The 117,394-nt window shown below is 46.7% G+C and overlaps 3 protein-coding genes and 1 non-coding gene across 5 annotated transcripts in view; 2 read left to right on the top strand and 2 right to left on the bottom strand.

Moving 5' to 3' along the window:
• Positions 1–49,952: 49,952 nt before the first annotated feature.
• LOC121137892 lies at positions 49,953–50,059 on the top strand. The gene has a single exon (XR_005875159.1). It is a non-coding gene; the product is annotated as a U6 spliceosomal RNA (small nuclear RNA).
• An 825-nt stretch (positions 50,060–50,884) lies between these two features.
• Positions 50,885–72,248, top strand: Ctsb (cathepsin B). Its single transcript, XM_005075274.4, has 10 exons — positions 50,885–51,034; positions 62,017–62,167; positions 62,655–62,740; positions 64,306–64,420; positions 65,121–65,239; positions 67,289–67,374; positions 67,611–67,754; positions 68,242–68,358; positions 70,717–70,845; positions 71,317–72,248. Exons 2-10 carry the CDS (start codon positions 62,042–62,044, stop codon positions 71,412–71,414), a joined length of 1,020 nt encoding a protein of 339 aa, XP_005075331.1. The 5' UTR covers positions 50,885–51,034; positions 62,017–62,041; the 3' UTR covers positions 71,415–72,248.
• A 4,351-nt stretch (positions 72,249–76,599) lies between these two features.
• Fdft1 (farnesyl-diphosphate farnesyltransferase 1) lies at positions 76,600–104,049 on the bottom strand. The gene is made up of 8 exons (XM_005075273.4): positions 103,830–104,049; positions 94,184–94,281; positions 92,925–93,108; positions 89,226–89,354; positions 86,688–86,879; positions 83,530–83,706; positions 82,220–82,372; positions 76,600–77,304 (listed from the first exon to the last, which is right to left on the bottom strand). The coding sequence occupies exons 1-8, from the start codon at positions 103,926–103,928 to the stop codon at positions 77,083–77,085; spliced, it is 1,254 nt and encodes a 417-aa protein (XP_005075330.1). The 5' UTR covers positions 103,929–104,049; the 3' UTR covers positions 76,600–77,082.
• Positions 104,050–108,842: 4,793 nt separating this feature from the next.
• Positions 108,843–117,394, bottom strand: part of Neil2 (nei like DNA glycosylase 2) — a 10,409-nt gene continuing 1,857 nt past the window's right edge. For both annotated transcript variants that reach the window (XM_040740721.1, XM_040740722.1), the window contains exons 2-5: positions 116,587–116,726; positions 113,513–113,853; positions 111,199–111,395; positions 108,843–109,551 (exon numbers count right to left, since the gene is read on the bottom strand). In XM_040740721.1, coding sequence (XP_040596655.1) covers positions 109,256–109,551; positions 111,199–111,395; positions 113,513–113,853; positions 116,587–116,724 — 972 coding nt within the window. In that variant the 5' untranslated portion in view covers positions 116,725–116,726 and the 3' untranslated portion in view covers positions 108,843–109,255. The remainder of the gene's footprint in view (positions 109,552–111,198; positions 111,396–113,512; positions 113,854–116,586; positions 116,727–117,394) is intronic.

Raw genomic sequence — 117,394 nt, 5'->3', positions numbered from 1 at the left:
TCCCCTCCTGGTGGTTCAGGGCAGCTGTGAGTTCCAAGGTACCCTCACCCTCTAGGTTTAGCTCCTCCACGTTGACTGTCACTGTCCACTCCTCTGACCTACTCTAAGCTGTGTCCCTGTCCAACACGGCCCTGATGTGGAAGTCCCAGGATGGGGGAAGCAGCCCAGAGGCTGTCAGGCTGTGTGTTATTGTCCAGATCTCGGCCGCCACTTATCTGGGCTGTCCACATGGGGAAATGAGATATTCCAACAGCACTTTTCCCATTAATATTCTTATCTCCACTGGAAAGGATGCTCTTTGTGGGTAGTGACATATGGGTGTTAGCTTACAAACTCCCGGGTCTCTTGCTCCTGAGTGGTTTTCATCCTATGACTTCTGACCATATGGATGTATGTTTGAGACACTGTATACGGAATGTGAGCATATGAAGTATGCCTGTGTGATGTTCTATAGAGTAGTATTTTGAAGCAGGGAGGTGGAGGGAGAGGGATGGGGCGGGGAGCATGCTTGACTCCATGTGTCTTGGCTACACTAGAGAAAGAAAACAGCAATCAGAGAGGGAGGCTTTTAAAAGAGCTAACCAGTTCTGGTTGAGAGGATGAAAAACCAGGTCATTTTGTTCATTGTTCATAGGTGTGTGTTAGTCTAGTCCTCTTGGAGAGTCAATTCTAGATACTAAAACACCAAAAAGCTCAATATGTTTTCTCTTCACTGGAAAGTCTACCATCCCTGTTTCCCCAAGAGAAAAACTTTTGTGTATACACAAGAGATATGCAGGAGAAGTTTCATTACAGAATTAATCACAGAAGCAAAAGTTACAAACAAGCTAAATGTCACTTGACAGAGTGATGAAATATACTAGAGTATAATAAACAGGTCTGTAGGTTGCGTGTGTCGATCAGAAACAAAAAAATCTTTATACACAAAGGAAGATCCCCCAATTTATATGAATCGTGCATATACTTATGAATTATGTATATCATTATGGATTATGTATATCATTTAGTTTCCTTTCTGCTCCCTTGGTAAAACACTTGAACCAAAAGCAATGTGGGGAAAGAAAGAATTTTTTTGGCTTATACTTCTAGGTGTCAGTCCATTATGGAAGAAAGTTAAGGCAGGAACTCAAGCAGGAAATAGAGGCAGAAACCATGAAGGAACGCTGCTTGCCCATTTGGGCTTATGTCTAGCTAGCTTTCTTATGCCGCCCAGCCCACTTGCCCAAGGAATGGTGCCACCCACAGTGGGCTGGACTCTCCCACTGCATGCCCACAGGCCAGTCTGAGCTAAGCAATCCCCCAACTGAGATTCCCTTCTCAGATGACTCTAGGTTGTGTCAAGTTGATCATAAAAACCGCATAAGGCCCCCAAAGTGTTGGGAAATGGAGAAAAGTCTGGAAGGTTCACACAGCAAAATGACAGTGGTGGCTGCCTTTTTCAGAGAGGACTGGAATAAAAGTCAGGGAAGTATCTTTTGCATTTTAAGAAGTGTAATTCGCCAGCTTTAAATCTAATGATCTAAACACAATCAGAAAAAAATGTTTCTTAAAGGTCTTGCTTTCCAGGACTCTTAACCACTGAGCCATCTCTCCAGCCCCTCAGTGAGCATTAAAGAAAATTTCTTTAAAAAACAAAAAGATCTTGCTTTCAGTGGCCAACATGTTGGGAGGTTAGAAAGGAGGCAAGCTCAGACTGAGGAGGTGGGGGCTGAGTACGTGACACCAGGCCTACCCAGCACACGAGGCACAGAGGGTTTACTGAAAAGCAACAGCCCAGCAGAGTTAAATTCAGAAAAGAGTTGAATGAGGGCTAACCTTTTTATTTGTATTTTTCTCCACTCTATTCACCTGAGGCAGGGTCTCCATTGAGCCCATGGCCATCGATCCTTCTCTGCCCACTGCAGCACTGAGGCTACAGACACACGGACATGCCTGGCTTTTTTAATGGGTTCTGGGGATTTGAACTCAGGCCCTCATGCTTGTACGGCAAGCGTTGTTATCTGTCTAGCCAGCCCCAATTTCCTCCTTTTAAGGCAAAGTAATATTTAGTTTTAGGTATATGTCACATTTGTTGTGAGTTCAGTCCTGGGTGGACTTCTGGGTTGCTTGGGACCAGCATTTAACATGGGAGATGTTTGTCCCATTTAGAGCCCTAGACAAAGCCTCCCTCACCAGCAGGTGGGTTTTTACAAGGAATCTCCATCCACTGAGTATTACACCCTTCAGCGGCCCTAACTGAAGAGGGTCCTTGGACCCAGCTATCCTTTATAGGCCTCAGCACTCTGGCCCACTACACACACTGCGAGATGTAACACCCAGCCATCTAGACAAGAGGATCTACTTCCTGGTCAACAAGATCTACTTCCTGGTCCTTGAAACTTGTCAACAAACTCATACTTATTACTGTCTTTCAATACCCTCTCCATGCCTGGAACTTCAAGATTCTCATCTTGCTTTGAAGTAAGCAACTGAAGACATTTTTTTTTTAATCCCAAGACACAACCCAAAACAATCACTTTCAATCAAACATGTAGCATAGGTTTTTTGTTATTGTTGTTTGTTTGGTTGTTGTTGTTTTGGGTTTTTTGAGACAGGGTTTCTCTGTGTAGCCGTGACTGTCCTGGAAGAAGCTCTGTAGACCAGGCTGGGCTCCAGCTCACACAGAACTTCGTGTCTCTATCTCCCAACTGCTAGGATTAAAGGCGTGTACTGCCATAGAAACAGCCTAAATAAAATACACATACAATGTAAATAAAAGGGCAGGATGTGCCTGGAAATGTTTTTAAGGTATTATGAATCTGGAGACGAATTGTCAAACACTATTGCTGGCTTTGCAAGGTGTCTCTGCACTGAGGCCACACAATGGGAGAGTGAGGTGTGTGACCACGTCTGCAGTCATAACCTTGACAGGTGATCATCTTATTGACCTCCTTCTGTCTCCACATGAGTTCATCCTTACAGAGTCCAGATCCCATGCTGTCGACGTTCTGATGGCTCCTGCCCAGTCTTCCCAGGGGAAAGGACCGTGGTTTGCAACAGCAGATAAATGAAGCTGCCATTCATGCTTTCGTATTGTCACCTCTGCTGAAGAACACCATCCTTCTCTAGGCCACATATGAGTCTGATGGCTGCTCAGCTACTCGGATCCACCCCCAGAAAGCCTGGGGATGCCAGCTGCCAGTAAGCGTGAAGTACTTCTGCTATTAACCCACTTGCTGCAGGAGCCCAGGCAACACATTTTACATTTTTGTGATTGGTGTTGGTTTTTAAGATTTGCTTCATTTTTATTTTATGTGTATCATGTGTGTGTCTGATGCCTCGAGTGGTCAGGAGGTGTCTGATCCCCTGGTTACAGACAGTTGTGAGCTATCTATTATATAAGGGCTGGGAACTGAACCAAGATCTTCTGCAAGAGCAGAAAGCTATTTTGTGATTGTTTTTGCTTTTTGGGGGGCACACCATCCCGCACCCAAATAAATCACACACAGAGTATTATTATTACTTATGAATGCCCAGTCTTAGCTGGGCTTATTTCTAGCCAGCTTTTCTTATTGTAAATTATCCCATCTACCTTTTGCCTCTGGGCTTTTCCTGTTTGCCTACTTCTGTAAATCTTACTCTTACTCTAGGGATTGCTGTATAGCTGGATGGCTGGCCCCTGACGTCCTGTTCTCTTTCTTCTCTTGCTGCTCCCAACTCCTCAGTTGTCCTTCTATCGATACTCTCTGCCTACCAGCCACACCTATCCTTGCTTCTGCCTCGCTATTGGCCGTTCAGCTCTTTATTAAACCATCAGGTGTTTTAGACAGGCAAAGAATCACAGCTTCACCAAGTTTAACCAACGCAGCATGAACAAAAGTCACACAGCTTAAAATAATATTCTACCACATAAATTGCTTTTTAACTGCTGAGTCTCCTCTCCAGCCCTCACGTTGTTGTTATTTATTACCCTTATATGAACGCAGGTCTACAACATGTGATTACTCAGAATCTCATACAGAATAATAAAGACAGTCATATAATCTAATTATTACTGCTAACACAAAGACAAGTACATAAAACCAGGTCCCAATGTGAGCACCTGTGAGTTTTAATGCATGTTTTTAATTGGTTTTAGACACCTGCAGAGAAAAGAGCAAAACATTACAGTACAGCAGAATCCTTTGTTAAATCTCAATTCCAACCCAGACAGATGAGCCTGCCATCTGGAGACTGTGAGCTATTTCTGCACATATACTTAATAGCAGAGCCACACATGCTCACATTTTTTACCTAAGTCAGATTGCATTGGAATGTTACAAGCACCTATGCAGTGCCTACACCCTCCAGTAGATGGCACTAGAGTTTCTATCCGTGAGGAATTTTTTAATTTTTTATTTATTTTTCGCTACCCCTTAGCTGTTTTTGCAGATTGAAGACAACTACCTCCTGAACACAAGGGCTTCCGTTTTCCGCTTTGCATACGATAACCTGGAATCATTTATTTCTTCTGATTCTTTCCCTAGACAGAAGACTCAGTGGATAAGAGCACTGAGCAGAGGTATGGGGACCACTGTGCTGTGTGGTTCAAACTGCTGGAGTCAAGGTATGAACTTGAGGCCCTTCTCCAGGGACAGGCCGGCTCAGGGACAAAGCATCACCTCCTGGTAACTCTGGCTCCCTACCGACTGTTCTGAGCAGACAAGCGGGAGACATTTCAAAAGTCTCCAGTTCGGAATCCACCCCCTGCCCTCTTGATGTGCAGGGAAGGGATAGACTCACAAGCCCGAGGCTCAGAGCATCGTCCCCTTTGGGTACACACGGATCTAGCTGTTGTGAAAGACGGTGTCCTAGATGAGGTCTTGGGCAGAAGACTCTGAGTCGGAGAACAGAGACACTGGAAACCTCCCAGAGCTGTGTGCACTGTGATCAAGTTTAACTTCTCCTGAAGATTAGTCCTGGCCTCCAAGTTCATGGCTGCCAGGACACAGGCATCCACTCCTAGCCCTACCCACGAAAATAGCCAGCCACACAGTAAAACTGAGGAAATGGAGCAGCTACCCTGATGACCGCCCAGGACTTCTGGTGGCCATTGTCTACCATTACGTATCCCCCGTCCTGGGGCCGGGCTCGAGGTAGGGGCGTGGCCTCATAAGCAGATCCTGGGCTTTCTGGAAATCTCAGGCTCCCAACAGCTACCCCAGAGCCTTAGAGACCACTCCGCACCACCTCCTCTCCTGGCCCCTCCCTGACCTGCCCTCTTTCTGGCCTCCGGGCCTGAGAAGGCCTGGAGAGGCCGTGGGAGTTTGGCTGCCATTATCTGGCCCTTATCACCAGTAAGTTCAAGCTGACACTGAGCCCTCTTAGTTCAATGACGAGGGGCCCGCCCGAGGTCATTCCTGTCTCCAGAGAGCCGGGCCCTATCTCAGCGACCTACGGAAACCTTGGCATGAGCTCATGCTTTCTGACGACAAAGAGGGTCCCTAACCTATCACTGGCCAGACACCCCCCACCCCACCCCCGGCGTCTGGCATGAGCCTGGTGAAGGCTCCACCACTCGTCACTGAAATAGCAGCACTGATAACCGCGGCAGACAGAAGTACACTGACGAATCTCCATTCAGAAAAGCATTTCTCCCTCCTCCCTCTGCGCTGGTGCAGTCCTCCTAGGATGGACGTGAGCATACAGAGTCCGTTCCTGGCATAGCAACATGAAGACAGTATGTCCATAGTTCTGCAGAACCCAGGCTAAAACATACTTTTTCTCATGCAGAAAAACAAATGACTTTGGATGCCAGCCCCCACACACTAAGGGTGATGATGAGACCATCTTGCCTGGATTGGTGAGATAAACAGAGCCCAGGAGTGAGAGGCAGTTTACGGACTATGTTGGGGACTTCTCCTGTGTAAACTCAGCACCCAAAATAATTAGGAAGCTGTTCTCTTTGTGGCCATTTCATTTTCTTTGGGTACAAAGTTGCCTTTCCTGTACTGGGTCCATTCTACTTGCAAAACTACTTATTCAAATTATTTCAGACCCAAGAGGAAAATTACTTTCCTTCAAGGAGAATTCTGTTTGCTTATGCCTCTCCAGAACCTCCTTAAACCAAGTTCAAAGCTTACTGCTCTTTGGACCACCTGAACGATGAGGTTTCCACCCCTGGGAAACTGGTTTAGCCCTACTGTAGTGGTGTAGCCCCTGAGGACACCTGCGCAGTGTGGAGAAAGTTTTCTGTTTTGCTTTTTGATTGATTTGGGCTCAGACTTATTTCTGTCCCCCACTCTCCTCTCCGTGAGGTTCTCATAACAAAAATCCAATTGTCCAGAAATGACAAACGTCCTCCAGGCAATGGCTTCTAGATTCTACTTGTATCTCTAGGGACCAGTTGAGACTGTGGTTGGGACCTGGTTTGATCCATGTTAATGACCATAATTAAATATTTGAGAGAATGTTCTTAGTCTAAAATTTGTTCTCAGAGTCTCCCACGAGGGTCCCCTCTGAAGGCTTGCCTAGGGAGGGACGCGCTTCTGAGTCACCGCCACTGTTGTGTGTGGGGGCGGGGTTCCTTCTGGGATGGTGAAATGATGGCTCAGGTCCCAGTTGGCCATGGGCCAGTGGCTCTCCTGTGCTTGCCATGTGGTCCTCAAATCTTATCTTGTCAAAACCATCAAGGGGCAGTCTGACAGCAAGACCAAAGTCAGACTCATGTGGGCTAATCACAGAAATGACATTCCCTCTTGTGGCAGTCACTAAATTAACCAGAAGCAAGCTACCGTGGGAATTCATGGGGTGGGAATACCAGACATTTGGGACCCCTGTAGACACTCAGAAACTGGTAGCACAGACATCCCTGGAGAGGCTCTTAGGTGTGGACATCAAGGTAGACCTGTAAGTGTTCCGTGGGACACCTCCTCTCTGCATACAGGACGATGCATTTCAAAGTCAACGCTTCAGAGTGGGCCTTTATGCACAAGAGTCTTGACTACCTTGCTCAACCATTGATTTGCCTTCAGCAAATCACCTCCCCGAACCTTTGTTCTCTGGTCTGTAAACTAGAATAATGAATGATGCTCCCCTCCCCCCAGATCATGCACTGTCACAGCCTTATGCTATTGCAGTATTAAAATATTTACAAGATTACTTGGCAAAATCCTAGTTTCCCCGGCCACCCCGTGTCTTAATCCCTGCCTCAGGATCCCCTTGAATTCCATACTCTCCAGCAACTGTGGGGATAATGCCCCAAAATAGCATGCTGTCAAGTTCATGTAACAAAATGCTGCCGATGACACATATTTACTGTCGGCATTTCTGTGGATTAGGAATCCAGAAATGACAAGCTGGGTCCTGTGCTTGGGATCTCCCCCAAAGTGACAAACTGTCAACTGGCGCTGGGGCTCCTCTGAAGACCAGAGAAGGGAGAGAAGTGCTTCTAAGACACACCGCTTTGTACCAGCTCCCATAGGCCCATCCTGAATGTCTTAAATAACATCATCGAATGTAGGGCTGAGCATAAATATTCAAGCATCCAGGACAATACAATATACAACAAATTCACTTTGCTGGTTACACTCTAAAGTTGGTGTGTGTGTGTGTGTGTGTGTGTGTGTGTGTGTGTGTATGTGTGTGTGTGATGTCTGCTGGCTTTGAACCCAGGGCCTTGCATCATACCATGCATTATACCATGGAGCTGCACCCTCGTGGTGAAACTTTTGCAGTTGTCTTTGTTTTTTTTTTTAAGATAGGAGTAGCCCAGGCTGGCCTTGAATTTGCTACTTAGTTGGGGCTGGCCTATAATTCATTATCCACCTTCCCAGTGCTGAGACTACAAGCATACGTTGCCACACACAAAAAAAAAAATTAAGAAAAATAAATAAATAAACAAGATGGAGAGGATCCCCCCCCCGTCTTCTCATCATGTGACTCCATTAACAGAAGCCCAGAATGAACTGATCTGACCTCTTCAGTTCTAATCAGCAGTGGCCCAAGATGGGTCAAGTCATTACTTAGAGAGCTCCTCTCCCCATGCATGAGCCATCAGGGATCTACTTCTGATACCATGCAGTCTGGTTATTTGAATGGCATATCGCCCAATGAACTAAGAAGGATTTGCATTTGCTTTGGCAGAGGATCTGTGTCCCCGGCCCTGAGGTGCTGGGCCTGCATGCCTGATTTCTCCCAGCTCAGCATCAATAAACTACATGACTGGGGCAAGGCTTTGCAACTTCTCCACATGTAGATCCTTCCTGCTACAAAGACAGTCTAGACTCTAGACTCTGGAGTCACTAGCTGGCCTGGATCCCACAGATGCCTCCTCCCCACTCTGGCCTCTTCTGGACCCAGTTCCTCATCTGTCTGTAGAGATCAAAAGAGTTTAATTGCTGCTTACAAATGTTCAACAAATATAAGCTATTATTTTGAAATATTTTTCGTTTTAATTTTATTTTATTTGTGTGGGTATTTTGCCTGCCTGCATGTCATGTACCAGGTGCATGCCTGGCACCTGTGGAAGACAGAAGAGGGCATAAAATTCCCTTACACTGGAGTTACAGAAAGTTGTGGGCCACTATGTGGGTGCTGGGAATTGAACTCAAGTCCTCTGGAACAGCAGCCAGTGCTCTGAGCCACATGGAGTTGCTGGAATCTCAGGTGAAGATCTTATGACCCTCCTCACTGCCTCCTTCTATGAGGGAACATCATCAGGCCCAGTCTGGAGGGTCTTTTGTGAGTGACCACAGCTCCCCTGGTTAAGGTTGTAATAGCTGATGTGCTCGGAGTACAACATCCCACAACCTCGATGCAGGGGTGAGGCTGCAGAGCTAGTTAGGACTGGCATTCACAGACAGATCCCAAAACAAAGGATGGGGACAAGTGACAACTTCATCACCTTTCCCAGTTGCCCTCCGAAGGGACCATCCTGAGGAGACCCTTTCATAAATGTTCTTCCACAGTAGGAGGTTTTAGCCTCTGAGCTACAAGAAGCCCCAAACCTCTCCTTTGGCTAACAGCACCTGGCACAGAGGGAGGAGGCCTAACTTACTTCCAGTCACACAGAAACCACACACAATGTTCAAGGGAACTGGTTGACACACAGCTCATGCCCCACACTAGAAGAGGCTATGTAGAGAGGTAAGATGCCTAGAGAGGGTGTGACAGAACCTTGGCTAAGGACAAATGGGCCTGGCCCACCCAATTCAGAGTTTGACATGACCAGCTTAGCTGGACCAAGTCATGTGCCTGACCCTGTTTCTTCATCTCTGATGGACATCTCTTCTTTCTCTGCCTCTTCTACTGGTAGACCAACTGGTAGTCCTAGTAGGTGACAAATTTGCAAGTGCTTCCTAAAGCATTTTCCAAACTTAGATTGTCTCCCCTGTCTGTCTCTGGCCCCTCCCTGCCCACCAAAGCAGAGGGCATGAGACTGTCCTCGGCTCCAAGAGTCTATCTAGGAAATGCTACTCAAATCTAAATCCTGTCCCCACGTCACCTCAGTGATTGTGCTTTCCGATGTAGGAAAGTGTCCCCTCTACTACTGGATGCCTACTAGGATATACTAAATTTCCAGAGCTTCTATTTCACGTCGTTCTCTTCCATCTGTTATCAGTCACCTGTTATGCACGTCATCCTGTGCTGGGCTCTCGACCTACGCCATCAAGGGAAGAAAGTCAGCTCATGAGCCAGGAGAGCCCAAGTCAACAAAACTCAAAACGAAGAAGTGGGCCATCTGTAGAAGTTGGGTCAGGTGCCCTACCTACCTCCCTGCAGGCTCCCTGGGGAAGGAGACGCCTAGGCTGAGTCCCAAATACACACAGGTACTGGTCTGGCTGCAGAGAGCAGGCTGGATATAAGAGAAGAGCTGCTTATGCAAGGAGAGATGAGCAGGAACAGAGCTGTCGCCATAATTACCACAGAGAAGTGGTAAGTATTGATTGCCAACTTGAGAGGACCTAGAGTCACCGAGGATCAAACCTCTGCATTTGTCTGGAGTTTCCAGATTGGGTTAACTGAGATGGGGAGACCCCCATCTGGGGCAGCACCATTCAGTGGGTCGGGATCCCTAGCTTCAGAAAAGGGCAAAAGGGGAGGATTCACATTCATCGCTGTCTGCTTCCTGACTATGCACCTACCTTAGCTCCTGCTGCCGAACCGTATCCACCATTACAGACTAACATGGGGGTCACAGCAGCACCCGCTGTGCTCAGAGCAGCAGCACCGACCCCCTCTGCTCTGTGTCAGGTGAAACCCCAAGTGACTTTTCTTAGTGCTTTCTTCAGGGCTCCCTTCCAGAGAGTTCCTTCTTCTTATCTCTGTAAATCCCACCTTTCCCTCAGTTGACCCCTGAATCCTTCTTCCTCAGGCTTGAGCTCACTGCTGTTCTTCAGGCCCATCCCCACAGCCAATTAGCTGACTGCCCGGCTCAGTGTCTGCTGCCACATCCGTACTGGTGCCTGTGAGGAACTCCCAGGCCAGTGCTAATGGACAGGCAGGCAGTCCGTGGGGTGACGGAGGGTGCAGAAGGAGACGGGGTGATGAAAACAGGAAGGTAGAGGTGATAAGGGGGGAGCCTTGAGGATCCTATTTTTAAAAACAGTGGAGTTTGGGGAAGTCTTGGGCTGCTGAACACTAGTTCCTGGCCATCTGGCTCAGAACAGAGCTGGCCTGGAAACATCCCCATTCACAAGATCCCAGAGGAAAATGTGTCCGTGATCCCTCCAGGAGGCTGCTCCCACCCTCATCCAATAAGGCCTTTACTAAGGGGCTGTTGCTGTATGTTCTGTATGCACACAAGTCTGGCCTGTCCCTAGGGCTTATATTCCTTGAACATTCCAGGTGTGCTGTTGCATCTGGCCTTTGCATTTGGTTTTTGCCTCTGCCTGGAGTTATGTTTCTGTCCATTGCCTTCCGTTCCTCATGTGACCTTCTCAACAATGCTTTATATCATCATACCACTTAGAATTATAGAGCACCCCCAGCTCGCCCCACTCTATCTGATTTCAAAGTTCCCTACTTCCCTAGACCTGCTCTGTGAGCTTAGACCTAGTCCATGGCTGGCCTTAAAAAGAGCCTGCTGCATGCCCCCACGCACATGAGGATTTTTCACTGACACACTCTTAGGTTATTTATGCTCATAACAGGATCTGGCATTCAGTGGATGCTCAACAAATACTTGGAGAAGGAATAATGGACTTGGTAGTTTCCAGTCCCCGGAGAGAAGCCAGGGGAGGAGAAGCTTTGTTGTTCTAGAGAGCTCTGACAGGAAGGTCACAAGGCGAGTGAGGCAAAACTCCTTGGGAATGGACAAAGTCCATCAAGGACACTCTGAGCTCTGCTCTCTGGAAGGCAGTGAGGCTAGTGTGCTGGAGTTCTGCAACCCCGTGCATAACCTTCATGTCAGCGTATATACACAGACACTATGTTGGTGACCCAGCTTCAGCCAGACTCCCCGGCCCTCCTTGCCTGCCTTGTCTTGGCAAAAGAGTCTCATCGGGTCAGTTTTAGTAACAGTCCTGTGTCTTGATATCCACCCCTGACTCCAGATGTCATCAAGTTCCCCATTCCTCATTCTTCCTAAGTCTTTAGCTGCCTTCAGCCAGAATGCCTCTGCCCTGGATACTCTTTAATAATATTCAATCAATTCCTCACCCCATCCTTGCCTATGTGCTCCCTCTTGGCCTTGCTGCTGCAGGAACTGAGCCCCAATAGTCTCCACTCACTGAACTAGCCCGAAACTGTTTCCTGATATTAAGGCAATTGTCAGAGCAACTTCTCTTTAACAGGAATCCAGAACTCAATGAGACAGGATCCCTGACTTCAGAGTTCCAATCAGGGAGGAATTCAGACGCATAAATCAACAAGCAGATACAAGACCACAAGGAGTGCAGCAAACGTTGCCAAACTGCCCACAATGCTCACCTTTATGTCTTCAGGTTGGCGCTGCCCTCACCCTCGGCCAGAGAGACCATATCTGCAGTGGGGAGAAATGCAGAGACTCACACAGATCAAAGGGCTGAGAACAAGCGACTGTTGAGTTCTCAGCCCTCAGTGGGTCGTCTGTATCAATTGAGTTCTCAGCCCTCAGTGGGTCGACTGTATCAATTGAGTTCTCAGCCCTCAGTGGGTCGACTGTATCAATTCCCCACCCGGAGGACATTGTAGGGGAAGAGGTTGAAAGAATGTGAGAGCCGAAGGACTGGCATGAATTTTGAGGAATGCTGTCTTGTGGATGTGACACAGTTACTCTTGCATTCACTGCAAGTGTGTTTACCCGCACAGGATCAAGCCAGCAAGGTCAGTCGGCACTCCAACAGGCAGCACTTACTGGAGAGAGAGAGAGAGAGAGAGAGAGAGAGAGAGAGAGAGAGAGAGAGAGAGAGAGAGAGATGGGAGGGGATGTGTTGGAAATGTCTCAGAGGAATGTGAAGTGGGGTATGGGTATGATCGAGATACATTGCATACATATATGAAATTATCAAAGAATAAATAACATGTTTTCTTAGCAAAAAAGCATAGATAGTTACTTCACCTGTGCAAGTCACAGAGTCCCACAAGGAGGAGTCATGAGGACTAGACATGTGCTTCAAAAGTTCAGGGATTTGAGGTAGAAAATGACTCTATGTTCAAAGATTATCAACATATGACCCTTGACATCTAGAGCAACTGACTCATTTCTTCCTTTTTTCCATTTCTTATGTGGGCTGTCTTTAATCTAGAATAATGTATTCATTAAGAATCAAGTGGTCTCCAGCATAGTGTAATCAAGCGATCTTACTTTTTCTGCGAGCTGTTTTATATGGAAAGCAGATCCAAACGTCTTTACCGTTAGGAACTGTGGCGGTAACAAACAGGCCACATCCCCACCCCCACAGAAGAAAGAGCATGTGGGTTTCAGGATGAGTAGCCGATGAAGATGTTTCCAGGCCAAAGGAATACATCTCCACATTGTAGAGGTGGGGACACATGGGAGTGTTTGCGGGGACAGGGAGGCCCCACCCACCTGGGTATTGAGTAGTTTGAATTAAGACTGGGAGATTCTGGATCCAGAAATTGCAAGGCTGATGAGGCGTTGGGCCCCTAATCTACAGCATTAGGTGCTTCAAAGCAGTGCTTGAGCAAGGAGGCTCTGCTTCTGCATGGATGCCACCCTGTCTCGTTTCACAGGTGGCAAGATGTCAGGACAAGCTCAGTGGGGTCTAGTTCTAAGTCAGCTGACCCTGGTCCAGTCTGGGAGCTAACGGACCCAGGGGTCCAGATGCCTGGAGTTTGGAGATGGACAGGTTCAGAGCTGGTGTATGGACAGGGCTGTGGAGCGCGTGCGTCGCGGAAGTGCTGATGCAGAAGGCGGGGGCGGAGGTGCAGGGGATGAAGGAGAGTCGTGAGGTAGAGACGGAGTGGAGGATGGACACGTGCTGGCTGTGGAGATATGAGGAAAGGGACAGTCACAACTGGAGGTGGAGGAGCAGGTAGAAGCCGAGTTCGGGTGATGAGCAGGTAGAGGTGAGGGGAGAAGATGGAAACCAGGCACCTGCCTTGGAATGTGCTGCATGCCCACAGGAGCTAGAGGGTCATTAGACGGACTTTGGGAGAGGCTTTCCCAGCTCCCAAACACAGCCCGGTCTACAGACCCCATTTCCTCAGAAAAGGAAAGGAGGAAAACCAAAGTCATGGCAGAAGAAATCAGGGAGGACAGCACTGGAATGTTCTAGCAGAACATTGGCCTCCATGCGAGAAGAAAGCGCCTGGGATAGGTTCATTCACTCAGGCAACTGACTGTTCCTCCACCAGATCAGACACTTGGTGGCGCTGTGGGCACAAAAGGCGAGTTCTGCAGCCAACAAGCGGGTGGCAAAGGCTGGCCCTGTGGCTTAGGGAAAGGGCTTAGTGGTAGTTTAAGGAGCCCAGCCCACATCCAGGCTCCAGATAGAAACAAATACAGACTTGGGGAGGTCCTGTGAGACACCAGGAGGCAGACAGCGAGCAGGAATGACGACTGTCTGTCGCATGGCCAGGAAACTGGGCTCTTGAGGTTATGGGACCTATTAACTTTTCTTGATTTACTGCTGCTTGATTAGGAAAGGGCATATGTGTGCAGGAAACAATATGGGGAAAGGGAGTCTACAGGGAACTGATGAACTCAAGCTGTCCCCCAACAGACCTCCTCCGAGCAATGAGGAAAAGGAAGACATCTAAGTGACCCCAGAGCTGGGAAGCCTACAGTCCAAAAAGTGAACCAGGGACTGTTAGGAAGGGCTCAGAGTCAACTGAGGCCTTTCCAACCTCTCAGAACTCTGGGCCTGTTAAATGTGGACATTGGCACAGTAGAATGACTATAGATGACAAAAATAAACTACTGATTTCAAGAAAGTGAGAGCTGTAATCTGTTTGTTTGTTTTTGAGACAGGGTCTCTCTATGCAGCCCTAGAACTCACTCTGTAGACCAAGCTGGCCTCAAACTCGTAAAGATCCAACTGCCTCTGCCTCCTGAGTTCTGGGATTAAAGGTGTGCACCCCCATACCTGGCTGTCTTAGTTAGGGTCTCTAGTACTGTGAAGAAACACCGTGACCATGGCAACTCATAAAGGAAAACTTTTAATTGAGGTGTCTCACTCACAGTTTCAGAGGTGCGGTCCATTGTCATCACGGCATGCATGCATGGTGCTGGCTACATCTTGATCAGAAGGCAACAGGAAGTGGACTGTGTCACTGAGTGAACTTAAGCAAAAGAGATCCCAAAACCTGCCCCCACACTGACACACTTCCTTCAGCAAAGCCATGCCTCCCAATAGTGACACTACCTATGAGCTTATGGGGGTCAGTCACATCCAGACTACCACACCAGTCAAAGGACTGGAGTCTTAAGTCCATGGCAGATCACTTGCCCGGCATGTGGAGGCCCAGCACTGAAGAGAAAACAGGAGGGGCTAGAGAGACGGCCCAGGGGTTGATAGTACACACTGCTCTTGCATAGGATCTGAGTTTACTCATGATCACTCAGTCAGGTGCTCACAGTCACCTGTGTCTCCAACTCCAGGGCCACCTGATGCCCTCTTCTGGCCTCCCTTGGCACTGTACTCACAAAAGGTATAAAACAAAAATAAGTATTTGTCTAAGATTTGTGTGTGTGTGTGTGTGTGAGTGTGTGTGTGTGTGTGTGTGTGTGTGTGTGTGTGTGTGTGTGTGTTCTCAGGAGTCACCCACCTTGTTATTTTGAGGCAAGGGTTCTCACTGGCCTCAAGTTTGGCAGAGCGGGTAGATGTCTGGCCAGCAACACCCACTGAATCTTACCTCAGCTTTCCCAGGGCTGGGATTATAATCACCACCTTCACACTCAGCTTTTCTATTTGAGCTCTGAGGATCAAACTCAGATCTTGTGTTGGAGCAACATCATCACTTTACCAATGGACCTATCCATCCCTGGTTGAAATTTTTAGCTGCTACATAAAGATATACAGTTGTATATATTAAGGAAGTACCATAGTGTTTAGATCCATATATACATTCTATAATGTTTAAATCACATTAACCATATCTGTTTTCTCAAAAAATTCTTTTTAATTTTTCCTAAGACACCCCTCAAAACAAATCACAATTATCTGTGTTTGCACCAATCCCCAGCATTTACACTATTGGTGGCAAAAATAAACCCCCCACCTCCCTCCCACCCACCCCCACCCCAAGCAACTTTCTTTAGAAAATCAAAGAGGTTAGGTGTGGTAATCTCAGCAGGGTTTCTAGGTCCTCCTGGGCTATATAGCAAGTTCAAGGCCTATCTGGGCTACATTTATCTTGTCTCAAAGAACCAAACAATGAAGCAAAGCCACAAACAAACAAATACACAAAAAAACTGTGAGCCTTGAGTTGCTTCTGTGGTTATTTTGTCACTGTCACGAGAAAAGTAACTAATGCAATCTTATATGATTATTAGTAGTTGAAACTATGTCTGGGAGTAAGTTGTTGCTCAGCAAAACATACTTGAGCAAATCAAGTATTTGCCGTGTAGCATGAGGACTAGAGTTCAGCGTCCTTAGAACCCGAGTGAGCGAATTGACTAGTTAGAGTGACCTAAAGGATGATCTCCAGGTCCATCAAGAGACCTTGCCTACATGTATAAGTCAGAGAAAGATGAAGGAAGACATCCAGAATCAACCTTAGGCCCTCACATACATCTACAGTAACACACAAACACAATAACACACACACACACAGAGCAGACACGAGCAGAACTGGGTTTCTGTTCCTGCTCCACCATTACTGCTGTGACATTTTACATCTTTGAACCTCGATTATCTTTAAAAAACAAAACAGAGCTGAGAGCATAGCTCAGCAGTAAAGTGCATGTTTGGTGTGTGTGGTGGAGGTATGAATGTACTATTTGTCTCACACAAACACTTAAAGGGCCAGACAAACATGGACCTGGCACAGTGCAGGGAAGGGACAAGCATGGTCCTGTTAGTACTTCCTGCTACCACTCTCTGGCTGGAGGCTGGATCTTTCTTTCTGCCTTCGGGGCTGCTGTGTGTCATGAAAATCTGTGTCAACTGTCAGCTCTGAAGGGCTTTGTAATCAGCATCTGATGGTCCCCGAGACTCCGCCAGTGTGACTTCTGCTGGAGGCTAACAGCAGGGCCCACTAGGATTCTTCTATACAGCACGGGGCTGTGGGTGGGAAGCAGCTGGAAGCCTGCTCCTCACCCCAGGGACCATCAGTAGCCACAAAACTGGGTTACTGAAAACTCAAGATCTAAAGCAGATAAGGCACGTGACCCAACAGTCAGCAGACAATGAGCTCACTGGGAGTGTTCTAGGAGGAAGCAAAAATCCCAGAGTAAAAGGTCTTTAGTGATGACTCTTGAAGAAAAACGCTGAGCTCTGCTGTGCCGGGAAATCTACCCACCCCCAGGGGCTGTGGACCGAGTAGCCCTGAGTCTACAGTTCCATGCTTATCTGCCTTTCCCCTTTTCTGCCCCAGAGTTCCTGTGGCTTAGGGATTGACCCGTGAGGTGGCTGTGGTCAGATTAAGCAAGTGATCCTCTTACATCACTCCCTGATGTCCAGTAAGGGCTCATTCAAGCTGGGGACAGAAAGAGGAGAGAAAAAAAACCAAGGCCTCATCAAAGGACCTCAAAGTTGCTATTAACGTAAGTTGTCCTCTGTGAAATTGTACTTCAAAATCTAAATTTTTAGATTCAATGTTCCTACAATACTTTCCATTAAACAAATATGTAAAAAATAAAATAAAATAAATTTTCAGCCCAAGCAGTGGTGGCACATGCTTTTAATCCCAGAACTCAGGAGACAGAGGCAGGTGGATTTCTGTGGGACCAAGGCCAGCCTGGTCTACAGAGCAAGTTCCAAGACAGCCAGAGCTGTTGCCATGAGAAACCCCGCCTTGAAAAACAAAACAAAACAAAACAAAGAAAACCAAATGAATGAAAAAATAAAATCAGGAAGTGAAGATGCCCCTCCATGGTAGAACACATGCCTAACACGCACCACAAAACAAGGTTTTGGTTTTTTTGTTTTGTTTTTTGTTTGTTGTTTTGTTTTTTTGTTGTTGTTGTTGTTTTATTTTATTTTATTTTATTTTATTTTATTTTTGGTTTTTCAAGACAGGGTTTCTCTGTATTGTTTTGGAGGCTGTCCTGGAACTTGCTTTGTAGACCAAGCTACAGAGATCCTCCTGCCTCTGCCTCCTGAGTGCTGGGATTAAAGGCATGTGCCACCAATGCCTGGCTAAAACAAGGTTTTTATATCATCTTTTTAATCCTAACACTTAGCGGCAGGAGGATTGAGGAGATTTGAGGCCAGCTGGGCTATATTTAAGACCCTGTGAGAAAAAAAATAAACAACCTATAAAAGGAATTTTAACTGGGGTTCGGGACACAAACCTGTAATCCTGGCCGTTGACAGGTGGAGACGGGTCCATTATTGGTTTGAGAATAGACTAGGCTACACAGTGAGACCCTGTCACTAAACAATGAAGGAAGTTAAGAAGCAGGGGGAGGAAAGATGGAAAGAAGGAGGGGGGAGAAAGGGGCAGCCGGTCGAGGGTCCTGGTGAGTAGTGCACATAATTTTAAAAGAAAATAAATAAGCTCTTGTGCTGGTTTCCCAGGGTATCAGAACACATGTTCACAAACTGGATGGGTTAAACCCACAGGAACATTTTTTTTTTTCTCTCAGTTCTAAAGGCTTGGAGTATATGAGGCATCAAAGACTCCCAAGCAGAACCCTTGCTCACCTCTGTCGGTCTGGTGGCAGCCCTTGGAACTTCTGGGGGTGTGGGGCTGTCCATGTTTGGCCAGTCTCTGCCTCTACCTATCTCTATGTTCTCGCGTCTTCTGTAAAGGACACAGTGACTAGATTTAGGGTCCTCCCTAGCCCACTATGATCACAATTAAATCTGCAGTCACACTGGGAAGCTACAGTGGACACAGACTGTGGGCTGTCCCTTTGAACACTTACCTTTGATGCAGCTACTGGAAGTACCAAAGCTGGTTGTTAAAATGAGACACGGATGGGCGGATGGGCTCCCACAGGCAAGCAATCCAGGTTGACCGCTGTGGCTCCGGGCGTTATTGCAGGAGGCTTTTCCAAGCATCACAGGCAGCCAGGCAACCTCCTGAGTTCAGCCATCTCACCACAGGAGGACCCTCGCTTCTTTCTGATGCCTATGTTCAATTCTCATCTCTCACATCAGGCAGCTCACAACTGCCTTCCACTGTAGCAGGAATATCCAAAGCCTCTGGCCTTTGCAGGCACCTGCTCTCATCCACACAGACACATCCACTAGACATAATTTAAAATGATAAAATAAGATCCCCAATAAAAAAATGTGGGTTATATCCACAATGGAATTTTACTTACTCTTAAGAAAAAAATGAGGATGAAATTTGTAGGAAAATAAATAGAACTGGTGACCCAGCCTCAGAAAAACACCATGTGTTCTTTCTCATATGCAGATCCTAACTTTTAATATTTGCATATATGCAAACAAGGGGTTCTGAGAAGGGAATGAGAGGTGCTGAGAAGGGGGAAGGGCATGTAACACATGAGAGGAAAGGAAGTTTCCGGGGTGGGAGGACATGGGGAAGGGTGGAAGGTGTGAAGAGAGGGGTGAGAGACAACAAAAAACGTGTTAAAACTGTCATAATAAAGCCTAATTCTTTAAATAATAGTACAATAAATGAGATTTTTATTTCACTTACTTATTTTGTGTGCATGTATATGTATGCATATGGAGGTCAGAGGTCAACTTCTGTTCTTTCCTCCTACCATGTGAGTCTTGGGTAAAAACAAACTCAAGTAGTCAGGATTGGTGGCAATCACCTTTACCTGTCAGTCACAAAATTTTTTTAAAGTGTGGTTAATCAGGGCGTAAATATTACCAAAGAATCTTACATATATATGAAATGCCATCATGAAATCCACTATTTGCATAACTGATGGACACTAACTTAAGAAGAAAATAGACCCTTGAGTTATTTCTTACCCACTTGTTGAAGCATGGAGAGGGGGGGGGAAGAGCCAGCAAGACTGAAGCCAGGGCAGAGAAAGGAGAGCCACCATGGGGGTTTGAGTGAGATGGCTGAACACTTGGGAGGTGGTGCACCTTGATGGAGAAAGTCGGTCACAGGGCGGGGCTGTGCGAGCTGTGTCCTCACAGAACTTCCCAGGTCTCCCTGCCTGCTCTCTGATTTATGACTGAGATTGAAGAAGTGACCCTGCTTCTGCCAGGCCAATCCCATGCCATTATGGACTCTCCCTCTGGAACTACAAGTCAAAATAAACTCTTTTTTTTTTTTTTTTTTTTTTTTGGTTTTTCGAGACAGGGTTTCTCTGTGGCTTTGGAGGCTGTCCTGGAACTCGCTTGGTAGTCCAGACTGGTCTTGAACTCACAGAGATCTGCCTGCCTCTGCCTCCCGAGTGCTGGGATTAAAGGCATGCGCCACCAATGCCCAGCTCAAAATAAACTCTTAAATTGCCCTCTGCCATGGACTTGTCACAGCAACAGAAAAGTAACAAATACAACCACAATGACAAAGTTTGACAACTTCCAAATAATGAAAAAGAACAAGGGACAGAGTAAACAAAAGCGAGGTTTAGGGGCGGGGTCAAGAATGCAGCTCATACAGTAGAGTCCTTGCTTAATGTACTTGATTCAGGGATCCAGCAACACGTAAGACTAGGTGTGGCAATACGTGCCTATAATCCCACCAGCACTTGGGAGAAGGAGCAGGAAGATCAAGCATTCAGTCATCCGGAATACATAGAAAATGCAAGGCCATCCAAGGCTACACAAGGCCTATCAAATAAATAAGTAAATTTAAAAAGCAGCTGTCCAGAAGCTTTCTCCCCCAATGTGCCTGTTCCTGAAGCTGTGGTTGGCCTTTGTGAATGCTAAAGCTAAAGTCCTGGCCAAAAGCAAAGCCAGGCGGTGGTGGCGCACGCCTTCAATCCCAGCACTCGGGAGGCGGAGGCAGGCGGATCTCTGTGAGTTCGAGGCCAGCCTGGTCTACAAAGGCTAGTTCCAGGACAGCCTCCAAAGCCACAGAGAAACCCTGTCTCAAGAAAAAAAAAAAAAAAAAGGTGGTCACAGCAAGTAAGATAGCTGTGGCCCAGAAAACCTCAAGCCAGAAAGCTCAGCTTTCTTCACAGGTCAGGAGACTCCAGCCCAGAAATCACCTCTCCAGAGGCAGCTGGCACGAAAGCAGAAGAGATCAAAATAGGAACAGATGTTGCCAAGATGCGCTGGTGTGTGGCAGTGGTCCTGGCCTTGGGAGGTGGAAGCCAGAGGACAGGCTCTTACTGATACCTGAGACGCTGTCTCAAAAACAAAGGTTTAAAAAAAGAAAGGGATAATGTTTTTCTGACATTCAATCAGTGGAGAGTTCTCCTACCATCCAACAACCCGTTTTCTTTGTGATGCTTGGACTGAACCCAGAGCCTAATGCATGCCAGGCAAGCGCTTTCCAGCACAGCTTCGCCCCCATCAGAGAGCAGGCACCCTCTCTGTGCAAGGGCTTCATGTTTCGTCGCTTTCCCCCACTCCCTTAGGCTCTCCCCAACCCTGAGGCCAGCTATCCCCACTTGTCAGAATCCTTTACTTCTCTTATAACAGAAAGTCTGTGTACTTAACTCTCAAGCTGGAGAGAAGGAGCCCAGTGCGGACCACCCAGGGGAACCTCTGATGAATTCTAGTGAACTGTGGGAGGGACTCATCCCGTGAAAATCACTCATATGTGAATGGTGTACCCATGGGTGGCACAATAAGCAATTTCCACGTCTGAAAAGTGCTTTCTACAGGCACAAGGAAGATTGCATGTGACCCAAACCTGGGTGAATAGGGTGGGAAGGTCATGGCCAGCAGAGCCCTTTCGACTTCCCTGAAGAAAGGAGAAGTAAGATTGGGGTTGTTGTGACAGATCACAGAAGAAAATGAATGTATTTAACCCTCACCTGCTTTCACTTCACAATACATGGGCAGAGTGAACACAGGAGGCCTCTGGATATCTTCTGCAATCTATATTACCTAGCCTGGGGTTTCTGGAAGATGCCAGTCATTGGTTTACCTGGTCCCTGGACAAGACCCCATCTTGATTCTTTCTGCTATATAGAGAGAAAGTTTCTGGAAACCAAGAGACAAGCACTGGGGATGTAGGGTGGGAAGAATGCTTGCTTGCCTGGTTTGCACGAAACTCTGGATTCAATCCCCAGCACTGTACGAAACCAGATATGGTGGCTCACGCCTGTAATGCCAGCACTGGGGAAATGGAAGCAGCAGAATCCAAGCTTTAAGGTCATCTTTGGCTACATAGCAAGTTTGGGTTCAGTTCAGGCTTCATGAGACTCTGTGGAGGGGGACACTCTACTATGAGCTAGAGCACTCTACTATAAGCTGGGATACTACAGTATGCTACCAGATGTGGAATGGGAGACAATAAGCAGTTTGTCGATGGGGTGAGCACCAGAAATTGCGAGCCTCGATGAGCTCCAGTCATTCTCCAGGGAGCAGCACCTAAGTGTCTTCACTTCCTGCTCTTATCACTCCAGGCTTGATCCATTCCTGAGGGCAGGCTTTCAAGAAGGCATCATTACACACTAAGTAGCCCGGATGATGTGAGATCTGGGCACCGATCCTCAGAGCATGAATGGATGGACTTAAGCCATTTGGCCCCACCTGGACAGAGTGGCACCGGAAGCCACAGGAGAGCTGATGGCAAGGGCTGAGATGCACTCCACAGCAGGAAAGTCGTAAGTCAGAAAAGCCTTGGGAAGCATTGAGTGGAGTTTGAATTAAAGCATTGATGAGCTGTAAGCCTTTGGAAATGGATTATATGAGATGGTGTAAGAGGCTAAGCTTCTTGGGGACAGGGACTCTATCAGACTCTGTGTCCTCAGAATCTGGGAAAATGCCAGCATATAATAGCATGCTTGGTGTGCCTCTCCATCTTACCATGATTGAGTCTTTCTAGGACTATATGCGCTAACAATAATGCCTGGTGTGGTGACTCGTATCTGTAATCCTAACACTTGGGAGGTGAGAGCAGAAGGAGCAGGAGGAGTTCAAGGCCAACTTCAGCTACACAGTTAGTTCAAGACCAGCCTGAGATATGTGAGACACTGCCTTAAAAAAGCCAGATAACTTACAAAACAAACAAAGCTGCCGAGAGAACCCTTTTTACCAGAGAAACTCCAATCATAAAACTCAGTCACCGTTTGGGCCCCCAAGTTATAAAGAAACAAATTTCACATGGAAGTGTGTTAGCAATGTGCTCTAGACAGACCTGTGGTGTCACAGTGGAATCAAAATGCAGTACAGTTGTACACAGCACCTAAAACCTGACAATCAGAATAAACTATGATACAGATTTTCACATTCATCTTTCTATGCTTTTATCAGATTTAGGAGTGTTTTGTTGTTTATCTTGTTTATGTTGAGGAGGTTGGTTGTTTGTTTAGACAGGGTCTCACTATGTAGGCTTAGCGAGCCTGGAACTCACTATACAGATCAGGCTGGCCTCAAACTGTTAGAGATCCACAAGTCTCTGCCATGTGTGCACCGCCTTGCCCAACATGTTTTGGTTGTTGATGTTGGGGATTGAACCTGCAGCCTCACACAGTGCTCTGCTACTGAACTGTATGCCCAGCCACTGTCAGCATTTTATACTCTGTGTGTGTGTGTGTGTGTGTGTGTGTGTGTGTGTGTGTTTCATTGTGACACATGGTGATGTTACCCCAGCAGCCTCATGCATCTTGAGTTTACCACATGACCTGACTGACGTCTTTTCTTTTGTGTTTGATTTAATCTAATTTCCTGTTGTTTTGTTCATCATGTCCTAGGAGTACTAAGCGCGCGTGCGTGCGTGCGTGCGTGCGTGCGTGTGTGTGTGTGTGTGTGTGTGTGTGTGTAATAGGTTGATAGATAGATGTAGACATATTTACTAGATAATAATTTGATAGACAGTAGAGAGATGAAAAGGATAATAGATTGGCAGACAGTAGATAGAAGATAGGTAACAGTGATAGATAATAGAGATGGGGAAGAGGGGATCTGCATGATGATGCAGTGCCCTAGTGTGTTTGTTTTATGTCAACTTGACACAAACTATACTCATCTGAAAGGAGGGGACCTCAATTCAGAAAATGTCTCTGGCCAGGTATGGTGGCATACACCTTTAGCCCCAGCACTTGGGAGGCAGATGCTGGCGGATCGCCATCAGTTGGAGGCCAGCTTGTCTACAAAGCAAGTTCCAGGACAGCCGGAGCTGTTACAAAGAGAAACACTGTCTTGAAAAAATCAAGAAGAAGAGTATGAGGAAGAGGAGGAGGAGGAAATGAAGAAGAATGTGATGAGGAATAGGAGAAAGAAGAAAAGAAAAACGAGGCAGAGTGTCCATTCTTATCCCCTGGAATAGCTGCCTGATGAACCAGTTAAAGCAAGTAGCATGTCCCAAGTTCTGTCAGCCACACTAGCAAAAAAATTTTTTGGTTTTTCGAGACAGGGTTTCTCTGTATTGTCTTGGAGGCTGTCCTGGAACTCGCTTTGTAGACCAGGCTGGCCTCGAACTCACTGAGATCCACCTGCCTCTGCCTCCCGAGTGCTGGGATTAAAGGCGTGCTCCACCAACGCCCGGCCACACTAGCAAAATTTTAAGCTTGATTGCTATGGGGACTTGTACTAATAGCAGGCTTGTCAGAAGCACAGATTGCAAACTGGGACTCAAAGTTGACATCTAAAATGTGCAGAGCTTTCCACCTGTGGGTTCTGTTGGTGACTCCAGGTATGTGGTCATGCTTTATATGGTCCAGAGAATGATTTACAATAACCATACTTATGGCTTTGGATGAGTGGGTTTATTAAGTATGTAGCAAGTTAAAGTGAAAGAATAAATAACAAGAGAGAAATGATAGATAGATAGATAGATAGATAGATAGATGATAAATTGATAGACAGACAGACAGACAAACAAACAGACATCATCAAACTGGGCACCAGAAATATTTAATAGAAATTGACTGGCAGTCAACTAGTATTTCCAACTGAGATCTTTCCTCCCCATGGCTGAGTGTCTCTAGTTGAGATTCTAGCTTTTCCTTCCCATGGCAGCCTCTTTTTTATCATGGCATAAAGCATGCTAACCTCTGTTGAAAATGGTTTACAGTGTTTTTTATTCTTGGGGTGTTTGTGATTCTTTTCTTCCCTGTAACTGAGTTAGGTGGGTAGCTTATCCCCAGACAAGGATGCTGCACCCAGTTGCTCTCAGTGCTAAGAACACAGTAGAAGACCATGTCAGTTAATTGGCTCTTTTCCAACCACATAGGAGAGAAGGCTTTCTTCAGCGGCACAGCAAGCAGATCATTGCAAAAGGCACAGAATCTGAGTTATAACTAGGGTTTTTACTCAGTTGCAACAGAGTTTTGCTCATTTTGGAACCAGGAAACAAGTTCTCAGTAATACCAACTCAAGAAAAATATTCCAGAGCTAGGTGTGATGGCACATGCTCATAATTCCAGAATTTAGGAGGATGCTATGATCAAAGCCAGCCTGGGCTACATAATAAACTGCTGGCCAAACTGAGCTACAGTGTGAGGCCCTGTGTCAAGAGAAAAAAATAGGAGAGGAGAAAGGAGAGGAGGAGGAGAGAAGAGAGTTGGACCAGCAAAATGTCTCAGCAGGTAAAGGGGCTTGTAATTTTGGAAGGAGAGGACCAACTCCACAAGGTTGTCCTCTGATCTCTACATGAATGTAGTACCATGTGTGTACACATCTTAGACTACAGAAGACCTGTCTCACAAAGTAGACATTGGGGTGTTGGTAGAGAGCTCACCTAGCATGCATGAGGCTCTAGATTCAGTCCCCAACACTGCATAAACACAAATCTACAATACCAGCATTTGGGAGGTGCAGGCATAAGGATCAAAGCTCAGGTCATCCTCTGCTATATATCACATTCAAGACTACTCTGTGCTACATGAGATGCTGTCAAAGGAAAAGGAAGGAAGGGCAGGAAGGAAAAAGGTGCCTTGTGTTAAACAAACCTCAGAAAGCTTCTTCTGTTTGGGGGTATCACCCATACTGACAACCTAAACAGAGGCACCATGATGTTCCACACCACCTACTCCAAAGTAAGAAAACCAAAGGCTGCTTTTCTCTAAGAGCCCAGTTTAATCAGTTCCCACTGCCTTAATCATTAAACCAGGAAGTAGTCACCTGGAATCACCCTTACCAATCAAACAACTCGTCTATTGTTCAATCTCTGGGCCCAATGGTGCAAGGAAAGCAACTTGTATTTGGTTCCTGGCTTCTTCAAGTCCTTTTCTTGAAACCGACTTCCTCTGTCTGGATTCCTGTAACATTTGAACTTATTTAGTAAAGTTCTGCCCAGTGCTAGAATTTAAAGATAAAGCTAATTAAGATCTATCTGTCTGTCTGTCTGTCTGTCTGTCTGTCTGTCTTTTAGGCAAGGGTGGGTGAGTGCCATGGCCTGCCTGTTGAAGTCAGAGGACAATTTGTAGGAATTAATTCTTTCCTTCCACTATGCAGGTCCTGAGTATCAAACTCAGATCATCAAGCTTGGTGGCAAGCACCTCTACCCACTGAGCCATCCTGCCAGCCTCCATTTAAAACATTTAAAGAGAATTCCTGTGATTCTCCCTTCTGATGCCAGTGAAGTGACTGTCTAAATGGAAACACTGCAGGACCCAGACAGGCCTGGATCAACCATTGGAGGATACCCCTGGAAAAGGCATTTTCTTGTTAATGCCTTAGAGAGGCCCAGATGTGCTCATGTCATGAGGAGCCTCATCTCCCAAGCAGCGGCAGGAGGATCACTGTGCATCTCAAGGACAGCTTCTGGACTACATAGTGAGATCCAGGGCTTCCAGGACTACAGAGAAACACCCTTTCTCGAGCAAAACAATTACAAGAGTACCCATCCAGGACAAAGAGCAAAGATACGTGCCTGTTCCATGTGCACCCACTCTCTGCTCTGCCTTAGCCTCACTCTGGGTCCATGTCCCTGTCGGGTGCTGGCTTACTCGTATTACAAGTATTTAGTTCACAACAACAACCAGACATTGGTCACGTGACTGAGAGAAGGGTAAATAAGTGAATTATGATGTTCAAACCCACCTCTCAGGGAGAGGCTTGTTAGCTTTAAAATTCAAAAACTGGATCCCAATAACATGGGTGCTAGACATTCTTCAGAATCAATTAGACGTAACTTCCATGAGAGAGTTGAGAGGAATTAGGCTAAAAATTTTACGTAGAAGGCTAGAGAGATGGTTCAGTGGGCAAAGGCACTTTCTGCCAAACCCAATGGCCTGGACCCACATAGTGGAAAGGGAGAACCATTTTCCAAAAATTGCTTTCTGACCTCCATATGTGTGCCACAGCATGTGCACACAAACATGCACACACTTAATTCAATATTTTTTATGTTACGTGACATGTACAGATCACTTGAACAAGAACAAAGTAGAACCCAGATCCCTGACTAAGTAAGGGCGGTGGCAGCTCTGAAACCCCTGCCCCAGGCTGCCTACCCTGAGAGGCACACTCAAATGACTGTGAACAAGAACAAAGTAGAACCCAGATCCCTGACTAAGTAAGGGCGGTGGCAGCTCTGAAACCCCTGCCCCAGGCTGCCTACCCTGAGAGGCACACTCAAATGACTGTGATACAAGCATTCACCCGATAGGAATCATCTTCTGCTGTGTCACCTGGGACAGAGTCAATTAAGCTAACATCACAGAGCTGGTGTGGATTATTACCCAAGCCCCAGGCTAATGTCCAGACTGGCAATATCTGCTGGGAGCTCTACTACCTAGAATGACCAGATGCCAAGTGACCAGACCACCAAGGAGGTGACTCCCATCTTCAATGGGACAAGTGTTGGCAAACATGTGTCAAGGTCAGTGATGAAGTTCACACTGATACCTATGCTAGCTCGTCCACCCCATGTAGCTCATTGTAGCAAGGATGCTGCCAATAGCTACGCCTGTAGGCACCACACCATCAGCAAAAAGACACTGACTTCACAAGCTGGCTGACCAGTGCACAGGTCTCCTGGTCTTCTTGGATTCTCCCAGCTTTGTGGGGAAACTGACTCTGGCTCACCTGCCTGCTGGTGATTATAGCAAGAAGCCAAGTTGGAGTTCTCCATTCGCCATCTCCAGGCTTCCACAGGTATTGCTGAATCCATCCTTGTCACCCACACCCTTGAAGCACTCAGATTGTGCCTTCATGGTAGACGAGAAGGCTATGGCACCTAGCATAATCCGGGTACCAAATGCCCAGACTACGCTAGCCTCAACTTCCTTGTTAGCCAGACCGCATCTTCTGTCACCACTCACCTCAGATTTTATGGAGGCATGAATCTTAATCTAGGGGATTCCATACCACCCCGAAACCCTGCCCCCACATCCACTGCCACATGTACCCCTGCTATCTCTGCTGAGAAAGCCTACTATGTCAAAGTAACCTCAGAGGGGACACCAAAGTGTGCCAGTGTCAAACTAAGGAATGAAAACAGAAACGTCCTTGGTGTAGTTTGACCAAGAAAAGGCCCACATTTGAATTCACCACTTCTCTCTGTGTGTCTTCCATCTGTCTGTAGTCTGTCTGCTGTGTGTGTCTGAGATCTGTCCCCGTTGCCTGTCTGTTGTCTTATGCCTGTCCTTAATAAAGGGCTTTGCTATGTACTTACTGAACAGAACATTAAAGGGATCCCAGGGATACACGAGATTGAATCAGTGTAAAAGAGTAACAGATCACGCGCCTTTAATCCAAGCATTAGAGGGGGTATAAAAGATAGAAGCAGGGTCTTCAGTATTCAGTAGGGGACATTCATTCTCCAGTCACACTGAAGATAGGGGCATTTAGTCTCCAGCCACACTGAGGAGAGCTGCTCCTGGGTCAGCTCTTTCAGGCTGAGGTAGAAGTAAGAATGAGTGGCCGGCTACTTTGCTTTTCTGACCTTCAACATGAAGTGTGAACCCCCAATACCATTCTCTGGGTCTTTATTTTTGTGGTTCAATGTAGGAAATCAACGAGGAATACATTTTTACAGAAATCTTTAACAAAGTTTTACAAGGGGAAAAATTACCCTACTGACTCCGACTGACCCACAGTAGCACTCAAAACCTCTGTATCCACACATTGCTTCCAACATTTATGGGTTATTTGTTTTGTTGAAGGTTGTTTTCAGCCTGTTAATTGCTTTCAACAAATGATTACAATACACACATACATTACTCTGGGTTGGGAGCTGGAAGAGAGCATAGTTTAAGGTTAAAACTATGTATTTAGCTTCGTTTGTAAAGCTGATTGCATGGGAAATCCAAAGCATAGGAAGGAGAGATGGTTTCATTGTTCTCTTAAAGGCAGGTTAAACTTAAACAGGCTGAGCACACAGTAGGACAGCACATAAAGGTACACACTCCTAAATGATCTCAAGGCATATTATTAACTTGGCCCCAAAGTCCAGCAAAGGTTCAGTCTCTTTGAAGCTAAGAGATTTTAAGGAAAACAAAAGTATCACTCTTTTTTCTTACATTTTTAATATGAAATCTGTGGGACAAAGTAGACACTTCTTTCAGATATGGCTGCCCTCTGGGGGATCTAGAGTACCCTGCCTGTCCCTTAACAGCTGCTCAGCTGGGTGAGAAGGGACACAGCTCAGATCTCTAGCACAGATAACCCTATGTCTCCCCCTGCTGCCCCCCCACCGCCTCCCATCTGTCCTCCTTAGTTGAACCAAGTAATCTGCTGACCCTAGATTCTAACGTCGGGGAACTCTTTTTAACTAGACAGACTAGGTTGCCAGGTGTTGTGGGTTCAAAGTCCAAAAGGATTGTAAAGGGGCTCTAGTAGGCCTAAGCGTGGCGACCATGGCTCTGGCAGGCCTTGTCGTTCTCTCCCTCCCCCCATCCTTGCTAAAAACAAAACAAACAAGTAAACAAACAAACAAACCATTAGATTACATTCCTAAAGCTAGCCACCAAGATCTATTCCCTTAGTTAACAACTTCCTCCTCCTGAGGCTGACCACAAGGTCCAGTTATCAAAGTTTTGAAGTCCAGCAATCAAAAGCCCCCTTGGCTACCCTAACTACCAGGTCCAATCAAAACAAGCCAACTCATCCTTACTTGGGGTTTCCCCTTTCCCCTTTATAAACTGCCATTTTCCTATGGACCATGTCTGTTTCCTTCTATCCAGAGGAAGTCCTTTGTCCCTCTGGGGCAAATAACCCTTCACCTTCTCCCTCATCCTCCATCTCCTGCCTTTATCTCTTTTTCCCTGCCCTTTGTCTCTCTGGGGCAAATAAATCTCCTTTATACCGAGAACTTGGTCTTGGGGTGCCTTGTGCCAATGCTAAGCCTTTCAGTGTGAGTCCAGAGAATGAGGGGTCTGCCTGGTACAGGGTTAGGGGAGGAAAGAGCTGTCCAGGACAGAAAGGGGATCTGTGAAGGTGGGAAGGAGAAGGTAAAAACAGAGGGACGGGGCTTAGTAAAATGCAGATGGACCTGAGAGTGGCAGTGCACACCTACAACCCCAGTGCTTAGGAAGCTGAGGCAGGGGGATTGTGTGAGCTGAAGGTCCACCTGGTAAGAACCTCTGAGAGAGAGAGAGACAGAGAGACAGAGAGACAGAGAGAGAGAGAGAGAGAGAGAGAGAGAGAGAGAGAGAGAGAGAGAGAGAGAGAGAGTGCATGGCCATTTCTACCTACTCCAGGGTTTACTTAGCTTGCCATGATTCAGATGTGTGTGGGAATCAAGCAAGGAGTCAAGTTTTATAGCCAGATTAAAGTGTGCCCAAGGCTCAGAAGCCAGAGTTCAGAGATGGCTCAAAGACACCCACGGCTTGCTCCATCACAAGCTTTGCAGACATCTTAAGGGAGTTTTAAAACACTAGACAAGCCAGGTGTGGTGGTACAGGAGGTGGGGGCAGGGAAATCAGAAATTCAAGATCATCTTAGCTACATACATAACAAGTGTAAGGCCAGCTTGGGATAGATAGATAGATAGATAGATAGATAGATAGATAGATAGATAGATAGATAGATAGATAGGTAGGTAGGTAGGTAGGTAGATAGTTTTCCCTCCTCTTTCATGACTTGTGTCATGCAACTTTTAAAATTAATTTTAATTGGTGTGTGTGTGTGTGTGTGTGTGTGTGTGTGTGTGTGTGTGTGTGTGCTTACTTGTAGAGGCCAGGGAACAACTTTCAGGAGTCAGGTCCCTCTTTCCACCTGTTGACTGTACCCTCAGGGTTGGTAACCTTTGTCTGCTGAGTCACCTCTTCGGCCCCAGTGGAGGAGGATATAAAGCTACCTTTTTCTAATTTTGGCTCCATCATAGTTTGAGTGTGGTGAATCTGTGAATTCAACTTCTGTGCATTGAAGCAGCAATTTTGCCTCCTTTCCTTTGAGTTCATTGCTGTGATGGCCAGGCTTTCTTTTAATTCCATTGACCATTGGGTTGATAGGAACCAGCCATGGCTAGTCACTGCTGACATCTGTCCCACTGACCCACTTAGCAAAGGGGATTAAGAAGATGCCAGGTGTTAATGGCACATGCCTGTAATCCCAGTTGGACCTCTGTGAGTTCAAGGCCAGCCTGGTCTATAGAGTGAGTGCCAGGACAGGCTCCAAAGCAATACAGAGAAACCCTGTCTCAAAAAACCAATAATAATAATAATAATAATAATAAGAAGAAGAAGAAGAAGAAGAAGAAGAAGAAGAAGAAGAAGAAGAAGAAGAAGAAGAAGAAGAAGAAGAAGAAGGCAAAAAGGGCTTTTGAGGGGAAAACCTCTGTAACCTAAAATGTTTCCCTTTTCTCTTCTATCTAAAACTGTATCATAGCATTCTGTCCATCTTATTTAATATGCAGATTGGACCACTGTACATAAAGCATGGTTTTTAAAACTTAAAAATATCAAAAGCAAGCTAAGTGTGGTGGTAGGAACCTGTAATCTGGGTCCTTGGGAAATAAAGGCAGGATGATTGGGAATTTGAGGTAACTCTTACAAAGTAAGTTCAAGGTCAGCCTGGGGGATATGAGGCTTTGTTAATGATAATGATGACAATGATGATTTAAAAAAAAATAAGTGCGGACTAGAGAAATAGCTCAGCAGTTAAAAACATTTCCTGCTTCTCCAGAGTTTAGCTTCCACCCACATTGGATAGCTCATAACTGTCTGTAGCTCCAACTCCAGGGGACCTGTGGCCCTCTTCTGGCCTCAGAAAGTACCCACCCATAGTAGGCATGCACTCAAGCACAAATACACACACATGCATTTTGTAAATAAATGAGTAAATCTTTTTGTTTTTTTTTTTTGTTTTTTTGGTTTTTCGAGACAGGGTTTCTCTGTATTGTTTTGGAGGCTGTCCTGGAACTCACTCTGTAGACCAGGCTGGCCTCGAACTCTCAGAGATCCGCCTGCCTCTGCCTCCCGAGTGCTGGGATTAAAGGCGTGCGCCACCAACGCCCGGCGAGTAAATCTTTTAAAACTAACTAAAATACTAAAAACCTTGTAAATGGACTTCTCCTGCCCATTTCACCTAAAAGAAGGCCTAGTTTCAAGCTAAGTACACTGGGTCTGTGTCTACGCCAAGTCAGCCTCCTGCCTCTGCTCCGTACCTACACTAGCTCACCTCCATCAGCTGGGACTCTACACCAGGACATGCTAGAACCTTCCCTTTCCAACGCACCTTGCCTCTGTTGTTGGAGACGTCTTTGAAGGCTTTACTTGCCTGAAACCCCAGCCAACCTTCCATGTACTCCTGTGGGCTCTGGAGAGCACTCCCAGGTGACTGGCAATTGGGACGGAATCCAGTGTGAACTACTGATGTGCAGGGCATTCCCTGCACCCATCCGTCATCCAAGCCCTGCCAAGCTCCTATTGCGAAATCCACCAGTGTCTGACGTGTCCTGATGACTGATCCACTACGCCCTGCACAGACACAAGTGAGATGGTTAACAACAGAAAAATACTTTACATGTGCAGTCACAGACATTGCAATTAGCGGAAATCACCTTGCCTACACGGAGCTTTAGATAAACAAACAAGGATGGAAGGCCCCCGGCAGACAAACAGCTGGCGAAACAAATGATTTCATATCTCAACATGGACCTCTAAAATCCAAACATATGAATGCCACAACTCATGAATAATAAAAAACCAGTAAAAATTTTGTTTTTGCTGTTGTTGTCTTGGGAATGGAACTCAGGGCATGTGTTTTACCCATGGTCTACAAACCCACTTCCCTAAAACGAATAAATTATTGAAAATTATTTATCGGACATCTTCGACAAGCCTTCCTGTGTATCTAAAATGGATAAAGTACTCAGAGCGCTCATTGAAGACAAGGGTACAGGTGCCAACATGAGCAAGAAGAAACACCACACAGCACAGTAGGGACCACTTCTTGTTATTGCTTCAGTTTTGTTTTGTTTTGAGCTCTTACACACCCCTGGCTGGTCTCAAACTCACTGCATAACTGATGATGACCTTAAACATCTAATCCTCCTGCCTCCACCTCCCCAGTGCTGACACTGAAGGGGTCACCACCGCAGTTAGGTTTTGAAATGGGACCGTTAACATCTCACCTTCCCTTAGAAGGGTGGACCGCAGTCACTCTTTCTGCTGGCCTGCAGCCAAGAAACCTCTCCCCCCATCTGGCCTGTGAGCCAGTCTGAAAATGACAGAGAAACCCCTCTTGTCATTTTTTCTGGTCACAGAAGTTGCTAGAAGTACAAAGCTGTTTTTCAGAGAACTAAGTCAATAGATCTGTCCTGAGGGGAATTACAACCCAAGACAAAACCACTCTGGAACATTCTATAAGAACTCCAAACTGAGGACTGAAGAAACCAGCTCAGTTCCTGTAACTCAAAGCTTCCCTGCCAGCTTCTCTAGGGCCTTGGAGAGTATCCAAAGAGCCCATCATGGTAAGGTGCTGACTGTGATCTCAGCAGAACACGGAAGAGCCAGGCTGAATCAGCAGGCTGGGCTGCTAAGGGCCGCGTGACTTTGGCAGCCTCTCAACCTCTCTTAAGTTTTCTCATCTGTAAAGTGCCTACCTCCCGGGGATGCTAAAAAACACAAATTAAACTGATTATGAGGATGCCAATGCGTTGTAAACATCAAGGAGTCACCTGAATGTAAGCATTCTCTCATGGAACTTTCAGGATGGGCAGCCCTCAGAATCCACAGGCTCTAAATCTGCAGATTCAACTAACTGCCGATGGAAACATTCTAAAAAGCTTAGTGTGCATGCCTCAACACTTGTAAGCTAGAACAGAAGGATCTCATGTTCAAGTCAGCCTGGGTTTCATATGACCCTGTCTTTAAAAGAAAAGGGAAGGAAGAAGGAAGGAAGGAAGGAAGGAAGGAAGGAAGGAAGGAAGGAAGGAAGGAAGGAAAGGAGGAAGGAAGGAAGGAGAGAGAGAGAGTCAAACAAACCCAGCTCTATCCCTGGACAATACAGAATAGTGCCTACTGATAGCAAGTACAGTGAGCTCTAGTAATCTCTGGGAGGAGCTGGGGACACGTCTCAGTGATAGAGCACTTGTCTTGCAACTATTTGACCCTGAGTTCAGTTCCCAGAACAGAAACAACAAGGGTGGAGGCTCAATCACTGTGTGTAGCCTGGCGGCAGAGGCACTGAGTGCTTTATGGGCAGAGTCTAGACTGTAACTCGTGTTGAGTGTTCGACTGTATCCTCAAAGTCTTTCTGTCCATCCCCAGAACCAACAGTTCCTCTAAACCAATCATGTCCCACCGATCATCATGGCACATGCTTGTGAGTGCAGTTCCTGGGACTCTCAGGTGGGAGGATAAGGCGTTCCTGATCAGCTGTGGGCTATAGGAGATCCTAACTCAAGAAGAGAGAGGGAGGGGCTCAGAGGTTAAGAGCACTGACTGCTCTTCCAGAGGACCAGAGTTCAATACCCAGCACCCACAAGGCAGCTCACAGCTGTCTGAAACACCAATTCCAGGGGCTCTGCAGGCCTGGCCTGGCATTTTCAGGTACTGCATACATGTGGTACACAGACATACATGCAATAAAATAAAATAAAAATAAGCTGGTCAGTGGTGGCACACGCCTTTAATCCCAGCACTCATGAGGCAGAGGTAGGTGGATCTCTGTGAGTTCGAGGTCAGCCTGATCTACAAAGCTACACAGAGAAATCCTGTCTCAAAGAACCAATAGATAGATAGATAGATAGATAGATAGATAGATAGATAGATAGATAGATTAATCTCCAAAAAATTAAGGGAAAAAAAGAAGCTGACAACATCCCTAAGAAGCTAGCCTCATCACCATTATCATGTTGCTGGTGAATAACATGGGTCCAGATTTCATAAATTTGTCCAAGACACCAAGTGGAAAGCAGTGTGATCAGGGTCCTAAGCCTGAAGCATGGGGCCAGCGAGGGATCCTGAAGTCATGTCTTTTTTCCTAGGCCTCCATCTAAGCCATGTTTCTCTACCCTGTAACATTCAAACAGATTTCACCAATGGAATGCAGTAGAAGTTTGTAGATTCCACAGCAGCCTGGAGCAGGTTATAGGGCAGGATGCTCTCCTGCCCTCTGTCTGCTACTGCTTAGATCATGTAGGGGACGGGCGTATGGCAAGAGCTGGGAAAGCAGCCTGAGTCCCTCACTGGCACAGTGGAGCAGAGCATCTATCTACCAGCACGTAGGTCTTCAGGTGGACCAGTGATTAGCTGTTGTGAGGCTGAGGAAGCGGTTCCACAGGACAGCGCTTGCCCTGCCTGGGAGAGGCACTAGGGCCTATCTGTAGCAGAGAAAGCAAGAGAGCAAGAGAGGGAAGGAAGGAAGAGAGGGAGAGAAGATTGGTACAGCAGGCTTGTCATCCCAGCTACTAGAAAGATTAATGCAGAAGGATCACAAGTTCAAGGCCAGCCCAGGAAACTTAGTGAGACCCTGTCTCAAAAGAAAAAGTGAAGCGGAAAGAAAAAGCAGCTAAGGGTATATATAGGTCAGTGTTAGAGTGCTTGACTAGTACAAGTAAGGCCCTGATTCTAGGAGAGATACAGACAGAGGGAGAGACAAAGAGACAGGAAAGAGAGAGAGACAGAGACACAGAGAGACAGAGATAGAGACAGAGAGAGAGTGTGTGTATGTGTGTGTTTAGGCCCTAGCCCCCACCGCACGCACACTATGCTGGACTCCTTTGTTGCAGATGCTTATCACTCTTGACAGGGACTACTGAGCCCTCTCTTGACAAGAGCCATACTGGGATGGCTTAGTACTACAAAGTCAGCTTTGGATATCAATTCAAGCAGGGAGTTAAACAGTATCCTCGGTATAGGAACCCTAGTACGATCTCTAAACATACGCCCAGAAACAACACAGCTGCACCTTCAGCGAATGCAGGAAAGATCACTGGTGACTGCTGTTTTCTCCCAGGAGACTTGCTTTGATGGCTAATTCCTAATCATGTGTCAGCTGTGGCAAAGTTCCCTCCTGACTGCCGGCACCCAGGGTAGTGCGTGTCACATGGTGGATGCTCAGTAAATATTTGTTGAAGGAGCAGCAGGCCTTTGCCCCATTTGTCCTGCTCTCTACCATAGTAAGATATTTACAGCCAAAGACATCCCCTACACTGTTTTCTCTCTGCGTCCTCCAACGTCCGGGGCAGGCAACTTTTCTAGTTCAGTGTTATCAACTCAACCCTGACCCCTCTCAAATTCAGATATCAAAGCCTAGCCCCCAATACCTCAGAATGTGACTTCACTCAGAGATGGGGGCCCTGAAGAAGCGATTAAGATGAAATCAAGTTGGTCCAGTGGGCTCTGATGTGATGTGACAGATGTCTTTCCTTCTGTTTTATTTTATTAAGACATTGCCTCACATAGCCCAGGTTGGCCTCAAACTCCCTGAGTGTCTAAGGACGATCTTGAACTCCTGATCCTCTTGCATCTACTCTCTAGGTGCTGGAAAAATAGATGTGAGCCACCACACCCAGTGTACGTGGTGTTGGGGATCGAACCAGGGCTTTGTGCATGCTGGGCAAGCCCTCTGCCAACCTAGCTACATTCCCAGTCCCTGAATGGTATCTTAAAATAGAGAGGAAATTCAAGTTAGGACTGCTGGCACTGGTCTACAACGTTAGCTCCTCCAGATCATAAGGCAAGAAGACAGCAAATCCAATGTCTGTCTGGTCAGCAGAACAAATTCAAGACCAGCCCTGGTCTTAGCATGTACAAAATCCTGGGTTTAATTCCCAGTACCACAAAAGGGGGGGAGCCATCCAGATGCTGTGACACTCCAGGGAGCTACAAATAGAAAAGGCCCCACCCACAGTCAAGGGGAGAGGTCTCCCTTGGGAGCAGCCACCCCTCCCAGCACCTGATTCTGGGCCTTCTGAACTTTGACGAAATGAATTTGGTTGCTTCTACCATGCAGTTTATGCTGTCTTGCTGTGATAGTCTGAGTGGGCTAACACAGCAGGCTTGCTTCACAGCTTACTTGAGTGTCCTGCTGATGCTCTGCAAAACCTAGCGAGCAACTGTGTCCCCTCAGTGCTTCCCAGAAAAGCGCCATTCCAAACTCACACTGTCCCCAAGGAAGAATCCCCAGAGCCCCAAGAATACTGGGTGCATGGTTGCCTGTGCTGTGACCAACTTGGAGAAGTGTGCTATTGACTCAAATTTGCAGAGAAAACAGCTGAGATGCTGAGATAGCAAAACACAACACAGTGTGCATGCATGTGTGTGTGCATGTGTGTATTATGCATATGTGTGTATGTGTGTGTGTTCCCTAGTGCTGAGGGAGGGAAGGAGGTTATGGAAGCCAGAGGCTGACATTGGGATGTCTTCTCTCTGCATCCCTCCCTCCCTCCCTCCTCCCTCCCTCCCTCCCTCCCTCCCTCCCTCCCTCCCTCCCTCCCTTTTCTGTGGTGCTGAGGATTGAACCTGGGGTCTGCTGGCAGGAGCTAGACAAGTGCTCTACCAGCAAAGTTTTATTCCAGTCCACTTTTTACTCTATTTTGAGACAGTTTCACTAAGTTGCTTAGACTGGCCCTGAACTCACGATGTAACACGGGCAGGCCTTGAACTTGTGATCCTCCTGCCTCAGCCTCCCAAGCATCTGGAAGTACAGTCTTGTGGCGCAGACCGGCTTCAGGGCAGCATCTGGTTCTGATGGGTTCAATGAGAGGTGACTTGGGGACTCTGTCCCTCATCATTCCAGCAGACTGCATCTCAACTGATGAGATGGCTCTCTTTGGTCATCTGGTGTTCTTCAGTGACTGTCCTATTGCCACTGCTGAAATGGCAGCCAGTCATCTAGGGTAATGGACTTGCCAGCGTGACATGCCCATCCTCTAAAAACAAAGCCGGAGTTTCCAGGCCTTCCTGAGGCAACTCTATCCTTACTGTTTTTCTGTTCTCAGGGCATCCTTTATTCGGTCAGTTCATAGCCACTGGAAAGAGTTCCCCAGAAATGAGCTCATCAGCTTGAGGAAACTCTGGATCGCAGGAGGTGACTCTAGGGCTGGGGAGACTTTGAGATGCATGTCACCAAAGCCTGTCTCCTCCCCGGAGAAGGCTGGTGGCTAGCCCCTGAGGAGCAATCTCCTCTGTGTTCAATTCTAGACAGACATGGCACTTCAGCCCACCAACCTTGGGTGATCCCCTGTCCATGCAGAAGCTGAAACTTGTGACTTCAGCACTAAACAATTCCACTTACAGACTAGAAACTTCCAAAAGTCAGCAGGCCTCCAAGAAGCACCTAAAGATGTGTTGTTTCTTATTGTCCTGTTTTGTTTAAAATAGTCTCCCTAGGTATCCCTGGCTAGCCTGGAACTTCCTGGGTAGACCGTGCTGGGTGTGGTACTACCTACCTATTGTCCTACTGGAGGCCCCCAGAAAGTAAAGGTTCTCACACATACACCACACCCAGGAGAGCAACAGTTTGGTTCTCAAAGCCCACATAAGAGCTCAAGACCATCTGTAACTCCAATTCCAGCAGCCCGACTTCCTCTCCGACCTCTTCTGGCACTGAATGTATGTGGTATACAGACATACATGCAGGCAAAACACTCATACACATAAAATAAAAGTAAACAAATACTCAAATTAAATATGATGGGTAAGTCTGGAGGGAGTGTTCAAATACAATCTTTCACAGAGTACAGGGAGTTGTTCATAGAGTCACCTCTGTAGTTGGTTTTTACTCCTTTGCATTTTTGTGGGCCCGCCACCCAGCTCCCAAATAAATACACTGAGACTTATTACTTACAAGTGCCCAGACTTAACGACTTATTTCTAGCCAGCTTTTCTTAAATTACCCCACCTACCTTTTGCCTCTGGGCTTGTACCTTTTTCTGTTTCTGTGTGTCTTTTCTTTTCCTCTTACTCTGTGCCTAGCTGTGCTGCTGGATGCCTGACCCTAGCATCCTCCTCTCCTCCTTTTTTTGTTCCCTCTCTTCTCTCTTTCTCTTCCTATGTATTCTTTCTGCCTGGCAGCCCTGCCTATTCTTTTTCTTGCCTAGGCTGTTGGCTGTTCAGATCTTTATTAGATCAGTCAGGTGTTTTAGACAGGCAAAATAACACAACTTCTCAGAATTAAACAAGTGCAACATGAAAGAATGCAACACATCTTTGCATCATTAAACAGATGCTCCAAAGCATAGGCGATTGTAACACATCTTCAACTAACATTCCACAACAACCCTCCTTTGTAGCCCATATGCCCGGCCGGCAGAGGTCCTGAGTTCAATCCCGGGTGCTATATGGAAGGGGAAGATGGGGGAGCAGGGAATCAACAAATCTTTAAAAAAAAAAAAAAGGCATTGCCATGCACAGCAGTTCAGGTCTATAATCCCACTACTTGAGAGGCTGAGCTGGGAAGACTGCCATGAGTTCCAGGCTAACTTAGGATACATGACAAGTTTCAGACCATCCTGGGTTGAACATTGATTCTTATTTCTCCGTTATGCAATGTTTTACTTTATCAATGTGTAAGATGGGCATGGTGGCCTTTGCCTGGCGTCCCAGGACTGGGAAAGCTGAAGCAGAAGGATTGCTTGATCCCAGAAGTTCAAGACTAGTCTAGATAACTGTGTCAAAGACAGAATTTTTTAAAGCCATGCATGGTGATGTACATGTATAATCCTAGCACTTGGGAAACTGAGGCAGGAGGATCAGGAGTTCAAAATCATCCTTTGGAAACCTATAGTGAATCTAAGAACAGCCTAGACCACAGGAGACCCCGTCTCACTCTCCTCCAAAATTATTAATATGAAAGTTAGAAGGCATTGCAGCTAACTCAAAGGACACCATGAAGAGCAAGCACATTGATAAGAAATATGGCCACTCGTGGACAAATGGGAGCAGGAAGTGACTGAGTCCCAGTGGGAGGAAGGGCACTAGGCCTAAGCAGTGGTGGGTCCATGCTTAGATGAGAAGAGCCACCCTGTGCTGCCATTGCTTATCTACAAATGACAGGGCTGCAGCATGGTCACAGAAATTAGAGCCACACCCTGGGAGGAGATGCCAAGGAGGCAGACCCTGCTCTCAAACAAGATGGAGGGTGTGATAAATCCTAGTAATCATGGCAGTATAGATAACAAACATGCCACGGGCTCTTAACAAGTGCCTGTCACTGTGTAATTGGAAGACTAGTTCATTGCAAGTGCAGGGGTACAAATAACTATTTTCTGTTAGATAACTGGCTAGGTCAAGCTTTTGGAAAAAGAGAAATTAAAGCCTACCCCTTAAGGGTAGATTTTGTAGTAACACATGTACCTAGCATGCACAGTTCATGAGTTCAGTCTCCAGCCAGCCCTGCAGTGAGGGGAAAAAAGAAGGGGGTGTCAATAGATGTAAAAACCAAACATCACAAATACAGTACAGTAATTCATGCCCATGTCCGCAACATTTGGAAGGCTGATGCAGGATTTCCATGAGTATTTTATCTTATTATCTTTTTTTGGGGGGGGGACAGGATCTCATGTAGGCCTGGAACTCATTACATAGCCAAAAATGGCCTTAATCTCCTGATCCTCTTGCTTCAACCTCCCCAATGCTGGGATTACATGCATGCCACCACATCTTGTTTATGTGGTACTGGGGGCTTGATTCCAGGGTCTCATGCATGCTAAGCAAGCATTGTATCAGCTGAGCCCCATATCCACCCAGGTTTTATTTTAGATAGTGTGCTTGTGTCACACGCTTGTAAGATGAGACCATTATTCCAATATGTTATTATGCAATTCTTCCAAATAATGTCCCTTTGTATTCATGGTTCCAAGATACCATCCCCCCCAAGGATAGATGAATCCTCCAATGCACAAGTCCTTCACATGAAACAAACAATGTGATATTTTCATAGCCTTTATACTTCCTCTTGTTAAGTCTTCTCAGAACTGCTTGTTATACTAATGACATAATGCTATGTACCTGTTTTTCATATTGCATTGTTATCAGAACAGTGACATGAAAACCTTCTGTATGTGTTCAGCACAGACACAAGTATGTGTATATATGTGTGTCTCTGTGCATGTGCATGTATGTGTATTTGTATGGGTGTGTTTACATGTATGTTGTATGTGTGTGTGTGTGGTGTATGGAACCATGTAGAAGTCAGAAGAGGTTGCTGGGTCTCTTGTTCTACTAATCTCCTCCTTAATCCCTTAAGACAGAATTTCTAACTAACCCTGGAGTCAGGCTGGAGGCCAGTAGGCCTCAGTCATCCTCCTGTCTCCACCCCTGAGAGTGCATTAATTCCGGGCAATCCTGCAGCCACGGCCATCTTTTTATGTGGAGGCTAGGGATTCAAACTCAGGTGTTTGTCCTTGTGCCTGCTCACTGATTAATCTCCCCCAGACACAGTTTTTGTCCGTGTTGTTATATGTGTACTCCTGTGTGTGGTGTGTGGGCATGCATGCACCACAGTGTTCCTGTGGAGGTCAGAGAGCAGCGTTCATGAGTCAGCTGTTTCCTTCCTCCTTGCTGAGGCAGACTCTCACTTCTTCTGACCTGCTGGGTGCTCCGTGTTAGCCGACCTGCTGTAAAGTGCATCCGTGACAAGTATGTACTCCACATGCATACACCTGAGGCCAGGCATTGTACACACCTCTTCTCTCAGCACTTGGAAGGTTGAGGCAGGAAGATCATGAGTTTGAAACCAACTTAGGCTACATGAGGAACTCCAGGCCAGCTTTAACCACAACAGCAATGCTGCCAAACACACAAATGTGAAAAAAAGAAAGCACATACCTAAACAACACCCAAGGGAGCCAAACCCTATGGAGATACAGCATCAATCTGGGAATTTCTCTTGCGTGTGCCCTTTGTTCAGATTCCATTCTTACCACCCTCCTCCAAGGTACCAGGGATACCTGCAGTGCCCACGGTGAATTCTGCCTGTTCTGGAAATTCATTTGAAAGGAATATTCATATTCTCTCTCTCTCTCTCTTCTTCTCCTTTGCATTTAAAAAGTTTATCACCTGTGTGTGTTTGTGCACACATAAGGAGGGAAGAGAACAACCTGCGTGAGTCAGTTTTTTCCCACTGTGTGGGTCCCTGGGATTGAACTCAGGCCATATGCTTGGTGGCTAGCGTGTAACTCAGTTACCAACTGAGCCATTTTGCTAGCCCAGTCAGTATCTGTTCTTTTAAAACTTGTTTGTATGTGTGGGTTATAGGTGTACTCGTGCCATAGAGTGCATATAGAGATCAGAGGACAATTTACAGGAGTTGCTGTGTGGGCCTAGATATTGAGCTAGGTTGTCAGGCTTGATGGCAGGTGACTTTACCTGCTGCGACAAACATCCACAGGCCCAGTGTGTGCTCTTTTAAAGGAGGTCTCTTGTATCAGGCTTTTTCTTTTGGGCCACCAACCAGCCCCAAATCATGACACAGAGACTTACTAGTTTTGAATGCTCAGCCTGAGCTTCATGCTCATTTCTGGCTAGCTTTTTTCGTTCAGCATAACCCGTTCCTCCTCATCTATGTTTTGATCAGGGCTTTTTACTTTTTACTTTTTCTTTCTGTATGTCCTACTCCATCTAGCTGCCTGGTGGCTGCCTGGCTTCTAGCCCAGGTGTGTCCCTCTTTTTTCCTCGTTCTCATCTTTCCTCTCCTCTCGTTCTTCTTTTTTTTTTTTTCTTTTTTGGTTTTTTCAAGACAGGGTTTCTCTGTATTGTTTTGGAGGCTGTCCTGGAACTCTCTCGGTAGACCAGGCTGGCCTGGAACTCACAGAGATCCGCCTGCCTCTGCCTCCCGAGTGCTGGGATTAAAGGTGTGCGCCACCAACGCCCGGCCTCTCTCGTTCTTCTTAAGCCAAGATTTCTCTTCCTACTTATTTTTTCTGCATGCCAGCCCCGCCTATCCCTCTCCTTTATTAGACCAATCAGATGCCTTAGGCAAGCAAGGTGAAGCAAAGGCAACACATCTTTACATAGTTAAACAAATGCAGCATCAACAAATGCTAAGAACACCTGATCTTTGGAAATTTGGGCTATATTTTTGTTGTTGTTGTTTTCAGTCAAGAGCTCACTGACTATGTAGCCCAGGCTGGCCTTGAACTCATGGGCCTCTTGCCTCAGCCTCTTGAGTGTTGGTATTGTGGCAATTATGAGCCATTTTGAAGAAAACTGATCATCGCTTTTACAGGTTGCTTTGTGGCTGTGTTTTCCACTTTCCTTTTCTTCACTAAATGAATAAAAAAAAAATTTCTGGGCCTAGAGTAACCCAGCAATGGTGTGTGTGTTTTAAATTTAATTGGCAGAGCAGTTCTTTGCTTTTTTTTTCAGCTGTAGTTCTCAGAAAAGAGACTGATTTTCGTTATTAAGTTATGGTGTCTCTGAGGGAAGTAGACATTCCAGTATCATCTTCTTAAAAACAACATTTGTAGTATTCTTTGAAAGCATATGCATGTGTACTGTGTATTTTGGTTTTATCCATCTGACCTCTAACTCTGCTGAGAACCTGCCAACTCCCTCCCTCCCCACTTCATATTCCCTTTTCGTTGTTGTTGTCAGTAGTATTTTGAGTTTAATTGAAGCTGATCACGTGTCAATGAGGTTATTATATATACTGGGGCCTGGAAAATCTACTAGCAGCCACACTCTCCCAAAGCGATTCTCCTCCCATTGGCTATGTATCAGCCACCAACAGCCCCAGCTAAGGATGCACAGCTTTCCTTAAGTCACAGTGACTGTCCCGACAACAGTCTGCAAGAGCCCCCAGTCTCCCCATCTTGGCTAACATTTGGTGCCATGAATGTTTTCCCTCAGTTCCTTAGAGATTTACTATTCTCTATTTATATGCATCTATGTGTCTTATGTATGTATTAACGCGTGTGTGGGTACCCCTGAAGACCAGAAGAAGTGCCAGGTCCTCTGGAGCTGGAGTTACAGGCAGTTGTGACCCACCAGACCCGAGTACTGGGAACTGACCTGGCCTCTTCAAGAGCAGCAAGTGCTCTTAACTGCCAGTTTCTCTCCAGTCCCTGTCCTCAGGGTTTTATTTGAACAGGATTCCTAGCGCCTCTGGCTCTGGGCCTTGGAAACCTGAGGGGCTTTGCTCTGCTTCCCGTGGAGCTCTGCTCCATGCCTGGCATTAGCTATCTATCTGAGGGTTTTTCTTACATATCCTGTTCAGACTCTGGAAGGATGTAGGAATCAAATTAAAATTTTCCAGCTCCATGCTTTTTACTGGGTGGTTGGTTGTTGTCCCCTACCCTGTTTGCAGAATATTGAAAAGGGAGCCCTTGTGTGAGGGGTGGTGCCGAATAATCTTCAGAGGGCCAGGTTATGGGGCTCATACAAGATGGGGGGGGTTGGCAAGTGGGTTTGAATGAGTTAGGAGATGAGGTAAAGAGTGCCAAGGACAAAGAAGAAAAAAGAAACCACAGCTTAAAAATCGTGGAATTTGTGTTTTGGGTTTTGTTTTTGCTGTCTTTGCTTGTGTTTTGCTGTTTTGTTTTGGGACAGGATATTTCCCTGTTGTCCACGCAGGCCTTGAACTTCTCATTCTTCCTGTCTTGGCCCCTGGCTCTGAGATTACAGGTATAGAATGCCTTCATTGACTTTATTCTGTAACTCTAGAATGGGGCAGCTCTTCATTTCATAAAGTGGAGTGTCTTCCAGTGAGTTGAGCAGAAACCAAAAAAAGGTGACTCCTAGTGAGGCCAGATCAAGGAAACTGAACAACAGGTCAACATGGGGGTTGAGAGCTGGCCAGCTCTGTGGAAGGGTTAAGGCAGGGTCGAATTCATTATCAGGTCAATTAAGCTGACACTCTGAGAATCGTCTCGGGTCAGCTCCACAGCTTTGTTTCAGCTTGGTAATGTGGAACCTTGGTTTTGTTATGGGGTATCCACCAGAGAAGATTGCTTACACATGGCTTTAAGTCAATAGGAAGTCTTTATGAGTCAGCCTGTGACTACATTGGGTGTTCACAATACCATTGTAGCCTGAACCTTTCTCTGGGTGAGCTTTTAAGCACAAAAATCATATCCTAGATTGACATACTTCAGTCATAAAGTACGTTAGTCAGAGCAGAACTACAGAAGTCAAAGGTAAGGTTAGTACATTTAGAGACTTGCCCAGAACTATGGACTTTAATGAATTAGGTCTTTATTTTCATTTTAGCAAGCGGTACATACTGTCTACATGCTGACTTTTATGGCCTGCATGGTACTTCTGTCATAGAGTTAGTTGTGCTAAGGTTTTGGGTCCAGTTATAATGTGCATGACTCTGTTTTGACTTTTAGCCTTTCTATCGGTAGTTCTGGAGTTTGGTTCAAAACAGTGACTTCCCCTCTCCTGCCAGTTTTGCTCACCCTCCCTCCCTCCCTTCTTCCTTCTTCTTCTTTCTCTTTTTTTTGTTAATAAGATGTGACTGTCCCTGATGTCATAGCGATCCTCTTGCTTCAGCCTTCTAAGACGGGATGTGGACATCCATAGATCTGGTTGGAATGTAAGTCTTTGAAGCTATCCTAGGACAGAGCTCCTGAAGAGGACACTGAGAACAAAACATCCACAAGCAAAGGGACAGATAAATCCTTAGCAGGAGTGTGACAGTGGGACCCCGTGCTACTTTTCTAGGCTATTTGCTTGCATTTTTGATTAACAGGCCCCTAAACCTTAGCACAACTGACTCCATGATGGAAGTACCATCCAGGCCATAAAACTCAGCATTAGACATTACCATCTGCCAAATGAAAACAAAGACCTAATCCATCAAAGTCCACAGTTCTGGGCAAGTCTCTAAATGTATTAACCCTGTCTTTCGACTTCTGTAGTTCTGCTTCTGGCTAACTCTTCTTGTTAACTGAAATATGTCTGCCCAGAACATGGTGTTTGTGCTTAAAAGCTCTCCCCAAGAAGGACTCAGGGCTACACTGGGATCCCAAACATCCAGTGTAGTCACTGGCTGGCTAATAAAGACTTTCTATTGGCTTAAAGCCATGCTGAGCAGTCTTCTCTGGTGGATATCCCACAACAAACAGTTTGTTTGTTCATCTGTTTTCTTGTGGTACCAAGGATCAACCCAGAACCTCAGGCAGGCTGAGGCTTCTCCACAAAGCTGTATTTCCATAGCTCATTTTACTTTTTATTTTGAAGCAGGGTCCCACTAAGTCTCAGGCTGGCCTTGACTTTTCTCTTTAGTGCAAGAGGGACAGACATGGGGAACTTCCAATTCTGTATTGTAAAGATAATCCACATTGTAAAATGGATCATTCCACACAAGAAACAGTTTGCCTGTTCTGAATTGTCTGTTTTCCTGAGCCCAAACATCTACAGAATGAGGGGAGACAGAAGAGATGACGAGAAGAGAGACAGGAGGGTTGCAAGAGCCTCAGTTTCCCTGCCAATGGGTACTGAGTGGGAACTTACTAGGATTTCTCTCTCCTTGTGAAATAGGATAGAAGTTTCTTTAAATGTATATCTGAAGCTGGGATGTTAGAGCTAGTGATAGCCTACACCTTTAATCCCAGCATTTGGGAGGCTGAAGCAGGTGGATCTCTGAGTTCTGGTGTAACCTGATCTACAGAGTGAGTTCCAGGACAGCCAGGGCTGCACAGAGAATCAGACCATGGGTTCAATCCCTTGCACTGAGGAGTGGAGAAGCCATAATGTCTTATGGAGGAGATGACCAATAATGATTCTTTTTTTCTTGGGTTTGGGCCAAGTAGGTTGTACAAAAGCAAGCTGACTTGTTCTATCATGTTAATGTTGTCATCCTTTGGGTGGGTTATGACAGTGTTTCCTTGTCACCTGTGCTGGTGCCCTTTTTTGTCTTGTTGCTGTAATCTCATCATTATTATCTTCATTTTATCTCTAAAAGGCAGAGAAATGCTCATTGTTATTATGATTATTATTATTTGTATATTGGGTGTCGAACTCAGGTCCTCATATAGACTGTGCAAATGTTCTTTCAAAGATCTATAGCCTCATTCCTGGAGCTGCCTCTTCCTCCCCTCCTGTTACTTCCTCTTCTTTTAGTAGAGGCATGGTCTCATAATAGCCCAGGCTGGCTTTGAATTCACTATGTAGCCAAGGCTGACCCTGATTTCTGCCTCGGACTCCTCAGTGCTGAGATTACAAGCACATACCACCACAATTAGGTGTTTTTATTGTTGGGATCATGCTGGCCCCAAGTCTGGGATCCCCCTGCCTCAGTCTCCTGAGTGGTAGGACTCCTCTTATCATAAGGAGTCACCTTGTAGAGTTCATCGCTAGGAGACAGAACTGGCCAAAGCTAAAGCCAGCAGATGCCACTGTCAATCCATGAGTATCCTTTTGTTTAAGACAGGATCACACTAAGCAGCAGTGGTCTGCCTGGAACTTGCTATGCACACTAGGCTAGCTTCACATTCACAGAGATCCATCTGCCTCTGCTTTCCAGGTGCTGGCACAAATGTACAGTTCAGTTGGGTGTAGTGGTGCACACCTTTAATCCCAGCACTAGGAAGGCAGAAGCAGGTGCATCTCTGTGAGATGAAGGCTAACCTAATCCTCATAGTGAGCTCCAGGGCAGCCAGGACTACATAGAGATACTTGTCTCAGAAAACAAACAAGCAGAAATCCCCAAAATATTAAAAATAAAATGAAGTGTATGAGTCTATAGTTCTCAGCACTACAGCATGATGAAGGTTGTGCAGCCCTCACCGAGGTCTCAGAGAATTCTTATGAATGCACACCCTGTATGGCCCCTTCCCAGACTCAGAGTTTTTCTCCCAAGGCTTAGGATCACTGGTCCACCTGCTAATCTATCTGTGTATTGGCTTTCTCTGGACACTTGTTGTTGAGTACAACATACAACACGTGGTCCTTCCCCTCACTTAGCAGAGCCTATCCACAGATGCAGTAGCACTTCATTTTTCTAGGGTTGAGTAACATCCTGCTTTGCCATTACATGACATCTGTTTATCCAGGCATCAGTTGACGAGCACGAGCTGCTTCCACCTCTAGGCTCTTGTGAACAATGCTGCCGTGCATGTTTGGTGATGGCTATATGAGGGCCCGTGTTTTCATTTCTTCAGGGTGTGGGCCTAGTTTTCTGTCCACATGTTCAGCAGAAAGATATTTTTACACACTCAGGCCAAGATCCCTCTGAACATCTGGAGAACAAATCCTGACCCCAGACATGACAGGTGAAGCTGAAACTGTACCCCCCACCTTCAAGGCCCAGTTCATTCCTGTGAACACTCTCATTGTATATTTTTTCTTCATCTCAAATTCATTCTTTTTTATTAATTTATTTTTATTTTCCAGTCCTAGTTTACCCGTCCCTCCTATCCCCCCCACTCTCCCTCCTCCCATCTGCTCCCCCAAGAGGGTAAGGCCTCCCTTAGGAAGTCTACTAAGTCTGCACAGAATATTATCCTTTAGAAGGCTGAAGATTCAATATGAGCAATAAGGAAATTAAATATGCTGTTGTAACTTCCTCCCTGAAGGGTCCCATGGCATCCCAAGAAAGGCCAAACTCTACTCCGGTGGTATTCATTTGTTTATTTGGTTATTTGTTTGAAACACAGTCTTTTGCAACCCATGCTGGCCACAAATCACTACAGAGCCACGGAAAGCTGAACTTCTAAAATTATTGTTATTAAAGTGTGTGTGTGTGTGTGTATATGTGTGTGTGTGTGTTGGCATGAGTATAGAGGTCAGAAGACAACTCTTTGGAATGTGTTCTCTCCTTCCACTGTAGGTTCCAGGGGTCAAACTGAGGTCATCAGACTCTATGGGAAACAGTTTTACCAGTTGAGCCATCTAACTGATGCTGTGGCCTTGAACTTCTGACCTTTCTGCTCCCATCTCAGAGGTGTGTGTGCCACTATGTCAGGTTTATGCGGGGGCTAGAGATAGAACCCAGGAGCTCACATACATTAATTAATCAAGCACTCTATCAGCTGAACTATATTCACAATCCTTTATATTAGTCATTTGAGATAGGGTTTCATGTAGCCCAGGCTGGCTTTGAATGTGCTATGGAGTTTAGACTGACCTTAAATTCTTGACCCTCTAGCCTTTCAACTTCCCAAGTGCTGGAACTACAGGTTAACACCATATTTGACTATTTGTCATTGTTTGGTTCAAAAGCAACTTCTCTATTAACACACTGTGATAAAGCACATATAGCCCAAGGCACATCCGAGGTACTACAGAGGAAGGATTTACTGTGGCCTATGTGTCCTCCCATTTGTGCCCATGTGGAGGATGACATATGAAAACACTGGCTTGCAGTCTGGCATCCTCAGCTCTCAGGACAGACCCGGGTGAGCAGGGACTAATATGGGAATACCTTAACGTTTTGACAGTGCCAGAGCCTTCTCCAACTCCATCAAGGTCACCCTAGCCAGAGGTTCTTGTCTCTCAGTTTTGAAGAAAGAGACTCATGGGCCTCACAAGGTGAGTTTTAGAGGAGGGTAGGTTCAGTAAGAAGCTGACGGGAAAAAGAAGGCCAAGCTCCTGGGCAGCGGAGGGGTCCTAGTAGGGTTGCACTGAGCTTCACTGCCTGGGAGTTAGTGGGGCTTTAGTGGGTGGGGGAGGGGTGGAAGGTGGGCTGGTCAGTCCAGTTTTCATTCCAGGTATTATCATTGAGGTGATTGAATTTTGGGTGGTGTCTCCAGCCTCTGGCCACAGTAAAACCAGACACTTTTGGCTTAGACATTTCAAGCATCCCTAGCCTCTGGCAAAGACAAGGCTCTGGACATGCCCAAGGACATTTCTGGCTTTTAGCCAAGAAAGATTTTTTTATTTGGGCCTTTTACCAAAACTAAACTGCCTTGCCAGTTTTTGCCTGTTATCAACAGCTGGGACAGCTTGCCTACCTTTCCCACAAGTTTCCTGAGTTCCTCGGGCATCCCACTCACCTGGAGTTCAGTAACCACACTTCCACTCCTGTCTTTAACTGGGAGCCTACCAGCAGAGCCTTAACCCTCGGCTTTCTTATAGTCACAGCCTGGCTATAAAATACCGTGCTGTGGTGCTCGCTTCGGCAGCACATACACTAAAATTAGAATGATACAGAGAAGATTAGCATGGCCTCTGCACAAGGATGACTCGCAGATTCATGAAGCGTTCCGTAATTCGAGACCAGCATGGTCTACAAGAGCTAGTTCCTCCGGGGATTGGTGGAGCACGCCTTTCACTCGGGAGGCAGAGGCAGGAGGATCTCTGTGAGTTCGAGGCCAGCCTGGTCTACCGAGCGAGTTCCAGGACAGCCTCCAAAACAATACAGAGAAACTGTCTCGAAAAACGAACAACAACAACAACAAAAAAACAAACAAACAAACAAAAAAAGATGTCATGAGGCCATTCCTATGACTTGGTAGACCTAAGGATTGGAAAGATCTGAGGGTAGCTGAAGGAGACCCTGGGGTGAGGCAATGCTATTCCCTGTCAGATCAAATAGGCCAATTTCTGTGTTGGCTAGCCTACCACACAGGGAGATGCAGGAGGTTCCTACATGGGGCTGATGGCCTGGCAGGAGCTTGGAATTTCACACCTTGGACAAGAGCTCAAGGTTTTTGGGTTTTTTTTTGGTAGGAAATAGCTCTACCACTGGGCTACAGCCCCAGTCCAGTTCTAGTTTTAATTACCTTCCTTGGTGTGAGTATTCCTAAGCCCAAGCACTAAGCCAGGATGCTCCGAGCTTCTCAGTGAGGCCAGGAGGCTGCCTTGGGACGCCAGCCATTTCCAGGTCCCCGATCCCACAGGGCTTTTCCGATGAACACAGTAGGCGATGTCACTTCTTCCTTGTGCAGGGCTCTCGCGCGGGTCCCTGGAGAGCATCTCCGGTCCGGTGGAAAGATAACACGGACCACGGGCTCCTTCCGGGATCACCCCAGCTGTGCGATGTGAACCTAGGATAAGCAGTTTAGGGACTCCCGGGACGAAGGGGTGGGGCCGCCGACGTCGCGGGGCGGGGGCGCGGCCGATGGGTCACGTGGCGAATCAGCCCAGTGGCGGGCGGAGCCGCAAGGGTACTTAGTGGTGCGCCTCAGAGGCCGGGTGCAGCTCGGTTCGGCTCGGCGGCTGCAGGCCCAGGCTGTAGCGCTGCACTCGGTAAGTGTGCCCGGGACGCAGTGGCTCCGCGAAGAAAGTCACCTTGGCTGGGGTCGGGGAGCGGGCGGTGATGAAAGGCCCTTCGCTCGCCCAAGGCGCAGGCGCGGTTACTCCGCGGCCCTGGATGCTACGTGCGGAGAATGGTCGCGGTCTGCGGGGAGAGGATTCCTGAGCCCGGGCATTGCAGGCGAGCTGTACCCGCGGCCTGCATGCCCTTAGGGCCGGGCCTGGTGACCCCGCGCGGCTTGGCGTCCCTCCGGTGGCCTTGGCGCACTCCAAAGGCGGAGCTGGGGACTTCGGGGAGCTCTGAGGGAGGAGCCTGCAGGGAAGGGTTCGGCCCTGGCCCTCCTTGCAGCCCGCAAGCTCCGGGTCTCAGTGGTGCTCTAGGAGAGTATCGACCTCAGCTAGTGAAGGTTTGTGGCTTATTCTAAAGAATCTGCCTCGGCAACTTACCACACATAAGCCCACGCAGTCCCTGGCACCCTAGAAGACCGGTCCTATTGAAAACAGGAACCTGGTAGTGGGTGGCTGGGGTGGAACCCTGCACGAAGAGTTCAACCGAGAAACAGGAAGAGAGGCAGAGTGGAGTAGAGGATGGGGTGCTCGGGGCTGCACTCTCTTTTTCTGGAGGGGGGTGCCAAGATGATGCGAATGTGGAGGAGGAAAGGAACAGGCGGGACAAGCTCCTTCAGGCAGCGTCTTGCTGGCCCGGAAGCCTTGTGGGGTCGGTCTGCACTGGCAGGGTGTTGGAATTGCGGACCTGGAGACAGGTGATTTGGACTTGGTCCTCTAGGGATCTGGAGTAAAGGACTAAGCCCACCCTCAACTTGCCTCTGTCTGACCTTATTCCCTCACCCTCTGGGAAGGGAAGAAGAGTGTGGGGTTCAAAGGGAAGAGGGAAGCTTAACACTTGGTGTCTCCGGAAGACTGCTCCCTCTGGAAGGGAGTGCTGAGGAGGTATGTCCATCATCCGGCCAGATTCAGAAGGGTAGCATGTGGAGAATGTTGCTGAAGGTGCTCTCACCCTCCCTCGAAGCCCTTCAGGGAAGAACTGCTTCTCATAAGTTCCGTGGTGACCTAAAACTCCAGAGTTCCCAGAGTCAGAGCCAGGCAAACACAGCACGTGGAAGGCTAAGGCAGGAGGATCTCTGTGCATTGGGAGCTAGCCTGGGCTACATAATGGATTTCAGGGCAGTCTGACTGTAGAGTGTTTCACCTCCCAACCCTTTCTCCTAAAAAAGGACACGCTGGAAAACAGGCACCCTGGAGGAAAATGGCCTCTGCTCCTTTAAAAGCATGTGTCCCGGGCCTGTAGGGATGGACTGCTGGGGGCTAGGGGTGGAAGGTGGATTCGAGTTTGTGCTTCACCAGCCCAGGTGGCCGCAGAGGCTTCCAGCTCAAGTCAACACTGTTTCAGATTAGGCAGGCCGTGGAGGCAGGAGCTTTTGGTTCCAGGTTGGAACTGCCCTGTGAAGTGCTGACTCAGCAGTCCAGGCCGAGGCCCTCTGTGGTATGGGTGGAAACCTTTAGATGTCAGAGCTTCTGGTTGGCCGACTGACTTTTTGATGGTCTGGTGTACGGGAAATGTTAGGTGTGTGTGTGGCTGAACTATATGCAATGGAACTTTTGAAAGTCAGAAAGGAAACCAGAGTGAGTGATACGGGAGACGGTGAACTAGCAAAGGTGAGATGTATGAAGTCTGTGTTGTCCTTGCTTGGCTAATAGTCTACATCCCCGGTCCATCATCTCAGTGCTCTCCAGGAGCTGCTCAGAAAGGGTGGAGGAGCCATCTGGAGTGCTTTCGTCGCTGTAGTTTCTATTCCACCCTATGATGAACATGGTGGAAGTTCTAGACTGTAGCTCTGCTGCATGCTGGAACCGTCTGGTTTATCTGTGGTGCTGAAATCCAACCCTGGGTCTTGTGCGTGCTAATCATGCACCCTGCCCCAGACTATACTGTACCCAGCCAGCTTTAGCCAGTCTCCCCCCTCCTCCATCCCTCTCAGCTTTTTGGAACCGGTCCCCCTGTAGTTCAGGCAGGCCTTGAACTGGACAGTCCTGCCTCTGCCCCCACATGCCAGGGTTACAGACATGAGCTGCCACTTCTGGTTAGTCCTTTTTCTCCTTCCTTCCTTCCTTCCTTCCTTCCTTCCTTCCTTCCTTCCTTCCTTCCTTTCTTTCTTTCTTTCTTTCTTTCTTTCTTTCTTTCTTTCTTTCTTTCTTTCAGAATTGGTCTCATTTCTCACTGTGTAGCCCTGGCTAGCTTGGAACTGGGTATGTAGGCCAGGATGGCCCAAGCATGAGGGAATGCACAAACTCACAGATAAACCTGCCTCTGCCTCACTTGTGCTGGGATTAAAGGTCTAGGCCACCATTCCCAGAAGTCCCTTCATTTTTTGCTTCAAGTTTGAATTCCCCTTTATGCAGACCTGACCAGGCTCGGGTTTGGAGATTCCCCTCTGATGGACATGTTTCATTGTGGTCAGTTTGCTTTGTCTTTCACAGGGACTTCAACAGCTGTTCTTATCATTCTTTCTTACTTGTGTGCTTGAAATACAATGTATCAATCTGAAAGTATTGTTTTATGTAACTTAATTATACTATGTGTCTTCTTCACCCTTGATGAGATTGGCTGATGTTGATGCCTGCGACTTTAATGTTTAATTTGTTGGAGAGGTAGCAGTGTGACAAGAGGTCTCGTGTAGCCCGACTTAAACTCACCATGTAGGTGAGGATGAGTTTGAACTCCTGATCCCCCTGCCTGTCTCCCAAGTGCTGAGATTCCAGGTGTGCACTTTGTAATGCCTAGTAAATTTAGTCTCTTTGTCTTTTTTGTTTACTTGTTTGAGACAGAGTCTTTCTGTGTAATCCTGGCTGCCCCAAAACTTAGTATGTAAACCAGGCTGGCCTTGAACTCACAGAGATCCACCTGCCTCTGTCTCCTGAGTGCTGGGATTAAAGCCATGCACCACCAGGTCTGGTCTTGAATGTGTTGACCTGAGGGACAATTAAAAATTCCTACTTGCAATTCTTTTCCTCCTACCTTTTCACCCTTGCCCATGGTGGCACAGTAAGTTCTCTTGGGCAGAGCAGAAGTAGGATAAGCTGCTGGATGTAGACCTGCACATCTTTTGTTTTGCTAGATAATGATGATGTCCCCTCCCCTCTTTGGCTGTGTCCCGAAGTTCAGGAGCTCCTGTTCTATGTCCCAACACTAGATCTTACCAGACCCTAACTGTCAGTGTGATAGGTTTCAGATGGTCTCTGTGCCTTCATTACTGTGAGTAGATATTCAAGTTTAGGTCCTTGTCATAGGAAAGCCTTTGATTAGTGAAGCTCTCCCAGATTTTGTGGTTGGTCACAAGTAGCACTTGTATTATTGTTCATTTTGTTGTTGTTCACTACTTTAATCCCGGCACTCTGTGAGTTCAAGACCAACCTGTCTATAAGTTCTTGGTCAGCTAGGTCTATATAGTGGCCCTGTCTGAAAACAATGCTTAAAAGTTTTTGTTTTGTTTTGTTTTTTTGAGATAGGATCTCATATAGCCCAGGCTAGCTTCAAACCTGATATGTAGCCAAGGATGACCTTGAACTCAGGTGCTGAGCTTAAAGCATGTATGCCACATGCATCTACAATTGTCTGGGTTTCTTAGATCACAAACCTGAACTTGGCTGCAATTAGATGTAGTTTCTAACTAGTTTTGTGTGTACGTGTGTTTGTATGTGTGTGGGGACAGAGGTTGGCACTGGGCATCTTCCTAGGTTGTTCTCCACTTCATGAGGCAGGGCTACTTATACACAGAGCTCACGGATTGTCTAGTCCAGCTAGCCAGTTTGCCCCAGGAATCTTTTTTCTCTGACTCCCAAATGCTGGGATCACAAATGCAGACCACCAAGTCCTCAGAGCATTTATGTGGGAGTTAGGGGCTCAAACCCAGGTCCTCATGACTGCACAGTAGTACTTTCCCCACTGAACCAACTCCTCCAAGCCCTAGTTTCCAGTTTTTATAATTCAGGTGGTGTGTGAGGTTGGGGGACTTCACAGAAGAAAAAGTGAAGTCTCCTGCAAGTCTGTAATATAACATGGTTAGAGTCGCTTGGGTAACAAAGGTGGAAAGCGACCTAGAATTTGATCTCTGGAAGGTTATTGATCCCACTCGGGTATAACCAGCCCTTCAGGGGTTGCCCATAGTCTCCTTTCATGCCTTTGTTTCCCTCATCTGTGAAATAGAAGCCTTCTACAAGGCTGGAGGGATCTTTCCAGACTGGTGTTTTATAAAAGCTGCAGGCGGAGAGAGACATGTGGTCTGTGATCTCAACTGTTAACCTGTTTTTACTGGGCCAGTAACTTTATAGTCTGGTCAAGATTATATGGCTTTCCAGCAGGCTGGGTAGGAGAGAATGGGGCTGATAAACACCAAGTTAGTGTCCACAGAGTTCTAGAGACTACTGAGACAATCTGCTCTCACAGCAGAGCTGGCTGCCCTCTGACCCTCTGCTCTGGTCCAGGCAGGTGGTGCTCATTCATAGGAGTCACATGTCTTTCCGGCTTGCCTAAGGCAGCTGGTGCTTGCCCTCTTGTGCCGATGAAAAACCTTACTGGAATTCAAGCAGCCTTATTGATCCTCTCTGGTTTTGGGGCTGTACTTTGTTTCGATAATCAAATAGTAGAATATACATCAGCATATGCGGCCTTATTACAAATTGTATGGTGGTCATAATTTTTTACCCGATTAGGAGACCTGGTAGGGAGAGGAAGTGTTGTGAGAGGGAGTCTCATACTTGATGTTGATCTGGATTCACAGTGTAGCCAAGGATGGCATTGAACTCCTTATGCTGCTGCTTCATGAGCTGGTGTTATGGGCGTACACCATTACCTCTGGCTTAATGTGATGCTGGGGACTGAACCCAGGACACTAGGCAAGCACTCTGCCAGCCTAAGCGTACTTGGTCTCAAACTGGGATACTTTTTAGGATAGATAATCGCCCCAGGACAGTGAGTGCTGATTGCTGTGTGCATAGAGAGCTGCAGTCAGTTAGCAGAGACCGGAGGTTATACCTGATGACTCTGCCTGCTGGTAGCTGCCCCCTGCCTGGTACAGGGAGGCACTTTCCAAGTGTACCTCTGTCCGTCACTTCTGCCAGCCTTGAGCGGAGAAGCCCCAGGAAAGGAGGAGATGCCTAGCTCACAGACAGACCATTTCTGTTGCTTGTTTACATGTCTGCCTGGGCCTCAGCCTGACCAGCCTGGAACTTAATTTATCCTGCAGTCGAATTGGAGGAGCAAGCTGAGAAGCATAGAACACGAATCTCATTTACATCTCAAGATCTTTAAAAAGCCTTGTACTTTGTATATTTTTGGAGCTAACTTGGGGAATATACTACCCCGTGCATCTGGGAAGCATCTCTGCAGGTCTGGAATGGAGCTGAGGAACAAAAGCTTCTGGGAATGTTGACTGTCCCTTCAAAATGTCTTTTTCTACCAACAATTAAATGTCTTTCCTCTGAGGGTCTGTCCCAGTTAGGATTGCCATTGCTATGACCAAAAGCAGGTTGTAGTCATCATTAAAGGAAATCAGGGCAGGAGCTCATACAGGAGCTGATGCAGAGGCCATGGAGGGATGCTGCTTACTGGCTTGTTTTACATGGTGTGCTCAGCCTGCTTTCTTAAAGAACCCAGGATCACCAGCCCAGGGGGAGGCCCCACACACAATGGGCTGGGCCATCCCCTATCAATCACTAATTAAGAAAATGCCCTGTAGGTCTGCCCACACTCTGATTTTCCTTCCTCCCTTCTTTCCTTCCTTCCTTTCTTCCTTTTTTTTTTTTTTTTCTTTTTTGAGATGGGGTTCCTCTGTGTAAGAGTTCTGGCTGCCCTGGTACTCGCTTTGTAGATCAGGCTGGTCTCAAACTCACTGAGATTCACCTGCCTCTGCCTCCCAAGTGCTGGGATTAAAGGCATGTGCCACCGTTGCAGTCACAGTCTGTTCTTATGGAGGCATTTTCTTAGTTGAGCTGCCTCTGAATTCCATCTGTGGTTTCCCCTTCCTGGTGTGCGTTGGGTAGCAGGTAGCTGTGGACAGCCCCAAGCTGCCTTTTGTTCTTAAGGGTCAGCCATGAATCAGTCACACACTTTCCTACCAGGAGCAAAGATGAGATCTGGACGTCCACCTCGAGGCTGTGAATGAAGCGTAGGGAAAGGTGGAGCCTCTGGCCTCCTTCAGGTCAGCTCCGCATAGCTCTGAGACTAGGATGTCAGCTTCCTCATAGCAGCCCAGCATGGAGAGAGCAGCTGGGCAAACCAGTCAAAGGGAAATGAAGCTCGCACGGTCTTGTTCTGTGGGTGGACTGAAGAGGTGAAAACCTGAGGAGCAGGTGCCCTTAATGACAGGTAAAGCTGAGACAAGTTTGTTTTTATGGAAGAGAAGCTCGTAAAGTGCAGTTTTGAGGCCCCAGCAGGTCTCCCCATCCTGTTTTCCCACCTTCCTAGAATAGAGCCCCGCTGCACATCTGTGATGGGTTAGCACTGAATGTACTTATCTGTTCCAGCCTCCTCCTTTCGTGAAATAAAGACTTTCTGTTAGCTAAAGTAAAAGTCACAGAATTGAGAAATAAAGGGAAATTCTTGCTTAAGTAGGGGAAGTGAAAGCCAGGGGCTATTTCAGGCAAAAACATAGAACCCATGACAGGTTTATGGACAGCTTAGCTTATCATTGTCACTATTGGCTGTGGCACTGAAGTGCCTGTGTGTGTGATATCTGGGAAGACTGACATCTCAGAGAATCACTGTACTGGGTGGGGACAGGAGGCTTCACTTCAGGCGACAGTCTCAGGACCCTCCTTGTAGAATTCTTTTTGACAGGGCTTATGGATTTTTCTGAGGGTGGAAGCTTGGTTTAATTCTGACTCCTGCCGAGTGGAGGCTTAGAGAGTGAGTTTGGAGTAAACTGGAATTAGCCAGCCCAAGCTGGAAGGGAGAGTTTTGGGGAGCAGGTGGAGCATGTCCACTGACACAGAGTGTCCTTAACCTCCTGCTCCTTGCATCACCTTGAAACACAGTGCTCACTGCCACCTCAGACGTCCAGAACCTGAGGCTCGGGGAAGGGCAGTGTCCAAGGGTGACAGTGGCGGAACCGAGATCTAGACACTAGTGTCCAGTCCCCAGCGGAGCCCGGCCTCCTCAGCAGCTGGTGAGGAGTGGAGGATCTAGGCATTTGGGGGTGAAGTCTTTTTTCGGGATTCATCTCGGTGTGCATGGGGTTAGACATTAGGTGGGTACAGCTAAACCACTGAAGCCCCAATACCTAGGTTTGCAGCTGATGATGGGGAGAATAAGGTCTGATGGTCAGGGATGGGCTGCAGAACCAATGGAAACTGAGTTTCCCAGAAAGTGCCCTGCAGCTGCAGTGGCCAGGGACTGTAGGCCAAGGACATGGGAGCCCTTGGGGGCATGAGAATACCTGCCACCACAGAAACTAAAGACATCTTGTTTAAAATTTCAAGTTGCCATGGAAATGCACCTCTCTACTCAGTTTATATTTAACAACGCAACAAATGCCAAGTCCCTAGGAAGTATCTTGGGACACTTCTTATTCTCCACATACAGAATAGTGAGAACCCAAGGCTGGCAGTCCTTCAACACAGGAGATCCTAACACACTTACCAGCCCTTTCCTTAGTCCAGAGTCCTACCCTAGGGAGTGGACATGTCAGTGTTTCTGTATCAGGGTTTCCTGTCTGGGAAGAAAGGTTCAGATGCAGGACTTTGGAGATGACTAAATTGGTAAAGGGTTTGCACAAGGAACTGAATTTGACTCCCCAGGACCTGAGTATTCCCTAGAACTCATGTAAAAGAAGCCGGGCGTGTTGGTACATACTTGCAGTCCCTATACCGGGAAGGCAAAGATAAGTCATAGACAGCCAGCCCCACCAATTTGGTAAGGTCCAGGCATTGAGAGACCCTGTTTGGAAATAAGCTGATTGCACCTGAGCAACAACACTTGTGGTTGTCCTGGTCTCCAGAGGCATGGACATATATTGTACTTGCACACACTTGAACATGAATGCACAGAAACATACAAAATGGTTAAGATGCCACGTACAAATCAGAGGGTGGTTTGGAGACCATGTGTCTGCTGACACATAGTCATACGAGATAGACTTTCCATGAGTCACTGGAAATGGGGGCAGTAAGTGTTGGATAAGTTGTACATATGTATGTGTGGCAGTCCATTTTTCACTATTATAATGAGATACTCAAAGCTGGGCACTGAAAAGAGAGGGGGTTTATATAGCTCACTGACTGGGAGGCCAAAAACTTAAGACCAGGCAGCCCACAGGTTTGACTTCTGTCCAGGGCCCCTTACCTTGGAGCCCACCATAGTGCGGGTACCATGGGAGAAATGCCAGTGATAGGGAGCTCCTGTGTAGCTAGAAGGGAAAACAAAACTGTGGTGAGACCTCCAGCAAGTCCAACCTTGAAAGCCCACCTGTGTTAGCTGAGAGCCAAGTGTTCTGCACAGGAACCTTTGTGGGACACTGATGTATCATAGTGAACCATAGAAGAACGACAAGGAGTCTTCAAGGTGGGGTCGCTGCCTTTGCGTGTTTTCCTTATGGCAAGACTGTGTCTCTGCACCTGACCTGCCTGCTTAGTAGGCAGAGTCCCTATGTTCCTCAGTCACCTGCTGCTTTCTTTCCTACTTAGAAAACCGTGGCACTGGATGCTTTTACTTCATTTCCGCAGTGTGATTTCCTCCAGCTAGTTCATTTTTGGTGTCTGTTTTGAACTCTGTTTAGCCACTTGTAGTCATTTACCAGTTACTGTGCCAATGGCCATTTGTCTTACTTACGGGCTTATGTTCATGCAAAATGTTCAGTAGACATTGGTGTGCTAGTGTCATTGTGTATGGGATAAATATCTAGTGTCCAGGTGCAGACCCCATGTGTATGTATAGGTTTCAGTTGACAGGTCTAAGCTGGCTTCTCTGTGGCCCAGAGACCCTTTCCCTTCTCTCTTACACTCTCCCCTGGGAGAAGCAGCAACTGCTTTGGCCTTTGGGACTGACAACGTCTGGATTTTACCTGTTCCTCTCTGAGGCTGAACATGTTCTTATCTGCATTGGGCATTTGCACTTTTTCTGTAGACACTGTATCCATTTTCCCGGCATGCTCTCCCCGTGTTTCTGATGTGAGAGTGTGTGGTGCTGGAGTCTCATGTATGCTAAGCCCATGTTTACCCAGCTGCATGAACTCTGACGTTCAAGTCTTGTTTTCTCCAGGACACAAAGCCTTTGATAGGATCACTGTTTTTTCCACGAGTCTTGGTTGCTGTTTCTATTATGAAGACTTGTTTGTTTAGAGGACAACTTGTAAGAGTCTGTTCTCTCCTTCATCAAGCAGGGGATCAAACTCAGGTCACTGGGCTTGGCAGCAAGCCCATTCCACCAGCATAAGACTTTAATGTGACTCCTGCCAGGGTTTGTTTTTGTGCCAGTTCTAGGCTTTCCAGGAGTTAATTTTGTTTTAGGCTTTTCAGTTGTTTTGTTTTGTGTATCATAGTGTAGCCCAGGCTAGCCTTAAACCCTTGTTACTCATGTTTTGGGCTCCTGAGCCCTAGGGTTACATGCATGCCTCACAACCTGCTCAGACTTGCATGGTTTTGAGGCCTCCTTTCTGTGTAGCCCTTTTGCGTGGGGGAGCCAGGTGTGCAGAGTTGGCCCTCCTTGTTTTCCCAGGATGGGCAGCCAGCTGTACAAGCACATCTGCAGGAGTGTGTCACTTCTTCTTTCCTTGGTCCCCACATACTCTTCCCCATACCTAAGATGAGTTTTGAGTGGTCTGCCTTTTTTTTAGTGGAACTTTTCTGAGCTGGTATCTCCAGGCATTTTATAATACATCCTGATGGTCCAGAAGACATCCATGGGAGCTTTTCCAGAATAGTTCATACACTTTGTTCTTATGGTTCAGTTGCTTCTGCCTTTGATCCAGCACCCAGGAAGCAGAGACAGAGGAGTTCGAGGCCAGCCTGGGCTAAATGAGATCCTGTCTTAACTTCCCACTCCACCAAAGAGTTCTCTAAGTACATATGTCTGCGTTTGACCCTGATGTAGCGCACTTGCTTCTATAAATCCTACAGTCAAGACAGGGTTCCAGCCCTACCCACACCTACTGTTGTTCCCACTGGGCCCACCCCCAGTTGTCAGCACCCAAGGAAAGACCTGGCCTTTATTAGCTACTTGCTCAAGAAGGTGACTCATGCGTTGAGCTGGAAATGGCTGGCCTCCTGACTGGAGCCAGTTCTCAAGGTCCAAAGGTCAAAGGTATTGATGCAATCATTTTCCTTCGCCTGAGCTGGAAGCAAAGCCCGTGGTTGGAGGGGCTCCTGGGGGCCTGGTACCCCTGACATATTTGGTGTGGTTGCTTAGTTCTCAACAGCTAACACCACCGCAGCTTCTGTTGGCTTGAAATGTACCAGGAGCGGAGCTCACAGAGCTGGGAAGATGAGTCAGGCCTGAGGTGGAAGGAAAGAACTATTTCCCAGAAGTTGTCCTCGGACCTGCATGTGGTGGCACATATACAGACAAAATAATCTAAAGTGTTTTTAAGTAACGCTTATGAGCATTACCTTTAGTTTCCTTACCCCTCGGCTCTCCTCAGGACGCACTCACACGGAACGGCTTTTTTTTTTTTTGAGGGAGGTGTAGCTACACGGCCCAGGTTGAGCATCACCTCCCTGACTTTCCCAGCCCAGGTTTACACCACACCCAGCCTCAGGCTAACTGTCCCAGAACACCGGAAGACTCTTAACCTGTTCATCAGGTACATGCAGTATTAAAAGAACCAGGAGGGGGCATACATACTGCCATGTGTCGTGTTACAGGGTCCCATCAAGCCAGGCTTCACATTGGAGCTATAAAGACACAGAAGCCTGAGTCGTGCCCTTGTGTGGAAATTGTTTTGATGCACCTGTGTCCTTTTCAGGTGGGTGCAGGATCCAGCTTCCAGAATGTGGTGGTCCTTGATCCCTCTCTCGTGCCTGCTGGCACTGGCGAGTGCCCACAACAAGCCTTCCTTCCACCCGCTGTCGGATGACCTGATAAACTATATCAACAAACGAAATACGACATGGCAGGTGGGTAGTGCCGTTTCCTCTCAATCTTTGTGGGCCCCTGCTTTGGGTCACCTTGTGCACACTGCTTCTGAGGTGACTAACTGGTCATAGGACATTCTTTTCTGGATGTTGAAGCTTATGGACCACACCAGCTTCTTCTCTGACCTCTGAATTGTGTGCATGGGAGTACATATGTGTGTGAACACTTGTACATGGAGGTGTGTGGAGGGATAAGTGAGCTCCAAAACCAGGTGGACCCTAGGAAAACTACAATGGAGGGTAAGGTGGTTCCTTAGTACTTCTTGCCATCCAGGTCTGGGCAGGCCTCCTGCTAACAACTGACAGCAGATTAGAAAAGACACCATAGGCTGAGATGTGTGCTCTAAGCCTGAATCACTCTGCCTGTTCTCCTAGCTCCCAAATTGGGCAGGACCCTTGGACTACCCATCCCCATCCTGGGAAACCCCTTGGTCAGTGGGTGACTATCCCGGTGTGTCCTCTCTTCCAGGCTGGACGAAACTTCCACAATGTTGACATAAGCTACCTCAAGAGGCTGTGTGGTACCATCATGGGTGGGCCCAAGCTTCCTGAAAGGTGAGTGGCTCACCCCAGAGTAGACACTGCCCCTGCATATTGGCTTATGAGCCGTAGTGCTAGTGTTGGGGTATAGAAGCAGAGGTAGGGGAAGTCGTCTTTGGATTCCCTAGGTGCGCTCTTCTGGGCTGCAGAGACCACCTTATATGCTGGGTTTACTACCTTGTCTCCAAGGTGTCTTATCCTCAGGTGAGGCCCCAGGCTTAGAAGTTGAGGTCTGGCTACGCACAGATCTGCATAATTCAGGGAAAGTCCATAGGAGCTGCTACTAATGTTTTATTTTTCTGTAAAACCGCAGTGGACATACTCATGCAGAAATTGTTCCTAGCAAGGATTAGGAATGTCCGTCCAAGGATGAGGTAATCAAATGTTAGTGCACAATGGGGATGGTATTATCTACCTCAAGCCAGGCTGTAGCCAGGGCACAGTTTAATATTTTTAAAATTCCAAATCAGAAAGGAGGTAAAAGATTAGAAGCACTGGTTTAGAATCAGGGCAGGCTACATACAGGATCAAAGGTCCATACTTCAGGACTCCGCTTGGCTTTATCTTATGATAGCCACAAAGGTGTGATCCTCAGGTGATACACTGTGCCCTGAGGGGTCTTGCTGTGCCTTGAACTCATGATCTTCCTGTTAGACATGTACTTCTACATCTAGCCTTGGCACCAGTCCTGGCCATCAAACTGAGGGCTTCCGCATGCTTGACAGCTGCACAGCTGTAGGGCACCTCTGCAGACCCAGTGAGAGAATCGGGGTGTTTTCTGTAGGCAGCTGTAGCGCCTAGAGTAGGCACATCTACCCTAGTGCATTGCTAGATGTCTCTTCAAGGAAAAGAAAGAAAGGAATCCCAGGGCTGGAGAGATGGCTCAGCGGTTGCTTTTGCAGAGGACCTGGGTTCAGTCCCCAGCACCCATATGATAGCTCAAACACATCCGTAACTCCAGTTTTAGGGGATCTGATGCCTTCTGATCTCTGGGGGTACCAGGCACACATGGAATTCACAGTCATACGTGCAGGAAAACCATTCATACACTAAATAAGTAAATCTAAAAGAAAAGCCTGAAGCACAGATGCTTTCCCCTGCATATACAACCCCAACCTGAAAACAAACCTGAAGGACTTTTGTTGTTGAAGCAGTTTGAATGAGACATGATGGGTTATGCTTGTAATTCCAACATTCACTAAGGACTTGGTCAAGGTAAGAGGATGAAGAGTTCTAGGCTATCCTGGGCTACATAGTCAGACTCTATCTAGAAAAGGGAGGAAGGAAGGAAGGAAGGAAGGAAGGAAAGAAGGAAGGAAGGAAGGAAGGAAGGAAGGAAGGAAGGAAGGAAGGAAGGAGGGGGGGCAGACTTGAGGTGCCAGGACAGGAATCTGTGATAGGGGCAAAAACAAAACAAACCTGTTTTTCATGAGTAGAAAATCTGAAAAATACCTATTAAATATGCATATGTCTTGCCACCTCTCCAGTGAGTGCAACTCATCCAGGGCCAGCTGTTCTTTACCGAGCCTTTTAGGGATGGGAGTAAATTGTCCTTGTAACAGAGTCCTTCTTTGACCCAGGGTTGGGTTCGCTGAGGACATGGAGCTACCTGAAACCTTTGATGCACGGAAACAGTGGTCCAACTGCCCGACTATTGGTCAGATTAGAGACCAGGGGTCCTGCGGCTCTTGTTGGGTAAGACCCTGCTGGTGGGGAGGGCTTCCTGAGGAAGTCTGGTTGGGATGTGATTGGAGTGTCTAGGGAGGGACCAAATGGGACAAGGTAAGTGAGGAAATGTTTGGAGTCAGTCAGTTTCTTTCTATCACTACAGTTTCTGATCCTGTTCTTGGGAACTACTCAAGGATGAGTGGATGATGGACATTGATGATAGTCTGAGATCGAGGCCCATGTGCAGGCTGTGGAGTCATGTTCCGCCAGTAAACACGGCAGCCCTGCCACAACACAGCTTCATGAGTGCTCGTGTGTGTTAGTGAACCATTCTGTGGTTTTTGAATTGTGGCAAAATACGAATGACAGAAAATTCGCCTCTCTCAACTAAGTATATAGTCCAGTGGCATTAAAAATGCCCCAGTGTTGGGTGGCTGTCTCTACTGCCCGTCCACACAGTCCTTTCATCTCTTCCAAATGAACCAATTCAGTCACTGACTCCCTGTGGCCCTCCTGTGCCTATGGTGGCTCCCGTCTGCTCTCTGCCTTGGGATTTGCTCCTTGTGAGGCAGAGACTTGGATTGGTCTCTTTACGTTTAACGTTAAGTATGAACCCAGAAACCTCACCTGACATTGAATGGGTCTAACCATTCCGAAGGTTCAGGGCCTCCCTGCTTCAGGTACAGTGGGCTCCTCAACAGGTGGAACTTACTGTTTATTCTTCCAGGCGTTTGGGGCGGTGGGAGCCATGTCTGACCGACTGTGCATCCACACCAACGGCCATGTGAATGTGGAGGTGTCTGCTGAGGACCTGCTTACCTGCTGTGGTATGCAGTGTGGGGACGGGTAAGTGTTGGGCACCTCCTCCTGGAGACCCTACTCCTGTCCTCCTTTATGCTGAATAACCCAGGGCTGCCTGGGGAGAGGAGAACTGTGGCTGGGTCAGAGGGAGACATGGGAGTCTGCAGGTAGACACTGTTGAAGCTTCTGGGGCAGCCCAGGCAGGCCTCAGTCCCATAGGGATAGAGTCCTGGCAGAATACGGTTTCCAAAAGCTTTGCTTACTTTCTGTTCCCTGTCTGGCTTTTGCCCCACTTGTATCCCATCACTTGCCCTACCCCCACCCCCAATTCAGGGAGATATAAGGATAACAAATCTCAGCTCCGGGTGGTGGTGGTGGTGGTGGTGGTGGTGGTGGTGGTGGTGGTGGTGGTGATGGTACACTAAACACAGACTTGGGTGCTCACCAGGGCTACCTGGCCCTTAGTCTGTAACAGTGGTGCAGGTTAGACATTCCTGAGAGTTCCAGAGGAAATGTGTGTGGGCCTCACACCAATCGTGCAGGGGCAGCAGGAAGAAGGAGAAAGGTGATTCCTCCTTCTCCCCAGGCAGAGCCTCACACTTCCGTATTCTGCCTAGTGCATTGGAGCTAAGTGGAGCCCCCTGCCCCCAACAAGTGTCAGTGAAACCAACAGGAATCTCCCTTTCTTCACAATTAAAGGCATAAATGAGTCAATCCTATTGTAGATCTTACCAACCTCAGTTTATGATTTTCTTTTCCTCTTTAAGTTCAGAACTTGTGCCTTTTCACACAAAGAAGGCGTTTACAGCTTCCATTTGGCATGTCTGAGCTGCCAGCATCACGACTCTTAGACTTGACTATCAAGGATTACTTGAACCCACACTACAGCATCACAACTATGGTTGGCTTTTTACTCTTTGCTCGGTAGGGGCCCACCACCCAGCTCCCAGATAAATACACGGAGACTTATTCTTACTTCTGAATGCCTGGCTTGTTTCTAGTCAGCTTTGCTAAATAAATTATCCCGTCCACCTTTGGCCTCTGAGCGTTTTACCTTTCTCTATTCTGCATTCTTTCTTTCCTTCCTAGTCTGTGGCTGGCTGTGGGTCTGGGTGGCTGGCCCTGGTGTCCTCTTCTCCCTCTCTTTTTCTCATTCCTCCTATTTATTCTCTCTGCCTGGCAGCCTGGCCTATCCTTTCTCATCTTCTTAGTTATTGGCTGTTCAGCTCTTTATTAGACCAATCAGGTGTTTTAGACAGGCAAAGTGACACAGCATTGCAGGGTTAAATAAGTGCAACATAAAGGAATGCAACACATCTTTGCATCATTAAAAATATTCCACAGATAAATGAATGTAACACATCTTCAACTAAGATTCTGCAGCACACAGCTGTAGATTTGATAACCAACATGGCTCCCAGTCGACTAGAGATAGTAGCGTATACAGCATGGATACTCTGGACAAAGATGATTGATGCTCTATGCTGAATGGACCAGGGAGTGTGACATTTCATCATGCTACTCAGAACAGTGTGCAATTTAAAACTGAGGAATTAATTCTGGAGTTTTCCATTTAACAGGTTTGGACCTTAGTTAATGATATAACTAAAACCTCAGAAATCAAACTACCCAGGAATGATGGTGCTTGCCTTTCAGTCCCAGCACTCAGGAGACAGAGGCAGGAGGATTTCAGCCTGGTCTACATAGCAAGTGCTAGGACAGCCAGGACTACATGGAGAGACCCTGTCTCAAAAACAGAGAAAGCAAGAGATCAAACTACAGATAAGGGAGGGGCTACTATACGCAGGGAATTATAGCATACTGTGAAGTTGAGAAACACTGTTCAGAGAGGGGAGTTTTGAAGGTCAGTTTGATATGAACATGAAAAAAAGAGAGTCCTTGTGACCTGGAGGGTACCTGTAGACAGAGATGGAGCTGGGTTGGGTCTCTGGTTGGATAGCCCTGGAGAGAAGAGGACTTAGGCTATTGGACTGTAGGAGGATTCTTGTGAGGACAGTGTATTTCCAGTGATGACTTTGTAGTGATGTGGGACCAGCTGGAGCTAGCTCAACGTTGATAGAAGCTCTTTTCCAGCTGTAATGGTGGCTATCCTTCTGGAGCATGGAACTTCTGGATAAAAAAAGGCCTGGTTTCTGGTGGACTCTACAATTCCCATGTAGGTGAGTGTGTGCCTACAACCCCTGTCTCTCAGGTGGGTTTCATGGGCAGGTATCGGTGGCTTCCTTTTCTATTGTAAAGGGGAGAGGGCCAGCTGATTGACAGTTGGCCAGACCACCTTCAGTACAGGAGCAGCCACAGGAAGTAGACATGATCTGGCTGCATCCCAGCTCTGACTGGCCTGGGGAGCCTCGCATTGGGGGACACAGACTGATATCATCTTGTCCCCTCCTGTCAGGCTGCTTGCCATACACCATACCTCCCTGTGAGCACCATGTCAATGGCTCCCGGCCCCAGTGCACTGGAGAAGGAGACACTCCTAAGTGTACCAAGAGCTGTGAGGCTGGCTATTCCCCATCCTACAAAGAAGACAAGCACTACGGTAAGCTGGGGCTTGCTGAGGGAGGAGGAGGCCAGTGCCATGGAGTGTTGAGTCCAGTACTGGATGGTGGTGGCTCACACTTTTAATCCCAGCACTCAGGAGTCAGAGGCAGGTGGATTTCTGAGTCCAGGACAGCCTGGTCTACAGAGAGAGTTCCAGGACAGCAGGCTACACAGAGAAACCCCAGGAGCAGCAGGAAGAAGGGAAGTTGAGTCATTCACACCCATCTCACTGGGCAGAGATGCACATTCCACACTCTGGTTCACCCTCTGTCCTGTCTCCGCACATTTGAGCTCCAGGGGACCAGGCAGACCATTGTTTTTGCAAGGGGTTAGAACCTGGTTCTAAACCTTAGGGTCCTCTTGGCCTCCTCTTCTAGGACTGTAGCTCTGCTCACTTACCTAGGGAAGCCTTCCTTGGTCTCTTCTGGAGGGCTAGAGGGCCTGGAGGCACCTTCTCACTCTTCCCGACTTTGTTCCTTCTACAGGGTACACTTCCTACAGCGTGTCCAACAATGAGAAGGAGATCATGGCGGAAATCTACAAAAATGGCCCAGTGGAGGGTGCCTTCACTGTGTTTTCAGACTTCTTGACTTACAAATCAGGTACCTACTGACTCCAGTACCAGCCAGGGTTGGAAGGTCAAAGGTCAAGGGTCCAGGGTCCACATGAGCCAGCAGGTCTCACGGGGAGGAAGGCAGAGAGAGCACTGGGACTCAACCTGCATCCCAACTCCCTTCTCTGGGCAGATGGTCACAGCGTCTGCCTGCCGGGCTCCTTCTGAGCATGGTCTCCATAGAGCCTCTCTAGGGCCCCATTTATCCCTGCCAGCCCACCTCAGCCCCTACTCTGCTGATGCTTTTTCCTTCCATAGCAATCACTCCGGTCTTTGTCACTCATCCACATCTGGCAGTGGTGGTGGCACAGGCCTTTAATCCCAGCACTGGGGAGGCAGGCGGATCTCTGTGAGTTCGAGGCCGGGCTGGACCGACAGCCTCCAAAACAATACAGAGAAACCCTGTCTCGTAAAAAAAAAAAACAAAAAAAAAAACCAAAGGCCTAGATCACCTCGGCCTTCCACGTAGCTGGGGTCACAAATGTGACTTGTGATTAGCAGCTCATAGTATCTTGTGTAGTCAGAGGTCTCTAGAACAGTGGTTCTCAACCTGTGGGTCATGACCCCTTTGGGTCAATTTGTAACAATGAAAATACATCCTGCATATGACATATTTACATTATGATTCATAACAGTAGCAAAATTACAGTTATGAAATAGAAACAATTGTATTAAAGGAATTGTATTAAAGGGCTCCAGCATTAGGAAGTTAAGAACACTGCTCCAGAGGAACAGAGCTTACAGAATGAATGAATGATGATGAATGAATGAATCCATCCATCCATCCATCCATCCATCCATCCATCCATCCATCCAAAGGCAATTTACTAGAATGACTTACAGGCTGTGGTCCAGAAAGTCCAACAATGGCTACCTATCAATGGAAGGTCCAAGAATCCAGTAATTAGTTGTTCAGTCCTCGAGGATGGAGTATACACCGGAATCCCAAAGAAGCAGGCTCCAATGCATGAAGGAATGGACTTGCTAGTGAGAGTAAGCAAAAAGCGTTTCCTTCCTCCATGTCTTTTACATAGGCTGCCAGCAGACGATGTGACCCAGATTAAAGGTGGATCTTCCCACCTGAAAATATCTGAATTAAAGGTCCATCTTCCCACTTCAAAGATCCACATTAGAAGTGGGTCTGTCCACTTCTGATGATTTTTGGGTTTATACTAACTCCAGGCATAGTCAAGTTGACAACCAAGAGCATTCATCACAGAGCTTGCACCCCTATCACTTACAGATGCATTTCAGCTTGAAAAGTGAGTCACCCTCAAGTGGAAGGCCTGGTTGACCAGCTTTGACACCTGCTGTCAGCCAGCAGTGGCAGCCATCCATGTCTTCCTCACCTCTCCAGTGGGCCCCAGGGCAGCAGCTTGAAAACTCCACAAGCCTTGTAAAGAGTGGCATATGAACCCTGACACCACATCTCAGGGTGTGAAACAGAGAATTTGCCCTTTGGCTTTAAGTTTGCTTCATAACTTGAGTTTATCAGAATCTTTATTTCAAAGTCAACCAAACAATATTTTTGTAGGATCCCATTTTAATATTTAATTTGCATACTTAAGTGTGTTTGGCTTCCAAAAATATTTTTACAGTGCCAGGCATGATGGTATACACCATTAATTCCAGCACTCAGAAGGCAGAGGCAGGTAGACAGCTGAGTTTGAGATTAGCTTTTTCTACACAGTGAGTTTCAAGTCAGCTAGGGCTATTTAATAAGGCCCTTTCTCCAAACACACACACAATCTCCATACGTACATGCACATACATACACATGTGTATAGTTGCATAATCTCCTAGTACTGTGTCCACAGTTATAGTCATTGCTATACTGCTGTGAAGAGACACTCCTTTTCTTCTTAGTCACATACTGTGATGAGACACCATGACCAAGGCAACTCTTATGAAAGACAACGTTTAATGGGGGCTGACTTACAGCTTCAGGGGCTTAGTCCATTATCATCATGGCAGGAGCTTTGTGGCACACATACTGGAGCAGTTGCTGAGGGCTGCATCCCGGTCCACAGACAGATGGGGTGGGAGTGTGGGTTGGACAGAGACACTAGGCCTGGCTTTGAAACCTCAACACCCACCCCCACTGACACATAAGGCCACTTCCCTTATCCTTCTAATCCTTTCAGATAGTGCCACTCTCTGGTATTTCATGGCCTTGCCATGCTAAAAGTGCTCATCTTGAGCCCCTCTCCAACATTCTAGAGTTTTCTGTGCAGGAGAGTAGTTGGCTCCTGTTAGCCTGCTCTTAATGGCTGTGTGGCTAGCTATCTTGGGGGACTCTGGGCAGGCAGTCTCCTGTGTCCAGTCAGACTCTCTTTTTCTTCCTCAGGAGTATACAAGCATGAGGCCGGTGACATGATGGGTGGTCACGCCATCCGCATCCTGGGCTGGGGAGTAGAGAACAGCGTCCCCTACTGGCTGGTAGCCAACTCTTGGAACGTTGACTGGGGTGATAATGGTGAGTTGCAGTCCCTTCCTCAGACTACATAAGGAACCATGAGCCAGAGCATCTTGGCCCCTTGGCTCCGCTGTGGCCTGAGGCATGGCCCTGACTGACTTAGTGTATAGATACCTTGATCTAGAACCATCTGAGCCTCAGAGCTCCCCGTGATTGTCTATACAGTTCCCGTTGCACAGGCAGCGTGTGAAGGGAGCCAAGGGATGTCTCAGATGATGCTGGGGGCCACATGACTCACCCCTAGGTCTGGATGAATCCAAGTACATCAACAAGGGTGAAGGCCCAAGGCTGCTGAACATGGTGGCTGTAATCCCCACACCTTTGTAGCCATAGTACTCAGGATGCTGAAGCTGAAGAATGGAGTCTGTGGCCAGCTTGGGTTACAGAGTGGGGCACCATCTAAAACAAGGGTTAGACAAAGCCCAGAGCATACTTTGAAAGTACCTTACTTTTTTTTTTTTTTCTCCCCAGGCCTCTTTAAAATCCTCAGAGGAGAGGACCACTGTGGAATTGAATCAGAAATTGTGGCTGGAATCCCTCGCACTGACCTGTACTGGGGAAGGTTCTAATGTGCTGTGACCTGGTTGGCCAGTCCTTAGGGAATTTATCCCTACATTTAGCTACCCAGGCTGGGAGTGAGGCAGACAAGACAGTCTTTGATTCTTTGAATTTACCTAAGATGCACGAAGCTTTCAGCAAGGCTTGAGCGACTGGACCAGAGCTGCCTGCCATCAGAGCTGACCTCCCAGCGCTCTCTCCTTACCTGGCTCCCTTCCAGCCTATTCCCTGGCAGTGATCACAGCCTGCATCCTAGCCTCCCTCTAGACTAGTGCTGTTTGTAGTGCCTGCTGCTGTGGCTCTGCCTGCCACCCCCATCCTAGCATCTCCAAAGCACGACAGACCCAAGGGCTTTGGCTGCAGGTTTTCCAAAAGAATGGAACACCAACTTCATGATGAGGACAGACGTCACCTGTCAGCTGCACCTTGAAACCAGTCACTACCTAGGGCTGTGGCAGACTTTGATGGCCCAATGCAGTTCTCTGGAGAAAGCTACCTTTTTGTAGGGTGCCTACGTGCATCACCCTGGATAATGCTGCAAGCCTTCCCTGGTCTTGTCCTCAGCCGTTGCTTTTTCAATAGGAGTTATTTTTTTGTGCACCTCAACTGAGTATGTGAAATGAACAGGTCTGGATAATTGAAGGGCTATACAGGTTTTACAGATTCTCTCCTAATTGCATAGCTTAAAAGAAGCTAAGTGGTCCTCGTTTGCTTGGTGACCTACTGACCTCAGACACCACAGTGAAGCTAGTCTGGCAAAAACCCTCTTTTATGTTGTAGAGTCACCACTTGACCCTGTCAGTTTAACAAGGAATGACCTTGCCAATAAACCAATTCTCCCTCTGCTTGGCGTCTGCTCTCATGGCCTCCTGGAGGCAGGGTGAACAGTTCTGTGTGCATTTTCAAGCCGTTTATAGTTTCCTGTCACCGTCCAAAACCCGTCCCAGGACTGTGCTCAAGTCTTGGAGCGATTCTTTCTCCTCAGAGATAAGGGAGCTGCACATTAACCAAGCCTGGCATGCGTGTGTTTCACACAGGCGTAGACTGTTATCTTCCTAGAGGGCCACATCTCTCCGGGGTGGCACCAAGTTGTTTCCTTAGTCACTGAATTACATGGCGGGTCAAGAGATTCATTTGTAAGAACCATACATAGCAAAGTATAGTTCGTAGGAGCAGGAGGCCTCCCTAGTCAGCATTTACTGTATTGTCCTGTTGACCTGTTACTTCCTGCCTGCTAAATAGGAGGACTGGAGCTCTGTTAGATGTTGAGGAAGCTTGCCTTCCTGTTAACTTGGGAATCAGAGCTCTATCAAGCTGAAACCCTGGCGAGTTCAGAGGTTAAGGCACCCTGGTTTGGGTACTGGGGCTTCAGTACTGCAAGACAGTTGTACCTAAACTGCATCATAGTCCCCTGTGCACTGCCTGTTTCCTCATAAACTACATCATAGTCCCCTGTGCACTGCATGTTTCCTCATAAACTGCATCAGTCCCCTGTGCACTGCATGTTTCCTCATAAACTGCATCATAGTCCCCTGTACACTGCATGTTTCCTCATAGACTGCATCATAGTCCCCTGTGCACTGCATGTTTCCTCATAAACTGCATCATAGTCCCCTGTACACTGCCTTAGTCACCACCCTCCCTTTGACACCAGCTGCGCTTTTAAAAATCTTTTTCTATTATTTTTTACATCCCAACCCCAGTTCCCCCTCCCTTCCCTCCTCCTGCTCCCCTTCCCTCCCCCTACTAAGTCTGTCTCATCATCTAGTTGGGGCAGGACAAGGCACCTCTCCACCCCCACACTGTGTCTAGTCTGGGCAAGGTATCTCTCCACATAGAATGGGCTCCACTAAGTCAGTTTATGCATTAGTGTTAGGTCTTGGACCCACTGCCAGGGGCCTCGTATATTGTCCCAGTCGCACCACTGTCACCTCTATTAAGGGAGTCTAGTTCAGTCTTATGCAGGTTCCCCATTTGTCAGATCTGAGGCAGTGATCTCTCACTAGCTAGGGTCAGCTGATTCTGTGGGTTTCCCCATTGTGGTCTTGACTCCTTTGTTCATATTATGGCTCCTCCCTCACTTTGATTGTACTCGAGGAGCTTGGCCATTGGTTAGTTGTGGGTTTCTGCATCTGCTTCCATCTGTTTCTAGAAGAGCTCTAGCTTCTCTGGGTTGTGAGTGCACTGCCTGTCTTGCCTCTCCACATGCTCACCTGCGCCTCCACTCCCTCCTACCCCCTAGAGCCCCCGAGGGAAGCCTGCCTTGTATCATATACCTGGGGATAGCTCTAGATGGCTTCCATAACCAGATTATCCTGTGGGTCATGCTCACCAGTATCACTGTTCCTTGAGTGCAAGATGACAAACAGGCACTCAGGAAGCAGAGGCAAACGTCACTGGGAGTTTGAGGCCAGTCTGGGCTACAATAAGACCCTGTCTCAAAAAATAAAGTAGCTAGAGGAGCATTTTCTCTTCGGCCTGCCCATAGGGCCCTTGATGGTTCAGATTTTCTACATCCCCGCCCCCTCCTGTGTGTTACCCAGCACTGTGCTGTAAGAGTCTTGGCTCTGCATGCAGTCCTCCAACCGAGCCAGTGTCAGTCAATGGCAGGCCTCCAAGTAGTCATTTGCTGCCTGACTAGGTCATTGTAAGGTACATTAATGTTTGGGCAGTGGTCTCCAAGCAGGTCCTATGACCAAAAGCATTCATGCCTCTCGGGAACTCACTAGGCACCATGCCAGACCTACTTGGTCTGTCTCCAGAGCACTACAGGGTGAACTTAGTGAGAGCTCTCACCCCCTCCCCACCACAGACACTAGAAAGTGACTCAGTGGGGGATAATCTTCCAAGGAGTTGCCCCAGGCATGATTTGCAGATAACCAAAGGCTCCTGAAAGGTGTAGAGCAGGCCCTTCGAGCTACAGTAACGGGTAGGCTGGATACGATTGGCTTCTGAGGAAGGCAGCACATTCCAATGTGGAAGGAATGGGCTACACTGGAGATGTTGTACATTACATTGGGAGTCAAAAGCAGGCTGTGGCTGTCTCTCACTGGTAAAGAGGGCTTGCCCAGAATATGGTCAAAGCAAGACCCTTGGCTCATTCAGTACCTAGCAGCAAAATAATACACGGGGAGGAAAAAGATAGGTGTGTCAGATGTAGCCAATTATAAATGGCTTTTAGAAATGTTCCATGCTAAATATCTGGATATTAACAAAACTGTCTGGAATTCAAGTGGAGCCTGGCATCTGGCCAAAGGAAAAGTCTTTGGATTTTGTTGTTTGTGTTAGAGACAGGATCTTGTGTAGTCTAGGCTCACTTCCAAAACTGAGAATGACCTTGAACTCCTGATCCTTCTCCCTCTACCTCCCAAATGCTGGGATTACTGTTGAGAATCATAGCTTCCAGAAAGGATGAGCATTAAGACCTTGGCTTCTGTGAGAACAGAAGTTAACCATGCTACACATTACTTGGACTGCTTTCAACTGGGTGATGTTTGTCAAAGTTTCCATTACCCAAGTGGTCCCCAGTAGTCACAGTAAGGAAATCTGTGCTTGCATACCATGCTGCGTGAACCGCCATGCTGGCTGAGGTACCTCAGTGATGAAGTCAGCGTACTTAGTAGACTGAACAGGGGGGCAGACTGTGCACCACACAACCATGTCTCAATAGTGTTCCCCAAAGGTCGATTGCTGAAAGCTTGGTCCACAGTGTGACAGTGAGTGGCTGAGGCCCAGTGCAAGGTTTGGGAGACGCTGTCCTCAAAGGGGTCAATACTTGTCTTCCAGAGTTAGTGCTCCTGAGACCAAGCTCTGAGGACAAGAATGGGATGGCTCATGTCTATAACCCTTGCACTCAGAAGGCTGAGGAAGGGGAGCACCATCAAGTTCAGTGCTGCTGACTTCCAGGCCAACCTGAGCTGGTTTAGACCGTCAGCATGCCTGAGCTTTGACTCTCTCTTGCTTCCTGTTACATGTGCTCCCTTGCATGTCCTTCTACCAATGTGATGTCATTACCCATGAGGCCCTCCAGAGGCTAAAGATGGGACCACCTCATACTGGATCGTCATCTTCCTACGCTGTAGAAGAAATAAATCTCTCTTCTTGGTAAAGCAGTTGGCCTCAGGTATGGTGTTATAATGGGAAACAGGTCAGCATGTTGCCTAGAGGAGCTCCACAGTCATGCCTGAAATGCTGGCTTTCAGATACACAGGCAGTCAGGGGCCCTCATGACAATGCAGCCATGCTAGAATTAAAAACCAAATTACCTATACAGAACCAATCTTCCTGCCAGTCATCGTTTGTCCTGAGATTTCAGCATAAAAATGTGGGAGGAAAAACCAAAACTAATGACTATCAAGGTGGCTGGTAGGGCAAGTGCCAGCAGCAGGTGACAGCAAGGTGATGCTACTGCCTCCTCCTCCACCTGCAGCAGCAGCAGGCAGCCACCAAGCCCTTCCTGTCCTTGCTAACTATTTTGTTGCAGTGACAGATGACCATGTCTTAAGTCACTATATATACCATCTGCCTGGGTTTTCAGGTGACCTGCACTTGACAAAGTCATTACAAGGGGTTTTGAGTTTACCTGTGGTACTGGGCATCAAATCTAGGGCCTTGTGGTAGTTTGCATGTAACTGGCCCCTTAATCCCAAAGGGAGTGGCACTATCAGGAGCTATGCCCTTGTTGAAAGAAGTGTGTCACGGGGTTGGGGGGGTGCTGAGGTCTCTTTTGCTCTAACTTTACTCAGTTTGACACAGTTCACTTCCTGTTGCCTTCTGATCAAGTTGTAGCCAGCGCTATGTCACCCTGCATGCCACCATGCTCCTCACTATGACAATGGACTGAACCTCTAAAAAACTAAGCGGCCACCTCAATTAAGTGTTTTCCTTTGTAAGAGTTGCTATGGGGGCTGGAGACATGGATCAGAGGTTAAGAGCACTGGCTGCTCTTCCAGAGGACCTGAGTTCAATTCCCAGCAACCACATGGTGGCTTACAGCCATCTATGATGAGATCTGGTGCCATCTTCTGGCCTGTAGGGACACGTGAAGGTGGAATACAGTACACATAATAAATCAAAACAAAAAAAAAACAAGAGTTGCCGTGACCATGGTGTCTCTTGAAGCAACAGAAGTCCTAAGTAAAACAGGCCTTGTGCGTATTAGGCTAATGTTCTACCACCTGAATTATATTCCAGCTCTTACATGCTACAAAAGCTTTTACTGGAGGCACTGATGATGCTCAAGCTCCCCTTGGGAAAGACACACCTGCTCTCTTGGGGAGCATGACAACATCACCTAGCGTGAAGACGATTAGCGCCTTCCACTGTCAAACTGATGGGAAAAACAGGAACCAGACGGAAGGAAAAGTCATGACAGGTATTCAAAGGCTGTTTCAAATTAAATAAGTTCAATTGTCACTCTAGCCAGGTTCACTAGGAGCTTGTGACCATCTAAAGTGCAGCAGTGAGCATGCTGCCAATGGCTACAAGAGGCAGAGAGACCAAGACCCAACAAGCACCAGGCTGCTGGGGGCAAGGCGACTTTTCCTCTGCAGTTTCTAAAGGTCCCACACACAGTTCTCCAAGAGATTAAAGTAGGGAAAACGAAAGGGAAGTCAAAATCCACCTGGAGGAAAATGCAAACCATTTTGCATGTGAATGTTGGCTTCCAGCCAAATAAAATCAGTGTTCTCCTGTCTGCACATAGTCTTCTGTGACCTGGGTCAGGGTGCTCAGGTACTGCCAGCTCAGAGCAGCCAAGAGCATGACAAACGACAGGTAAATGGGGGAGTAGTGGCTTCGGGAGATGAGCTGACAGTTGGGAAGGCTCTGTGTCCTGATGGTGGAGATGACTTCCTTGGTTTTGCTGGAAGACGGGTCCGAGTTGGGGATCCGGTGATAAATCTGTTAGAGAAAGAAGAAAAGCTACTTAGCACTGTCATTTTTCATGGTTGGTCTAACAATACTCAACAGGTAGATGCTCTATGCCCACGTCACCAAGGAGGAAGCCGAAGCACCACCTAGGCCTGTCCTGTAGACGACAAAGCCAGTGCCGTGCACACACCTCACCACAAGCCATTAGTGGCCTGAGCAGCCACCGTACCACTTCAGATCCCGATTCCCTAGGTGGCAGGCACGGAGCAGGTGGCCAGTGCGTTCTGGCAGGATGCAGTTAGGATGACCAAAGGCATGTGTTGGATGGGGAAGACTCCAATCCCAGCAACTGGGCAAAAGTAGCTCAGATAAACAGGGTCTCACGTAGTGGGAAAAACAGAGATCATATCGCCGGCAGTCCCGCAAGGACCTCCTCCACACTGCCCCTTACAGCAACCTGTACTTCAGCAGTCCCGCTCTCCTGCCACATCCATGCCACCACAGTCCAGGCATGCCCTTCGTGACTCCCATCTGAGCCCCAAATCCACTCACCTGTTCACACGGTCAACAGAGATGTACAGCCTGTTCTCACTGACCCCCGCGCCTGCCCTCCCCCATTACCTGCAGACTATCTGAGCTCCTTACTGTGGACATGGGGTGACTTGGGCCACACCCTCTCCAAATGCACAGGCCACTGGGTACCACTCTCCACATATGCAGTGACATTGCCACTTCTTTCTCCTTCCTCACACCTTCCACATGGCACCTCTGTATACCCTCACCAGTCTCTTCCATACCCCCAAGTGTCAACTGAGTCAAACTGACAGGTGACTGGCAACAAGTGATGACAATCTGAGCCAGAACTGGGGCATGAGGGAGGACGGAACAAGCATTTTACAGATTTTTAGCCTGGTACATGGTGTACATTTCATCATTTAAGCACTTGGGAGGATGGTGAGTTGAGCACAGCCTGGGCTATATGGTGAGATCATTTAAAAATGAACAGGACCCAGGGCTGGAGAGGTGGCTCAGCAGTTAAGAGATCTGTTCACATCATCCATATGGAGGCTCACAGCATCTGAAACTGCAGTTCCAGGCAGAGTTCCTGGTAATGCAGGATTACTTCTGACCCAGAAATGCAGGACTTCATTCTACAGAAGAAACCAGGACACATGAAGGGTGAATGCGGGTTGTAGCATTTAGTTTTGACACCCCACTGGTAGACATACTGGCTTTGCATCACTACAGTGGACTATCCGAATTCACTTACAAAGAGAATGGGATACTTTGGGCGAGTGTTGGAGGTGCAGCCTATGACTGATCACCCTACTATTTGGGGCCTGTGGCAAGGCAACACATCATGTAAGTGCATAGTCATGTAAACCTTCTATATCCAGAACCAGGGAGTAAAAGAAAGAATAAAATGAAGAGACCAGTCCTGTCGTCTTCAAGGCACACCCTTGAGAACTGGAATGACCAGCCCCAGCCTGTGGGTTAATAAGGAGTGTGAGGGGTTTTTCTGGTGCTGTTATAAGCAGAATTTTTTTATAGTTCTAAATTATTTTATTTTTTATGTGTGTATATCTGTGCGAATGTATGAACAGGCCAGAAGTAAGTATCCAATCAGCTGGGCCTAGAATTACAGGTGGCTATGAGCCTCTTGGTGTGGATGCAGGGAACTGAACCCCAGCTTCTCTGCTTCAGCCACAGACACTCTTAACCACGGAGCCATCTCTCCAGCCCTCTACACTTAACTTTTAGGGGATTCAAAATGCCCCCTCTGACCTCCTCAGGCACCGCACTCTTAACCACGGAGCCATCTCTCCAGCCCTCTACACTTAACTTTTAGGGGACTCAAAATGCCCCCTCTGACCTCCTCAGGCACCACACACACACTTGGTGCACATACATATATGCAGGAAAAATATTCATACACATAACAAAAATGTATCTTTACAAAAAAAAGTTAAGTGCAGTACTGTATGCATGTAATCCCAGGCAGCATAGCAAAGCCCTGGCTTTAAAGAAAAATATTAGCTGGGCGGTGGTGGTGCATGCCTTTAATCCCAGCATTCAGGCAGAGGCAGGAGGATCTCTGTGAGTTCGAAGCCAGCCTGGTCTACAGAGCAAGTTCCAGGACAGGCTACAGAGCAATACAGAGAAACCCTGTCTTGAACAAAAAGAGAGAGGAAGAGAAAGAAAAAGAAAACTATTAAAGAATTAAAGCTTTAGTATCACCTCTTTCTGATTTTCTGTGGTAAGAATATCAGATACTTCTGTGGAAAAAATATCCACTGTATAATGAAAATTTGAAATAAAATTATTTATTATTACTGCTATTGTATTGATTACATATTTATGTATGAGCACACGCATGCCATTGCACAAGTGTTGATGGTCTTTTTCTATCAAGTGGGTTCTAGGGATCATACTCAGGCTTAGTAGCAGGTGCTTTTTACCCACTGAGCTATTTCTCTGGTCCTTTCAGCTGATTATTATTATTAAACAATTTTAAGATTTGTTTTGCTTTATATGTATCAATGCTGTGCCTATGTGCAAGTATGTGCACCATGTCTGTGCCTGTTGGATCCCCTGGAACCGGCGTTATGGATGTTTATGAGCTACCATACAGGTGCTGCAATCAAATCTGGGTCCCCTTAATAGCAACAAGTGCTCCTAACCACTTAGTCACCTCTCCAGCCGCAGCCCGTTTTATTTTTATTTTAAAGGATTTATTTTTATTTTATGTGCATGGGTGTTTTGCTTATATGTATGTCTGTGTACTGTGTGTACACTGCCCACAGAGACCGGAAGAGGGTGGTGGATCTCTGGACATGCAAGGGCTCTAGGATGTCCCAGGAATTTCATGATTAAGATAGATGGCAATGTCAGTAACAACTAGAGTTCTTGTCCAAGGCATTAGCTGGGTAATAGCCATGAAATATCTACATGATAGGAAAATGAGTGAAATCAAGACATAATGCCAAGCAATCCACCATCTAAAGAGTAAGTAGAAGCAGAAAGGCTCAGGAGCAGGAAGAGGAGAGGTTAAACAGGAGACAAGCATCACCGAAGACAGGAAAGCAAAGGGCATCAAATGACTTGAGGGGGGTGATTTAAAACAAACTGGTTTTCGGGTCTCTTATCAAAGGCCGCCAGATTATTTCTCACTCTTCCGGGTTATACACACCCAGGTGCTAATCTGTACAGTTAAGAAGGCCCAGAGCAGCCACATGGAGGGAGTCAGAAGGCGCAGGAGCATTAAAAGCAATGGCTCTTGCCAAGGAATTTAGTTGGCAGAGTAGGGAATGGAAGTTTCCAGGTGTTTGCCCACACTTTACTTCTATCCAAAAATAGGAGGAAGAGTTCCCTGCCAACAGGTTCGAGGGCTGTCCTGAGTGAGGCTGCTCTGGTCACTGCTGAGCGGTCGGTCTGTCCACCTGCTCAGAAGGACGTGAGCCTTTACTGCACCTCTCTGTAGGCATTCGTGGTCTCTGGGAAGCCCTTTCCTGGTACTGTCTCAGTACAACTGAGGAGACAGACTGCACAAGAAACATGTCCTCCTTTCCTACAAGGGCAGAAGTGATCTGTGAGGACAAACAGGGTTGGCTCCAAGTGGCATCTAGACACCAGCAGGTCAGCTTACCTGTAGACCTTGTATAAGTCTTGACTGACTGACTGATTTTGAGACAGTCTCACTCAGGTCGCTCAGGCTGGCCTCAAACCTGCTATGCAGGTGAGGAGGACACCTTCAACTCCTGATCCTCCTGCCTCCCCCTCCCCAATGCTGGGATTATAGCCATGTTCCACCATGGCAGGTTTACAGGGTGGGTGCTGGGGATCAAACCTCGGGCTTTGTGCATGCTGGGCCAACACTACCTGCTGAGTTGTATTTCCAGCTGCAAGTCTTCATTATAAAAATATCACTGGGAAATTTTCATTAAGGCTAATATTAGAGGTTAGATTTTATTATTTGAACTTTACAATTTCAAAACTTTTCTGCATCAAATAAACTTAAATATTAATACATCCTTAACCTTGCATTTCTCTGGAGTAACCTTAAAGAAAATTAGAAACCCTGGATTGGAAATCAGCGAGCTTTCTCTTAAAGGGCCTGAAGTTATTTTTAGCTTTCTGGGCTACTGTGTCGTAACTATTCAACTCTGCCCTGAAGTTGCAAAAGCAGCTAGACAAGGAGAGAACACAGTGACTGAGTTACAACAGTAGTGTTCACAAAAACAACTGTGCCACCTTTGGCCTCAAACTCAACCCACCAGCAGCACTTAATTCTAATAGTCAAGAAAAACACAAATAAAATAAAAAATGAACTTTAATGCCCATGAAGGTTTTCAAAACTGATTTTCTAAAATTAGTGATCAGTAAACCAGGTAATCCCCAAATTGCACCTGGAGGGACCAGTGAGTTCAAGGCCAGCCTGAGCAGACACTATGCCCCAGTCACATATTACCTGCTATGCAAGCCTGGGGAGGTATGTGTTGCTTTATAAGGCAGTTTTGGCATTTGAAATGAGAGTTGCAGAAAAAAACAAACACTTGAGAATTGATTGCAACTTAACAGCCTTACTCTGTCTACACTCCCTCCTGGAGTTTTTCAAATGAGATCTGTGACATGAGCATTTCAAATATGAGATTCACTCAGCCACGCTCTGCATTAACTTCCAAAAGCCTCTACCGCACATCTTTCACCCATCAAATAAGCTTGGCTGGTTTCCTGGAGGCTTTGGAGGACAGCCTTGCTTCTCTTATGTCATCACGGGTCCTGTAGGGCTATTATTTTCTAATAAGGGATACCAACTATTCTATTTAGGCTATAACACTAAGTAGTGAGGACTATCTACTATCCAAACATGATCTGGTTAAACAGTGGCATGATTTAATGCATAAAAACAGCTACGGATTACTCAGAAAATGAACTAAAAACCCACCTCTTCTATGTACTGGTGTATGATAGCTTTGACGGCTGGCATGTTGGTGGCATCCATCATGAGGGTAACTGCTTGTCCCTTCCGAATCTTCACTACTCCTCTGAAAACTTGCTGATTGTTATAACAGGCAGCCAGCGTAGCGATGGCCATTACCTACAGTTAACAGGAGAGGGAGAAATCTCAGGTCAGGAAGATGTAACAAAAGGCACTGTTGCAAACACTCACCGTAGCAAAGCCTTTGGGTGGAAAACACAAGTGCCAAAGAGCCAGCCTGCACCAGTCAAGCAGCACCACCCAGGAGGCTGGCAGACTCTCTTTGCAGCTCCCTCCTTTCTCAACAACAGCCACAACAATCCCATCTTATTTACAAACACAAGTAAACCCAACATTTTCCACACCAAAGCATTTCAAAATAATATCTGGAAAGAATTTTCTAGTTTATCCTATTATGAATATAATCATTATACATTAAAAACTGTGTGAGATGAAACAGGGAAGGGGGTACCTGTGCTCAAAAGTAAATGATTCTTACCTGATAGAAGCCTAAGCTAGGCATATAGACTCAACTGAGTGCCATTCAGAGCTCTCAGTACAACATAAAACCAAGCGTCTGAGAGTTAGTTACAGTGTAAGAATACACAGAGGCAGGGCTAGAGAGATGGCTCAGCGGTTAAGAGCACTGCCTGCTCTTCTAGAGGACCCAGGTTCAATTCCCAGCACCCACATGGCAGCTCACAACTGTCTGTAACTCTAGTTCCAGGGGATTTGGTACCCTCACATAGACATACATGCAGCCAAAACACCATTGCATATAAAATAAAAATAAAATTTAAGAAAAGAATAAGAGGATAGGATTGCTATCCTAGACTCAGAAAAGGATAAAAATACTTATTAGTGAAGAAGTGATTACATTTATTTATTCATTCCATGTGGATAAGTCATGTGGGATGCCAGGAATCTAACTCAGGTGGTCACTTAGTGTCAGGAGCCATGACCTGCTGAGATGCCTCATGGTAACAGCCTTACCCAGTTAACCAGCATGCCGGCCATCTAGGCTGAGGCAAGCTTTCCTTACTAGCATAGTGATCTAGCTAGTTTAAAATAGATGGTGGGAATTGGGTAAATCCAGATGGAAGGTTCTGGAAAAGTTGACTGTTCCTGAATGTGGTGCAAGGAATATGCTGTAACTCACTACCTACTCCTGAGCAAGAGAATACACAAGAGTCACTTTGTTAAGAAACCATGACCCTGAACACAGCAGAGCAAGACAGAAACTATACTCTACCCAGCCCAAGAATGACACTCCATACCTGTGGAATGGCACAGAAGTTAAACACACTTTGGTTCCGGAGCCTTGACAGGTAGGTGATGACGTGGGGGATGTGGTGCAGGGTGTTGGTTATGAGTTCATTCAAGCACTGCACGGCCACATCTATGTTTTCTGGCTTAGCAAAGTCTTCTAGCTTCTTAACGTATCTGCCCCACACCTGGCAGTCAAGAGTGCAGAACAAGTCAATAGGTGCACAAGTGGAGAATTTACATGTTATTATGAGGTTTGGGGGGGTGGGGCTGGAAGGGGCTCAGCATAGACCATTTAGCATGTGATGGGTGGGGACTGGGTCCCATCCTCAGCACCAAAAGGGAGCTGTGCTATACACAGTGAAATCACTTCACTGCTCACTGAGATCCAGCTGTTTTAGGCTTCAGGTAACAGCCATTTACAGCAACTAGTCAAGGTCCAATGACAACAAGAGACAAGGTGGCACATGGGAAGGTGTCCTTATAAATAACTAATGCAGCAGGCACCAAGCATTGCCATAATGACCTCAGCCTACAGAGGCCTCCTGCTGGTCAGGGAGGGTGTGAGTCTACTATTGAACACCCCCAGTACACACAAATCAATTCCAGTACCATAAGCAAACCATTCAAACCCCAAGATGGCCAATCCTGCTAAGAGTATTGTTGAGTCAGAACACGGTAGGGAGGAAATAAAGCAGGTGTGCATCACAGGGCAAGCGCCTCCCCAGAGCGTAGCAACCTGAATTCTCAGACCCCTCACTTCCAAAGTGTGAGGAGTTCAGTGGTTAGTTTTGGGTTTTGTTATTGTTTCTTTGGAACCACAATCTCCGCAAGTGACCTCAAAGCCCTGTTTCCAGCCCCAATCTCTGGAATGTTGAGATGACAGGTTTGTAGTCATCCTGCCTGCCCCGGTTTAAAAGATTTTTCTTTTAAATTTAAAAATCACTAAACATGACTACCTATTAAAGATCTGCTTTCATTTATGTGTCTATGTGTGTATATCCCACATGAATGTGGGTGCTAGGAACAAAAGTCAGGTCCTGTGAGAGAGCGGCAGGCGGGCTTAACTGTTGAGCCTTTGCTTAACAGGGACTGTTGAGCCTTTGCTTAACAGGGACCCAAATCTACCTAGGCAGAAAGTACTAGACTGTTTCACAGAACCTGGGGGTGGGGGGAACTTACAGAACGAATATATAGGCACCAGGAGGCTGAGGCAGGATGGGCATGAGGGTTAGATCAGTCTGGGCTACATGGCAAGATCTTGCTCAAAATAAAAACAGTAAAATGAAAGATCCCAAGGGTTTTAGGAAGTTTGTGCCTGATAACAAACACTGAGTACATACTGTTATTCTAAATCAAAGATAAGATTAATGAATTTAGCACTGGCAACTGGAAGTTTTACGCTACCACACTTATCTAAGAATTTCAGGAGTTTTGTTTGCATTTTTTGCAGTACCAGGCATCAAACTAAAGTCTTACATGTACTAGACAAGCACTCCACCTCTGAAGCATATAGACCCCAAGTCCCCTATCCAGTCTCAGTGTTTTGGTATCAATTTGTTTATTTTTTGAGTGTTTGCTCAGACTAGCTTTGAACTCAAGATTTTCCAGTCTCAACCTTGAGGATTTTAGGATTGCAAGAAGGTTTACATACCCAGCTCTGCTACTACAACTTTTTCACAATGGGATTATTTCATCCTTCCTTCCTTCCTTCCCTTACCCCTCCCCCAAACACACACACAGTTGGTGCTAGGAATCAAAGCCAACAGCCTCATGCCTGTACAAATCACTGTGCCACTGAGTCACATCCCCAGCCTGCAACATGGATGTAGAGAACAATGCAGAGAAAAACTTCCATTCAAACAATAGCACAGCAGTGCTCTACATTGCGGTTCTTCTCACTGGGACATAAAATGGAGATGACTCCACAGCAAGCAGTGTGGTTCTTTTGATCCTTACTATCCCATGAGCAGACCTACTGAGAAACTTTACCTTTACACATAGTAATTGTTATGGGAAGCCTCACTAGCAGCACGGTGCTCCCTGGTCTGCAGTCAGGCTAACTCTCCCACTTCACTCTGCAGAATTGTACAGGCTGAAGAACTGGTGCTCTTGATTCACAATGTGTCAATGAGACTCCGGGTCAGGACAGCCAGATTCCTCTTCTGGGTGGCGATCAGACAAGGCCCTTACCACTCTCCACCATTAAGGTGTCACCAAAGGAGAAAGCCAGGCATGAGCCTTTCTCAAGTCTGTCTGTCCAAATCACCTGAAAGTGTGAACACCCTACACGCTCATTTTTTCTGGTAGATGGCTGGTCTCTTTGTTGAAATCCCAGCAACCTCAAGGTTGGGCTGGAAAATCCCGAGTTCAAGGCTAGCCAAGGTTAGCCTGGGCATATGCTCAAACTTTAAAATTTGAGATTTTAAATAAAATAGTACCTTTTATATTAGAATATGAATTTCACATCTGTTATATGCATTACATATACATTTTCATCACTTTTTGACTTATCCTTTTATTTGTATTCTAAAAGCACTTGGCTTTAGGAGAACATTTTATGAAAAGCAAGAAGAAAATGCTGGAGGGATCTCAATAAATAGTCACTGAGTTTTCGAGCTTTTGTTCAATGTTCACAGTTTAATTAAATCAGGTCTTGTATAGTGGACATTCTGTAGTTTTTCTACTCAGCACCCCATCTGCTTTTTTTCTCAGAGTGGAGATTTGAACCCAGTCTTGTAAACCCTTAGCACACAGGATATCATGAGCCACATCTATGGTACCTTCTGTCCCTTACTGTCAGAGACTATCTTGATCCTATCTATCCCACTGTGTTGGCAGACCTAATGGAGGTCTGCAGTCAAGGACTCAAGCTGAAGCTAGAGGAATACATTCAGGGAAAAGCCCCAGCCCTGAGAGCTTAAGTTGGTTTGCCTAGGATTTATCTGTGACTTGGAGGAAGTCTGCCCAGAGACAGAACAAGGTCAAAGCCATTCACAGAGTCTGAACTGCCAGATGCAGATGGTCTACTCAAAGCAAATGACCTGATGTATTCTATACCTTCTGATGTCATCTAGGATATTTTGACTTAGTCACTTGCAACCATTGGGTTAAGTGACTCATTTTTCAGTCTAAAATTATTTTCCCCCAAGAACCCCATATCAGTCACCTCTTGAGGCCAAAATGCTCTTCCTTCTTGTTGGTCCTCCAGATAATCGCGAATGATATTTGTTTTCTGCAGGAATAGACCCATTGAGTTGGCACACTCTGTGTCTTCACCAACTAAGGGATCTTCAAACTCTGAGGTCGAGAACAGACGAGAAAGGCCAATTCCTACCAGTCCAGCAACGTAGTGACAATACTGCAAAAGATTATTGTATAAAGTACTTTAATAATGACACAGAAAGGTCTTGCCAGTCATCATTAGCTACAAGAGATGGAGTCCAGAGCAGAATGTCTGAGCTGTCCTTTTGACTAAAACACAAGCATGTGAGAAAAATACAATTAAGATATAACTACACTGTGTTCTTGACTCTATGTGAGCACTCTGCATGTATGCAACCCGGACACCCACAAGACCTGCTGCCATCCCTCCATTGCAAGATGACAAAAGTGGGACGCACAGAGGTCAATTACCTTGCCCATGATCACTCATCTGCAAAGCCTAGGCCACGAACCAGAGGTGTTTATTTTTATTTTATTTCTTCTTTCTTTTCATTTTGCATTAGGGTTTGAACTGCAGAGCTTTGCTGTTTTTTCACAGAGACCTGCCTGTCTCTGCCTCCTGACTGCAGGGAGTAAAGGTGTGCACCAGGCGGGATCTCCCTCGCTTTACTTTGGCCGTATTCTGTATGACCAGGAAGGTCTCAACCTTGTGCTCCTCCCACTGTAGCATCCAGAGCTGCTGGCTAAAAAGGTAGAACTATGAAGCCGGCCTAACCAGCATTTCTGAAAAGGGTCACCACAGTTTTGGCAAATGTAATGTTCAACTGCTAAAGAGTTTCTTTCCCATGAAAGCGCTTTGCTCATATACCTCCGCAAGGAGTATGCTGTTGACAGTAACGTGAAATCTGTAGACTTCATATTGGAAAACATGCCTGTATCTACAGTGCTAAGAAAAATGCATTTCAAGGTAACAGCTCTTGGGTGGAAACACTTCTACAACAGAGACCTGTAATTCATCTGCCTTCAAAACTGAGAGGAAAATAATTCATAAAACATTCAGCTATACCTGATCAGGTCTTCCATTCAACACAGATGAACAGGGGTTAGTACTGAATGTGCTATGCCAAGAGCTGGCCAGGAATTTTAACTTGGCGCTGAAATTCAGAAACTGATCTAGTACCAATCATGCATTTAATAACTTGGAAGGTATAAGAGGCAGTACCAAAGACATTCCCAATAAGATTGTTTTGTTAGTCAAGGTCTCACTGTGAAGTCCCTCATTGTCCTGGAACTTGTTATGTAGCCCAGGCTAACCTCAAACTCACGGGGATTTGTCTACTGAGTGCAGGGATTGAAGGCATATGCCACTATGCCTGGCCAAGTTTGGCATTTTGTTTTGTTTTGTTCAGTGCTGAAGTCAGAGTCCAGGGTCTGACTACATCCCCTGGACCCATACCGACTCAATTATGTCAGTCTATTTCAAGATCTGAACCTAAGCACTGTTAGAAATACAACTCACCTAAACTCTTGAGGTGTTTAAGAGATCAACAAGTAAGTGGTCAAGTCACTTCTACTGTCAGTCCCTTTGCCCAGGTGAGCAATCTACCGTGGTCTACCAACGCCTAGCCGGGCCTGTATCCCTCACTGCTAGAAGAAAGAAACTCTGGCCAGATAAGCTATTGCTGTGTTTGCTTTCATCCCCACTCTTCCCACTCTCCCCAGAAAGACGCACCATGTCCACAGGGAGAGCTCAGCTCTCTTCGTCAGCAGTTGCTATGGACTCAGGTTGTCTAAACTCTCATGCTGGGAAGTCTCCAGTGCAATGGTGATGAGACAGAGATGCCTTGTGGGAGATGGAGCCCATGAAGGTTCCATCCTCATAAGTGGATTAGTGCAAGTTATAAATGAGCTTCAGGCTGGGACTCCCATCTCTGGCTCTCTGGACATGTTACAATGAGACCCACAAGCAGTCCTCTTTAGATATGGCTTAACTTCCCAGACATTTGAGAAAGAAGGCATGGAAAACCTGGATACAGATAATTCTTTTTTTTTTCATCACTGGGGATCAAACCCAGGGCTTTAGGCATGCTGAACAAGCTCTCTACCACTGAACTACTCCAAAAACAAAGAAGAAATAAGTCCTCTGATGATTCATACACTGAAGCATGTACATGCACAGTATTCTATAATGGAAAAGAAAATAATAATAACAATCATTATTTTTGAAAATAATTTGAAAAACACTGCTATTTCTGTATTACAGGAAATGATTTGGCCATTTACCTAAAACTTCACAGTAACTCAAGGATAATATTATATTTCACTTTGGCAACAGTAAGCCCTCTAGGGCATGTACTGTTACTAACAAGGAGTCAACTTGAAGCTGAATGAGTATGAGGATATAGTCAATTTAAACATATTAGTTAAACCAAAAGAACCCCAATCTGGAGGATATGCTGTCCTTGTTCTGAGCTACACCATGGTGACAGCTGACTGTGCAACTTAGTAGATAGATGTGGACCCAGCTTACAGACACACTGACCTTGTCCCAGTCCTGTTTGGAGGTCACATGCTTGTCCACAAATTCCGCCATCCCACAACCCATTTTCTGGCAGATGTCAGCAATCACTGTTTGATATTTCTCAGCCAGATTTCTAAACTCCAAGGAGATCTGAAATGGAGACCACAAACAAAAGACAAGATTACACACTTCATGGTACCAAACAGAAATGCACAGCCCCGCAGAGCTCACAAGCCAGCTCAGACAGCCACCTCCCTTCATCAGCCAGGGTCCCCAAGCACTTACTTCTTGAAGCTAGTGTCTTTAACTCAAGCAAATGAAAGCAAAAGGTATCTAGTCAAGCAAGATAGAATTCTGTCTTCCAGGAACCCTGAGGGAAGGTCTGCATTTTTCTTCTTTAGGCTCTGCTGTGTGACATAAGCCAGGACTTCTCCCACCTTCAGGGAACAGAGCCACAACTGTGGCACACTCTCAGGCCCCTGTATCACTTGGTGGCCTTCCAAGGACATGGAAGCACATTACAGTGACAAGCCTCCTGGGACAATAAAGGCCAAAATCCCAAACAGGGTTGGAGGCTCAGGGACTTCCATTAACTTTCAAAGACAAACTCCTCCCCTTATGAAAGGCCTTGGACAGATCATGGTTAAAACACTGATTTGCTGTTCTCAGCCCCTCCTCCTTTTGAGACAGGCTCTCAGTCTGATATCCAGAACTGACTTAAACTCTTGGTCCTCCTGCCTTCACTTTTCTGGAATTACTGATATATGCTGGCATGCCTGGCTGTTTTAACCTTTTCTTTTCCTCTGAGTTTTTGTTTGTTTTTTAGACAAGTTCACATATAATCTGGCCTCAAACTCACTATGTAGCTGAGGTTAGCCTTGAGCTCCCAATCCTCCTGCCTCCACTGCCTCTACCTAAACCAGCTAAAAAGAGGCAGCAAAAAAGAAGCATGAGTCAGTACCAGGTTTCTGGGGCCAGGCACCCTGGGTTCCAATCCTGATTACTCATTTAGCCAAGGGACTTTAACTTCTCCATACCTGTTTCCTCATATGCACAAATGTTGTAAGTACAGATACACCACCGATGGTATAAGTATAAGCCAGGAGTGGTAGTACATTCCAAACGCTGAGGCAAACCCAGTGGTGGTAGTACACTTTTAGTCACATCACTGGGAAGTTCAAGACCAGCCTGGTCTATAGAGCAAGCTCCAAGATGGCCAAGGCTACACAGAGAAACTGTGTCTCAAGAAAACAAAACCAAACAAACAAACAAAAAACCCTAATGGCTAAGGCAGACAAACATGAGGTAGCATGGTCATATAGACAGTGCATCAAGTAAAGAGAGTTCACTTGGCTTATTCTCAAAACAAGGTAGATGCAAATGGAGGTTCACCCACATGTGGCAAAAACATTTACATTTATCAACTGGGCTAACAAACTGTCTTTTAAAGTACATTCTATCTACCCTGACTTAATAAGTGTATTTTGTAAGAACTTGAACCTTTTAGATTTGAATTTAAAATGCCTGGTACCTTTCAGGTTTATCAGAACAAACGCCTCAGCTCCCTTCCCTTCCTGCTGCAGCTCCGTCCAGCACCCGGACAGCACCTTAGCCCTGAAGAAAGGTGTCCCAGAGCCAGACTTCCTCTACAGCCTTTCTGAACACATCTTTTCCCTGTTTTCTTGTCTTATGCTGATTCCCAGAAATGAGAGGGTCTCTCATTCAGATAAAAACATGTCTCGATGTTTCACCCATCAGTACATAAATGGCTAACAATACTGTCAGCTCCCTTTTCTCTACCTGGGACAATTCGTTTCCTAACCTTCCTGCTCAAGCAGGGAAAGATCAACTTACTGCTCACCTTTGAATGGCAAGCATTCTCCTCCCACTGGACTGCCACAAGCATCAAGGAAGACACTGGGCTTTACAAACATACTGGATGAGGATCTGAAAATTACCTATCTCCCCCCAAATTACTTCAACATTCTCACATTTTTGTATTCTTTTGGCTATGTAGACAAGGCTACCTTAAATTTTTATGACCCATGAGAAAATTATCCCACAAGGAAGTATTTAAAGGTTATAATGTCCCTGCATGAAACAGTTTGGACCGGGTGTGGTAGCACAACCTTTTAATCCCAACACTGGGGAAACAGGCAAGTAGATCTCTGTGAGTTCCAAACCAGTCTAGTCCACACAGCCAGCTCCAGGCCAGCTAAGGCAACACAGGGAAATCCTGCTTCAAAAACAAACAAAAAAAACAAACAAACCAAAATGTATTTTGGAAGGCAAGTATGGAGTTCCTCAGGAGGTTGAGGCAGGAGGGTCACTAGTTTAAGGGCAGCTTAAAATACAAAGTGAGTTCATGGTCAGCCTGAGCAAATTATTGAGAAACTGTCTCAAAAAGAAAAACAAAACAAAAGGACCAACTGAGGATATAGCAGTAATAAATAAGAGTAGCTAGTGACCACAGGACCCTGAAGAGAGAAACAAACAGAAACAAAACTCACTTCTGCTACTAAAAAGGGGCAACCAGGTGGTTCATAGCATTTCATCTACACTAGCAGGGCTCAAGGCTCACCAGTGAGTTTCAGAGGAGACACATTCGCTGGCCATCAGGTACCTTGAGGACACCAAATGCACCAGCTCCTACCCTAGTCAGAGCCCTAACAGCTCACTCATTTCTCCAGACTTTCTTGGAGTCATAGCACAGCATACTATATTTTGGGCTTTGGACCTAAAAATATGATCTCAGCAAGTGGAAACAGTCCTTGCCCAAAAGGAGTCTTTCTCAAACCTGGCTGGACTCCCATTCCATTCACTCCAGTGCCTCTCACTCAGACGTATAGAGTAGATTCCTTTATTGTAAAAGTCATAAGGACTGTTCTCCAAACTCTAGAAAACTATGCACAAAACAAATACCCTCTTTAGGTAGGGTATCGGGGACCATGTAACTTTACTAAACATGCAAATTCTAGAAAAGGAAGAAGCAAGGTCTATGTACAGCATGAACTTTAGAACCCCTAAAGCTTAGAGCTTATTCTCCACCTCAAGAGCTACGAGCTACAGAACCCTGAGCATGCACCAGGCACTGACCTAAGAACTTTATAGCTAAGAAACCACCCAACTCTTGCAGCTCTACCCATGCAGATTGGGATACCAAGTCACAACTCAGGGAAAGTGCCAAGGATCTCACCTTAGCTGCTGCAGGAGCCCAAACCTGCCCATAGGTGTGACCCATGCTGACCAGCAATCCCAGACTGCCAACCTCTCTGCAGGCTACACTACAGTCAACAGGTCCGTGTGAGCCAGTCTGGAAATCCACTTTTTTTTTTTTTAATTTTCTGAGAGTCCATCTTTTAGAAGCCTGAACTGTGAATGCATCTTTCTGTAGGAACAGACCTGGGACTTCTCAACAATACCCTGCAGTAAGGATCACAGTCATGCTATCCTACCAGAATTAAAAACACTAGAGTTGGGGAGCTCTTATCGTCTCTACCATACAGAGAGAAACTGAGGTAAGGAGGGGTATATACCTCATTACCAATTAGTAAGCTGGGATTCTAACATCTGGGGCTGGACTCTTGGCTGCCAGAGTTGTTAGCCATCACATTCTGCTGCCCTCAAACTGTCATTTACCTCCCTCTCAGCTCAGGGGCTGACTGACAACAACCTGCACTGCCAATTGTCAGCATATGTACCCAGAAGAGAGTCCACTACCGTGGGGAAGTCCTCCAGCACTTGCCGGTCCTTCTGCGTGCTCTCCGTGAACCGCCACTCGGGCTCATAGAGGAAAGTGTGAAAGTTGCGCAGCATCGGGACCTTCTTCTCCACACTGATGCTCATGTCATCTTCCACGGTGTCCAGAGCTCGGAGAACCAGATAAAACACACAGACTGCATGGCTGTAAAAAAGCGAAGGCTATTAACATGGCAACAAACACATATTTTTCAACATTTATTTGTGTGTGTGTGTGTGTGTGTGTGTGTGTGTGTGTGTGTGTGTGTGTGTGAGCATGAATATATCCCAGCACATGTGGAAGGTCAGGGACAGCTCCTGGGAATCAGTCCTCCCTTTGGACCATGTGGATTCTGGGGACTGAACTCAGGTCTTCAGGCTGGCAGTGAATGTGCCTTTACTTGCTAAACTAATTCATTAACCTCTTTTTAAAAACAATTATTTTTAAATGACATTTAAAGCAGGACAGTGCTTCCTGCCTATAATCTCAGCTCTGGGGAGGCTGAGGCAGGAGGATCATGGGTTCAGGACAACCAGGGCTACAAAGTGAGACCCTTCTTCAGTAACTGTCATTTAACTTGTGCCAGGCCAATTTCTAAGTGGTCTTCCAAGTAGCTCTACAGACCTAAGAAGTGATATCCAAAGCCTGTCATACTTAGCATTTACATTCGCTTTCCTGTCTTTACTTTTTTATTTCTAAAAAGTAAAATGAAAACCTAAGCGGGTGGACGCCATACCACTCCTAGAATGCTTTAAATTTGACCAATGCATGTCAGGGACCAACAGGCAAATGTTTGCAGGAAACTAGTATTCTGAGGTGCAAAGCTTTTCAGCACGAATGCTGTCAGGGTAACTGCTGTAAACTTGTGCACAATGTGCACAAGAAGAAGTTTCTGAAGGCTCAGTATGCTTAAAATGTAGGGTGACAAACAGAAGCCAAGAAACACACAGGCCTGCTCACTGACAGGTGCCGGTGCCAGGACTAAAAGAAGGCAATAAGCATGGCCGCCCCACCCGCTTCTCTGAAAGGGCTGGCCAAAAAGGACATTGGTAGATAGCCAGGTGCCTGGAAGGGCATTTGCAAGTAAACATGTGGTCATAGTGTGTGTGTGTGTGGGGGGGTAGTCCTGCCTGAGCCACCACAACAAGAGCCCATAATTCTAAGTGGTGAGTCAACGTGGCTGCAGTGACTCAGAGACCCTGGAGAAGCGGTCCTCCCCTAGTCAGGGCTCGCCACTAACCGAATTTCCCCATCCAGCGCCTGGATAACGGCGGCGAAGCTGCGACTGGTCTGATTCAGATACTTGTAGCAGGTCTTCAAACTGCTGCTGAGCGAGTCCTGAGGGCAGAGAAGACATACCGTTGTGGCAGACGTGGAGCAGGAGTGGGGCTGGGGCAGGCAGCTGGCAGCTGGGCTCCGAGCCCGGGACCAATCCTTGCAAGGCCAGGTGGTGAGGGGCCAGGAGCAGCCCCCACGTGGGGGCGAGCCCGGAGTCCTGGGCGCAGCGACGGGGCTAAGCACCAAAGTGCGCTTGACCAGGGCCATGGCTTTGGTGCTACCGGTGGCTGCCATGGGGAGAGCGGCACGGAGCTCTTCCTCCATAGGCGCCCACCTCGCGGCAAGCCCAAGCTAAATTGCAGGGAGCCTCTCTCACCAACACGTGCAGGTCCCGGCCACGCCCCCTGCCGCCTCTGGCCACACCCCATCAGCAGGAACCCCTTCAGCACCAGTACTCTGTGAGTCTTCCTCTGCTTTCCCCAAACTGCGGGACAGGGGGGCTTGGACCCTGAGCAGCATGGAGAAGCTGGCTGTCACTCTCTGTGATGAGGTTTTTACTAGACAAAACTATCTATGCAGGCTCCTCTGAATCTTCTTTCTTCTCAGCTAGGCTGGCCTTTGGTAAACTGAGTGCTCTGTATTTGTGGTCTGTCTTACTACCCAGCTCTGGCCTTGAACTTGATTACACAACCCTTCTAACTCTACCTCCTGGGTGCTGGGATTACTCGCATGGACCACCGTTCGTCTTTGCACTACCCAATTTTAGTCAAAACTGCCCAACCTAAACACGTGACCACACAGTCCCACATAAACAATAACCCCTTACTCTCTGAAGTTACCCTTAACAGTCAGGACTGAGCCCATTTCTACCCTGAGGCTTCTTCACCCCCCTTCTGAAGACTCTGGCTTCCAATGGCCGCTGCACTGCTTTGCTGTCCCTAGCCCTGCTAAGACTGCCAGAAATCTTACCATCGCTGCTCTGAGAAGTGTGTCATCTGTGGTATGCAGTGAGCTGGTCTTTGCAAAGGAAAACAAGGACGGACAATACACACTTTGTAAGGAAGACATTTGGAAGATGTCTTACTACAGATGCCAACACAAACCTGCCGTTTTGTGTTGTGTGTGCATTTTAGATGGACGTTTTATGAGCAGGAAAATGAAGCTGCACACAATCTCTTCACTCATTCCAAGAAATGGGAAATACAATTATCTAAGGGGGGAGTCGTTTTTGAAATACAGCGTATCTGCTAGTAGGCGACCCACAGTTGCATTAGAATGTCAGAGAACCTTGGACCCTGGTGGGTCCTGTGAACTTTGTCCCTTTTTATTTGTGTTGCCTATGTTTCCTAATATGGATACACATAATTTTGTTCAGAGAGTAAGGCTTTCTTTCTTTTCTTTAAGATAGTCTAGTACATGAAAATAACACATAGTTTCAATGAATAAAGCAATATATTCACAGATGATTTTAAAACAATTCATTCTTTCAAAATGTGCAAAGACTTCATAGAAAAAAACTAAATAACTTTTCTCTTTTGAGACACCAGGCAGGCATGGAACTCATGGCAATCCTCCTGCTTCAGCCTCTTCGCTGCCCAAATTGCAGCTGTGATCAGCACCCAGAGCGAGCCGCTCTTTGCACAGCTCACTGTCATCATGCCCATGAGTTTCATCTGCCGTGAAAAGGGTCTAGGGGCTGCTCACCAGGGTTTGCAAAGAATGCAAAAAGGGCCAGAGGCACTGGCAGGTCTGAAGAGCAGTCTTAGAGAACGCCCACACCCACCAGCACCCCAGGGGGACAGCACAGGACCAGGACGTGCTTCCTTTGCCCCGCCACTCCACTTCTTTTTGCTTGTTTGTTTCTGGATTCAGTATGTCATCTTGAACAGCAGGTCCCTAAAATGACCAAGAGTCATCCAATTAAGGACGGTACTGCTCTCTGAATGTTGGCAAGATCTCATCACTGTGGACTTCCTGTATGTATGTCACAGCTACTGTCCCTAGAGCCTCCCATGTTTTTCACTGCTGATTGAGGCTAAGTACAGACCCAGACGCCTCCAGTGAAGGAACACAGGGTTCACGGGCATTCAGGACAGGGGAACGGATGACTAAGGAGGGCTGAGCTCCCAAGACTTAGGCTCCAGTTGATAGCTACCAGCACCACCCCTACTTCCCCACCAACACCACAATCTTCCCTTTTTGTCGTTGTTGTTTGAGACAGGGTTTCTCTGTGAAGTCCTGGCATCCAGCTCAGAGATCCACCTGCCTCTGCCTCCCAAGTGCTAGGATTAAAGTTGTGCGCCACCACTGCATGGCCATCTTCCTTTATTTTTAATAAGGCAGGTGTGCTTATGACAAGAAAATCAAACCTCAAAAACCCATGAACTGCATTTAACAGCAAAATTAACAATTGCCATGAGGCACCTACTGCATGCCATACACAATACAAACATTACCTTTAACCCTTCCTAAATGTTTAAGGAAGGTACTACAGTCCATACCACACAGGTAGCAAAGTTCATATGTTTTAGTGTTTTAGAAAACAAAACATAGCCGGGTGGCACACGCCTTTAATCCCAGCACTCGGGAGGCAGAGGCAGGAGGATCTTTGTGAGTTCGAGGCTATCCTGGTCTACAAGAGCTAGTTCCAGGACAGCCTCCAAAGCCACGGAGAAACCCTGTCTCAGAAGGAAAAAAAAAAAAAGAAAACAAAATAAACCATAAAGTGTGCACACAACCAATAATGTTGAGTCTTAAGAAAAAAACTTTCAGCTAGCCAGGCATGGTGGGCATAGCTGTGACTTAGTACTTGGAAGAAGTAGAAGCCATCTGGGTTACACCCCAAGACCTCTTGGCATAAAGGAAAACAACAAAAAATGAAACAAACCCCCTTTCATTTCCAGCCTGGAGCCGGCAGGTTGTGAGTAAGGCACTGTGCTTCTGTGCACTATCTTACTGATGATAAAGAAACATGAAGATTAAGTTACTGACATCTATATCTAAATAGTGGGAATTAGACTTAACAGAAGCCAGAAATCTCCTTAGAAAAGGTTGGCTTCTTCTACTTTGTGGCCTCTGAGTAATGTCACACAACTTGCTTATGGGGGAATGCATTGAGATGTGCTAATGTGCCCAGTAAAAGACACATTATTTGAACTGGTTTTGTATGGTTTTTTTTTGTTTTTTTGTTTGTTTGTTTTTGTTTTTTTTTTGAGACAGGGTTTCCTTGTGTAACAGCCCTGGCTCTCCTGGAACTCACACTGTAGATATCAGGCTAGCCTTGAACCCACAGATATCGGCCTGCCTCTGCATCCCATGTGCGGGATTAAAGGCACTTGACACCACCCCCACCCTACAACCTTGAACTTGTTATTTGCTTGTTTGTTTAAGACACTGTCTCAATGCATAGCTCTGGCTGGCCTGGAACTCTCTGCCTGTCTGTTCAATGTTTAAAAGCATACACCACTATGCCTGGCCTGAACCACATTTATTCTTCCTTGCAGAAATAATCAGCCCTCAATATTGTTCAGGGTACATTTCCCTCAGTGTTTTCTTATTGCTGTTACTTAAGAAAAAAGAAACGTGCCGGGCGTTGGTGGCACACACCTTTAATCCCAGCACTCGGGAGGCAGAGGCAGGTGGATCTCTGTGAGTTCGAGGCCAGCCTGGTCTACAGAGTGAGTTCCAGGACAGCCTCCAAAACAATACAGAGAAACCCTGTCTCGAAAAAAAACCAAAAAAAAAAAAAAAAAAAAAAAGAAAAGAAAAGAAAAGAAAAAAGAAACGTTAAATAGAGGGAGATTAATTTTCCTGCTTGTTTCCCCTAGTTAAAGGTACATTCAACTACTGTTACTTATTATTTATTGAGCTGAGATTTTACCATGGCATTTGAAGTGATCCTAAATTTCTGGGCTCACATGAGCGTCCTACCTCCACTTCTAGAAAAGCATGCACCACAGCACTTGGTTAGCATGCATGAGGCCTTGAGTTCAGTTCTCAACACTGGGGATTGGGGGGGGGGAGCTCACAGGGGTCTACAAAGTGCTCAATAAACACACTGATCATCAAAATCCTGGGAGGCAGGTAGCCCAAGCCTCACTTTCTCTGCCCCTTACCATGGCCACCCAGACTCCAAGAGTCTCATTTAATAGAGGAGAGGGAAACAGTTCCCTGGTCTAGATCACAACCCTAAAATCTTGCTAGAAACACTGGGTGCTTTTATTATCTCCCTCTCCCAACAGAACGAATGCTTGGCAAAAGCCAAGTCTTTGCCTTTTTTTTTTTAATTACACATACCAGTTCTGCCTGCTAGCTGGGTTCGTGCAACTCCTGAGCTTTATAAGCTGAGCAGCCTCCAAGATGGAAAGAAGCACAGAGTGCACCTGGCTGGGCACCCGGAGGCACACTTACAGAACTGTGAGGAAATCTACATCTGCAATCTGCAGAATGGCAGCAACAGCAGGACTTGTCCCTTTCACAGTATTAAGAGTGATGGAGTACAATACATAGTAAATATGGCCATAAAAGGAGAGAGCATTTCTCTCCTCCCTCATCCCCTGGCTCCCCTGCTGACATGTGGGGTCCAACTGGACAGTAACAGATGTGACGTATGGAGAATTCTGAAGTGTGTGGGTATCAGGGTCTGCTCCCTTCCAGTGTCCAGGAGTCCCAGGACAAGTCTGCAGGCTGATGAGATGTGTGTCTTTCCTATGCTGGCTCTAACCTGCTAACCAACCCTTCATCCAGCCACAAGTTGCTTGTTAGCTGAGCAGGCCATGGAGAAATGGACCAAGCTGTCCCAGACCAGAAGCCCCAGCTGTCCCAGACAACTGTGAACTAAGTTAACAGTTGTTATATTAAGCCATTAAGTTTGGTTTCCTAAAATTAGGATAAATATACATATGCATTATTTTACCACTTAGCCACCTTTTAGTAGTTCACTAGCATTAGGAAGCAGCACACGTGTCAACAATCCCATTCCTAAACTTTGGGATGGTTTGTCCTCGGTAAGAGCTAAGTGAGAAGCTGCCAAGATGCCTGAGAGGGTTGGGACACTTGCTGAACAAGACTGGTGACCTGAGTTCTATTCCTGGAACCCATGGAAAATGTAGACGGTGAAACAAAAAACTCCCCAAAGTTGTTCTATGACTGCCATGTGTGTTCATATGTGTACGTTCACCTACAATCCACTCTTTTTTTTGTTTTTACGAGACAGGGTTTCTCTGTATTGTTTTGGAGGCTGTCGGTCCAGCCTGGCCTCAAACTTACAGAGATCTGCCTGCCTCTGCCTCCCGAGTGCTGGGATTAAAGGCGTGCGCCACCCCTGCCCGGCTTACAATCCACTCTTAAAAATTTATTTTAAAAAAGTCTACGTGCTACATGTAGATAATAAATAGCTATAAGATGGCATCTTCTGTCCTGGAGCTAAAAAACAAACCAGGTTGGCCTAGAATGTACAGAAAGCCAACTGCCTCTGCCTCCCAAGTGCTGGGATTAAAGTCGTGTGCCACCATGCCCAGCAATAGTATTTTTTTCTATTTGTTTGTTTATTTACTTATCTTTGTAGAGGATAGTGTGTGCCACAGCAGGTGTGTAGAGACAAGAGAACAACTTGCTAGTCCTGGGAATTGAACTCAGGTTGTCAGGCTTCATGTCAGGTGCCTTTACCGGCTGTGCCATTTTGCCAGTCCGGCTACTCGATAGTTCCTAAGTTACCTTACTTTTTAAAGTCTCTTAACCACTTGGGATAGGCATTTATGTGCATCAAGACAGTGTGGCCACCTCTAGCTGGCTTTGAACAGCTGCTTAATGTACCTCTGTTCATTATCCTACGGAGAAAGAGCATATAAGGATAAAGAGCTTGTAGGGGCTGGAGAGATGTCTCAGTGGTTAAGAGCAAGTACTGTTCTTGCAGAGGACTCGAGTTCAGTTCCCAGAACTGGTGTCAGACAGCTCCCAAACATCCCTAAATCTAACTCTAGGGGGATCTGATGCCTCTTCTGGCCTCCACAGGTACTGTACGCACCTCCACAAACTCACACAGACACTGAAACACTCATACACAACCAAAACATAAAAGTGACTCTTTTTAAAAAGAGAGTGAACAAGCTCTGTACTCAGACTGAGAGTCAAAACCCAGCTGGTACTCCATAGCTACAGGACCTTAGGGAACTTACTCACCTCTCGAGTCCCATCTGTAAAACACAAAAACAGTAGATCCTCAAAGGGTGACTGGATGCTCATGTAACAACAGGTGGGAAGTATGGAAAATAGTGTTTGATACATACCAAGAGCTACATAAACAACAGCTGATTATTATGGCACTCTCTAAATAAAAGGCACACATTTCAGTTTCAAAAGTCTTTCAACAAGGCACAATGACAGGAAAAAGTCCCAGAGAGGCGTCACTACAGATCTGGGTGTGCACAGTTCTGTGTCCACAGTGTGAAGAGACTGCCTGAAAAAGCAGGAAAACACCGGCAAGGGGTGAGCAGGCAAAGGTCAGACACGGAAGTGCCTTGTCTGCAGGCACTGTCCAACTTTATGCCAACAAGTATGCTAGGTTTTGAGCTAGATCTGGACAGTCTACTGCTTTATTGTTTCTGAATATTTAATTTCTTAATAAAAATATACGAAGAGAAGTAAATACAACAAGGAATATATATTTAACCTCAGGTATAGTGGTTTGTTATATTACTTTCAGTGTTCTACATGAAATATCTTATAATGAAAATGCATTTTTAATTGGGCTTGAGAGGCTCATACGTGCAATTCCAGCACACAGGAGGCTCAGAGTTCAAAGCCAGCCTGGGTGATTCTAGATCAGCTTATATCCTGTCTCTAGAAACAAAACACCCATAGAATGTTATAAGTTAATGCCACCTTAAGTTATGGGAAATAGAAATAATGGCTTCAATAAGTTCTGAAGTAGACAGACCAAAAGTGCCCAAGTACTGTGTAACCATGGAAACTGAACTGTAAAGGAAAAGGAGGAACAGGGACACGGCCTGGGAAGAATAACATATGGTAACTAAAGAAATGACACAGCTTTGTAGCAATACTTTTTTGTTCTGCTGCTGTTCAAAACAGAGTCTCACTATGTATCTATGGCTAGCCTGGAGCTCAATATGTAGACCAGGCTGACCATGAACTCCTAAAGATCTATCTTCATCTCCTTCCCTTATGGTGGGATTAAAGGCGAATGTGCCACCATGCCTGGCTGTGAATCCATATTCTTAGACAATATGAGAGTTTTCTTAATACTGTATTCCAACAGTATTTTGGCTCTAAAAACAGACAGTTCAAGACTTTCTAAAACCTGAACTTCCTGGAACGAGAGAAGGCAGTGAATAAGTACACCTCCCCAGATGGTGAATTACCCTCCCCAGAGGGAAATCAAACAACCTGGACTGTAAGCAGACATTCTTTACCTTAGGTTCCAGATCCCTGCAAAAAGCTAACAAACAGTGACAAATTCACCCCCTAAAAGCTCAAATGTACAACAACTCACCAGGCTGGAAACATTTGGATTTCTGAGGATTTGTAAATGTGTAATCTTGGTAATAGGACCCAAGCCCAAGCATGCAATTCTTTTATGTTTCATATATGCTTTACACACACACACACACACACACACACACACACACACAACCAAACGGCAATTTTCTACAGTACCTTTAACGTATTTGCATTTTGAAGAAAACTTGTCACTTGCATGCATGAAGTCAGGTGTACAAATATCTACTTATGGCATCATGTCAGCACTCAAAGAAATTAATACTGAGCCAAATGAACATGTATTCATAAAAGTCATAGAGACATTTGGAAGCTCTTATTTCCTTTAGGCAACCCTGAAAAGATTAAACTCACATCCTGAAAACAAATGATTTTCCCCTCTACTCCTGAAAACTGCCTTATGACATTCACTATTCTGTTACACTCAGGTAAGGTCACCTGGTTTAAAAGGCTAGAAGCTTCTCCAAGGCAGCTTTGTTCACTAATTCATCTTCACATATATTGACAAACTACTCTGTACAAGGCAGCAAAGACACGCACATGAAGAAAAGATTCTTATTTTCTACTAGTTTAAAATTCCAGAATCGCCAGAGGTGATGGCACAACCTTTACTCCCAGCATTGAGGAGGATCAGAGGCAAGTGGAACTCAGTGAGTTCAAGGCCAGCCTGGTCTACACAGTAAGTTCCAAGGCAGCCAGGGCTACACAGTGAGACCTTGTAGAATCAAACAGACGATCTTAAATCAGAAGGAAACTGAAATATACGATCTTACATCTGAGAGTGAGTTTGGGAGCTGAACACAAGACTACAGGAACACTGGTAAACAAACAGTACTAGAGAAAACAGGTAAGTGAACCTCACAGATCAGAACGCCCTCCTCGGGTTTCTACAAAACAATTCTGTGACACTTTATAGGGTCCTGACAGGATGGAATCGCCAGTGGCTGGAGAAGGCAGTGAACTAGCTGTCACTGGAGGTGACTTGGAGTATAAAGCAGAGATTCTTTGCTTTGGGTCACTCATCCTTGCAGGAATGTGGCAGCTGAGTACCCTTCTCACCTGATATGCACTCTTTGCTTTTATTTCTTTGGCAGTCCTGTCTATGCCACTTGCCACCCATACTTTACCCAGCACCTGCCCATCACAGTGCAGGTGTCCCATTAAGTGTCTGCTGAATGGCAGAGGGATGGCACTTGTCAGAGCTAAATCTTAAAAAATGAGGGTTCAGTGTTACGAGAAAATTAAAGTGCTTTAATAAAGAACACCAATCAAGAATATCTTTAAGCTGGGTGATGGTGGTGCATGCCTTTAATCCCAGCAAGCGGAACTCTGTGAGTTCCAGGCCAGCCCGGACTACAAAGTGAGTTTCAGGGCAGCCAGGACTGTTACATAGAAAAACTCTGTCTCAAAAAACAAAACAACAATTACCTTTAAATAAGATACGGTGGAATATTTTGAGGCTTTTGATGTAACCCATTAATTCAACGGGACGTGCACTCATGCAACAGTTACATATCTCTGTTAGACTAATCATCATAAAAGCACACATTTAACAAAGGGTACAGTTCGATTAAATACAAACAAAAATCAAATTCTAGCCTTCCAGCAGCCCATAGCTAGTAAGAATTTGGATATTATGTGCGCACAACAGAAAAACGTAGGAAGCACCCAGGAAGAAAATAGTGGCTGCAGGAAGTGGGTGGGAGTTAAGTTTTCATTCCAGAAGAGATAGGCATATAATAATTCCTACAGGGTTCCTTATGTTCACAAAAATTTTCTCAACCCTGTATCTCTGTCTAATCTCAATTCTAGAACGCAGCCGTAGGAGTAAAAATAAACCCCCAAGTTTAGGAAAACAAAGTGCGTAGCCAAAGTGCTCAGGAAAAGTAATGGCTTGAACAAGTAGAAACCTTTAAAAACAGGTGGGGGACAGGGCTGGGCCTGTCAAGAGAACTGGGTCCAGCCGGGCGGGGTGCGCGACCCAGGGCGGGAGCCTGTCTTCCTAGGAGAACAGGGCGTCCGAGGCCGTCCTCCGGTATCTCCTGTGCGTGCACCGCCACAGACCCGCGAGGATGCAGGGATGCTCGGCCTACCTGGTCCATCTTGGTTATGAAATTCCGCCGGCCTCCCATGCGGAATCGCAGCAGGTTGTAGAACTCCTCCGGGTGGCCTAGGCACTTCACGAACTCCATCCTGACGGCTGCCGGACGCAGGGCTCACCTGTCTGGATCCCTAGCTCCCACGAGTGTCTAGATATTGGGGACCAGCCAGGACGAGGAGGCGGGGCCAGCGCCGGACGCCCCGCCCACCTCCCGCCCTCCTCAACCGGCCGCGCCGCTCGTGCCGCCAACCTAGGGCAAGCGCAGTGGACTGACGGGCGTTGATTGGTCACAGTCTCTCGCACCAGGAAGACGCCGGCCAATGGGAGGCCGAAGGAGCCTGGCGTGATGACCACACCCTAGAACCTGATTGGAGGGCTAGAAAGAGGCCGCGAACGCTATTGGTTCCTAGAAGAGAGTCTTTGTTTGCAGAGGTGGGAGGCGAGCGCCCCGCGTGGGTGGGCGTTCCGTAGTGCGGAAACTAGTCCTGATCCAAGTGTTGCCAGGTACACTGGGAGGAGAGGTTCGCTTGCTCCAGCGGGCCACCGCCCCTAGTTAACATTATCTTTATCTCGAATTGCTTAAGGATGGGTTAGCAGAGCGGTGTCTGACTGGGAGGGGAGCGGGGACTGGAAACGCGACTGGCGGCTTGTAGGTAAGGCGTGGCCAAACACCATTACCGGAGCTACCTGTCACTCGGGCTCTACACTGTGTTCTAAGGAATGTAGGTTTCCAAAAAGAAAGTAGGTTTCGTGAAGAAACTTAAGTTTGAAAACTGTAAAGCAGAGTCTTCCTTTCCTCGGAGGAGAGTTGCTTTCCTGAGCTCCATGTAGGACAGCGCGCAGTATTTCTCAGACATCTCCCATCCCTCATTTGTAAAGGCATCCTAGTGATGATTCTTGGATCGTTATTTTCAGAGCTGCTAAAACAGAAGGAACTCGGCTCTTGATGGACATACCTCTCATTTTCTGGTTAATGTGAACCAGGATTTTATGCGGCGCCTGCAAAATCTGCCCAAGTTTGGACCCCATCTGGAGTGGTAGGGACAGCCAACAATTCCAGTTAAGGGTTGCAAGGGTCGGGGAAGGGCTCCCTCCCTGGAGATCTATGGGCGGTTAGTGGCTGCTAGTGCAGTAACTTTTAAAAAAAAAGTTATTAGCATAAGTGTCATGAGTTTTACTATGAACTCTTCATACATGTATGTATTTTGATTATATTCCCCTTTAACCTACATATAGCTCGCACACTTGTTAATCCTTTTACTCTTTCAAATGGCTTGTTTATACTTACACCTTTTTTTTATTATTCACTGCCATGTATAGAGGTCAGTTCTCTTTCCTCCGTGTGAGTACGGAGAATGGAACTCAGGTCATCAGGTTTGATAGTGCCTGTGTGTGACCTAATGAGGGACAGATTTCCTTCAGTGGTGTGACCACTAGTAAGTTGCCCATGCTTCTGCCAGGACCTCTAATTAAACCTGTTGAGCGATCAAGAAGAAAAAAATGAGCTTCAAAGAGGAAGATCATGGAGGGTGACAAGAGAAAATAGTAGGGGGTGAGTGTGATCAAAATATATGTGTGTATAAAAATGTTATAATGAAATCAATTATTATGTATGGTGAATGTTAATAAAAACACTTATTCTATACGGAGAAACGCTGCCTCGAAAAACCAAAAAAAAAAAAAAAACACTTATTCTAAAGTATGTTCCTGTTTGGTTCTGAATGATTGTGTCCTTCCAAAACTCCTGTGTTGAAGATCTAGTCTAAAATAGGGAACTTTAGAGTTGGAAGTTTGGGCGGGATGGCATATAAACAAGATCATAAGGGTAGATTTTAAGATGATTCCCGGGCTGGAGAGATGGCTTAGCAGTTAAGAGCACTGGCTGTTCTTCCAGAGGTCCCGAGTTCAATTCCTAGCAACTACATGGTGACTCACAAACATCTGTAATGAGATCTGGTGTCCTCTTCTGGCCTGCAGGCATGCATGCAGGCAGAATACTGCATACATAATAAATAAATAAATCTTTAAAAAAAGATGATTCCCATGGTACTGGCGTCCTTACTTCAAAGAAAAAAACCAAGAGCCCCACCACACACACACACACACACACACACACACACACACACACACACACACTAAGGTCACAGTGTTCTAGAACATGTCATCTGTAATCCAGAAGGGGGACGCTCATCAGATAACTGAATCTGCCTCCAGCTTAGACTTTCATATTGCAGATCTGTGAGAAGCGAGGAATTACCCACTCACTGTCTTTGGTTTTATTGAAGTTTCCATCCAAAACATCAGTGTATTAGAAACAGCTAGGAAGTCAGGCAGACTTGGCCCACACTTCAGGTCATCCAAGAACTGGAAGAGACTTGGTGCATGCTAAGTCCTCTGGGAGCCACTGCTGATAATGACAACCAAGCCCTGCAGAAAGTTCTCACCAGTGGGCAGGTGCTTGATGAGCCAGTCAGGAGCATGCACATTGTTGGGCTATAGTGATACGCTGCAGAGTAAGGTGTGGTGTGAGCTTCGGAGAAGCACTCGGTGGCCCAAAACCAGGCATAACATCCTGCACCAGTGCTGTCAGGGAACTGTCACTAATCTACATGTCATCAGTGCTCCAAGTCCCAAAAGTTTGATGTCGGAGGCCTATTATCACCCTGGTGACTGTCTCCCACTCAGTCACCCTGGGGGCGCAGCTAGGGCATCTCTGGCATGAATAGAGTCTTGCTAAGGTGTACTTAAGTATGACAGTGGCTTTGAGTCTTGTTTACTGTTGGTTTTCTCTTTGAGGCAGGGTCTCTGCAAAACCAGGCTGGCCTAAACACTGGGTCCTATTGCTTCAGTGCTCTGATCAGCAGGGCACAATGGGATTCAAGCCCATGGGAACCTGGAATGAATGAGACAAGAAACACAGAGAGATGGACAGTAAGACAGACCTGATCAAGCTGTCATTCAATGAGAATTCTGTACAGGCTTAAATAGGGGAATGTGGCATTGGCCTGGGGCAGAGGTTGTTAGACCAGAGATGCTGAGAAGTGAGGCAGCAGGGAGCTGAGCATTTGATATGTGATGGGCAGGAGATCTCACCAGAGTGCAGGTGTTAACCAAGTATTGTTAAGTGATGGGTTATCCCTATGATGCCAGGCCATCTGTGGGAAGGTGCCTGAGTTTTGGGAAGAATCTTGGAGCAAGATTCAGTGACCTGGTCCCCAACACTTCAGCCTCCTGAGTAGCTGGGATTACAGATGTGTGCACCACACTCAGTTTAACTGTATGGTCCTAAGGTCCATAACCACTGAAGACTTGCATTTACTCACGCATAAAGGACAGTAAGTGCCCAGGACTGAGGAAATTGCTCACTGATTAAGAGTATGCACTATTCTTCTAGAGCAAACATTTATAAACAATATTTGAGAATGTGGGTACAGTTCTCTCCAAACTGCTTCCTGCTGTTTGGGGGCACTAGCAATCCCATGGAGATCCTAAGAAAACTCGAATCACGGTCAACTCCTGGCTATAGTTGTCTGCAATGCTGCATTGTCCCAGCTGTCTTGGATGTTGCATCACCTGGGCCACTGATTCAAGGGGTCTTGTTTGATCAAACCATATTAGTCTGGAAGGAATCCACAGCTTTTCATCTTCTGTGGAAACAAAAGCAGAACCTCTTTTCCAAAGTAACCTGTCCTTAAATTTTGAAGTCAAAGCATTTTCAAAATATATAGGTTGGATTAATCAGCATTTATAATTAAATGTCTTTTAGCAGCTGTTGGTCTTTCTTCAGTAAACAATTCAAAGACAACACAATAACATACAGCATCCAGACTCTTTGTGTATTTTCCATCTTAATGTGGCTTTTTTGTTTTTATTACTCTATTTTATTGGTTTTTATCTTTTTGTTTTTGAGACAGGGTTTCTCTGTGTAGCTTTTGTAGACCAAGCTGGCTTTGAACTCAAGAGATCTGACTGCCTCTGACTTTCGAGTGCTAGGATTAAAGGCATGCAACACAACAATCTGGCTTTTTTTGGTTTTGTTTTGTTTTGGTTTTCCAGACAGGGTTTCTCTGTGTAATGTTTGCTGTCCTTGAACTCACTTTGTAACCAGGCTGCCCTTGAAATCACAGAGCTCTGCCTGCCTCTGCCTCCCAAGTGCTGGGATTAAAGGCATGTACCACCATGCCCAGCTACTCCTTTTTTAAAGGACTTTTTCTGTCCTTTTTTTTCTCTCCCAAGCCTACATATATTTTTAGACACACTATAAACCATCTAAAGGTTTTGGATTTTTTTATTTTTAAAAAGGAAATTGCTGAGATCAGAGAGAAGGAGCAAGCCTTACCTCCTTAGCATCTCAGCAGACAAGAGAACAAGTACCTGTTTCTCCCTGCTTACATTGTTTCCGCCCAGATACCTCTGTTTTTCTGTCTGTCTGTACAGACCTCCTCACAGCTATAGTTACCTAGTGGCAAGCTTCATTCTCTGACCTTCAGACAGGCTTAATTGTGCAAGCAAGAAATCACCACACCACAATACATCTAGTTCTTCAAGGAGAAGGGCAGGTATGTACTTCCCTCCCATTCTGCTCCTAAGTGGATTCATCAGGCCCACCCTGCAAGCCTGGGAGGTCCCTTCACGAAGAGTGAGCTGGATGTAGCTGAGTGGTACCATCATTGCTTAGAAAAGTTAAGCCCCAGGTTTCATCTCAGCACCACAAAACAAAGACACAAAAAAAAAAAACCCCAAGAACCATTTCTGCCTCATTAAGACAACATAGAAAACATCACATTTTATTTTCAATTTCTACCCCAGTTCCATGAAGTTATTACTACAACCTGAACTTTTCAACATCACAGTCACGAATGCCCATCTTAGACCAGCAGCTTTTCTCACAGTCCCTGGGCACTCCTCCTTGTCCACTCTGGAGTCTCCAGTCACCGAGAATGTGCCAGGCAGGCTGACTAGCAGTACGTCTGCCCCGCCCCCACCCCCCCCCCCCCCGGCAAGGAAGAAAATGGAGGAACTCAAAATCAAGCAGTTCCCCAAACAGCACAGCACACCATTAGCAAAGAAGCCTAGGAGTATAGTACCCCTTGGCTGTCCCTGACAGCTGACCCCACCCCCAGCCACTCTTTTTCAGACTCACTGCTGCTCCAGGGAGTTTCCCCAATGTGCTGTCAGATTTTGACAGCAAAGAGGGATTACACAAAATTAACCAGAAAAGGAAAACATCTATCCCCATGAAAGCTGTGGCTGAGGTATAATCCAATGAGATGAATATCAACAATACTGACCCTCTGGACCCTATCCCTGAGCCGTCATAGTTCTTGCCTACACCCTTGTCTCAGGACACATGGGATCTGATCTTCAAGGCTCCAAGTTGCATGAAGAGGGCCAGATGATTTATGAGGACAGCATATTCTATGGCCCCTCAGATGACAGCTGGGGCTGGCACTGAGGGCACCACCAGGTGAGTCTCTGGAGTCCACAAGGAGGCCCAAATGTCTCCTTCATAACCTGGTGACCAGAAGGACACTGCTCCTTCTGGTAGATCAGTGTGTGCCGCCCCTTGCCTTGGAATTTATCCCGAAGCCAATCTGAACTGAACTCCACCACGTGATCCACGAGGGCCTCCAGAGAGGAAGAACTCAGGAGCGAACCGAGAGAGAGGGGATGGATCCCTGCTCTGTACAAGGCTTCGTTCTTTATAATGTTCCCTGAAAACAAAGAGAGACACGGGTAGGAAACACTGCCACATAACCTCAAATTCATTATGATCCTCCTGCCTCCATCTTCTAAGTGTTGAGCTGTAGATATGTGCCACCGCACTAGCTTGCAATTATCAAGCCATGATGAGTGAAGTCCAGCTTCTGGACCACTGAGCAATGTAAGGAGAGGAGAGTAAGCAGATGACACAAGGCAGCAATAGATGAAGCAGTCCCCGCCCCCGGTTTCATAATTGCACTTCTAGTTACAGGTTCTCTGCATATTTGAGTGGCAGGCTACCTGGACTCATCTCGTCTGCACCGCTCACCAGCAAGGCACCCTTTGCTTTAGTTTCCTCATCTGAATAAAAGGGAAAGGTAAGAAGTGATTATCCCATGGAGCAGCATGAGGACAAGACTGAGTGCCTGGACCACTGGAGGCTTGTGAGTCTCGCTGGCTGTCACCAGTATCATTGTGCAGTTAGCTCTCTGTATACATCCAAAAGCTGCTTCTGGAAGCCTAGTTGCTCCTCTGGCACAGAAGCAGACTCCACTGGTTCTCCCATGAAAGTACAAGTTCCCCACGTTCCTGTAGTAAGCCACACCTGTGGCAGGCAAGGTCACACTTTGGATAAGGATACAGCTCTGCTAACACCAGATGTAACAGCCAGCTGTGGTGGGACTCACTGATCTCCTGAGGGTAGTAAGAGAGCTGCCACCCCTGCTACTAGGAACTACACACACTCCTTGTCTCAACTGGAAATGTTCAGTTTCACCACTCAGCTCTCCAGAGCCAAGACCTGCTTCTTTCTCCTGGCTTCTAAGAGTCTGGAGCTGACCTGATGTCTGCCTCTGCTTTGACAGCAGGAAGCTCCATTGCCCAAGGGAACTACCAGTTGTAGGAACAACTCAGGACAACCATTCACAGCATGTCATGATCCAGAACCTTCTATATGGTCTGTGCAAGACACTGTCCCTCTGTTAGGTGGCAACACTAATACACCATTAGGAGGCTCACAAGTGAGAGTCCTATGTCAGAACATAGTCCAAGAATGAAGTCCGGTGAGAAGAATTCTGAGTACTTGTGAGAAAACTCCAAGAAAACAAGACAATAGTCTTGTGGCCTCAGGTTCTACAAAACAGAATTGGTCTTGGAATGCATTTTGATGCTCCCCTGAGGTGGAGCAGGATAGGAATGTGTTTATCCTTGTTCATTACAACTGGTTATTGCTATTTATGCCTCTGTGGGAAGACATGTTTTTGCCATCTATGGCTTGACCTTGTGGTTGTATACAGCTTGAACTCATGGGAACTCTCCTCAGGTGACCCCTCTTAGCCCTCAGTCAAACTGTCTGATGCTCTGAATAAAGTTGGCTATTGCACGAGACTTCAGTCTGCCTCATTTATCGGCTCCATCTTCCCAGGTCCCGCTGCCTCTAGAGTGGTAAACGCTATCATGATGTGAATGTGTGCAGACAGAGAAGCGAGGACCTGCCTAATCCAACCTCTGAGCCTAAAATCAAGGGATGTTGAGCCAACCTCAAAACCAGGAGTGCTGGTACAACTGGATAGGAGTCCTCAAGTCTTGGCTGCACTATAGATGTGTGACTTTCCCATTAACCAACTCTGTAGGGTTCCTCCCCATCACCTGGATCATACCTAATCCTGAAAAGTACTTCTGGTCCAATAGTGTATAGCACACAGGCTGAGCCTGGCTTAGAGCTTCCAAGGCTTTTCCTCGATGGAACTTCTCGGACAAGATGTCACAGGTGGGCTCAATCACTGGGGGAGGACTCCACGACATCTGGCAGCTATAAAATGCCAGGAAGCCACCACCATCAAAATGGAGTACCAGCCTAAGAAGACAGAAGAGATCATACCTACAGCATTCTCACATACAACGAGATCATACATTACAACCACCAATGTACAGTCAATTCATAATAGATAAACAGACCCCTACAGAAGTCAGCTCACATGTATATATAGTTACCACAATATAATCATCTCACACATGCAACTATCAATGTACATCACCATACAGTTACCACTGTATAATTATGTCACATGTGCATACAGTGACCACTATGTAGGTCACATTTATACAGTTACAGACCATTGTAAGGAACACGTAAACAGACTGTGAAAATGAAGTTGTAAACAGTCTGGAGGGAGTGATGAGCTTCGAAGGCAACAGAAGTGATAAGTTGGTGTGTATGTAGCTGATAGATAAGCAGAGAGAAAAGCTCAGAGGAAACGTATAAAAACCACAAAGGAGGACACCAGAGCAGAGCATCGCGATGCGCCGAGCGTGAGACGCTGTCCGAGCCATGAAACAGAGTTGCCTCCACCAACCAACCGAGTGACACCGAGCCAGATCAAGAAGGAACACTGAGCCGGAGCCCTGGTGTCCAGGTGGCCACTACACATTGCTGTGCAAGCAGATCAAGAGGAACAAGACGCGAAACCTGAACCTGAACGTGGAGGTACCCACATCACACTCATCTGGTCGTGGTGTACTGTGCCATGGCCCCTAGGATCCTTTTGCCTATTTGTTAGATGATTATTTTGTTTATGCTGATTGGTTAGAAATATAGTTGATGCTCATAAGACATGTGATATGTGAATAAGTATAATATCAAAGTGAAACTCTGTTGTGTATTCCCTCCCCTCAGTAACCTGAGGGTGTGCTCGTGTCAATCACACACACACACACAGTTTCTATTCTACACTAGTCAGGTAGACTAGTACGTACGCTAGTCTGAATCAAACTGGGAAGTTAAGGTCTCATGGTCGGAATCATAAACTCCTCAGAACCAAATAAAGTAAAACACACGTATACACTGTACACTACAGCAATGCATGTTGACAGACGGAAGCATGAAAAGCTGTAAGTCTGAATCTAGGTGAGTGGCAGACTGACCAGAGGTGGGCAGGCTCATCAGGGAGGAGATGCAGAAACAGTGACAAGGATGGCACCACTTCTGGTCTCAGGCAAGATCAACCTCTGTGTGTACATGTCTTCTACATGTGTGTGCCCCGTCTCAGGAAAGATCAACCTGTGTGTGTGCCATGGGTCTACACGTGTGCCCGTCTCAGGCAAGATCAACCTGTGTGTGTGCGTGTATCTACATGTGTACCCATCTCAGGCAAGATCAACCTGTGTGTGTGCATGTGTCTACACGTGTGCCCCCGTCTCAGGCAAGATCAACCTGTGTGTGTGCATGTGTCTACACGTGTACCCGTCTCAGGCAAGATCAACCTCTGTGTGTACATGTCTTCTACATGTGTGTGCCCCGTCTCAGGCAAGATCAACCTGTGTGTGTGCCATGGGTCTACACGTGTGTGCCCCCGTCTCAGGCAAGATCAACCTGTGTGTGTGCCATGGGTCTACACGTGTGCCCCTGTCTCAGGCAAGATCAACCTGTGTGTGTGCATGTGTCTACACATGTGTACCTGAGCCCTTTGGATGTGAAGGACAAAAAGACATCTTACACTTTGGTGAGAAAATAATGGGATATTTTGCAGGGGTAGCTAATCCAACCGGAACTGCCTCCACACAGGAAGTAGGAGAATCAGAATCCAGAGATTCTGAGTCCATGTCTAGCTAGTGTCCTTGAGAAGGGCAGAGGCAATTTCAGAAAGCAGGGATCCGGGCATCATGGTACATGCCTGTAATCCCAGCACTAGGTTAGGCTGAGACAGGAGGATTACGAATTTGAGACTAGCCTAGGGTAAAGGTACTTGCCATCAACCCTGATGACCTGAGTTTGCTCCAGGATCACACGCTCGAGACCCCACATAATGGTCATGTGGGAGCGAGAGGTCAGGACAGGAAAACTGCACCTACACTTTCTGCTTCCTGGATAGCAAGGTTTGGTTTTTCACATGTGTCACCGTTCAGCCATGCCTTGCCACAGAAGGCACGGACACTGCAGACCCTACTGGAACCCTGTCCATGTCACACCATTACCTGGGCACAGGGTCTCTCCAGTCACCTCTCTTGTTAGCTTGCTTTGCTCTGGAGAAGTCATTCACCCAGACACTGCCAAACAAACCAAACCTGACCTCTAGCCATCTCTGGGCAACTACTAAAAGGTTGTGTCCCCCAAGGCCAGAGGGGCCATCAGATCCACTAGGAACAGGCTCCCCAGATCCGGAGGGGCCTGTAAAAGTTTCCTGAGCACTGGGCCGCAAGGCCAGCTCTGGATTCATGGCCTCTCTCTGCTGCACTCCTTGTACAGGCGGTGGGCTGCTGCCGTGTAGTTCCTCCTCATCAGGATCAAACCGAAGGAATAATTTTTTCCCATGCACCTAGCAAGACAAAGCAACAAAAATGAGCATGTACTGATCCTCAGAGCCCTGCATGGGAGCCAAAGCTTCACAAAGAGCTAGCTGCCAACACTCAGGCTCCTTCTCACCCAAAGCTTGCCCGGGCACAGAGGAGTTCTCTGTTCTCTGCTCGTTTGCACCAGTGGTGCTGACAGCAGGTGCATGACTTTCCAAAAGCCTGAGAGCAACTGGAGGAGTTGGGTTAGCGATGGGACGGGTCTGTGCCAGACAGCAAGGCCACCCAGAACACCCAAGGGGAGATGTTCCCAAAGATTTCAGGACCTCAGTAAAAGATTATCCAAACGGCCATTCATTTAGTTACTCCATGACTCCATGGCCCATTTTCCTAGGCTAGAGTCATTCAGCTTGTACACCCTCAGCCTGATCACAGCTAAAGAAATGATGTCATAAAATTCGGACCCGGAAAAAGTTATCGACCACAGGAGAACTCGCACCCAAAACAAAAAGCCATAATCTGATGAGGGAGATGGCTCACTACTGCAATCTCAACGCTAAGGAGGCTGAGCCAGGAGGATCGAGAGCTCAAGATCTGGGCCACTGAGATGGTTCAGTGGGTAAACCCAACCCCTTACCTCCAGCAGGTAAGACATGGCATCTGTCTGTGAAACGGGGAGCAGGTACAGGATGGAGACACGTATGGTACAGCTGAGACACAGGGGCCCGCCCTGCTGAATCCCACCCACTTTGAACCTGGACAAGCCTGAGAGGGGGAAGCCTCAGGAACTGGGTAGAGGGAGCAGAGCTTGAGGTTGCTGGCTGAGTACAGTGAGTTGAGCCTGTAATCCCAGCACTGGGAGGTAGAGACGGGAGAATCCCTGGAGCTCACTGATCAGTTAATCTGGTCAAGTGGTGAGTGCCACACTCAGGAAGACACACTGTTTAAGAAGATAAAGTGAGAACCCTTGAGAGAGGAACCCAACATTAACTGATAACCTCCGTCTGCATAGGCACACTCATACATGCATCCTTGTACACATTATATCATACACACACACACACACACACACACACACACACGCACGCACGCACGCACGCACGCACGCATGCAGAGTCTTCTCCTCTTAAGCATATCTACATCCTCTAATCTTCAAAGACCACCCCAAGTCCCAACTCCTCCAAGTCAGAAGGACCCCTTCATGTCAAGGCATTACTAGGCCTTAATTATAGCCATGATTCTCTCCATTTAGCCTTGCTGGGCAATTTTCTTATAAAAATATGGGTCCTTCCTTCCCTATCTAAATCTACATCCTTCAGGTGAAAAGACCCCTGGGAGCACCAGCAGGCAGCCCCAGGCCCTGGCTTCTCTAGGGTTCCTACAGCATGGCTGTCTCCTCTGTTTCCTAGGAAACAGAATCCATTGCATCTCCAGGTCAATGCCATGTATTTATCTGTTCCCAGATCTACTCAGTCATGTATAGTGCCAGCTCTGTGACAGCTATCACTGTAAGTGCTGGGGGACCAAAGCCACGAGACTATACAGAAGAGTCTCTACAAAAAGGCCACCAGCCTGAAGTCCGGAAGACATAGACTCCTAAACTTGGAATTCAGAGCCTCAGCTTCCAATGATGAACTATAGGTGAAGGGTTGTGACACATCTTCCACTCAAAGAACTCAGAGAGATCCGCCTGCCTCTGCCTCCCGAGTGCTGGGATTAAAGGCGTGTGCCACCAATGCCCAGCATAAACTCTATTCTTATAAGAGTTTTAACAAGGGTGTCTTAGTCCGTGTTCTATTGCTGTGAAGAGACACATTGATCAAGGCAAGTGCAGATGCTCACAGCTAAGCAAGAAAACACAAGTCTGATGAGAATACAGCCTTGCCCTGTCTCTGTCTCTCTAAGGATGCAACAGGAGGAAGTAGAGGGTATCACAGAGGTACAGAGAGGTCATCTCTCAGCTTGTGCTAAACAGACAGGATATCATGGTCATGTGGAATCCTAAAAGAGACTAAAATTACCACGGTAAGCTGAAGAGGCCGGAGTGGAAACAGTAGAGGGAAAAAAGGAGAATGTGCCCAAGCATAGGGAAACATGTCCCCACCATGGGGAAGGAACTGAGCTGCAGGCAGCTACTATAAGCAGAGTGGCTTGGGGCTGGGTGCAAAGGCCAGAGAGGCAGGGAGGGAGAGGTCAGTCCACAGGGAGTACCTGAGCCCCCGATGGAATTCTGACTCCCAGTCAGGATGAGGTCTGAATCCAAATCTTCAACTGTGCTCATTCCTTACTTGGCATCTAGCCTAGGGGGCCAGCAGAACCACACCAAAGACAAGGAGAGTTGGGGCTGGAGAGATGGCTCAGAGGTTAAGAGCACTGGCTGCTCTTCTGGAGGTCCTGGGTTCAATTCCCAGCACCCACATGGTGGCTCACAACCATCTATAATGAGATCTGGTGCCCTCTTCTGGCCTACAGGGATACATGTAGGAGGAATGATGTATACATAATAAATCTTTAAAAAAAAAAAGACAGGGAGAGTTCTCGAGATTATGCATGGGGTCTTCAGGCTCTTTTTGTATGTTCTTCACAGCCCCCACGCCATTGCGACAGGAGACATCACACTGAAAGAGTAGGGACACATGCCATCCTAGCATGGCTGTCCAACGCTTAAACATAAAACGTCATTAAGACATCTTGGCTAGATGTCACGGGGGAGGTAGAGTGAGCCATCACACTTGAGACCTGGGGAAAGCAAAACTCACCTGGGCATCCTGGAGCCATAGCGATTGGAAGGAGTCAGGGTGCAGCTTCTTACTGCTGCCCCCTGTCTTGACCACCTTCTGGCCCACAAAAGGGGAGACAAGATGGTGAAACTTCCTCACGGATGGCCCTTCTGGCATCTCTGCAGGTAGAAAGTGGCAAAGGAGACCACAATGATTTTAGCTTGGTCCTGTACCCCAAGGAGCCAGTTTGGGCCAACCACTTTAAGAGTATACATGCCAAATCTGAGCCTGACTGAGGTGGGGGATGAGATCTCAGAGAAGACTGAGCTGGGGCAGGGTTTAGGGCCAGTTTCGCCGCAATGGTTTCTCTTCCTGGTCCCTTACCCAATATCCATGCAGCAAATATAATCAACATAGCATGCTTGGTGTCATGCAGCAGGCAATGTCTAATTCAATGGCACTGCCACCCCAATGGTCAGCCACTCATTTGTTTCATTCTTGAGACAGACTCGTGTTATGTAGCTGTAGGTGAGCTACTATGTACTATGTAGTTCCAGCTGTCCTCAAGACTCACAGGTCTCCTTATGCCTCATGCTACCAAGTGCTAGGATTACAGGCATGAACAACTCCTTGTTCCTTTTCACTGGGTATATTAGACCTCTAACTCATCTCCATGCTTCCTCTGTCTTTCCCTATCCTACCCCCAAAGCAATCACTCCAACCCTCTACTCACTTATCCATGCTTGGATCCGGCTCTCTCAGAGCCACCTCAGGGGAGGGAGATCCTCACTAGTTACAAGATCTCTTAAAGTGATTTTCTATCTGTGACCACAGTGCTGACAGATTC

The sequence above is a fragment of the Mesocricetus auratus genome, unplaced genomic scaffold (genome assembly GCF_017639785.1).
Source record: "Mesocricetus auratus isolate SY011 unplaced genomic scaffold, BCM_Maur_2.0 Super-Scaffold_100707, whole genome shotgun sequence".
Lineage (NCBI taxonomy): Eukaryota > Metazoa > Chordata > Mammalia > Rodentia > Cricetidae > Mesocricetus > Mesocricetus auratus.
Note: the sequence above shows the minus strand (reverse complement) of the source record. Positions and strands in the feature narration are given on the sequence as shown.

Excerpts from the sequence above, each read along its gene's own strand:
- Fdft1 (XM_005075273.4), bottom strand. The coding sequence starts at position 103,928 with ATGGAGTTCGTGAAGTGCCTAGGCCACCCGGAGGAGTTCTACAACCTG. Across the intron at positions 86,880-89,225 it reads CCAAACAGGACTGGGACAAG|TATTGTCACTACGTTGCTGG; the intron begins GTCAGTGTGTCT and ends AATCTTTTGCAG. Across the intron at positions 82,373-83,529 it reads ACTTCTGTGCCATTCCACAG|GTAATGGCCATCGCTACGCT; the intron begins GTATGGAGTGTC and ends TGTTAACTGTAG.
- Ctsb (XM_005075274.4), top strand. The coding sequence starts at position 62,042 with ATGTGGTGGTCCTTGATCCCTCTCTCGTGCCTGCTGGCACTGGCGAGT. Across the intron at positions 65,240-67,288 it reads GGTATGCAGTGTGGGGACGG|CTGTAATGGTGGCTATCCTT; the intron begins GTAAGTGTTGGG and ends GCTCTTTTCCAG. Across the intron at positions 68,359-70,716 it reads CTTCTTGACTTACAAATCAG|GAGTATACAAGCATGAGGCC; the intron begins GTACCTACTGAC and ends TTTCTTCCTCAG.